This window comes from Falco peregrinus, chromosome 11 (genome assembly GCF_023634155.1).
Source record: "Falco peregrinus isolate bFalPer1 chromosome 11, bFalPer1.pri, whole genome shotgun sequence".
In the NCBI taxonomy this organism is placed as follows: Eukaryota; Metazoa; Chordata; class Aves; order Falconiformes; family Falconidae; genus Falco; species Falco peregrinus.
The window spans coordinates 32,445,247-32,583,488 of NC_073731.1; the positions used below are offsets into that span (position 1 = coordinate 32,445,247).

At 46.9% G+C, this 138,242-nt stretch overlaps 8 protein-coding genes across 16 annotated transcripts; 3 read left to right on the plus strand and 5 right to left on the minus strand.

Moving 5' to 3' along the window:
• Window positions 1-2,184: 2,184 nt before the first annotated feature.
• Window positions 2,185-12,435, minus strand: POLR3F (RNA polymerase III subunit F). 2 transcript variants are annotated; one of them, XM_055816487.1, is made up of 10 exons: window positions 12,333-12,396; window positions 11,796-11,923; window positions 11,470-11,587; window positions 9,330-9,397; window positions 8,253-8,320; window positions 7,520-7,632; window positions 5,418-5,561; window positions 4,540-4,647; window positions 3,409-3,600; window positions 2,185-2,832 (listed from the first exon to the last, which is right to left on the minus strand). In XM_055816487.1, the coding sequence occupies exons 3-10, from the start codon at window positions 11,524-11,526 to the stop codon at window positions 2,755-2,757; spliced, it is 828 nt and encodes a 275-aa protein (XP_055672462.1). In that variant the 5' UTR covers window positions 11,527-11,587; window positions 11,796-11,923; window positions 12,333-12,396; the 3' UTR covers window positions 2,185-2,754. The 2 variants fall into 2 exon arrangements, with proteins under 2 accessions (XP_055672462.1, XP_055672461.1); XM_055816486.1 differs by lacking the exon at window positions 11,796-11,923 and having other exon boundaries at window positions 12,333-12,435.
• A 214-nt stretch (window positions 12,436-12,649) lies between these two features.
• On the plus strand, window positions 12,650-38,612 carry DZANK1 (double zinc ribbon and ankyrin repeat domains 1). 5 transcript variants are annotated; one of them, XM_027781244.2, is made up of 21 exons: window positions 12,651-13,228; window positions 13,929-14,053; window positions 14,701-14,854; window positions 16,233-16,350; window positions 16,731-16,827; window positions 17,584-17,708; window positions 18,279-18,364; window positions 19,049-19,166; window positions 20,110-20,223; window positions 22,052-22,144; window positions 24,095-24,217; window positions 26,474-26,638; window positions 27,270-27,498; window positions 30,878-30,981; window positions 33,117-33,191; window positions 34,120-34,216; window positions 35,430-35,518; window positions 36,730-36,810; window positions 37,398-37,525; window positions 37,985-38,059; window positions 38,316-38,612. In XM_027781244.2, the coding sequence occupies exons 2-21, from the start codon at window positions 13,945-13,947 to the stop codon at window positions 38,479-38,481; spliced, it is 2,346 nt and encodes a 781-aa protein (XP_027637045.2). In that variant the 5' UTR covers window positions 12,651-13,228; window positions 13,929-13,944; the 3' UTR covers window positions 38,482-38,612. The 5 variants fall into 5 exon arrangements, 4 of the variants coding, with proteins under 4 accessions (XP_027637047.2, XP_027637045.2, XP_027637046.2 ...); XM_027781245.2 differs by having other exon boundaries at window positions 37,398-37,497; window positions 38,316-38,463; XR_008749149.1 differs by lacking the exon at window positions 38,316-38,612 and having other exon boundaries at window positions 12,650-13,228; window positions 36,734-36,810; window positions 37,398-37,497; window positions 37,985-38,003.
• A 204-nt stretch (window positions 38,613-38,816) lies between these two features.
• BIRC5 (baculoviral IAP repeat containing 5) lies at window positions 38,817-40,545 on the minus strand. The gene is made up of 4 exons (XM_013296156.3): window positions 40,370-40,545; window positions 40,151-40,260; window positions 39,838-39,955; window positions 38,817-39,560 (listed from the first exon to the last, which is right to left on the minus strand). The coding sequence occupies exons 1-4, from the start codon at window positions 40,493-40,495 to the stop codon at window positions 39,477-39,479; spliced, it is 438 nt and encodes a 145-aa protein (XP_013151610.2). The 5' UTR covers window positions 40,496-40,545; the 3' UTR covers window positions 38,817-39,476.
• Window positions 40,546-43,598: 3,053 nt separating this feature from the next.
• KAT14 (lysine acetyltransferase 14) lies at window positions 43,599-63,443 on the minus strand. 2 transcript variants are annotated; one of them, XM_055816006.1, is made up of 10 exons: window positions 63,170-63,443; window positions 60,264-60,382; window positions 58,082-58,203; window positions 55,378-55,559; window positions 54,417-54,833; window positions 52,868-53,439; window positions 52,178-52,314; window positions 51,497-51,672; window positions 48,102-48,292; window positions 43,599-45,433 (listed from the first exon to the last, which is right to left on the minus strand). In XM_055816006.1, exons 1-10 carry the CDS (start codon window positions 63,441-63,443, stop codon window positions 45,260-45,262), a joined length of 2,364 nt encoding a protein of 787 aa, XP_055671981.1. In that variant the 3' UTR covers window positions 43,599-45,259. The 2 variants fall into 2 exon arrangements, with proteins under 2 accessions (XP_055671981.1, XP_005233673.3); XM_005233616.4 differs by having other exon boundaries at window positions 54,417-54,836.
• A 238-nt stretch (window positions 63,444-63,681) lies between these two features.
• Window positions 63,682-70,165, minus strand: LOC101915554 (basic proline-rich protein). Its single transcript, XM_055816008.1, has 2 exons — window positions 69,264-70,165; window positions 63,682-63,834 (listed from the first exon to the last, which is right to left on the minus strand). Exons 1-2 carry the CDS (start codon window positions 69,822-69,824, stop codon window positions 63,685-63,687), a joined length of 711 nt encoding a protein of 236 aa, XP_055671983.1. The 5' UTR covers window positions 69,825-70,165; the 3' UTR covers window positions 63,682-63,684.
• Window positions 70,166-83,111: 12,946 nt separating this feature from the next.
• Window positions 83,112-94,374, plus strand: OVOL2 (ovo like zinc finger 2). The gene is made up of 4 exons (XM_055816217.1): window positions 83,112-83,360; window positions 83,998-84,185; window positions 86,411-86,600; window positions 90,927-94,374. The coding sequence occupies exons 1-4, from the start codon at window positions 83,261-83,263 to the stop codon at window positions 91,235-91,237; spliced, it is 789 nt and encodes a 262-aa protein (XP_055672192.1). The 5' UTR covers window positions 83,112-83,260; the 3' UTR covers window positions 91,238-94,374.
• A 1,320-nt stretch (window positions 94,375-95,694) lies between these two features.
• MGME1 (mitochondrial genome maintenance exonuclease 1) lies at window positions 95,695-105,248 on the minus strand. Of its 2 annotated transcripts, XM_027781239.2 has the most exons (6): window positions 104,927-105,248; window positions 103,500-103,691; window positions 99,558-100,159; window positions 98,136-98,358; window positions 97,550-97,682; window positions 95,695-96,340 (listed from the first exon to the last, which is right to left on the minus strand). In XM_027781239.2, exons 3-6 carry the CDS (start codon window positions 100,093-100,095, stop codon window positions 96,206-96,208), a joined length of 1,029 nt encoding a protein of 342 aa, XP_027637040.1. In that variant the 5' UTR covers window positions 100,096-100,159; window positions 103,500-103,691; window positions 104,927-105,248; the 3' UTR covers window positions 95,695-96,205. The 2 variants fall into 2 exon arrangements, with proteins under 2 accessions (XP_027637040.1, XP_005233671.1); XM_005233614.4 differs by lacking the exon at window positions 103,500-103,691.
• Window positions 105,249-105,320: 72 nt separating this feature from the next.
• On the plus strand, window positions 105,321-122,855 carry SNX5 (sorting nexin 5). Of its 2 annotated transcripts, none has more exons than XM_055816216.1 (13): window positions 105,321-105,476; window positions 114,298-114,402; window positions 114,894-115,004; window positions 115,579-115,700; window positions 116,024-116,147; window positions 116,813-116,908; window positions 117,779-117,884; window positions 117,964-118,039; window positions 118,901-118,940; window positions 119,032-119,118; window positions 120,209-120,368; window positions 121,122-121,207; window positions 122,289-122,855. In XM_055816216.1, the coding sequence occupies exons 1-13, from the start codon at window positions 105,444-105,446 to the stop codon at window positions 122,334-122,336; spliced, it is 1,194 nt and encodes a 397-aa protein (XP_055672191.1). In that variant the 5' UTR covers window positions 105,321-105,443; the 3' UTR covers window positions 122,337-122,855. The 2 variants fall into 2 exon arrangements, with proteins under 2 accessions (XP_055672191.1, XP_013151603.2); XM_013296149.3 differs by lacking the exon at window positions 105,321-105,476 and adding an exon at window positions 106,285-106,412.
• The last annotated feature ends 15,387 nt before the right edge of the window (window positions 122,856-138,242 follow it).

The window sequence follows — 138,242 nt, forward strand, 5'->3', positions numbered from 1 at the left end:
CAGAGTGGCTGAAAGCTCATTCCTGTAATTCATTGAGAAATAGATCAGATTCCTGTTTTACAGACAGAGAAGTGAAATAGCTCTACTTTTCTCTGTAGACGTGTTTTTTCCAAATCCGAGAAGTCCTGTTACAGCTACAACACTAAGAAGCTTCAGAGACCGTAAAGGTCATCTCAACCAAATAAGCCCAATACAAACGAGCCAGAATTTCAAGATCTTAAAAAACCAGTTCTCTACTTCCTGAAGCTCTTAACTGAAAACAAGCCTCTCTCCTTTTTCTAATTGCCAATGAATATGGTTATACTGCATGAAGTGACATACCTGCACGCTAAAGACATGTCACTTCCCTGAAAGCTATCTTGTAGCTGCAGCAGAGCACAATCAACATGTTACCTCTGCAGCAGCAGGATTCAGGACCCCATTGTGTTAGGTCCTCTTTGAACAGGAAGACAAAGGTGACCTCAGCCCCACACCTCAGTGTCACCTTTGGCCACATAAGGGATGCCTGAAGCTGAAGTTAAGGCTCCCTCCAGCGAAATAAGCAACGCCCTCCCCAGGCTTGCTGTGTGCTGAGTGGTTAAAGGGGGCAGAGAAAGAACAAACATTGATCATTTCACCCCCACTTCTCTTTTTTAAGAGCCCTTCAGCCCCTGCAGAGATAAGCATCCCTGTCACCTTGAGGCAACACTGCAACAAAAGAAAGAGCCGGCTGTGGGTGCTCACGCTAGCAAATACTATCAAACTCCTTCCATGGGCATTACCGGCTTATCGGTCGGTACTAGTTGTTTTGTTGCAGTCTGAGACAGCATGCCTAGCTGCTCCCAAACAAGGAGCCTTTGCCTCTCTATTTATACCCTGCATGGGACAGGAACCTCTTTTTTTTTTTTTTTTTTTTTTCCTCCTCCTTTCTACAGCACTTGCCACCATTCGCCTTCTGTCCACAACCCATGTTCTAAGTAGGAAACAAGCAAGATTTGAACACTTCGTATGTGATGCAGACTGCTTTTAGAAGGTGCAAACTCCTGGACAGTACTGAAATCGCTGACGTGGAATCCCTACTCTTATTAGGTAAACTGTCTCCCAAAATCTTTGTTAGCCCACCGCTTACTACTGATGGTCGGATGACCGGACATGCTGGTAACTCAGCTGTAGAGGTGCTTGACCATTGCCCTCCCAACACAGTGCCCAGGAGGGCTCGTTTTCAGACAGGGAATGTTGCAAATAGCTAGATGCAACAGGTCCAGTGTTGTGCTTGGCTCAATCGTTTCCCGGCTGGGAGGCTATTGTGAAGCTACTGAGTAGCTGTGTAGAGATCCAGCCAGGACATCGCAAGATTAACCCACCAGTAGTAAGTTGTGCTGGGACCAGACGATCTCTGCGCAGTTCATGCGTTACACTGCCTTGCCTGCTAGTACATCATGCCAGTCCTTATTCTGGATGGTATAGGGGCTGGCTGTACCATATATGCACAATATTTTCATTTATGAAAAAGCTGATTTTTTTTCCCCCTAGACATTGCTTAATTATAGGTTGAGGTGGAGTAACTAATTAATATAACATAGTTGGTACAAAAATGTTTACTTCCCAAGTGGGGTTTAAATCTACATTTTCTGAAGACAGTCCACCCCTCTAATACTGCCAGATGGACATCGACAGCCAGAGGAAACTAGACACAGCTCTGGAGAGGTCCATGGCCTGACACACCCTGGGCACGAGGCTTACCACAGCACCAGGGTCTGTGTTATTGCCAATTCATCAGTCCAGAGCGATACAGAGAGGCCAGAGAGATCACACTTAAGAGAAACACAAATCGCCTCTACTTCACAGGAAGAAAAGACTGGGCTTTTGGATGATACGCTGGTATCATGCCTTTCTCAGATCACAAACCAAGGCCATTTACGTACAAACAACTACCACTGAATAACCTCAGGGTTGAAAAAGATGCCAGATAATCTATAAAAATTTTCCCTGTACTATCAAGCCAGAGGAACTCTTTTCCTCTCCTGGAAAATGCGTCTTTCCAGACTACTTCTACTTAAAATTTCAGCTGACATATCCATGTATGTGATGCAGCTGCCAGAACACACCACCACAGATTTGATGATGATGTTGTTGTCAGAAGGAACAAATACAACCAATCGATCACCAGGCAATGGTAGCAATGGAGGAAATGAAGCACAGAAGTACATGAAAAATCAGTGGTTTAATGATAAATTAGCAGGTAAGAAATACAATAAAGAGTCAGTGAGTTGTCTGACATATTCAGGATCTTTTCCACATTAGATGGTAGCTGTCATGGGAGGAAAGTGCCAGCTTTAGGACTTAAGCACCCACCAGTAGCATTGCTTTGAAAGCAAAGTTTGGGATCTCATTCTTGACAACACTCATTAGCAGGTTTTTCTGATCCACTAATGACTTGTTTTCTTTCATCCAGAATAAGCATCTGTGGAGTACCGACAGTCCACATCAGCACCAAGCTGTTCTATGGCACTTTTCAAGTCACACAACCAATTTTTGGTACAAGAATGGATCTACATTTCTACTTCAGCCTTAATCTTCAATGCTGATGCAATTTCCAGTCCACTCACAGGACTACTCACACAACTGAGATGCTGCTGCTTTATGTTTCATTAAAAACAAAGTCACTCAGTGTCCTGAAGTTGCTCACAAATGTAGAAGTCCACTTTTAAAAAAGCAAGCTGCTTTGTCACCTTGGCTGTGAAGCATGAATCCAGTTTACAGTTTTCTTTCACTTTAAAACTCCAGCCACTCTGTCATATAAATACAGTTTGACGGAGAAATCTCACCACCTTCATGGCAATCATCAAAAACCTGCAAAAGAAAGCCCCAGCAGAGTAATTATATACAGCCAGCACAATCTAACTGGAAGTAACATGCCCACATGTTTTCTGCTTCTCCCCCAGCAGAAAAACAATAGCCTTAACAGAGGCCAAAGTCTAGGAAGTCCTGTGCCAGTGCTGAGGAAAGGAAGCAAAACAGACCCCGCCATAGTAAATGACACAGACATACTGGCAAGTTCTACCTACGTATTGGTTTACAATCCAAGCAGGACAGCCCAAAAGCTAGACAGAAGGAAGTTAGCTTGTTAAAAAAAACTAAGTAGGAAAACTTGGGATCAGAAAACGTAACAATATAACTTGGAACAGGCTACACTCGACCCAGTAAAGGGACAGGACATAAGTGCAAAATATCCTGGTCTAAACTGAAGAACCTGCCTCTTCCACCCTAGCTAAGGTATCCCAGATACCAACTATGCTTAGAAGTGCCTTCGAAAGCCACGAGGATCATGCACACACACAGCCTTGCAGTGTGCTGGCTGGCTGGCTGCAGGATTGTATTCAAAATTTGCATGCACCCACCTATTCATGTACAGAATTAGTTACTTACAGGGCAGAGTCCACAGGGCGTCCTGACTAATCCAGTGGGTTGTATGAGAGGACTAACAGCTCTGTACAACTTCATCTGTCCATCCACACTGCCTACTGTCCCTTCCTTTGCAGCAATAATAGTCATCTCCACTTTTCCATCGTATATTAGCGTATTTAAAATTGTTTCAATGTCTTCCATTGACAACTCTACCTAAGAAACAATTTGTCAAATAAATATTAGGAAAGACGCATGCCGATAAGCCGTGCAAGGAGGAAAAGAGCAAACACCATGAGTAACAAATCCTTAGAGTTCTAACCTAGCCCAGATCAAGGCACTGCGCTTGCTGGGCACTTTATGAGGTTGTGCAGATACAAGAAGAGCAGCAAATACCAATACTCCTACCTCCCAGGCACTTTCGGATTACACTAGCATTGGCTTACCAAAAAGAACTTCCCTATGCACCTCAATCGTCTACATCAGGGGTCCTCAAACTACGGCCCGCGGGCTGGATACGGCCCCCCAGGGTCCTCAATCCGGCCCCCGTATTTACAGAACCCCCCCCGCCGAGGGTTGGGGCGGGGGAAACCAAGCAGCCACAGATGACTGCCTGCCACTTCACCCGTGCGCCAGCCCCCTGGTTAAAAAGTTTGAGGACCCCTGGTCTACATCATCCTAACACGATACACTTCCAGTTTTACAGGAAAATAACCATGAAAGAAGAAAGAGACAAGACTGGAGAAGATAAACCTGTTGATGGTGATCAATAATTGCATGGGGTTTTTTCCTCCTTTTTTGTTTCCTCCCCTAAATCTGCTTGAAGTGCAAGGCAAACTTGAGAGAAATTATAAAATATAAACCGGTTGAGACTGTTAAAGGAAAACTTACTTCAAGTAAGTGTTACTCCATCAAAAATGATGCGAATGCTAACTCCTCTATATATATTTTTGAAAATCCACATACAAAAACTATCCTGGAATCCCATGCAGTATCCATGATCCTCCTCAAAAAGCAATAAAGCAGAAAAACCTGCCTCCACTACCCTACTAAATATAAGGTACTAAAGCACTTAGCGGACCCTCACCAAATTTGCAGGACCCAACTCCTATAGGCAGTCACGCACTGACAATAGTAAGATGAGTCTATTCTGACCTTACTGATACCCAGCTCACAGATGTATTTCCACACCTCATGGGATGAGGCAAATGAGCTGTTCCTCTGTATCATGGGATTCTGTTTGCTCTCTCGAGCTGCCTCTGCCTGAGAAAAAAGCAAAGATGAGTTAGTCAGTACTCACTGCCAGGAGCCTGCGTCATGGTTCAGTTTCAGGCAGACTGAAGTACAAAAAAGTTGATTTCCAAACCATTTCTGGGACATGCTTTTTATTAAACATCTAAAGCTATATACCCTTACGACTAATGTATGTGACAGAACGCAGTGCAGAACCAAACAATTTTACGCTAAATATGACACAATTTACACAGTGATTTAGGTTAGTATGAAGGAATATCAACATTTCACATTTTGTTGACAAAAAATTCTGCTGTACCTAGTGCCAGTTAAAATATATTTTAATGGAACAGAGAAATGCTGCAATCTGCATAGGACTTATTTAATGGCAAGCAGGCTTCTCCTGCAGATAAACTAGGGAAAACTGTCTTCTAGACAGAGCTGATCGACTACTGCCTTATACTCTCTCAGAAATTAAGAGTTCTGCAGGGAACAGAAGTGACTTTTGTTAGATTTTTGGTCACGTGTTCTTTGTTGCCTAGCTTGTCGTTGGACCTTGGAGGCTGAAGGCTTCACTCCCTATACAGGGCATGAAATTATACATTATTAAAATGCAACACCATCACACTTGCTGTGACAACAACAATGGTCCAGTACAGATTTGCCAATCCAGTTATAACAATAGCCAACACTTATGGAAAACACTATGGAAAAGTTAAGCCTTGCCTGTCACTGGTTTTATAAAGAAAATAATTACTGGTACCAAACAAATGGAAGGAGACTTTAGCAGTGGCACTCACCTTACTCTGTAGAAATTTAAAACATTGTTGATTTAACACCTCCACAAATTCAGACTCAAAGTCTTGGTCACTGTACCAAGCCCCACCAGTCACTGACCGGTCGGGCTGCAGGTTGTATAGCATATACACCTTCTTCTTGGATGCCTGTTAGAGAAAAGCGTGCAGCTCTTAACACCTGAAAGTCTTCCTTTAAAAAGGAAGACTTCAGAAGATATTTGCAAAAGAGATAGTTCATTACTCCTGAAACTGAGGGCACAGCAATCCAGTTGACTTGAGCAATCCTTAACAAGTTTGACCCTCAGGTAACATAAAGGTAAAGAGAAGGTCAATATGTTTAGATTCCTAATCCTTTCATAACATAGTGTTAGAAGAAAGAATCCTGCTAACAATGTGCACACAATACAAACCTCATTGAAGAATATTTCAAAGTTTAATTTTAGCCTATTGGCTCTAATGTCCCCTTGCAGTTGACAGCAGGCAGGAAAGTGTCTTTAGACACTTTAAACAGCAAAAGCAAACTTCATGGAGAAGCTTTCAGCTGTTTCTGCAGGATTCAACCCGTGCACTGATGACAGAAGGACCCTTACACGACTAAGCCCTGCAGTTAAAGTCAGCCCTCATGAGCCCGCTCCTTAATGCCACACCTAGATGAGGTGAATGGGAACGTAACAGTCATCCAAAGGGCTACTCAGCAACCGCTGAAACAATTACAGCAGCATTACGTCCCCTGAATGACTAGATGAAGCCAGCATCTCAGGAGAACATGAAAAACCTACTGCTTTTCTATGTCCAACTTCTTTATTTTTATTTAGGAAGTTATTCTCCCACCTCACATACACCCTTGCCCACCCACCTCCCCCAAAAAAAACCCTACATGCAAGCCAAGGTACTGCCTCCACAATGTAGATGAGACCAGCATGCAGAAAAGACACACAACGTAGAACTTCCAAGAGTTCACAAACAAGTGGTTTTCCTGATTTACCAGGCCCTGCAACCAGAGCAACATCCAAAGAACATGCTAATACCAGTGATTTGTAATTAAGCAGGTAAGGGAGCGCAGGATGCTGCGTGAGCATTACAACAGTGTGAAAAAAGCATGGAAAAGGATAAGCCCTACTCTGGTATGGGGGTGCACATAAGTCTGGTGTGTTAGCACATAAGAAAGTACTGGAGTAACTGGAACATAGTAGAGGAACAGAGACTAAAACAGAATTAAATGTCTCAGAAATTGTCAAAGTAACCAATACAAATCCAGTGTGAACCAGGTACCTGAAGGCAGTTTCAGGATCTCTGGGAGAGAGGAACTTTGCAAGGTCATTTGCAGCAAGGCAACCATATCACTAGTCCCATATAGAAAGCTGAGACTGATTCAGTATCAGAAAAACCAAAGTGGAGTACAGTACCTTTGGGACCGATGGAGAAAAAGTAATTATGGGCAGATTGCCTATTTGGGTGGAGACTGAGTGGAGAGAGGAGAAAAGAATGGTAGATAAGATAGTTAAGAAACAAAAAAGGAAAAGACGGCATAAAAATCAGAGAACAAGAGAGGGCAGGACCTGCAGACAGCAGGTGTGGATGGGTACAGACAGCAGAGAAGCCGACCTGTGCACACAAGCCCATTGGGATGCTGGGGGCAAACCTGCCAGACTTCCCTAGTTGATGTCTTAAAGACCAGGTATGGAAGCATAGGGAAAACTGTGACAAACTGCAGATTAGCAGCAAGCAGTGCGAGAGGCTTGTGAAGGGTAACAGAAATACAACAACAGTTGTGTGCAATAAAGAATTAAGGGAATTAAAATGGCAAACTGATAGTAATGGTGTGTACTCAGTAGCAGTGGGAAGAGCGATAGAACTGTATATTAATAGTGTTGTGTTTATTAATCAGCTTGTTACCAGTACGTTGATTATTTAATAAATATTATAGCCTCTTGTACCTGTTGCACCTCACACCTGTACGCTAAAGACAAAGTGTCAAACATTGGTGCACAGTCAATGAGAAAGCTGGAGGCAGAATGAGGTTTCTCTGCTCCCAGTCCCCTGTTCAAACATACACAGCATGCACCAAATGTCTGAAATTGTTTAAAAAGTCACAAAATACTCACTGCCACAGATTTAACTGCTTTAATTAGTTTCTTGCTTTCCAAGTTTTTCAGTATCTTGTTGATCTCTGTTAAAGGCAAATTACTTTTGTATCTAATGTCCCTGCTCCAAATACCTGTTTAAAAACAGAGAGGTGAACAGAACTGAAGAAACAATTTGTTTCTGTACATACTCACAGACCAAAAGCCTGGACACAACATTGCTTGACTCGCTTGCCAACCATAGGACGTATCTCTTACAACCAGATCCCATCTCACTGCCAACACAAATGCATCACAAATGTTCCTGCATTTTTAGGTAATTAGTCTTTGCTTCAATAAAAATATAACAGCCAGTTCTACCTGCCATCTCTCAACTATAGCAGGCAGCAACTGCTAAGAAAGCCTAATTACTAGCTGCTGGCGGTACAACCGTTAAAACAGAGACAGATAACAACCTGACTTTTGGGGGACTCTTTCAGAATACCTGGAATATGAGTTTTCTATGGGACTGTCAAGCTGAGGAATCCAAGAACACTCTCCACTTAAAAGAAAATGTGTTATTTTAATAGAGAAATGTGTCATCTTCTCTTTTGTTTTTAAAAATCAGACACATGGAACATTAGCTACAGTCCTAGTATGGGGACTCTAGACTTTATATTTGTACTATCTGGATAAGGATTTAAAAGTCCGGACCGGAATGGTTCCATAAGTAAACAGAATTAGTATTATTCAGTTTATAACTTATGTAAACTACCTTTGTTGCCTGCATCTTCTATAATTTGGTAAACCAGCTTCTCTTGATTGTCAGAGCCTTTCATTTTACTGTAAAATAAGACAGACGTTAGGATTTTTGAAAGGTCCAAACTTTGAAAGAAGTTGGATTTGTTTTAAACTGCAAACAAGTACTGTGAAAAAAAAACAATACACAAAGGAGAGAAAAAAACCCCCTATACAATAAGCCAGCCGTGGGCAAATATAATACATGACACTAAACCTCTCTGGATCAAGACACACTTGCCAGTGAGAAGCCACGGTAAAGAGAAAAGAGCACAGTATGAAAGAAAAGTGACTAAGCAGGAGTCACCCAACTTGTCATAACAATGAGGAATTTGGAGTCATGTACTTCGACAACTGTGGAAGGTCAAGCACAGCACAGAGCATAATTCAGGATAATCTGTCTCTAGACAGAAAACCTTCAAAGGAATAGCAGCATGCTCCCAACTCTAGAAACATGCCTTTTCACTGGCCTGAGAAAGCCTGACCTCAGCAATCTTCTTCTAAAGCATCTGAAATAGAGGATAACACGCCTGCACCGGGGATTATTTTGAAGGGTACTTCTTCCCAAAGTATGTCTGGGCATCCATTACCCAGATTTACATAGGCATCACAAGACATGGTTTGTAGGTACACTTTAATAAATCAAAGAGCATGAGTTCAAGTGGCCTCCTGGAACAGCTGTAAATGAGTGCTGATCCTGTAACATCAGCAGTGAGCAAGACCACAGAACCACAGTTTGCAGATGGTTTGGTCAGGCTTCAGCTGGATTTCACCTGAGCATATACATGTTTGTATAGATCACTTTGCTGTCATCTGGACCGGGAACTCTGCTAGGAAGTTAGATCTACAGTTCCATGGCACCCTCTGTTCAGCAGAAATGACTACACCTAGTAGATTTTTCAGGATCAGCTCAGGGGAGTTAAGTGCACCCTCCTAAAACAAGCAGTTACGTTACAGAATCCATATTACATTGCTGGGTGTCTTCTCAGCAATGCTGCACATGAGTTGCAGGACTGTGTTCCAAATATATTTATCCAGCAAACACAAGGCTTACCTGGCATTCTGAGACTCTTTGATTCTATACAGGAGACCTGCATTGCTCCTGAGAAGGTCCAGTTGCCCCTAGGAAAGATGGGCACAGTAAGTTTACTTTCCTTCAAATAGCTTGTTCCAGAACGTTGCCAGGATCTTTTAAACTTCTAAAATTAAAACCTTATTTCATGTCAACTGAATAATGAAAAGGGAAAACTAACATTTTTAACCATGGGAAACAATAATACACTTGAGGATATTTTTTTCCCTGACAAGTATCCGCTTACCATCATCTATCAGAAATAACAAACAAGAGTTCCTGCCTCTTCCCACAACACCTATGCACTTCCAATTATTTCTCCTAATTTTCACATTGTACGAGGTACATCAATTTCTTGCATGCTTTGCTCTCACTTTCCACCAAAACACTGACTTGCATGGCTACACAGAAATCACAGTGGAGCTCCACTGTGCAAGCTTTGAACAATTCTGAGTTTCAGTAGCAAAGTTTTTCTCTTTTTTACTAACTGGAAAACTGTCAGTCAGGGTAGACAGTGCCTCTCAGAGGCAAATTACTGGCACCTCTCTCTCACAGAGAAAACATTTGTTCTGCCCTTGACGTGTACATCTAAGCTGGGAAAATCCTTATTTCCTATTTTGAAGGGGCAAACAATTAGACAAGCCCAGGAGCATAACTGTGTATAACAACATTAACTAACATTTACTGCTTCATTGCCAGCTAATACTTTACCCATAGTTACAGCCTTGTTTCTTATAGATATGCACTACGTGGCTGATTGAAGCTCACACCTCAGGATGACCCCCTTCAACGCTTTTCTACAGATGATGTAGTTGCAGCTGATCTCAAGTGAAGTACCTGAGGCCTATTACGGCTGAGCTCTCACTGCAGTTTTTCCCTATGTTTGAGGTACTTACTAGGTATCTACACACGCTCCAAACCATCTATTTTAAAATTCTAGAGACTTAACTATCTTTGAAGCCCCACTATGAAATTTGGCCAGCCCTTTTAAAAGTTATCAAACATACAAGGTCACATCCAATGTATTGATAAACCTCACATCGAGAGCAAAAAGACCAAAAAGAGAAATTAGATTACTTCCAGTGCCACCTACTACGGTCCAAGCTAGAAGTTTCAGTTAGTAAAAAATAAATAAACAAAAAACCCCACACCACAACTTCCTCAGCTTGGATACTTTCCAACACCCCCTCTACCTGAGAAAGCAAGTACCCCTCTTTTCAACAGGGCTCTCTTGGCTGTACCACTCAGTCTGCTTTATTTCCTGACTTCACACATCCACAAAGCGGCTAGCTATGGAACTGAAAGGTATCTTGATCTTTAAAGACCTCAAACGTTTAGCTGATACTCAACTTTCTGCCACACTGAACCAACAAGACTAAACAGCTACTATCTGGTTCTGAATACACTGCAGAAGCAGTTGACTGTCGTCCTCACTCCTGTCTTAGGCTGACTCCTGATACAGTAAAGGGGAATGCCCAGTGAGATGCGGGAAATTTACAGAAGATGGAAAAAAATTCTTTGAGATGTTTCATCTGCTTATTAATCCACAACCCTGGAGTTCTGTGAGGAGTTTGGAGAAGAGCTCCACATACAAGAGCGTGGGCTAAGATCCATTGTTTTATCTCTACCTAATTCATTCCCCATCATTAAAGGGCCTTGCGGTTATCACCTGTTATTGCCACCTTTTCACCTGCTGAACCACTGCAACTACACTCACATCATACGGTTACATTAGACCACTGTATCACATTCTGCTTTACAAAGTAATAAACAGGGAAAAGAAGACCAAAGAACTCTAGACACATCAAAATAACAAATGTGGTACTTCTCGGTGGTAGTAGCTTCCCCACCTAGAAATCCACGTGGATGTACACATTCACATTAACTTTGTGCTACAGAATGGAAAGAGTAAGTCGAGGTATGCTTTAGCTGGCTTTGGTAATCATGAGTGCTTACGGCAACCAAAAGTAAATTATGGTAACTGTACATTATGGCAAATGCTGCTAAATCCAAAGGGATTAATTTGCCAGCTCTGCCCAACAAGTTGGTACCACACAGACTGGGTGTACAAAGAGTGCTCCAGGTTGGCCGAAGTAACACGAGGAAGGTGAGATCATCCTACCATCGAGAGCAGCCTGTTGATCGCCATGGCTCGCTGCTGCGCTTCCATGTGAGGCATGTCATTTTGAATCACCTGGTCTGTGATACCATGAGGGAACTGATGACACAGCTCAATAATCCTAGGGCAGGAGAAAAGCAAGTTTAAAATCATGCTCTGTTGCATCCAAAACCAAATCCAAACAGTATTAGTCAGAATGGAAGAGAGGGAAAAAACCTCAGGGGAAAAGCACCCATGAACTGCTTCTTGGTGATATCTGTCGAGGGCACTTAGCGTCTACGCCCTGTGCTGACAAATATTCTGCTGTAACTGCTGGACGGACAGACTACCTGTAGTCGTGGTGACACCACTGAACACTGTGCTCCCATTTATGTTGCTCTCATTAACAGCAACATGGGTTTAGAGCTCCCTGTACAGTTTCATCACGCAACAGGTTCTGACGGGAAGGAATTGCCAGCTAGTCAGAGAACATAAATACCGAGGAAATTACCTTTTAGAAAAAAAATACTTCATCCAGAGAAGCCACAGTTCCCTTTTCCAAGCAGAGAGGCACAGCAGGGCAGGCGAAGGTAACCTGCGCCCATCCCTCATTGCCACAGCACCTCCCCACCGCGCCCCCAGCAGCGAGCCCCCCCTTCGGCACCTGCTTCCTGACCGCCCCCGGGCCCGCCGGCACCACGGCAACCGCCCCGGCCGGGCCCAGGGCAACCCCCCCGCCGGGGCCCGGGGCACCCACCCCCCACCCCCCGCCGGGGCCCAGGGCACACCCCCCCCCGCCCGGGCCCGGCCCTGGCCCTGTCCCGCCCGTTCGCGGCCCTGTCCCGCCCGGCCGCCAGGTCCCCACCGCGCGGCAGCCCGCCCCCCACCTGTTCTCTATATCCATGGGGTCGGGGACCTCCGGCTTCACCTTCACCTCCGCCATGGCGCAGGGGGCGGCCCGCCCGCCGCACAGGCCCGGCGCCGTCCGATGGCGTCAGAGCGGCGCGACGGGGGCGTGGGGGCGGCCGCTCAGCAACGGGACGCGGACCAATGGGCGGCCGCGCTGCGGGGGCCGGGGGAGGGGGGGGGCGCGGCCGGGCGCGCGGCGTCTGTGGTAACGGGGGGCGGGGGGCGTTGGACCGAGAGGGGATCCAGGGGGGCGGCTGGGATCGAGGTGGGGGGTCCTGGGATCGAGCGGGGTGGACTCTATAGCAGGGATCGAGTGGGGTGGGATCGAGTGGGGTGGGCAAAGGCCTCAGCAGCAGGGATCGAGTGGGATGGGCAAGGGCCTCAGCAGCAGGGATCGAGTGGGATCGGCAAGAGCCTCAGCAGCAGGGATCAAGTGTGCAAGCAGGGCTGTGGGAGCGGGTGCTGGCGGGGTGCTGAGGGGGCGGTGCGGGCGGGCAGGGCGGTGGGGCAGGGGCCAGCCAGGCAGGGATGGAGCCCACTGGCACACATGTGCCGCCAGTACCGGGCTCCAGAGGGCTGAAACAGGGCACTGTGATTTTGATCCAGGTGTGCCAAGAACGGGCGGATCCCTGAGGAAAAGTACTCTCTGCTTCATCGCGTCAGGTGAAGATGTGATCCACCGTCGTTGCGTCTCCTGTGCCACTCAACCGCTGCTTCGTGCGGCCCAGGCAAGGAGATGGGCAGCTGCAGGCAGCAGCGTGGCTTACCTCAGCACAGCCCCAGCGAGAGCATGGACTAACGCACACCTCCTGTGCTGATTCATTACTGTCTGCCTTGACGAGCAGCCTCAGAGACGCTTCTGGAGGATTGAAGGGTTGGTTACAAAACCAAATGCTTCTAGTCTAGACATGGTTCCTGGCCCTGAGTATCAATTCCCAAGATCTGGGGTACAGTTTTGTATTATAAAATGTTATTGCACCCAAACGCAGTTTTTCATTCTTGAATTGTGTGACATGATGATGACTACGTAAATTCTGAGAAATCATGTTTGGCACCTGTAAGGTACATTCTTAACACATCTGATAGCAGAGATAAGCTTAAGCAATAGCTGTCTTGCTTCAGCCCTTTTCAGGACAGCTTGTACATGTTCAGCTGGCCACAGTGAAACAAGAGGCTGGTTCCACGCCTGCCGTGATGAGAGCAGAGATGCTTCACTGTTACTCACTCCTGCCTTCTATCACTGACGTGTGTTGCTAAAGCTGTTCCACTTGAGCACATGGAAACCAGACTTGAGCAAGGAAGGCCAAACTGAAATGAAAGCGGCAGTGCTCATCTCGAGCTTTGTCCACAGTTCTGAAACAGGAGGATAAGTCAGAAGTGTGGTGGTTGTTGGGATCCTCCTCCTTTTCAGTGTGAAAATTGTGCAAATATTGAGAACTAATAGTTTAAAGAAACTGGTGTTCTCTCTTTTAAGAGAAACGAAGACAAGGGATCACATTAAAAAAAATAATATCTTGATGCATTCTTCTGTTTAGAAAAGTTATTGGCTGCCTTTTTGTTTTTCTTTTTTAAAGATCACTGCGGAGAAAAATGACAGCTGGCTCTGTCTCAGTTCCTCAGGTCATACCACTTCGAATCCCTCTTCCAGGGAAGTCTAAACATGAAATAGACACAAATACTCCTGTAGAAATAAAATCAGGTATGAATAAGAGCTTTGACTCTATGTAAAACCTTTTCTTACGCATTTCTCTGAAACTTTTAGCCTCTATACCTTTGTTTGCTTTTAATTAGGATTTTCATGAGTGCAAATTTCATTAAGAAATTTATACAACTAACGTGTTTTGATATACCAAATATACTTGCACTTAATTTTATGCATTCAAAAAATATTATTGACTTATATGTCTGCAATTAGTAGTCTGAATTGCTTCCAAGATCAAGCTCTTAAGCTGTTGCATTTTGCTTTGACTGCAAAAACAATGCTTGCAAGTATCATGTGCCGGGCTCACCCCAAAGGTTTGCCTTGCAAGTTTTGAAATGTCACCTTTCACTGTGGGAGAAAATACCTTTTCTGTCATTAGAATGCACAACCTATTTCAGTGTTTTCCTACAAAAATATTTCACAGCTACTTTACGAAGAGGAATATTGCTTATAATGAAATTGAATTTGTTGGTAATTAATTTTTCATGGAAGAAACAGTTTTGGCCCCAAACAGTCATTTATGGAACTGCTTTGTTTTGTTTATGTGAGAAGAATCAAGCACAGTAGTGAGTACTTTGAGGTGCAGAGCTTGTTTTTCACAGGTTGAATACAGTTTGCCTAATTATTTCCTCTGTGTCTTTCAGATACACCTGAGGTCTCTATTTATTACACTTTAGATGGAAGTAAACCAGAGCTCATTAGGAAACCTGGCTATGGAGAGCATAACACTTTTAAATATAAGGGTCCTATCACGTTACCGGTTGGGAAAGTAATGGTCAAGGCACTGGCAGTTACAAAGTAAGGATCCTGTTTATTTCAGTTGTATTTTGGCAAGGCACAGATATCCCTGTGATGGCTTGGAGCCCTGTTGTTTAAAGCACTCCATACCTCACAAATGAGAGACACCCCTTGCCCCTGCCAGGTTGCAATCAAGTGATCTTCATGGGTTGCATTGGCTTCACTTTCTCCTAGCACTTTTTATCCATTAAGTGTTTGTGAGGTTGGATTAGCTCCCAGATGTTTATTTCCTGGGCTGTGGATGTAGGCCAATGATCTGCAGAGGCTGTGGGTGAGAAACTAGTAAAATACATTATACTTAGAGCTCGTCCTTTTGAGCGTTATCATCAGAAGTGCCAGAGGAACTGGTATGTTGTTTTCTGGGGTCATCCCACTGCAATAAATTCAGCAGATTTACAGAAGCAGGTCTTCCCAGGAATTTGCTTAGTTTCTAGCACAAAATGCTAAATCTCACAGCTTAAGTACAATGTTGTATGAGCAAGAGTAAAGTAAAAATACAATACACAGAAAGAAAACTGGATTTTGCTGCACAACAACTGACTTTCTCCAAACTAACTTCATGCTTAGAGACAGAGAGAGGACACATAAACTCTCTGTCTGTACCCTGTTGCATTGTTTTTTATTTCCAAGGGAGCAGAAACTTCCACTCCAGCTGGGGATTTGGGCTTGCTGTTCCCTGCTATTAGTACCTACAGGTAGCCTTTGCTTGTGCCCACTCTGGAATGTAACACCATTATATTCCCTGTGCAGGGACATGCAAAACCTGGGCCTATATATGTTTTCTGATACCGCTACCTAGATTAACAGTTGTTTCCAGTACGTTTTTTTATTAAGATGTTTTCAGGTGTGCTAAATAGATGCTCTAGAATGACAATAAATCCCAAGTGCATAGTTTGGACATTTACAGCAAATTCAATGTTACTGCTGTATTTTAATAAAGAGTAGAGACAGGTTTTTTTGTCAAATAAACAGCATGCTAACCACTGTTTGACTAGGAAAAGGAATATGGTATTATGAATGGAAGAAAAGTCCCGCTTTCCTCTATTTTCTGCAACGCTGGCAAACACTAGTTACTCCAGAAAGCAGACACGGGAGTATTAAGAGTTTTACATGTAAAAGTTGTTGAGGGATCAAAGTATCTCATTATTTTATTGGTAACTTCTTATCATGCATATTTTAAACTTGAAAAAAACAAACCAAACCAAACCAAAGCAGTAGTTCCTGAGAGTGCTGCCCAGGATTATACTTATCAACTGTAATAATGACTTGCAAGCTTGGAAGAGATGTTCCAGCAAAAGAGCCATGTCCATTAGTGATTTACTTGTTGCTGCACATGGGTTTGTGGCACATGTATAGCTTTGTGAACGTTGATTTTCAGGGACTGCAGGGAAAGTACAGTTGTAACAAAGGTGTTTCTGGTAGAGTACAAGCAACCAAACATCCATTACTCTGTTGAAGACAATGACAAGAATTTCCTAAAAGATAGCGCCACAAAGGTAAGTTTTAACACTTGTAACCTCTTGTGTGAATATGAAATGTTCTATGCATGATATTACTTAGAGAATAAACTTGGACTGCCTATACTTCTAAGATATTTTATTTTCTCTGTTTGCCCATATTTGCTGCCTTGGTCCTTTTTGTAATATTAAAATTTCAAGGGGACACAATTTTTATTTCTTGTTTCCGCTGGTCTTCTATGACCAATTCAGGACAAACATTTTAGAAATACATTTATAATTTAAGATACTCAAATGCTTGCATCGAAGATAAATACCTTAAACATGTACTTTAAAAATCTTAACAAATAACCATAGCAAGAGAGGATTAGAGCAAAATCAAGAATTTCATTTGGAATACAAATAGAATTACTTTTTAGGAGAGGGAAGCTGGAATGTTTACCACAAAACCAAAGAAGAATGGAGTGCATGTGGAAATCAAGCCTGCCTGGAGTGAAGCACCCCAAGATTTTCAAGGTATACTTTACTTCATAAAACTGAAATAGAGTTCTGTCTTAGCTGAAAATACTGTAAAGTTTTCTTCTTGTATGACTGATAAAATGTGGGTAATTTTTAAACCACCTTAGAAGACAGAAAATCCTCTGGTAATTCCAAATTCGATTGCTCAACATGGCAAATAGAGAACAAAAATTACTTTCCATACATTTCACATTACCCCTTTAAACATATTAAAATGTCATTAATTTCTCAGCAACATAACAAGGCCCAGTCTGTATTTCCCTTTGTGCCAGAAAATGCTTTTAAACTGATGGATTGCAAGTCCTTTATGGAGTGCTTTACTGATGTTTTTGTGCAGTAAGATTCCAAAATAAATACACAAAGCACAAATGAAAGCTTGACCCAGATTTTCTCTATAGATAAAGCCTGTTATTCCATGGTAACGGCAATGGGACTGTTTTAAGAAGAGGGAATTGTATTAATGTTTAGACATTAATTTAGTCTTAGGAGCTGGGGGTTGTTGAGCAGGATGGAAGAAAACCACAAATAGAGAAAAATACAAAAGTAAGTGCTTTCAGAGAGGAGTGATGTTTCTTCTAGTGTAATTTCCTGTAATTCCACGCAGTTTATTTGAACCCAAAATATGGATGTCAAACACATGTTTAAATACACTTAGCTATTGGAATTTAAAGCGAGACTGTGTAATATTCACGTTAAGATATACATTAACTGCATGGAGTGAATGACAGTGGAATAACAGGATTGTAATTTCAGACTGGGAAACAGAAAGAAAGGCTGCTCACAGGTCCCTGCAAGAACAACAGCTCCTTGACAGTCATTTGGAAACAACAGAGTACGGAGAGGAATCCATCTCAGCACTACCAACAGAGTCGTTACAGGTAAGCAAAGGGGTGTTGAAGAACACTGTAAAAGGCTGTCATCACAACTGAGCTCTAAAAAAATAAAAAGGTGAAGATTTATGATCATTCTTATATAATCTTTCAGAAATCAGTGCCTTTGGCTGTATTATACAGTTAACTTAAATCTACTGGTAATGACAGACTAGAATAGGAATGCCCAAAGCAGTGCATAGTTATCAGTAACAACAAAACCAGGAAATGCAAATTAACAATGCCTGCATTCCTACTAATTTTCTTTTAATACATTACTGAATCTGCAATTAGCAAATATTTATTGCTGTATGTTGGCAAGTTGATATTTAAAACTTAATAATTCAGTAATGCTGTCTTGGAAGTAAATAGCGAGACATTGTTGGAAGAAGCTGTGGGTCCTTGATGCAGCTAGTGGGGGAATCAAGTGTAGTAAATATTCCTTAAAACAATGCATTTCAGTGCAGTTTGTCTCAAATACCATCTTCAGCTGATTTTGCTAATCATAAGAGTAGCATATATATAAATGCATTTTGCAAATACTCACTTTCTAAGGCTAAAGAATTACCTTTATTTCAGTTTGCTAGTTCTTCTGCAGTGACTAGCCGGAAAAGCTTAGCAAGCACACAGGCATCAAGGATCCAGAGGGAAACAGATTTTCTCAAGTAAGCGACTTCTTTTAACATATTTGTCCTTGGAAAGTAACTGAGCAATTGCCTTTTGCAACTAAGTTGATAATGTTGTGGGACTATAAAAATGAGGAAAGTGAAGACAGACACTGGCTCATAACTGGAGAATATGATCTAGGTAGGTCTTTGAAAATTCTTTCTGTTATTTATAGTTTTATTTGTATTTCACTGTACACAGTTATCAACTATCTTACCATCCTTAAAAAAAATTCCTAATACCTGTAGGAGCAGAGGAAAAGCTGTCTTTTCAAATTGGAGTACACCTCTCACTGCAGTAGGTGAAAACTGTTCACTGGAGTAGTCTCACAGAACCTTGCTGCTTATCAGTATTGAAAGGCTTATGTGTTCTACATCAGTGGCTCCCCATGGTGCAGCAGTGAGGCCTGACACAGATTGTGTGTCAGAAGATTTTACCTCACACAGTGAGGAAGAAAGTATGAAACTCTGTAGCAGCCAGAGAGCTTTCTGCATTGCAGAGCTGTTTAGAATTCAGAACCTCATATCATGGATGCTAGGGCTGCGGATGTGGACCACCACAGCTTGGAAACCACAACTGAGAAATCAGTGGCCTAAGTCCTGTCTCATCGAGTTCCAGGTTATTCATTATTATGTAGCAGTGCAATACCAAAACAAGCTCAGCCAGCTAGCTGTTATTTTCAGATGCGCACACTGTTCTGCACCTCGCCTGTCTGACCCCTTGGCTCACTTCTGTCAGGAATGTGGATCTCCTGTCCCACCTGTGCCAGTACATCGCTTCCCACCCCCTGAAGGAGCACAGGTCAGCAAAACCTCTTACCAATCAACAAATTATCTTTGGAGAAAACAACTTCTTCAGCAAATTACACATTCTATGCTGGCAAAACCATTATTTAATCACTCTTTCATTTGGGAAGTTCTGTTCTGGTTGTTTTATTTTGTTCAGTAGCTTTAGCAGTGGATCTGATGTAATTCTTAAATGATGGGCAAAATTAACCATAGATTGCTTCAGTTGCTTACCATATATAAGGATAACAATGAAAAAGTAAATTGTGTTTTATTTGCCTGTGTCAGGAAGCATTACCAAATTTGGGTTCCTCCTCATCCTGCAACAACACCCACTGCATCTTCAGCACCTGTATATGCATCTTATTCCAGAGCTAACTAGTGCAGTTAGTTAGTTAGTAACTAGTGCTTGTGGCATAGCTGTAGAAGATCCATCTAGTATGCTTGAAACCTTAAACGGTGGCATGTGTGGGCATATGTAAGAGCACCAAATTTTTACAGTGATGCCTGTTAACTGTCTTTTCTACCTGATCTAACAAGTCAATGGTGCATTTTTTTCCTCTGTCATTAAAAAGATGTCTTGTCTGGGGCAATGCTGTAGTTTCAAGTGGTGACTGAGAATATTCACCACCTTTTTAGATTAGGTTCATAGTTATGAGGATTTCAACTACCTGCACGCATTTTATAGTAGCGTATTAATCTTACTGAAAGTTAACTTGGTAACTTTCTGGCATATTTTTAGTAGTCAGTAAAGCATTCTCTTCCCAGTTGTCTTCATATTTTCTCAATAGCCTTTGACCTTTAAGGATCAGTATCAGTATCTGTTGCTGTCAGTTGCTGTGTTTCCAGTGGCTTTGCCGCTGATGTAGAATCCAACCAGGAAAATACTGAGAATCTGATGATAACCTTAAGGATCTCATTATGGCCCTTAACATGCTGTCATGGGTTTTTTTATTCAGATGGCCCCATGTCTTGAATGCAGACATCTTGTGCCGATGAATACACCCACTTGCATTGTATGTGAGGCACCAATAGCTCCACAGCTGCAGCCCCAAACCAACATCTGCATAAAGGTAATTGAGAATAAACATGACAAAATAGCGATTTACCTCCTGGCATGCATTTTTCTAACAGATGAGTTCATTGCAAATACTTTGATCCAACTTGGGTTTGTATAATTACATTATGACAGCTTTAAGAGTTAGTAGGATTTAAAAACACCTTGACTAGAAATAATCATTAAAGGTAAACCTCATAAGCTCAGAAAGGTCTGCTGAAAAGCACATGATGTAGCAGTATAAATGACAGGAATGCATGCACTTGTGTTCAGTAGAGAGATACTCTATGATTTTGTGATTTATGGCCTTAATATTACTAAACATTTGAAGTCTATGAAATACTTCTTCATCACTCTGCTTTCCTCACTTGATTGTATGTGCTTTGCACAGATGAGCTGGCAGGACTGGGGCAGTGGGTGTGTGCCCAAAACGTTACGGCACAGTCTTAGTCAGTGATCCAAAAGTGCTGGTGGTCTTAACTAGACAACATTTGCCCTACAAAATACTCCCTACCCAGGGAGTAAGGGCCCTCCTTGATCCTCCCAGTCAGGGGAAAGGGTGTGAGGAGGTGAGGACTGATGCTGCACATCCACTATTGGTTGCAGAGCTGGTGTCTGCAGCAAGGTTTTGGTTTCTGTGATGGTGGGACCCTGTTAGAGGTTCAACATTTCCTTAGGTGAGATGGGATCCACCTCACAGGAGCGCTGGGCTAGTAAGGAGGGCTTTGAAGTAGAAATGACAGGGGAGGAAGGGTTAAGAGCAGCCCTGTGAGGGAGTGATGGACAGGGCTGACAAGCAGAGGATCTTGGGTGATGAGGATAATAGGGAACGTTAAACATCTGGAGGAAAGACTGAGAGAGCTGGGACTGTTTAGCATACAGAAAAGAACATTCAGAGATGATCTCATCAACGTATATAAATACCTGAAGGGAGGGTGCAAAGAAGACAGAGCCAGGCTCTTTTGGTGGTGCCCAGTGACAGGACCAGAGGCAACCGGCACAAACTGAAACACGGGAGGTTCCATCTGAACATCAGGAAACATTTTTGTACTGTGAGGGTGACGGAGCACCTGCACAGGTTGCCCAGAGGGGTTGTAGATTCTCCATCCTTAGAGATATTCAAAAGCATCTTGACATGGTCCTGGGCAACCTGCTCAAAGTGACTCTGCTTGAGCAGAAGGGCTGGACCAGGTGACCTCCAGAGGGCCCTTCCAACCTCAGTCATTCTGTGATGCTGTGATAATTGCAAGGGAACAGTTTCGGAAAGAGATGGATGCTGAATGGAAATTTCTGGCTGAAGACTATCAGGTAACAACGGAGATGCATAATCTGAGACAGTTACCAGCTTGGTGTCGAAGCAGATTATAGACATTGGTGCAGATTTAGTGTTTTATGGCAGCCCTGATGTAGGTGCAAAGGCAGACCTGAACTATTTGGTGGCAAGAATCAAAATATTAGACTCATTTTTCTTAGCTCTGGTGGAAACTTGCTTGTTAGTGGTGACTGTGTTAAGGACTTTTAGGGCACCCTCACGGTTTATTATTATCATTATTATCCTTGCAGATACTGGGCTATCTGTTTAGTGTGAGTGCAGTGATTGAGGAACCTGACAACAATATATACTGGAGGTATTGATGCTGGAGTTCCTGAGGGAACTGTACCATAATATAACAAAAATTGTCACCAAGATACATAGGCAATATGGCCTAACTAAAGTCTGGAGCCCACAGCACAAACTTGAAGGATCTCTTCTGTCTGCAGGGCTGAATAAGCACAGCATTTTGTAAGATCAAGTTCACAGTTTTCAAATACTATGTGAAATATATTCTTTCTCTGTTTAAAAGGGCAAAGTAATTTGTCAGGTGTGTGGCACAGGAAATCCTCTTCACCATAAATACTGTGTGACTTGTGAAAGCAAACTGCCTGAAATACAGACGGTAAGGCTTCTTGCTTCAATCACACTAGGGTTAATCAAATCAAAGCATAACATTCTTTTTCTCTGGGAAACAAGTCATATCCCTGTGTCCCTATGCTGCAAAAGCTGAGATTCCCTCCCTCGTGCCATATTCAAGCCCAGTACTCCCACAGATTTGCCATCACAAAAGTCTAGCTAAAAATAAATGTTTTGTATACCTTCAAGCTTCTCCTATGGAAGTCAGGATTGCAAATGCCATTATGAAAACTCAGAAGGCTCTTAGAAAGCGGGTAGGCTTGACTCCAAGGGAGTCTTGTTTGTGTTCAGATTGTTTCCTATTGCAACAGAAAACTTGAGTATATACATCAGGAAGATCATTCTCGTTGATTCAATTATTTAGTAATAGTGGAGAGAAGAAAATATCATAAGCAAATGGAGATAAGAAAAATAAGGTTAAAAAAGACTTTATTTTTACCTTATTTTTCTTATCTCCATTTGCTGCTTCCCCTATGTGCATACAGCTGCTATACTTGTATTTGGCTGTGGCTCTGCCCAGGGATGAGAAAAGCAACAATAAATGTTCCCCCTAAAATTGCTGTCTGTTTCAACTCCCCATTTAGCTTGCTCATTTAGTTCCTTAGAAGAATTTTCCTTTCACTTCTGAAAAGTCTTGTATGAAAACCAGATGGTATTTCACTTCTCCAGGTTGTGATAAATACAGAAATGAGAGAATAATAATGATTTGCAAGTTAAAATCTGATTATAATGGCAACATCCTGACTTCTAAAACTGTTGGTAGCTAGAGGCAAAGGTCTCTTGTATAGACACTGAGGTGTCATTTCAAAGTTAATTTCAGTAAGAATCTGTTCTTACCTAAGATAATCATACATTTAGCTGCCTTACTAAATGTAGGTATTAGTATGTAGCCGCATACGTAGTTAGGCATATGACTTGAATGGTGACACCCGTAGTAGCTAACAGAGAAAGTTAGAAAGTAAGAATTATTAATAGTAAACAGAAAAATTACTAATAATAGTGATTAATTAGTGATAGACAATAGTAATTCCTGAATATTTAGTAATTAGTAATAATGCTGATATTACTATTGATGCTTATTAAATAATTTTGGTTTAGAACATATTTGGACTTGTGCTTTTGTAATTTTGTCTTCCAAACAAACGCCCAAATGCATCATTCAAGCTGCAGTGCCAGCCACAGATGAAAATAGGTCTATTTTGTGTTTGCTTATGTGCTGTTGTGGTGTCTGTAATCAAAATAATTTTCCTTGGGTTCTGTTCCTGCATAAGCCCTGAGGCCAAACATAGCAAAACATTTTTAAGACCTATTTGTCCTAACTAGGATCTATACTCAACCACTAGAAGTTTCAGCTGAAAAAATATCTGTTTTCTTTTGCATACACCCATATAAGTTAATGTTAGTAGGAAAGCTAGGTAATATATAACTTGTAAGAGGTAAAAAAATGGGAAAAAATATTTTTGTAGCAAATACCGAACTGGAAGAAAATTTGTTGTCTGAATACATTCTTCCTGCCATACTACTACAAAGAAAGGTACAAATCAAAATAGCTGTTGTGCTTTGGATTTGAAAATATAAGTTTATCAGCAGAGAAACCTCCCCCTTAGCTTGAAGTGTATTTATATATGGGCCATGTTAATTAATACGCAGTGTAAAAGGACACCATTGATAAGGGAATAAATTTTTTGTTCCTCTAGTTCTGGTAAAAATATTTTAAAATTAATTAATGACACATTTTACTGTGGTTTTGTAATGAAAAAAATTACAGGTTCGATCCAAGTCAGTCTGTTGCTTATTCTAAGTTAAAGTAATTCTTTTAGGCTGAATATGACTTTATGTTGTCCATGTGGCTTGCTTTCCTCTTTCCCTTTATTTGGTTTGTGAACTTTTCCTCATAAAAAGTATTTTCTCCCTAATGCTTGTTTTATTTTATTAGCCCAGGTTTGCAGGAGACACTCCTCCACCTTACCACAGCCAGCAAAGGAAGACAGTTTCGTGCTCAAAATGCAGCCGCATTAACCGATGTGATGCCCGTTTCTGTGACTGGTGTGGAGCCAAGGCACGTGCTTTTGCTGTTTGTGTTGACAAATCTGGTTTTACTCATCTGTGACCTGCAGCAATTTCAAACTTCTCTTTGCAAAACTCTTCTCAGTTAGTACACAGCATGTTATATGGGTTTAGGAAAGGCAGGTCCTGCTTGAAGAACCTGATCTTCTATGACAAGATGACCCACCTAGTGGATGTGGGAAAGGCTGTGGATGGTGTCTACTTAGACTTCAGTAAAGCCTTGGACACCATCTCCCAGAGCATCTCCTGGGGAAACCGGCTGCTCATGGCTGGGATGGGCACACTCTTTGCTGGGTAAAAAGCTGGCTGGGTGGCCAGGCCCAAAGGGTGGTGGGAAATGGATTTAACTCCAGTTTGCAACCAGTCACAGGTGGTGTCCCCCGGGCTCCGTGCTGGGGCGAGCCCTGGTTAATGTCGGTGTCGATGCTCGGGGCGAGGGGATGGAGCGCTCCCTCAGTCAGTGGCAGGTGGCACCAGGCTGGGGACAGTGCTGCCCTGCCGGGGGGCAGGGGGCTCTGCAGGGGGGGCTGGGCCCAGGGGCCGAGGCCACTGGTGTGAGGGTCGCCCCAGCTCGGAGCCGGGCCCTGCCCGTGGGTCACACCAGCCCCAGGAGCTGCGGGCGGGGGGCAGGGGGCTGGGGAGCTGCCCGGGGGAAGGGGCCGGGGGGGCTGGCTGGGCCGGCTGGGCATGAGCCCCCCGTGTGCCCGGGTGGCCGAGGGGGCCAGCAACACCCTGGCTTGTGTCAGAAACAGTGTGGCCAGCAGGGCCGGGGCAGTGACCGTCCCCCTGCGCTGGGCACCGGTGATGCTGCACCTCGGATCCTGGGTTCAGTTCTGGGCCCCTCAGCTCGAGAGGGACACGGAGGGGCTGGAGCGTGTCCAGAGAAAGGCAGCAGAGCTGGTGAAGGTTCTAGAGAACAAGCACTATGAGGAGCGGCTGAGGGCGCTGGAGGGGTCAGCCTGGAGAGTGGGGGGGCTCAGGGGGGACCTGATCCCTCTCTGCAACTGCCTGACAGGGGCTGTGGGCAGGGGGGGATCGGTCTCCCCTCCCAAATAACAAGCAACAGGACAAGAGGAAATGGTCTCAAGCTGTGCCAAGGGAGGTTTAGATTGGATGTTAGTTAAAAATTCTTCACTGAAAGGATTGTCAAACCCTGGAACAGGCTGCCCAGGGAGGTGGTTGAGTCACCATCCCTGGGGGGATTTAAAAGACGTGTAGATGTGGTGCTCAGGGACATGGCTTAGTGCTGGGCTTGGCAGTGCTGGGTTAAGGGTTGGACTCGATGATCTTAAAGGTCTTTTCCGACCTAAACAATTCTATGAGCTATGATTATTATCAAAATACTTGCTTAGAGCACGTAGGATTATGTAAAGAAAAATGAAAGGCTTAGATGACATCCTGATCCCACATCGGTCAGTGACTTAAGGGTTTAGAGATTTAAACAAATTACCATGGGTCAATAAGCATCAGATGAGATGCAATAGCCGTATACTCTGCCAAAGTAACATATCCATCAAAGGTTAAAGTATAGGCTTATCTAATGCAAGTTTTCCCATATCTGCTCTGGGCTATGATCACCTATACAGACAATTACCAGAGATGAGATGATGCATGCAATTTTTTTTGGCTGAAGGCCTCAATAATTTCAGTAAAGACAAGTACTTCACTGCTGCTCAGTAGAGCTTTTGAGTGGTACAGTCAGGGTAAACAATTTTCCCTGACATATATTTTTATAGGTATAGTTTTTCAATCTAAGATCACACTCAAGGAGAATTGGTTTTGTTTGGTTTTTTTCTGTGAGCTGAGCTCACATAAAATTTGAAACAGTCCCCTATATGCATACTTAATTATTGGTGCTGTACTGTACCAGGGGACTTGCGGGGGTGGGGGTGCTGTTAGAATTAAACTGGAAAGAACTGCAGTCAATACTCAGTGTCAGAGCACCAGACTAGTAATTACAGGGCTTTGCCAAAGAAAATAAGTGTTTCTGAAAGTATACATTAAAAAAATAACATACCATAAAGCTAGATCTGTCTGAAAAGTGTTTGCCTTCACTGAAAAAGTGCTGAGATGTCTGAAGATTTACTGTCTTGCAACTGCCAGTGTGTTAACAATCTGATATCCTGGTTAGTATTTCTAATCTAGTAGCTTTAGGTAGCACTAGTTTACTTCCTTTTTTTAATTCATGCCACTGCTTTTATCATTCCTGAACCTATGCCTCATATGTTTTCTGTACTGAACTTTCCAGCCTGGACCTCCTCCGTCCTACTTTACTTGTTTCAAGTGTGGTACAAGCAACCATCCATATGCTCGCTTCTGTGGGTCCTGTGGCATTTACATAGAGCCCCCATCAAGGGCAGGTTCTCAGAGAGGCAGTCTCGTGGATGCTGGGGACACACCGGGTTTTTCTAAGGTAAAACACATGTATTACAAAGTATTACAAAAATATTGAAACAGCTAAAAACCTAGTCCACTGCAGGTATAGAGCGGCACAACTCCATTCATTTCCTCTTAGAGATAACGTTGTGGTCTGTGAGCATGCTGAGGGCAAAACCGAGGAGATGTTTATTCTGAGAACTGCTTTCTGCTGAAGGTGGCCTTAGCCAAAGGCCTTAATCCAGCCTTACTCTAAATAGCAAAGTGAGAAGCAATCAGCTTTTCAAAAGGCTTAGCTCTTTAAGTCCTTTTATCTTGTTGCATGTGAATTATTTGTGTCCTGCTGATACAAGGTATTTGTTCATGTAGTGTTTTTAAAATTCTTGTTTTAAGAAAGACTGTAATGTTTATCACGGCCAGCTTTTGTCTTGCAAAAGCATATATGTCATACTGCTGGCAACCATGAAGAGCTTTGCTTTTGCTTGAATATTTGTGATAAGTTGCATCATTGTTACAGACTGGCAATTAAAATCCAGAATTGCTAATGATTCTTCCTGCTAGCTTTTTCACTCCTTTACAGTCTTGTATAGTGTTCTAGTTAATTTCTGCTTGTAAGCCATTTAATCATATCTGATTATATCACTTACACTTTTCCTTTCCCTCCACAGGCTAAACAATTTCAAGCTCAAGTTGCCTGGAAGCCTCTTTTTTTTTCCTTGCCCAAATCAAGAGCAGAACTAAAAGAAAGAGAAGACAAAGGAACCCAAACCATTGGACTTTTTTACCCATCTAGCAAACTGTTGGAAAAGAAGGAGCTCGAGCTGATTTCAGAAAAAGAAAAGCTGGAAAAGATGAGTGATCATAAGCCTCTCCTGACAGCCATTAGTCCTGGAAAAGGTTAGGAGTTTTGATTTTATGTTTTCTAAACAAAGCTGCAATGTACAACCTTGCTTTGTCGTGAAAAGATTATAGTCTGTGGAATGTGCCATCAGTAGGAGACTGATTTACATCTTTACAAGTCTGTCTTCCCACCAGTGGCTTGTAAATGCCTTAGAATTCAATCAGTGATCTCCATCAACAGCTAAAAGAAAGGCTATCGGCAATATCAAAATTTTGGTTACTGACCCCTGTACAGCCTTACTAATTTGCTAGGAGATTGATTTCCTCAGATCCTACAAGATCAGGGGAATTGGAAACCACTGAAGAAGCACACACACCCCCAGCGCCCTCCCCACCGCTGGCCATGTGATGTTCAGGGAAATCTGCGATAGCACCTGCTGCGGGTATTGTTAAAACTGAGACACAGGGCTCTTAAAACATACAATGAGGCTTGTCTATGTGAGGAACTTGTTTGGTGTGCTGTTATGGAATAAATTATAGAAGTTTCAGAAGCAAAAGAAACTAAAGAAAGGGATTCTTTACAGGATTACAAGAAATAGGGTTAGTAGAAACCTTGAGAGCTTGTCAGCCCCATCTTCCAGCCTCTCAAAGGTATCAGTACATCTACATCACTCTCTGCAGAGACTGTCCACGCGCAAACTACTGTCAGTACTGCAGATGACTTTGTTTCATAGTCCCTGGTTTGATTAGTTAGCTCTTTGTGGAACACTTGACTGTTTGCTGTCATTAAAAAGTTTGCAATTTTTTAGAGGTTTTAGTTTTACTATCAAGGGAAAACATCAGCTTCAGCTTTCTGGATCCCAAACTCTCGAAGGCAGTCCATCAGTATTAATTAGGGACCTAATAAGTGGCCCAATTGGCAAATTGTCTTTGATGTCACAGGGAAGTTCAGCTGTGCAGTCCGGAGAGTAAGTTAATTTTAGATCACTACGGCATCAAATGGCTTGGAGGAGCAGTTACTTTTTTTGATCCGCTTTCCCATCTCTAGCTCTTTTCTACAACTAGAGGGTCAACCCCTCAGGCCATTATCAGAATAATTTATCTATTGGGTAGAAACAATAGTTTCTAATGTTGCTAATGAATGTTAGAAATTCCTGGTTTGACTCGGTATATAAATATCCACATGATGCATTCTTATTTTTAAAATTATCACTAGGGAAATCTGTTTCACTACTCCCTTGCCCTGAAATGTGGCGTGTTCTCTTAGACATCACTGTAGGAAATACAACACTTGACTCAACATGTCAGGGACCTTAATTTAATCAGAGGTAATAAAGGATTGGCTCATAATAGTGCTGAGGAAAAAAAAAAAAGCAACACCAAACGTTCATCTTTCCCTATCAGAAATACAGCTCTTGACTTGTGAGTGAGAACTCCTTTCACTGGGAAAGGCTGGGAGGAAATTCTGGGCTGCTTTTGAACTATGTTAATTTTTATCCATTTAGCAGAGATAACTTTGTTGAAGTTGCATTGTGTAATGTATTCTCCATTAGACTCTGCCAAGGACTGAGGAACATATTTCATTCTATAAATCAATAAATGTCTGTTACAGGCAGCTCTTTCATGCTGTTCCCTTTCCTTGATGCTGAGCTGTATGAAACTACATGTATCAACAAGACTATACACTATCACTCAAGAAAATCTTGTCTATATATACCAAATATGTCCATTATTTCTTCAATTCAAATAGTATCAGACATTTGATATTAAAGTTTTTAAATAAAAGTGGTTACATAAAGGTGTTTTTTAAAAAATTATTTCTTGACCATATCAGCCATTAACTAACCTTCTATTCTTTTGTGAAGATTAAAAAAAAAAACAACCAGTTAGGACAGGGGAAAATAACACTAGTACCAAAACACTAATCCTCCAATGTATACTGTATTTCTTCTTTTGTTCTACTCTTAGTCTGTTTTGAACAGGAGTCAAGTCATTTACCAGGTAAACTTTACAAAGAAGCCTCCCATTTTCTACTGTAAAAACCAGTAAATCAGTGTGATAGAGGTGTAGTCAACTACTGACAGCATGAATTCAAGTATTCCATAAGTGCTGCCAAAAATCCTTTTAGATATAATAAAACATCAAACATGCAAGAATATGTTCCTGGCAATCTGGATTATTTTTTTTTATATAAAATCTTGGGATTTAGGCTAGTTATGAACCAGTTTATTGCAAATAATACTGACTTCTCTGGGGGGATCACTCACCAAGTAGTAGTCTAGCTTGGATTTTTTACTGTTTTCAACTTGTATTCGTTTTTGCATGTGAGACCATGGTAGGGAACAATTTATATTGTTATATATTTATTTTTACATTCCTTTTAAGCTGCTTAACAAATAAGATTTGCTGGTTTACTTTGTCATAATTTCTACCAGTTTGATCTTGGAAGAGTCCTCCAAGCACAAAAATCCTTGTGCACTTGCCTTCTCTTGTAAAAGTCAGAGCAGCGCTTTTCTTCTGACTTGGCTTCTTCTCACTCTTTTGAGCTTCACTTAACATGAAGGGAAGGATAAGGTCAGAGTAAATTCATTGTGTAAGTTAAACGAAGTTACCAAGCCTACACAATTTATTTAAAACAAACTAATTCATACTCGGTACTTTCCATAACTATGCTCAAAACCAAAATTGGCCAGATCCTGATAACGATCACTTAAGAATGAGAACAAATCTTTTTGTTTCTTTCTCTGATGAAAACAGAATGTTGCTTCGTAAATACTTGGACAGGAGCTGCAAAAAGTCTAAATGGCTTAAGATGAGTTTCTAACCCAGGTGCATTCAGCCCCTCGTGTTTCACACCCTGTACCAGCATAAAGGGATGCTGACTCTCACAGAGATCCTGACAAGCAAAAGAGCAGGAATGCTTATGCTTTTAATATGCTCTGCTGTATATAATTGAAAAGCATATATTTGAGGAACAATTTACACAGACCAGAATGCTATTACTGTGTCTGCAGTTTTCAGATTTGGCTTATTGTTACCTGTCAGTGATTTCAAATCAAATAAAAATCAGTTCAATAATGCACAATTGCTTAGTTTTAATATTGTACTTTTTTTTTTTTTCTTATTATTATGATCTGGAACATTGTGAGATTCTTCTTCACATGGAGGCAGTTTTGATTCTCAAGGACAATTCGGAGACGGTTTTGTTGTGAACAGAGGTGCCCTAAGAATGAATTTGACCTATGGATAAGACACTATATCACCTTTTTATAGAGTATAACTTGCTTCTCATTTTCTTGATCAGATGAATTTTCTAAAGAATTTTTTTTTTCTGTCTCAGTGAAAATATGCTATCTTTTAAATTATCAATCATGACTGGAAGAAATGTTAAGCACTGTTTTAGAGATTTTTCTCCTGCTTAACTCTCTCTTATCAGGCTACTGGAGAAAACAGCTGGATCATGTCTGTGCTCACCTTAGAAGCTATGCTCAGAACAACCTTGAATTCAGAGCACTGGTTGGCGAACCTCGAATGGGAAAGGTAGGAAGGAGCTTGTGAGCAGTATCTTCCTATGGAATGTTATGAAAAGATTATTGTGGCTGCTAGATAGACACTGGAAAAATAGATGTCTCCCTTTTCTTTAGACCTTGACCTGTTTGTGTATGTAATTTGTCTTGTTTTGCTGTTCCATGCTTTACTCAATCTTTTATTGAAGATTTCTTTTCTGCTTTCTTTCCTATGGCAGTTTCTGTTCTTCTCTCACCTCACAGCTATAAGAGAAGTGACAGAAGCAAGAAAGCCCTTCCTCAGCTGCTTTTCTAATATCCCACAGCAGGCTAACAAGAAAAAGAAGAGATTACTGACATCTATGTAGTTGGTCAGTTAAATAAGCCTTGCTAGAAACGGGATTTAGCTGATACGCTTGCCTCTGCTCCGGGCTGGATTATACCAGCAGATAGCAGCAATTCTCTTTGGCTATATAGTCCGCTTCTAGTATAAACTATACCAGTTTTTCAGAAACAGGGTATTGCTCTTCTTACTGGAGATGTAGTCTTCAGGATGTCACCAAACTGCACTGAAATGATTAAAGGGGTGATAGCAAGAAGGTGGGAACCAGAGATTCTTCCCAAACAGTCCTAGACGATAGGGCTGGTATGACTGAGAGATCATTTGGTCCCTGTCCTGAGGGAGGATCAACTCTGCCTAAACTGTGTCTGACAGATGTTTGTCTTGAAGCTTTTCAAACTCACCAACAATGGAGATTTCACAATTGCCCCAGGCAGTCCATTTCTGCACTCAATTATCCTTGCTGTTGAGCTGCAGTACTGTATTGCTTTCTTTGGCAGCCCTGCTGGGTTAAGGGGTTGCATCCCCTCACGCTGCTTCCTAGGTGCTGCCAGCGCAACTGCTTGTGGCGACGTCCTGTGGAGCCAAGCTAAAAATAGGTCTGGAGGGGGAAAAAGGGCATCAGTGCTAGTGCAAAAGTAGACTGGCAGTGCACAGCTGGATGCAGGCAGAAGCAGGGCTGGGAACTCCTTGAACTGGCCTAACTACTTGGGAAGCTGTTTCCCAGTGTCTGACTGAAGACACACTTGATACAGTTCAGGCTCACTATTTCTTAGCCTGTCTTGACTGATCTGACACACCAGTGAAAAAACCCAACAGTTTTAGCACATAGAAACAGCTACAGAAAAATTCATGAACACTATGGGTCAGAAGGGTAATTGTTGTTTGGCAGATTACACTTGTGGGAGGTATGACACTCCAACAGATACTTTCCATCTGAATTCTATACCCACTGAGACCTATTTGGTCTACCCATAAGTTCAGAAGCTGTAGTACAAGTATAAATGTAAGTATAGTAGTATAGTAAGTATATGTAGTACAAGTGTAAATATAAAAGATATCTGCTTGGTGGAGCTGAGGTAACTTACTTCCCTTGCTAGAGAGTTCAAAAGGATATGCCTGAAAAATATTCAGTTGCCTAGAGAAGGCTATTCCTGCTGCTTCTTGGCCTTTTGTCATCCTATTGTCTTGAAACCACTGCCCCCAAAAGTAACAGAAGTGATTCAAAGGAGTTGCAAACTTTCTGGGTTTAATGCTGCTTTTTCAGTTTTCACGTGGATTAGAAATATAGTCAACCTTATCTCAAAATTCTCAACCTGCTGCAATATAACCTTGTCAGCTTAATTCCACTTCTTTGTAATCCCCTGTGCACTCATTTTTGTATAACTTAGTCTCCTTGCCAAAAGTACTGCCTCAATTAATTGATACAGAAAATTGCCCACATTTTACTACAGACTGTGCTCCTACAGACTGGTACAACTAAAGCAGCAACCGGTCCTCCTGCAGCAGGGAGTCCTAAGAACAACACAGCCTTTCATGCAGCTGTGAAATCTGGGTGGAGAATGACTGAACTTTCATGAAACGTAGCATTATTACATCTTTTGGATTCGTCTGGCATTTCAGTCGTTCTTATATTTCCAGTTACTCAAAATACCACCTGCCTGTTTCTTAGTTAGGTGGGAAGTGCTGGAACAATACCACAAGTAGGCAAATGCCACGTGTGATTTTCTGTATGGGCTCCATAATAAACCTCATCAGCAAGACTTATTCCTAAAACTATTTCTGTGTACTTTTTGTAAGAGATACTAACAGCTGCTCTTTCCCTCTAGATTAATTCTGCTACCATCTGTGAGGACGACTATGAGGTCACTATTACACTGAATTACGCTCTTGCTGTAAACAAGGTCAGTTCGGAGGATGGGGCCCATTGTTTAGGCAGCTAGTACAAAGCTGTTGCTAGACCAGTCAGTGTAAAGCTGATATATTTTAAATTCAAGTCTAAACAAGAAACTATTTTGTTCAGAGGGTGTTAACTCATCACTTCAGAGAAAGGAATCTTTCTTTTTCTGTTGAAGCTGGCTGAACAGGTATCTTTATCTGATTAAGCCAGACTTCATGGTTATGTTGCTATCATCTTGCATTTCATTAGTTTGCTGCTAATATTAACATTATTGTTATATGTTGTTTGATGATTCTAGCACACCTTAGCTCTCAATCTTAGATCCTCCTTTTCTTCACTCTGCAAATTGTGCTCTTAAGAAACAAGCTTAGGCATTTTCAATAGTTTGGAGATAACATTTGCCAGAGCTCGTGTTAACCATATTCAAACACTTACAATCCCTACTTTCAGAATGACCATGTTCCAAAACCCACCCACATATCCATTTCCAGCTTTTCAAAGATGAAAATCTACCATTTCATAGATCCAAAATTCAAACTATCTCTTGTGTAGAATCTTAACAAGCTTACCTTGCCATGTGGTGCCTGAAAAGGTATATCACATCATTTCACAAGTGAGGAGTTAATCAGATCTCTCAAGTGGTAGAAACACTTCCATTTGGATGAGAATCATAATTTCATTAAGTGAATTTGTGTCACTTTTTTTCTTTTTTAAATCAAAACAAATACCTAACACAAGGTTTAGAAAAAGATGCTACATTATTTTGCCTTAAACTGGAGTTCAATTACACATAATAATTTGACTTATGCTAATTTGACAGTGATATTAAAAGCCTACATATTTTTTCATATGCAACACCATTTTATGCTACTAAGACTGTAACAGCATTACATGATAATCTTGTTAACTACCTGCATTTGATGATTCTACAGGATATTCATAATAATAAACCAGTGAAGTTCAGCGATCATTACCTGAATACTGTAAAAGAAGTCAGAGATGGACAGGATGGCAGCCAGACTAGTTTTGGTGAGATTTCCCCCCCAACACCCCGTCTTTACAATGGACCATAAATATAGTAGTCAAGAATACAGAAGCAGCACTTGGAAGGTGCTACCAAGACAGACAAACTAATATATCAGCACATTCTGCACCTACTTAAGTTATCTTTAAGTCTCAAAATGTGACTGAGTTGAGATTTAAGCAGTGTACCAACTCTGAGAAAAACTCCTGGGAATGCTTCATCCCTAGAGGACAGCTGAAGAGGCCAGTAAACTGCAGCCACAGCTCATAGCAGTGTTTGTATTATAGCAATAAAATGTTAAATGCTCTTCATATTCTTTTACAATAGGAGCCATTAAACATCAGTATTATCTGCACTTTTGAGTTCTGCCAGGGACTTCAGCTTTGGCACATTTGACAAAGATAAGAAACTATGAAATACATTAATTCTAGACCTAGTTTTCAGGGATGCTTAGCTTGTCTCTCCCACTGGTCTCAGTAATTTTAGCTCAGCATTTTAGACATCTCCTGTTGGATTCAGGTTTTCATTAAATCAACTAGTTGTAAAGTCAGCACTAGAATTCAGAAATTCCTGTAGTGTAATTTGACATACTTCAATTCACATATAAGTTTCATCCACTTTGTGTTTCCAGTCTGAGACTTTCAAGAGGTAGCCACAGCACCAGCAGCTGGTTTTTTGAAGTGTCAATAATGGGATTGGGATTCCAGGCACTCCAGTAGCACCAGCTTTTAAAGGTCCCCATGTGCTGTGTAATTTCCTTATCAACCCTTCTGCACATTGGTAGATGATGTCTCTTAAAAATAATGGATGTACTTTTCTACTCAAGGTCCTCTAGTCTTGTTCTTAGGTATTTGGGGTTCAAACAGCATTGAAAATTTTAAGGTTTTTGGTCAAAAGAATTCATTAATCTGAGTCAAGCCTGTTGAATAGCTGCAGCTAATTAACAAAAAGACTCAAACACCCCAAACTCCACATTTCATTGAATCTTCATTTCAAAATAGCAAATTTCTAAGACTGCCTGAGTGTAACCTTTTGTTAAAACCAGTCTGATCTGCAACAAATGTTTCATCACTTTCTCTTGTAGAAAACTGATAAATATTGCTTTGATTTCAACACAAAATAATATATTTGTGGATAAATTATTTCCAGATCTCTCCCCCAAGTTCTTGTTAGGATATGACTTTGCTTTGAATTAACACTTGTTTCCCTTTCTGGTAGGCAAAGATGATTATAATCTTTTCCATTTGAGAGGCAAAATAAAGAGAACAAAGTCAAGAACACTTACAGAAAAAGAAGATAAACTCTCCGTATGTATCTTTTGCCAGTACAGGAAAAACTACCTATAGAACAGCACTAACAGGAAGGAGGGCATCCAAGGGTAAAAACAGAAAGTTTTTAATAGTGACTGGGGGTGGGGGAAGGGGTCAAAAGTCCAACTTAATATAAAACCTGAACATTGGTAACTGGCATTTATTGCAGAACTGGAAATAATTAAACCATGTTCCTACTAAGAGCTTAATTAGATTGTTGTTCTTATTTTTGGACCTATTCTGCTTTACTGACACAGCATTAGGCCTCAAGAATGTTGTAAACTGATTTTGTTATAATTTTTTCTCAGAAGCAACATCAGATGGAGGTATTACTGTCCTCCCTTGACCTTGCTACTTAGGTTGACTCCATAGGACATACCCTTGGCTGTGCTAGAGCTACTGTTGGCACAGACTGTGAACTAGACGGAAGAAGATGATCGATGCAACAAACTTTTAAATCAACTGAATTTTCCCATCAAGCTGAGATGTCAGCAGAACTGAGGGCTAGTTTAATGCAGAAAACAAGGATTTACTTCTACTAGAGACCAAATATCCTGGAAGCACTGCATACTGAATGGATTGTCAGTAATGGCATAGAAAATTTCAAAAGGGAAATGTACATTAACCTAAACTTGGATCACTTAGCCAACTCAACAGGTGGAAGAAAATACAGACCTTTGTGATATGAGTCCAGACATAAAAACACTTGGTGAAGTGATTGGGCTTTCAGAAGGGGAGAGGAAGTAGGTGGAAGAAATAAAAGGAAAAGGTTTTAGGTTTTTGCTTGTTTATTGTTTCAAGATTTAGTAAACTAATTTCTGTGAGTCAAAACATACTAATTTTTAAAATAAAATACTTCTACAAGTTCTGGAAGCTTCAAACTTTAATCCAATAGCAAAGAACTTGTGCCCATGTTGAATTTTACTGTGGTGAGCAGATCTTTGTACAACCCTGGAAAGCTGCATTGATGTAAAGCTAATAATTTGCAGATATGTTTGCTGAATCAAGACCTCAAGAGTGAGGTATTAGCCTGGGTTAGCCAACACTTGCTCATTCCCAAAGGGTTATGGATTAGTAACACTGAGGCTCAGCTACACTGCATTCACGCCACTGTGTGCGTTTTCCACCAGTACTCAAGGGCAATATGGCCCACCTACTTCTGTTTTCACTATGTGAAATGGTACTGGAAATGTTTTCGGTTTCCACAGCCAGAATCTGGACAACTACTGGATGAACTGGGTCCACATGGGAAAGGAAGAATCACCTTGGTAGAACAATTGCTCAGTGAGGTAAGTTAACTGAAGTTCTTTCTTCTAACTCTTCGACCTTTCTAACTCTTTGACCATTTACTGTATAAATATGAGCCTGCTATGCGACTTCAACTTTATGCTTAAGAGGCAATGTCTGCAATACAACTGACTGTCTTCAGGTTGAAAGAGCATTTTACAGAAGAAATATCCTAGTTTACATTTGTATATGTTCTCCCCAAATTTCTGTTTGGTGGGCGCGTGAGGCATTCTCCTCTGGGTTTGTCAAGGCCATGCAGAAAAAAAATGTATTAATTTTATAGTTTAGAGTCAAGTCCTCTGTATAGCAAAAGCAAGCATAACCTCTACCTTTTTGCTGCATGGTAAGGTGCATCCTGACTGTGGGATCTAGTTTGACAGCCCTGGCTGTATACACTTCCTCTGGCTTTGAGCTAGGAGATAACGTATTCAGAAGAAACATGAAGAAACAGTACCACACAAATTGAACATTTCTGTCTTGAGCATAAAGTCCATTTGCCAACTTAAATTGGCATAATATTAAAGCAAGTGGAAGCTGAAGAATCTGTATGGCTTTCAACAGCTCACCTTCCCTCTCCTGTGCTTTCTAGGGAGCTGACCCAAACTGTATCAGCGCTGAGGACCGACCTGCTCTCACAGTTGCTGTCCTTAACAAGCATGTGGAAGCAATCTCCCTTCTCGTGCAAAAAGGTGCTGACATTGACCAGCAGTCAGGACCGTAAGTGAGCACCGATTCTCTGCCTCAAGTCTTTTGAAGTTTTATCAAAAAAGCATTCACGCTCCAATTTTACTGAGGATTAACCTCCCACCCCTCCTCCACAAATCTATAGTCTAGGAGCAACTTTCAAAGTCAAATTTAAAAAATGCAAAAAATGCAACTGAGCAAATAGTGTTCATGGTCCTTCTTTCGGTTGCCAGCTTTGAAGATTTATCATAATTTCTGTTGAGAAAGCTGCTGTTGTATTCAACTCCTTCCTTCATCCACTTCAGCTTAATACGATAAACCACACTCAAGCCTACCCCCCCCCCCCAAAAAAAAACCCAAACAACACTGTGATTCCTAGTGTATTCTGTATTCTCCTCTTCATTTTCCTCAGTTTAATTTGCTAGACCGCTTCTCCATGTACCAGGACAGTTTCCTTAGGTAGTAAGTACTTCACTCATTCCTCCTGTGCAGGCACAACACCACTGCTCTCCACGAGGCAGTTCTGCTTGGATCGGAGGGAGAGGAGTGCATCAGAGTCCTGTTACGGTGAGTACTGTAGCTGGGCCGCTAACTCAGCAGCAGGCGCCCATGGCCTGCTTGCACAGACCTAGCTGGCAATACTGAAGGGCCAGAGTCTGCCCAGGGCTCAGCGGTCTTACCTCACAGTTGTGTCTCTGCCAGAAGAGGCATCCAGAAATTTTGAAGTTACTCTGTACCAACATTTACCTACGAGCCACTTCACTAATCCCAGTAACTTGGAATGAATTTAAGTAGCTTAAAACAATCTGTTCTTTATTTCCAGCTGCAATGCAAGTATAAAAAAGAAGAATGCAAAAGGGCAATCAGCATACGATTTGGCTGTTACAGCTGGAAATAATGAAGTTATTTCATTGTTCGCAAGTAAGCTTGGACAGGGACCGTTGGACAAACTTACGAAACCCAGGAACATTGGTCTCATCAATGTGTGATTGCAACTGCCTTTCCCCCCTGCAAGACGAAGCTGGGGGATCTTTGGGTTTAGGAGCACCTAAGCACACACACCCAGTTCTGTCTGCAGACTTCACAACCCTGTACGATCAACTTGGGCCCCAAAATATTTTGTACAAAATTCCCCCATTCCTTCCCAGCAGTTCAGAGCACAATTCTTTACTGACTGCGCTCTGTTCTGCACAATTTCTCTTCCTTTCCAAACTCATACAAGGAGAGGGAACAACCGAACCTCCCAAGGCACAAGGACATTTTAAGGAAACCTGACAAACGTTGCTTAAGACAGTTTGACACTTGAGCAATAGCACTGCAAGCCGTACTTCCATTAGTTTTATTTTCCATTTTGAAGTTAAAACTGCATTCAGTGCAGCCCATTACATTAAAGGTCAGATTCTTCTCCTCCAGAAAAATGAGTAAAATTACTTAGCTGTTTTGCCTTAAACATTTACTTATAAATGCATTAACATGAGACAGCAGCCAACTACAAATAGAAGTCTACAAGGATACCAGACACACTAATATTTGGTGTAATTAGACATTATTAGCTGCAATCCTAAATCCCTGAAGGAGTTTTAAAACTCCTTCCCCTTTTTATTTCCAAAAGTATCCCAAAAGCATCAGTATATTCAGTATAAAAATGGAAGTGCCTGCCAGCTCTTGCAAGAAATTCAAGTTTTTGCACTAGTCTCTAAAATGGAAAAAGCTGGGTTTAAAAAAAAAACCAAATAAAACCACAAGTAGTGATCTTTAATTAAACCAACAGGAAGAACAGGAGAATCCCTGCAGAAAAAGATAAGGTATGCAGTGCATCAAACCCCAGGTATTTCCCAGACAGACTCAGGCAAGTAAAGCAGAACTCAGTCTGAAACACCCACTCTGAAAGCAGTCTCGGGAAACACAGCCATTCAGTCAAAGTGGCAGTGCCAGAGCACGCATACAAGACAGATGTGACTGGCAAGTGAGAAGCTGCAGCAGCCTAGGACACCAGATCCTCTATTTCATGATGCACTTTCTTGGCCGTGTCTTCAACCTCAGTCATCTTTTGAGAAATTTCTTTTTTCTGCAAAGAATAAAAATAATACATTACCATCTACCGCTAAAATCGAGCATCATTCCGCTTCAAGGGGAAAGTGGGCTACGCCTGCCAGAAGGCAAAGGCTGAGAGCTGGGAAAAGACAGGCCATCGGATCCAGCACAAGTCTGAGTGACAAACCACTGTGGCAGCACTGCGGTAAGGAACCAAGAAGCCAGCTAAACAAGCCCAAGACTAGATACTAAATAATTCTTCCAGCATCACGGGGCTGTAGGAAAACATCACAGTGCCGATGTGTACGTACAATTGCATTTTTCATTCGTTCTCTGTCTAGCTTCAGGAACTCCTGCATTGTCAGGTCAGTAGGATCTTTCCGAAGGGAAAGAAAAGCACAGCTCGCAGAGTGTTTTTTGTGTTCCTCCCTGGGAAAAGAGAAAAGAAAAAAAAAAAAAAAAGGAAAGAAGAGCAGCTCACAAGACACACACAGCCATTCTCCCCTGCCCAGCACCCCGGCTTGCAGCGGCTCCCGCTCCGACCCAGCACCGTTCGCCCCGACACGGGAACAGGGGAAGCCCAGCGCGGGGGGGGGCGGGGGCGGGAACCCCCCCACTACTTACAGGGGGTCGTCCTCGGGCTCCCAGCCCTCCAGCTCCTTGAAGCAGAAGAAGCACTGCGCCACGTCGGGCCCGTTCTCAACGGGGCAGTGCAGGAAACCCGCCGCCGCCATCTGCGGGCAGAGAGGGGGCGGGAAGGCCCGTCAGCGCCGATCAGGCCCGTCAGCGCCGATCGGCCCCGGGCCCCGCTCCTCCGGGCCCCGCTTCCCCTGCCGGGCTCACCCGCTCGGGCGTGCAGGTGCAGTCCTCGGTGAAGGGCCAGTTGCGGAAGGTAGCGATGCGGGTGGGGACAAAGTAGAGCCGCCATTCCTCGGGCAGCGCCGCCACCGCCTCAGCGCCGGCCGCCATAGCTCACTTCAAACGGCGGCGGTTGGGCGCGCGGGGCAGGGCGGGAGCGGGCGGCCGCGGGGGTTGCCGGGAGCTGTAGTTCCGCCGCCGGGGCCGGCCGTGCCGCTAAGGAGAGCCCGGGGCGCCGGTGCCGCGGCCAGGCCCGGCGGGCTCCCAGTGCCCGGGTGAGGGCAGGACACGCCGCCAGCGCCGTGGGGCCGACCCAGCAGCAGCTCCACCGCCCGCAGCCGCGCGCTCTCACAGGCCGTGGCAGCCCCAGCCTCCCTCTGGGCCTTTAACCTCAGCCAGGGCCGGGCGCGACGAGCGAGCCGGGCTCCCGGCAGCGCCGGGCCCCCTCTGCCTCCCCGTGCGCCCTCTGCCTCCCCGTGCGGGGCCGGGCCCTGCCGCCGTGCACCACCCAGCGCCAAGCGCTGCCGAGAGGCACTCTGTAATTCCTGAGGAGCCTGACATACAACGTAACTCAGCAGCAAAATGATGCTTTTTTTTTAAAGCCTCCACCACAAATCCAAGAAGTTTGCCAGTTTTACTTTTTCTTTTTTTTTTTTTTTTTTTTAAGTAACACCCTTAAGAAGGTGCCACAGGTTTCCATGTTGAGCTGGTAGAGAAGCACCGCCTGCACGGAGATGCTCCTGCTGCTCCGTGGCAGGGGCTCCCTGTCTCACCGGCCTAACGCTGCTTGCCTGGAGAAGGAAGCAGGACCCAGCAAACCGGCTTGCTGCCGCAGGGGCAGGAGGCAGCTGATTCTGCAGGGAAGAGCTGGCTACTCAGTCCATGACAGCAGCAGGGGCTCAGTTTCCAGCACTGATGCAGCAGGCAGTGCTTGCTCATAGTCTCCCCTAGAAAAAACACAAGGGCTAGCGGGAAGCAGCCCTGTGGACCAGGCTCCCTCCTACAGCAAGCTGATGTAAGCAAAGTAGTGAGAGACAAGGGATAAAGATGGCTTAACTCAACCACTTGCTAAGAGCTTATCATCACAAGCAGGTGGCTCTGCAAAGAAGCACATCCTCACACTGTAGGTGGCAACGAATGGACCAAGCAGACTGTTGCTTCTTCCCCCCGACTGCATTCGAAACCTGAAAAGAAGCATTTGGCATGTATGCGTGCAACATCAGGACTCCAGGCAAGAGACGTCTCTTTCAAATTAAACTACAAAGTATTACTTCTATGAAATTACTGACTACTGATCCCAGTATTTACCCAGCTCAGCTACTGTAGATCAACGGACACGATAAGTTGAACGCAGTAGCCAGCTTCCTGGTTGTGAAGTATCAAAGCTCAGACAAGCATGTGGAAAAGTTTGGGCTTTGCTGCTCTGTTAGGAAAGGGTGAGGTTCCACATCTATTCTCCAGAAAAACTTTGTTCTGTTAAACCGAGGTATGTTTGGCAACCGCAATCACTGCTACAGTCACTGCGGATCTCAGGGAAGTGTGGAGTAATCGTGTCATTAAGCAAGTTGGATGCTGGCTTTTTAATTGCATCTGACATACCTCATCATGCTGGTCTCCAAGGCAAGAAAAGGAGGGAAGCAGAGGGCTAAGAGCACATGGTTTGTTTCATTGCATGCCTTGGAAGAGCCTCATCTGTTGCAGACAAAGCCAGCGGCGCATGATCAGTCAAGCAGTGGCCTTATGCTGTTAAGCCTAAGAGCTATCCAGGCTTCTGGTTATTCAACATTTTGTGAAGGAAACCTTCTGGAGAGGAGGCTGGAAGTGGTCCCTGTGCAGCCACAAAAGAGAGATGAAGCTGCATCAGCTATTTTATAGCTACTTCAAAGGTTGCCTAATTCTGGTGCTGACCTAGTAAGGGCAGGTAGAGCTCCTTGGCAACCCTGGCAGCTTCCCCAGGGCTGCCAGCCCCTATCAGATTGCACACTTCACTTCACATAGTGCCTGTTGCGAGGCAGGCCTCAACCTCCTGTCCTCAGAAGACTTGCTGAAAGTAGGGGTGAGTTCCTGCTCACCAAACAGTGCCTCTGTGCTCACCCATATAACCTCAGAGCAAAAGAAACTGTCTCTTACAGACAGCTTGAGTTGCCAAGAGGAAATAATACACAGATACCACAGGCTTCACCAGTGTCCTGATCTGGTTTGCTGGCATCCCTTTGCAAGTCAGGAACATCCTGGGTCACAGCTATTCATCTTCGCTCAGACCATCAGCAAAGTGATCTCTTAGCCAGCCACGCTTGCACACACCAAAGCCATTAGGATCAACAAGGAAGGATCTCATGGTAAGCAATTCAAAGGCATGCCACATTTTCACAGGCAGCACCAAGGAACAGGGGGTGGAGTTTACAAAAGCATGTGAAATAACATCAAGGGATCAAAACTTAAGCCTAGTCTCAGAAGCATGGGATAGAATAGGTATAGCCATTAACTGGCTGGTTTTCCAAGAAACATGGGCAAATTAGCAAGAAGCGAGCCATGTCCACATAAATGCTGGCAGACCTGTAAAGCTGCAAAGTGATTCAGTGTTTCTGCAGCCTGCAGAACAGCTATACTGATGTCCATCCCCTGTAACCTTTAAGAAAGGTTAAAAAGGAAAGAGGTCATTCCTACCAGTCTTCCTGAAGAAGGAAAATGTTGGTATTTCTATTTTTCCAGACCACAGACAGATCCAAAATGGCTGAGGTGCAAAGGCTCAAAGGCATTTAATTGCTTCATCGTCTTTGAAGATCTGGGGGTAAATGAACTGCCTGGATAAAACAAGCAGTCTGCAGCACAGCAGGAATCCCAGGGCTGTTCTAACACCTTCTTCACTTGGCATCGTCCCTCTGAGGGACAAAGCCACCACAGAGGCATAAGCATAGAACAAGAAGCTACTCAAAATCTTCATGGCCACCTTTGAGAACATGATGCAGAACTGGTCATCTTCTTCAGATTGTCTTTTATCTCCTAATCCTGGCTGGCAAGCAAACAGCCTGCTAGGGCCTGCATGTGTGCAGCTTCTGTGTGGATGCCCAGCAGAGAAATCTAGGTAAGCCTCTTGCCTTGATCTGCTGCCCACACACACGCTTTGCATTCTCTCTTGGCCATACTTGAATTTGCCAGATTTCAATGAAATAAGATGATGGAAAGACAGCTTAACAAACAGTATGACTCCAAGTAGGCTTTTCCAATGGAAGGGCTTTAATTCCATTCATAAAGACAGATATTTTTTTTCTTTCCAAGCACAGCTAACTCATAACATCAGTAACATCAAAAATTTTCACATAGTCATAAAGCAGGCAGAAATGTGCACAGATATTGTGGCGCACAACACTTGGATGGGTTCTTTTTCCCTCCCACTAACATCACTTTTGTTTTGGTGACAATGTACACTGGCTACACAAAAACGTACTTCATGTCCCTCTCTCTGCTGGTACCAAAATGAAGACTCCATTAAGGCAGCTACTATAGCCAGGTACCCAACAGGTATACGCAGTGGTTTAAGAACAAAGTAGTCACATTCGTTGTGTAGGTCTCTGTGGGGCTTGTGAAAGGAACAGCACAGTGGGTGTGATTCGCATTTAAAATACACGGACTGACCTTCGGTCAGGCAGCAGAGCAAACTGCCAGCTTACTGTTCATCTGCAACAGAAGTCAGGGAGAGAGAAGCTGCTAAACTGTGTAAAAGGAATAGACCCCACTACCAGAGAAACTGTTTGGGCTTTGTGTTTTTTTCATTCTTGGTTATTTCTATTTGTTCTTTGCTCTCCTGTTTACTTACACTTAGAGCCACAAAATCACAGCCTAGATGCTTCCTAGAACTGGAGCTGGCCTACCTCTACACTCTCCTCCCTCCAAGCTTCTACAAACCAGAGCCTGCATTTCAAACGTCACCACTGACTTTTGTTCTGGGTTTCTTCTAGCCAGAGTGTTTGTAGCAGGAGGAGGCGGATGCTGGAGCCTGCGAGGCTGGCTCTGTGGTTAGAGGTATGCCCGAAGGGCTGATATGCAGCATCAACAACTGGCAGATAGGCTGTAAGATTTCAAAGAGCTGATTTGGCAGCTGTTGTGTCCTACCTCGCCTAGCTACAAACCCGCTTGACATCTTGTTCCTGAACAGAAAACACTGCGCACTACAAGAACTTCACATTAAGCACAGGGTCAACGAAGGGAAAAGAAGGCAGCAGGGAAGGAGCAGAAGAAAGGCATCTCCTCTGAGCCTTGCACTTGGGATCACATGAGTTCACACACTCTTCATTATTCTTAAAACACGGTTCCAGTATTGCTGTTCTGGTGCGAGTAGAGCTTTCCTAAAGTTAGATAGCATCCAGCTAGATGCATTCCTAACAAAGCAATCAAATCACAGAAACACTGTGGATTATTTCAGTTCAGATGTTCATTTCCCATAAACAAAACAACAAAACCTGCAACTTTTTTGGACAGGTTTCAAAATTTGAAATCCATGAGGCCCCTCTGAAGTGACAAGTAGGTTTCTGTTTGCATTTTGTTGTTGGTTTGGTTTGGTTGGTTTGGTTGTCGATGAGGTTCTGCAAAGTAACAGTGGCGGGAAACCTCCGCATAAAGAATTTCAGTCTTCCAGTGGTTTCAGTATGTCCCAGTTGGCATTTCCAGGCCTCTCCCCTTGGACCACAGGAATCAATCCTCTTGGATTGCAGTTTGAGCAGACAGCATAGCACTGTTGATGTCCTAAGTCCTAGGGATAAAAGGATCAGTGCATTCCAGCTCCCATGTGACAGCCAATGCCCTCCGCTGAAAGCTGCAGTAGTTCTTTGCTTGACAGACTGGGCTTTCCGCAGACCCCCAGATCGCTCCGACAGCTCAGCGCCGCAGCCTGAGAAAGAATGCGTGCTTGCACTCCTTGCTGTCCAAAGGATAATATTTGTCATAAAAATCCAAAATGTATTCTTCAGTCTTGAATCCAAACTTTTGGTAGAGCAGCATAGCAGGGTTGCTTGCAGAGACGTGAAGGGTTACGTCTTTGCCCATGCAGGTCTGCCAAGGGAAGGGGGGGGGGGGGCGGAAAAAAAAAGTATCATGGCAAGAGAATGAGACAGCCTCTGGGGGAATGCGGAGGTAAAGATTCAGCAGTTCAGGTATTCAAGTTACTGAGGAAATGTGAGAAAATCGCAGACCTCGACACAGAAATTACCAAACATAGCAACAGCTGCAAGGTGAAGGGAACACTGCTGTTCCTCTGAGCCTTCGTTTCTGGGAAACGTGGACTCTCTGACAATGAAAGCAGGTTTCAGATTATAATTTGTCAGCTTTCCATTGTCAATTGCTAAGTAATTGTTAATTAAAAATAATCTTGGTGTACAGCACTGATCTCAAATACTTATTAACAATGGCCTGAAGAAAAGGCAAAACATGCCAGAGGATTGGGCGCTGTGCTCCTCCCCGTCAGCAAACAGAGCTGAGCTCTTTGGGACTGCATGAGCAGCCCCAGCACACCTCTGGCCTGTCATGCTGGAATTCTTGTCTATCCCACCCAGCTCCTCTCCCATCCTTCAGGGCACAGCACTCCGCTTCCCAAGAAGGCGGGGAATTCAGTTCAGACAGCGAACAGCAGGCTGAAGTTACCTTAAAGATCCCAGATTGTTCTAACCAGCAGCTCTCTGCTAAAGATGCCGATATAATAATTTTTTCCTGCTTTCATCTAGTTTTTTAATAGCATTCTATGTGCATTGAATGTATTATAACTCTTAAGTGGGAACAGGAACACCCTTCAGGAAACTTCCAAAGTAGATAATTCAAAGGGAAAGCTCTCACAGGGATTTAAGGGGCAGGGGGAAGGAAAAAATTACAATCAGGAGCCATTTTTGGGGAAAAGGAAGTCGGAATGAGATCATTACAAAGACGCAGTTTGGTCCTCTGGGCTGGATGCATTAGGGGGTAACCTCTGACAACAAACCCATCATCAAGACACCATTTCCATCAAGGCATTTTCTGTTGGCTTATGCTGTTCCCAAGAATTCATCCCCCAAATCCAGAACACTGATCCAAGAGACAGAAAATTACCCTTAATGCAAACAGTGTATGAAAGTGGCCCTAGCTACAGAGAGCAGACCTCAGCGTGAGCCCAAGCATGCTGTCTGCAAAGCAGCACATACAACCTGGCGACTGAGGAACGGAAGGTCGCAACCACCACTGCTTCTCCTACCGACTAAATGCCCTCTACCACTGACAAATACAATGGAAAAATAAACGTGCAATGGTGATCTCTCGTGGCTAGCAAGCCTAATCAGCCTTAAACTTCCCTGGCTCTCCTTAACATAATTTCATGCTAGTCTGCCTGCAAGCAGAATTCAATTAATTGGCTGTGATATATCCCACAAAAAGCTGTGATGATTTTCTACAGCTGACTTGCCAACACATCCCAAATCTGCTGGCAAGACATGAGGCCCACTGCTGGATCCCTGCAAACCTTGGCACGTCACTTGCTCCTGTTCTCTCTAGGTGTTGACATCTCACGTCAACAGACTACAGTTGAGAGCAATTTACTTAAACACTTTACACAGAGACGCTTGGGAATGTAAGAGGCGAATTTAAAGTAGATTGGTTAGTGGCCTGTGTTGACACGTAGAGCAAAGAGAGGTGGACACTGCAGAGAGCTGTGTAGGTACAATAGTTACCCTCGGGTGGCCCAGAGGTGGAAACTGCCTTTCCAAAGCACAGATCACTATTCCTAAGGCTCTGCCAGCACTCCCTACATCTCTTCAGCCAAATGAGTATGAGGAAAAACAGTTCCAATGGCGAGTTTTTGCTAGTGCAGCTCATCTTGACTAAAACAAGTTAAGAAATGTTTCACATCAGCAGCTCTGCCAAGAGAGTTCAGGGAGTGGTAAAACTGTGGGCCCTGAAGAGGCACCGTTGGGCTCTGGAAAGGACATCTGTCTGTATCCTGACTCAAAATTAAGCTGGCTTTCCTGCAGTTTATGTCAAGAAAGTGAATGGAATTAAGGCCACCTGAATAAGAGTATTCATTCAGAGATTTAATGAAGTTTAACTACTTTAATACCACCTGATTAGTTAGATTAATTTTCCCAAGTGTCCCTGTGGAATAAAGCCCAGTACAAGCTAGTCTGAACAAATTTGAATGAGGCTGCAAACACTTATTCTTTATCTTCAACTCAGCTGGATTTGAACCAGAGTATTAAAAGTGAAAGAGAATGATTAAGATCAGTACGTGATTTAATGCAATGGCCCTGGTCACAGAATAAACCTCCAGGTGTAGCCAAGAAAGCTGCAATAGATTCTAACTGATCCCCCTCCCCCCCCCCCCCCAGTTATGATCTCATTTTCTCCATTAAACCCCAAATCGACATTATTGCTGTTACATGAACTACTAACCACTGAAGAGCAACACAAAGTTAATCCCAAGACAGTCAAAGTCTACGGCACCTCACTAATTCTGAGGACCTGGCCAGTATGGTTATTCTTCTAAATATATTTGAGTTTCTGCTTTTGAAGTGATTTCCCTGCCATAAACATTCACACAGGCTGCTGACAATCTGCGCAGACGTGAAAGCAGTGAAAGGGCAAGGGGAAAGAGCTGGAAGGGAAGAATACAACACTACTTACTCTCTAATATTTGCATGTGGGCACACAAGGAAGAAGGGAGACCTAGCTCTTCAGCAGAGACATGGGACTCTTTCATTACCTGGATCAGGTGGTAAATCATGAAGGTTGCAATCCCAGCTCTCCTCCACTCAGGGTGAACTAACAGAAAAGAGATGTAAGCTTCATTGTATTTCACGTCTGGCACCATAAAGCCAAAAGCAATGATAACTTTCTTGTAAAGGACAACAACGCTGAAGTCTGGATACTGCAGGCATTCTGATAAATCAATTCCTACAGAGAAAGAGAGAAATGGCAGTTGAAAGCATTGCAAACCAAAAGAAAAGTGTCACACTTGCATGGAAAATCAGGGGTTTAGGCTTTTTAGAAGGCCTTTTAGAAACATTCACTTGAACCCTTCCTTTTACTTTTATTTCAAAGTTCTGATATTGAGAGATGCTTCAACGGAACACACAGACAAAATGAGACCTGCTTACTAAGTGGGGATTCTTGCATGGAGAAATTAACAAAGCTCATTTCCTCCGAAATGACTCAAGGATGAAACTAAAACTTAAAAGCACCTTCTCTAAAAAAGGATGTTTAAAAAAAAAATGACATGGTCTCCACACCCAACTAATCTTCCCTTGGTTTGTATTCTGAGCTGTATCAGCAGACTCTGCTAAGCACCCAGTTCTAAATATACGTTGGGTAAAGATACTTGCATGTGCAAATGTTTGCTGGATGGAGTCCTAGTAAGTTTGTGCCCCTTGCCCAGGGCTCCTAAGGGCTGCAGTAACCTTAATGGGTAAGGGGCTGCTGCTTCATTTCCCCTGGGCTGGACCAGCAGCAGGCTGGTGGACACCATTCCTATTCCAGTCAGCAAATGCCAAGGCCCTGCCTGCAGACAGGCAAAGGGGGGCAGGTTTGAGTGTATCAGCCTGACACACTGGGTGAACCATCCCGTCCTTCCTGCACACCCTCTCCAAAGGTAGCAAACATGAAACTAGGCTTCACCTTTGGTAGTATTACCTGCCTAAGGTTCCTATCTCCTTTCTCCACCTGGCCTTGAGCTCCTGCTGCTTCCTCCTGTGCATACTCAGCTGTTTGTGGAGCTGCACTGTGAACCTGACCACAGCTTTCAGCGCTATCAAAACATTTGCTTTCAGCATGCAAATTTTCTAACCTGGGGCATGAAGCTGCCTCTCAGGCAGTGGGGCTTCTGTGAGTCAGAGGCTGGACAGAAACACCTGAGGCTGGAGACTTCTGAATGGAGTTTGTTACCTTGCCTGATCGGATCGCTGCTGCAGTCCAGGAGCATCCGCACAGCATGTAAGGGCCAAGCAGTGCAGTTCAAGGCACAGCAGACTAATTGGCAATTTGTGTGGACAGGCCCTAAATGAGGTGCAAGACATAGTGGAGCTGTGCCATAAACGTTAGTTTCAGCCTCCAATTGGCAATCTCAGATATATTTGGAACGTGGGATAACAACATAGCAGAGTATGTTTTCCAGTAATGTTTATCACTCTTGATGAGATGCAAGACTTCATAAGGCACCAGGCACAAATAAGCGGGTGAATTATTTTCCTGCTCGAGAGTAAGCTGGGTGGAGTAAGACATGTGGGAGGAATCGATTGGCAATAAGGAGCCACGTTAATTATCTCAAGGCTGCAAATTGACTGCGAAGTGCCTTACAGCATGTCTGTACAGGAACACTACATTGCCCTGAGCACACTGGCGTCTATGAAATGGTGCCGTCCCCTCAGCATGCAGTTATTCCTGTAGGAAGACGCTTAGCTCAGTATGGTTTACCATTCGTCTGCTCAGGAGATGCTTCCCGTTAGGGCATGAAGGCACAAGATACCGTGAGAGACAAGGGGGAATCTTGCTTCACATCAGCTCATTTGCGGTAACTATCTGCAAACTTGTTTCTGCCTTGTGAGAAACAAACAGAGCTCTGACGGGAAGGATTTGGAGAGGTGGAAGAACTAAGGCCTGGGCTCACTCCACCTGGTGAAGCGCCTAAAACTTAAGAATTCGGTCAATGAGAGCACCACTATTAGAAAGCAACCAAGCACACCTAACATGTCATTTACTGATGATACCATCCCCTGAGCACACATGCTTCAGATGCTTAAACTCGGCAGAATTACAGTTACTTCTCTGAACACTGCTAGCTTAATGATGCCCTCCCAGCTGCGTATCCCACCCCCCCTCATTTGTACCAGCCCATTGTGAAGCTAAACCCTTTGTATCCACAAAGACACTGTGCTTTATCTCCTGAAGTTTCACCTCCTCGCTTACTTCTCCTGCTAAAACAGAACCAAGGTGCAATAAATCATGCAATCCCAGCCTCAGAAAACCCACACCACGGAAGATATTTGGATTCCTGTTTGGAGACCGGTGGGACTGTCAGCTTTCTGATACAATGATGAACGGTTCACAGTTGGGTGGAACACACCCACGCTCTTTAGGTTAAATAAAACAGGGTGAGTCCTGAAGAACTTAACGAAGGTGTGACCCAGCTTGGCCAGAACTTCAAACGCGTTATCAGAAGAGGAGACTATGACAAAAGGGTTCAGCCTCTGTTGGGACTGCAAGTGTCTCTCATGAGCTCCAAAACTGCTTGTGGAAGGGAAGGTATGCCACCCTATCTCCCTCCCCCCCCCCCCCCCCCCGTACAATTTGGACAGTAGCACAGAGAGCTCCGATCCCGACTGCAGCATATGAGCACTGCTGAACTACAAACCCTGTTGAATCACTATCTGCAAATCAAAACGTAAAGCAAACAGTTACTTGGAGTAAAGGTGTGTACTGTTTGTACTAGGCTTTTCTAAATTAGCCTGCTGATCAGGAGCTGATCCATGCTGCAGAAGAACATCACTATTATTATGTCAGAAGAGCTAAAGACTACAGCCTCATAACTGCCCCCATAAAGGGCAACCACTGTCCCCAAAGAGCCTACAGTTCAAGAAATAACACATAAAAATTGACATCCAAGCTTTTCCCATACCTTGCAAATACTGAGGCTTGAAAAAATAAACGTCACAGTGAAGGCTGCAGTTGTAACTGCAATTCCCAAATTTCACTCCAACATACCCAGTTTATGACTGCTAGGAAGAAACTTACTCATGATGCTGATGAGCAGTAGACCTCTGGTATAAAACTGTTTACTTCAGCCCCTGATTCTGCAAAACGTTTCACTGGATGTTTAAATTTAGTAACTGACTACTCCTATTGGCATCAATGGTGTTACCCAAAACAACCTATTTCTTTAAGTGCTGTGCTAATTAGGGCCTAATTGCCCAGTTCTAATGATCTCAAAAGACAAAAGACACCAAACCCATGTCTCCATCTCAACTGCATTCCTATGACATCAGATAATGGTTTTCTAAGAACCGAGCCAGACCAACTGAAGAAAAGTTTGGCCCAAGAATATTTTTTTTCTGAACAAGCCCACTTCCTTCTTAGAAAACCAAGCACTGAAGGAATGGATCTTACCAGGCCAGAAGAATTCGTGGCACATGGAGTTTATAGTGGGGATGTGATTAGGGCGAACGTAACAGTAATCAACGGGTGCTTCTGGCTCAGCCTTCCAGTTGAGATCATTCCTGTGTGGATACGCCCGGATTTCTGCCAGCAGCCTGAGTTTTGGGGGCTTTGTCTCATAATCGCGCCTGCCAGTAACATGAAAAGCAAACACAAAAAGTGAGTGAGCAACAATAACTGCCACTACAGCTGAATGGGTACTGCCCATGAAATATTTTCTGACATGCTCAACTTGGAACAAAAGAACAGAGTCTTCCATTCATGTGGGAAAACAGCACCCAGCTCAGCAAAACCATCCTTGTGTCAGAGGCCAGGACACTCCCCAGATCCACAGCATGAGCCTGTCCTTACAGCAGGAGCAAGGAAATCATGGTTCTGACCCAAAAGCAGGTGCAACTTGCACCGAATGACTACGGTGGTTCCCTCTCTGCCCTGCCCTCTCTTGGAGACTCCCCTTCCCAATGCAGAGCCAGTTTAACTACTCAGCTAAATTAAACGCTGTCCTCTCAGGGTTACCATAGTGTAGTGGGTTGTACTTCAAGGATGAGTGAGGAGCACTGCCCCAGAAAGGTGTCCTCTCCATGGGCTGTCAGTTCACAAGCCAAGAACAATTGAACCTCTGACCATCTGTACCTGATGTAAGGTTTCAGGACACGGGATGTGTAAGGACTGACAATACTGTGGTCTGTCAGCAGGTCTTCTGAGCCTACCAGTCGATACAGAAACTTTGTGGTCTGCTGTCGATATCCCTTCATGGCAGGCAGCATCGTCTACATGTACAAAAAAAGTGCAGAACACTTCAGGGAGATTAGTCAATGATTTAACACAGGGGAATCGTACCAACAGAGGGAGAATAAGGGCCTTTCAATGTGACAGGGTGGACTGGACCCACAGCATGGTAGTCCCACCTCAGAGGACTCTGCTGTGCACTCCCAGATTTAGCGCCCAAGCCTATGAGCTGCGCAAATCATTTAGAAAAGCGCTACAAGTGATCTCCCTCCTACACAGCATGGAAGTGGAACCACCTATTTGGGTACTTCTGGGCCTCCACCATCAGTGTTTGGGCAGAGCAGGAGTACAAATACATAGACGTTTGTGGTGCTGACACTGATAGACTGCTGTGCTGTACCAGCATGTCCCAAGAAGAAAGGCACCTATGAGAGCATTGGTGGGGACACAGCCCCAAGTCAAAATGAGTCAGTCTGTTTTCACGTAATCCTTTTCACTTTGGGAGTCAGGTAACCTCAAGGTGACAACAGCATCTACAGAAAAAGCTCTAAAATAAGCAGTGCCAAAAGCTCACTTAGATTTGGAAACACTCACCTGGTATCTGTCCAAGATCCTGAAGTCCTGGCTAGTAGTTCTGTATGTTGCTTGCCCTACTGGGGACCTGGAAATGCCTCCTTCTTTGGCTCCATAAATCCCATCAACCAAGAGCAGTGCAGCGTTCACAACTTGGTCCAAGTCAAAGAGCGGCAGCCCCCTTTCCCTCTTGGCCTGCCTGACTATCAGCTTGCGCCTCAGTCTCCGGGCCTCCGGGGTCATGCTCATGGCATTGGGACATGCTTCCAGTCTCTTCAGCAGCAGCTTTTCCTCGTAGATACTAACAGAAGTATGCTTGGGAGCTCTGGGTTTAGCATCCTTCTCCAGCTGTGGTTTCCTCTTGTCTCGCCCCCTGACCTGCAGCAACGTGTTTGACTCTTCAGGATCTTCACTGTCACCTTCCATCCTTTCTGGTTTTTCTTCTTCACTCTCCACCTCTTGCTTGATCTGCTCTGCTGTCTTCACTTTCTTCCTACTTGCTATCACAGTGCCAGCACCGGCTGTCCCACTGGGAGGGGGCACATACTCTATTCCTGGGTCTATAACTCCATCTCCTTCCATCTCCTCATCATCTGTTCAAGAGATCAAAATAATCCAGGAAAAAAATGTAAACATCAAAGTCCCATTTCAAAAAGGGTTGTCACAGGATTTTTCTGCTAAGGAAAAATAATGCGGGTTTAGCCCAGCGCACTCCATTTTCTGTATAGTTCCAGACCTCCTGATTTTGGACAGGAGACACCATAAGGAGTCTTAATTTCAGGACACAGAATCAATCCTGCTCATAAGGTGTCTTGCAGTTTGGCATCTGAAAACACAGCACTCTTGAGCTGCAAGCTCATGCTCTTTGACAAATGTTACATGACTGAAAATTCCCGGAGACTGGGGATCAAATGGTCAAGCTGGTGAGCTGTATCTCCAGCTAGCACACCCTGGAGAAGTTCTGTTTAATCTGAGGGAACAATTACAAGTTATAGAAGTACAGGATTTGACCCTCTATAGAACCTGACTATTCTTCCATCAGGAAGTGTTTTATTCTCTGCTTCACTGATTAGGTTGAGGTCTGGCTCCTTAAGGAACCAACAGCACTCAGCTTGCATCACTGCTTTGCAACCTGACAAAAATTTAGCAGCTGTTAACTGGGATGTTCAAACTTACAAAACTACTGGAACATTACCATAGGAATAAAATTTCTTCCATTTAAAAGCATTCAAGACAAAATTAGAGGTGCTATCTAACAGTGTAATCAGTGTTGCAGTGAAACGCTTATGCTGAGTTGTGGAGCAGTTGCTAGGTGAAATCGTCTACCCACTGTTTATCCAGGATCCCTCAGAAGACAATAATGGTGGTTTCCTCCGGCCTTAGAAGATGGCAATACAAGTATGGAAAACTAATCAAGACTTACATGCAACTAAGACAAACAGAATACTACCAGTTACTTTCCATCTTATCCTGGAAAGATCCTGCAGCTTATTGGGAATTGCTTTTTTTAACAACTTCCTAGACAATGACCCATGGCACATCATTAAACAAAAAACATGGTGTCTCTTACCATGAAACAGAGCCTGTGGTGGCATGACATCTGGGATGAGATCTGCTTCTGAGAGAAGGCTGGGAGTGGCTGAATGCGAGGCTGGAGTTCCAGGAGCAGAGAAGTCCAGAGATGGGGAAGGAGACGGGCTTGTCAGAGGGGTGCGGTCTGAAGAGCTCAAGGAGGAGAAGTCAATCACCTCTCCTTTCTCAAGGACGATATCAGGACGACGGCCTCGACTGGTGAATTTAACAGGAGTGGAGGAAGTACTCCGGTCCAGGAAGCCAGCTGCCTCCTTCTGGGCTCTCCGAATATCCTTGGCTTCCTGAGTACGAGATCTCTTCTCCTTCAGCTCCATGGCTGATTCGACTGGATTGCGGCTTACCCGCTTCCTGAGTCCTTCCACAGTAATGATGGGATCCAGAGGTGGCTTTGAAGCTGCTAAAGAAGTACTTTGCTTATTCTAACAGACACTGAGTTCCTGCAGTCACTGGATACACACTATACAGTCAGAAAAACACACCGACTACAAATCTTAGGAGATGTATTTTCAATATACACAAGAAATACACTCCAGGATGTGTAGCATAAGGCCAATGCACCACTAAAGCCTCATTAAAGTCCCAATCTCACTCCTCTGCACAGAAGGGAATTTGCATTTAGTGACAAAAGATAAAAAACCCTCCCCAGGGTAAAGAAGAGCAGAGAAATTATAGATTTCAGCTAAAAAAAAACCTGCACAAATCTCAAAAAAATCTAAAAAGCCTTTGGATCAGTTAGTACAATGCAAAAAGATATTAAAATATAACAAGCTTCTCACACTACAATGCACATACCATAGCCCTCTTAGGTCGACCATTACAGCAGAGCAAAATTAAGAAACTGTCCATGCAAACAAACACAGTAAGCTTTTCTCATGTCTTCCAGCTCTGTTCAGCTCTGGCCCAGCTAGGAACCTACACACCATCGGGGGAAAAGTTACCTTTTGCCTTTAGTGCAGACGCAGACAGCTTCTCTCCTTCAGGTTTCATTGTTGGGGGTTTATTATGAACCAGTTTCCACCATCCTGGTTCTCCAAATTCCTGTGCCCCTGAGCGGAAAAACAAGGGGCTTCCCACAGAGAGACAGCCAGCAACGGTGCTCCACCACGTTGAGGTCTTTTTCCTACAGTGGGAGAGGGGGAAACGAGCGTTAGGTCCCCACTCAGCAGCTCTGCTTTCATCCTGAAGCCTCCTCCCTCCGCCAGGATGGAAAGGGCAGAGTGCTTCTGCCACTGGCATTGATGCAGGGGGATGATGTACTCCCTACACCCCCATCCTCAAAGAGGTGAAAGATTAATTAATTTCTTCTCAGAGAACCGCTCTGAAGGGCAAGCTACAATGTAGTGGTAGGCTCTGATGCACAAAGTGCTGCATACATATGCTCCATAAATGCCATGCAACGTCAGTGCACCGCCATCCACCGAGCCTACAGAGAAGTCTACCCTGTCCCTAGAACCCCCAGCTTTCAAATGCTGACATTGCTACCTTCGTTAACAATCTGATAATTACAAGAATGGGAATAGGATCCTAGTGATAGCTGTGTTGACCTGACATTGCAGAGCCATATTCCGTTACTGAAGATGGCAAACAGGACTCTGGGCACCCAGGACAGGAGAGGCAAGGGAAGGTAGCGATAAAAGCATCACTTCACACAGAAGGAAAGACAAACTTAATTTAAATGCCTGCCTTGTTTACTTGGATATTTCATTTAGCAAAGCACACTCCCAGAGCAGTAGGACAGGACCCCTAAGGCTGAACTCACAAAGGAGGGTAGGATCTGACTGCTCTGCCCTCCACAGCTGCAGCCTCGTCAGGCACTGCAGAGAGGCGCAGTTAGGGTCTGAGAAACACATGAACGATGGAGCTGCAGGAAGCGGAAGGTTACAGACAGAGGTAACAGACACATGCACACGACATATACCAGAGCCCTGTCTCTGCTTGGAGGCTTCTGCCACAAAAGCTCTCCTGCAGCACAGGGAAGGTGATCCCTACTAGTTAACATACCTGTCAGCCACACTCGCTGAACTATTTTTGAAGCTTATTTCTGGCCACTCAGAGGCAGGGAGCTGTGTTTAAGCCTTTCACTCTGCAGGGCAGTGTACTCTACTGGGCATCTGAGTGCTTTCTGTTCATCTACAAACTAGTCACAGGGCTAACTAAGATGTCATTTACGGAAGCAGTGAGGGGAAATACTAAAGAATTGCCCCTGTGGCAAATAACTGAGGTACTCCCTTGGATACTAGAGAATCAGGTTCATGGAGTAGAGTATAAACCCATATTTGCACAGGATCTCAGGATTACTTCTTGCCTTTGCATACCTCCACTGGCAAAAACTTCAGTACTGGGTCTGGGCTTGGCTGAACACGTATCTGCTGCTCTCTGAGTGTTGCAATTACACACCTCGGGGTACTGACCCTCAAATACAGAGGACTAAACTCGGGTGCCCCAGATCAGAGTCCAGAGCATTACAGCAAGTCTGGATAAGCTGTACTTCAATATGCCAAGGAAGTAAAGCGTTGCACGCCTTGAATCGCTACCCCTACGGTTCAGCTGTCCCTGCTCCATCAGTGGCTTGTCTAGGCAAGTGGGAAGACTACTTCTGAAGCCAGTAATCACTTCATCTGAATTTTAATCAGAGCAAGGAGTGCCCAGTTCCCAGAACAGGTCTCAAAAGGCAGCAGCAATCCCTGGGAGGTGATGGCTCCCTGAGTGAGGGACAATGGGCCATCAGCTGCCTCCTGTCAGGGTCCCCCTGGTTTCCAGAGGAGACAGATATGAACGTTTCTGAGAACAGAGCAAGGAGGCACAGACGAGCAACGAAAGCAAAGCCAAACAGCAAATCTGGTTGGGAAGAAAGGCCAGATCTTACAACAGAGAAATCCCTGGGGAAGAAAAGAAGCTGTGAAGTCAATCAAATCTACAACTTAGAGGGCTGGCTCGGTTCCTTTCCTGCCTCTGTAGCACATGCATTAACAGTGAGACTTCAGTCTGACAGCTTCAGCACGCTCAGAAGAAACGCGCTGTTCGCCTATACAGCACACAACTCATCACGCTGCGAAGGCTGCCCTTTAAGAGAAGGGTTCTTACTCTGACAGCTTCTTTCTTTACACACACTGAAAAACATTTGAGTGGTTCAACACCTGCTATGTAAAACCTATTTTATTCAGATCCAAAACAATTTAAAAGGTCCAATTTTCCTTTTTGGAGAATTTGGTCCATGCAAGCTTTATAGCCAAGTAATGTCATACTTTGCTGGACCTCTTCTTTTTCTTTACAGCCCAGTGACTTTCTTTTAAAGCCCAGGACTAGCCCATCTGTTGTGACTATTCGGAAAGACTCAAAGGCTTTGCAGGTTCATATGCTACCTAAAGGAAGGTAAGAAATAATCCAAAATATATGCATTTACATTGCCTTTGTGTGACATTCTTGGGATTGTTTTTCCCCACTAAGAAAAGCTTACTCTTCCTCCAGAGTACCCCTCATGTCTACATTCAGGTTCTCCGTATTTTTTCTCCTCCAACTTTCTCACTAGTAAGGCTCAACAAAGGCATCACTAGATTAATCTGCATTCTTGTCCATCTGTATAATAGGTTTTAACTCCTTTGGCTTACCAACCAGACCTTCAGGGAGATATCTCATCTTTACCTGTTGCCTAATAAGAAAGTCCAGTGTTTCTCAATAAAAGCACAAATATCTTCTTTCCATCTGAAGTATCCCTGACGGCCCGTTCCTTCCAGAGACAAATTGTACATTGCCAGCATGACAACCTGGAACAGAAAATGTTGGATACAAGTGAATCTCTTCTGCTTCATCTGCTGAACTGCCCACCACAGCTACCACACACACACAAATCTTTGCTCCCTCATAAATATCTTATTTTTGCAACATCTCATAGGCAACTTCTGTCTTCTTCCTGCTTTCATGCTGCCCATTCTCGTCTTTCTATTGTTAGATGCACATTCTCCCAGAGATTTCTTCATCCCTGGGGAATAGCAAGCTGCCTTGTTATGCAGGTTTATGCTCTTACAGCAGTTGTATAAATGAATTATATCATAACTGGGGTCAATGTCCTGTGGAAGTAGGGAAAGTCTTTCCAAAAAATAGTCACAAGTAATCCCACCATCCATCTACCAGAAATGTAATGACAATGGCCTTTCTAAGGAACAGTCTGTAAACTCTCTGTAAAATTGCATATCTAGTAATTGTTCTGGCAAGAATTACCTTTGTCTCCAGGTGATCTTCATTAAACACTACCCATTTACAGCTCATTCACATGCTTCACAACCAAACTCAGTCTGACCTACTACATACCTAAACTAAAGGGCAGGTTTGAAAAGTATCACACTTCTTTGTAAGCAATTCCTAGGTGACCAACTGTTAATTACATTTACCCGACCTATTTGAATACAACGAAAATCAGATGGGCTGGGACCATCTTTCAACAATCACACAGCCTTGGCTGGATACTACTTCCAACAGGGACTTAATCTTCACTGTCAGAGAAGTTTAAAATGTGGTCTCCTCACAGTGGGCCAGAGCCTTCCAGAATGCATTGCTGGAGATGCCAAAATGAGGAAACACAGACAGCTTTAATTTCCCCTGTACCCTATTTCTGCCCCACAACCCCTCTTAGTTTGGTAACTGATTATCTAGGATTTTGTGGGTTTAAGTCAGGTAGGACAGTGTCTCAGGACTTCAAAACCGATTCTGTTTTCAACTGACTAAAGATAAGGATCTGTCGAGGCTGCATACTCTGAAAAAAAAAATCAGAAATCACTCCCAGTTTTTCCTATTTCAGCTAAGCTCATCTGACCACTTCTCTCAGTTTGACTTACCCAGAAGCAGCAGCAGCTCTGGCTGCTGGAAGCTTAGGGAGATAGTCTCTTCACTAATTAACTTTCTTCCTCGCCTGTTCTGATTTTGTTGGTCCCTTCCCCTGGGTGTAACACTGGCAGCCTTTGCTCTCCAGCTCTGTTACTTGCTGAAACTGCCAGTCTGCTAGCCACAGACTGCTACACCAACCCCTTCCCCTGCACAGCCCGGCACCGGGCAACCAGAGAAAGCACCGTAGGAGATGTTATGACCGATGTTTTAAATGATCTGTTATGAGACAACACAGCACTCCTGTCCCAAAGGACGCAAACAGAGGTCTCACACATACTGCCTGATGCTCATAATGTGGAAACAATGCTGAGCAACAGCTACCACCTGATCAAATTCATTTTATGCAGAGGCAGCCAGCACTGACTGCCTGCCCCTCCAGCACCCTGCTTAGAGCAAGAGGATGTGCATCAGTCTGCCAATATGGTGGTTGCTGTATAATGCAAATTATTTTGATTGTTCAGGTGTGCAAGGGACTGAAATAGCAAATTCCAGCAAGGACTGTCACTAGTGAGTAAGTGGCCAGGTTGGAGCTTTGCATTCAGGAAGCCGGCAAGCTCTCTGTTTGTATGTTGCCACCTCACTAGTTTTACATTTGCTTATATACACAAAAAACTGTTCATGCCTAGCAGCCGAATTGTACTCATTTTGCTTTTCCAAACCTGCCTGAAGCCATGAATTCATGAGCAACATAAGGGGAAGGAAAAAAAGAAATGGGGGAAAAAAAAAAAAAAGGAATGTGGTTTGTATGATTATCTTTCAATTTACCTACAAAATGCCCAAGTTCTAATATGCAGGTAATCCTTAGCTAATTAATTTCTGAAGTTCATGCATATGGTTCTTTGTTACCTATACCTGATCCTCCTTTTCTAGGTAGCACATACACAACAAACAACAATTTTAGAAATTCCTGCGGTTGTTCTGCTGGCACAAATGTTTTACTTACTTGTTGCCACGTTAATCTCAGCCGTTCAAATTGCTCCTTCCCATCTTCTGAGCATTCAGAGCAAGTAAATCTGAAAAAGTTATCTCCTTTGAGGTAGCTGAGCTGTTCTCTCAGTTGGCCTAAAATGAATCACAGAATCACAGAATGGTTTAGGTTGGGAGGGACCTTAAAGATCATCATGTTCCAGCCCCCCTGCCATGGGCAGGGACACTCTCCAGTAGACCAGGCTGTTCCAATCCCCGTCCAACCTGGTCTTCAATACTGCCAGGGATGGGGCATCCGCAGCTTCTCTGGGCAACCTGTGCCAGTGCCTCACCACCCTCGCAGTAAAGAATTTCTTCCTAAAATCTAATCTCAATCTCCCCTCTTTCAGTTTAAAGCCATTCCCCCTTGTCCTATCCTACATGTCCTTGTAGCTCTGCAGCTGTAAGCACCCCCCCCCCAGCTTTCCTGTTGACCCCTTCAGGTACTGGAAGCTGCTCTAAGGTCTCCCTGGAGCCTTCTCTTCTCCAGGCTGAGCAACCCCAGCTTTCTCCTCAGCCCATCTTCACAGGCAAAAAAATCAATTTCTTAGTACTTTTATAGGGAAAAGTGCTGCAGAGGAGACTTGAATTTCCTCCAACAACAGGCAGAAAAGTACTTTTTGCATTTTTCCCTAGGGTGCAGAGATGCAGACAGTTCCCAGGAAGCGTGAGAACTCACTGCACTGGAAGGCACTGGATCATTTCACAGTTGGCCAGCAGTGACCAACTGAAAAGCACAGGCCATCAAAAAGGGGCACTCAGCATCTGCGTGCAGGTAACAAAGCCAAGGATTTCCCCATTTTCCTTGCATTTCTCATTCCATCTGGCTTCCCCAGTACAACCTATATACTTCAACAAATAACTCTTTTCCCACTCTAGTTAAAAAAAAGGTATGCTACTGCAAAGGCTATCAAAATATACAAGCATTCTCTTCTGTGTCATCTTTCCACTCACTGCTACACGTCTTTACAGGTTTCTCTTTCCCTGTCCACAAGCTGTTACTGAAGGTTGCCAGTCCCTGTTTACAGCAGCCTCCAGGATGCACTGCAGCACACCACACACGCTGAGAGGCTTTAAGGTATTTAATTCTCCTATCAGGGGAAGATCTTCTTTCCTTGAGACCCAAAATGGCCCAACATTATCAGGAAACACTTTTTCTTTACTGCAGTTGATGCATTAGATCCCAAATCACCAAAGCACTTCAGCACATGCTTTGCTGTAAAGCTAACCTTGCATAAAAGTTTGTCTGAACAAAAGCCATCTGCTGGGATAGAGGCACCTGTAAAACCCCATGCATCCGAAGTTACAGGCTCTAATTCTATGTTTCTGCAGCAGAGAGGAAAAAAAAAAATCATACAAATCAGGACTTCTAAACTCAACAGGGGTTAATGTACACAAATATGAAAAAATTAAAAATACAATCATGGGACAGGTAGACAATTAAGACTACAACATTTCTGAAAATTCATGCACAAAAGGTCTTTTTTTCTAAGACAACTGCACAGTCTATTAAAGTTGCACCTATGCCTGGCCCGGGGGGAAACCCCAGGCTTGGGAGATTAACAGAATTTCTGCATGGCAATTCAATGTAAAAAGTGATCATTGCCTGAGCACCTTGATGATTTTCCCAAGTGACAACTTGTATTCCTGTAACTGAAGAATTAGCAAAGTTGTTTCCCTTTTCCAGAGGGTTTACTTTGTACCTTTGTATCTAGTTACTGGTGCTCTGTGATTGGCTTTTTTTGCTCTTTGGATTTGTTCCACAGCAACCAGAGAGTGGAACATCTTTGTAAAACAAAACAAATTGAGTGTTACAAGTATTCTTAGATGAGATATTTCATGATACCTTTGACTCTGCTCCAGTTTGGTTTTTTTTAATTAACACATTTTGAGTTAATATGTCCCTTTAACTGCATACTGCCCTGGTACGATGCTGGTTTCATTACATTAACATGGAACCACTCACTAACATGCCTTGAGAGATTCTGACGTTAACTTTGGGCAAATTCTCAGATGGCAAAAAGGTTGGCTCTGACATACAAGGCAGGTATCACCTGAGGAGTTCACTATTTCTAGCCACAAATGAACCCCACCCACCCCACACACCCCCCAAAAAAAAAAAAAAAAAAAAAAAGCCCCAAATCAAAAACCAATCAGCGCTTAGCAATAACTAGCTTTTGGATAATAGATCTGATCATTCAAAATTTAGAAAGTAAAGTCTAGTCTGTTACGTTGCTAACAGCATTTATCTTTTGTCAAGCAGCAGTAGCAGCGTGATCAAGTTCTGCAGCTTGCTCCCAATGCCTCCCAAAGCTAGCTGCTACAGGCTGGACATGCTTCTGGGAAAGCTAACTTAAATTATCATTATTGTGAAACTATTAAGGTTGAGATTAAGCCACATGCTCCACAGATGTGACAAACTGACCAGAAAAAAAAAAAAAAAAAAAAAAGTAACACCATCCCAAAGCCCTTTTTCTCCACAAAGCTTTATAGCAAGGGTCGTTATCTTTATCTGAGTGAGCAGGGAGACAGAGTTCCTGGGGCAAAGTCCCCTAAACAGGCCAGCAGCAAGACTCGGGAGGGTGGGTATGTTTCTGAAATCATAACCTTGTTCCTTCCTAATTAAAGAAGACGGTCCCATTTCTTTACAGCGGATGCCAGCTTTGGAACCCATACAGTTCATGGATCAAAGCGCCTAACACCCAGCACCAGCATCAGGCCGCTGGCCTCCCTGCAATACCAAGACAGCTTTTCTTCACCAACACAGGATGGGATAGAGCTAAACAAGGGCTGCCCCATGAAACAGGTATGCAGGACAGGTTAACCACCTTGCAAACAACACCAGAGCAACGCAAGCGAGACACACACAACCCGCAGGCTTACTTGCTGGGATCCATTTCTGGCACTTCTCGCAGTAATAGGACATCTCCTCCATCCAGGACGCGTCACCTTCGTCACTGTTCAGAGAATCCCCACTCTGGTCGTGTGATAAATCCACCGAAGCCTGGTCCTCAGACTCAACAATCAGGAGAGTCTCCCCTTCCACCTCACCCTCCTCCAGGCCCTCTGAGGTGGAGGTCCTGGTGGCTTCATCATCGTGGCGGCTCAGCAGCCCACTCATGTGAACATTATTTGCCATTCTAGATGGTGTTTGCATAACAAGGAGCTGTTCCTGCCCACACTGACAAGTCCATCCACACTGAATGTGCCACCCAAGTCTCCACAGTCAAAGTACAACTGATGACAGATGTTTTGTACCCACCTTATAGCTTCAGGGACTGGATTATAACCTATAGAAAAGAAAGTGTCTTTCACAGGTTACCTCTCTTTGCTGAAATATTTGCAAGCAGTTAGATATCAGGATCTTTAATCAAACCTCTAACGACCCAGGTTTGTGCCTAGGACTGCTGGGACCTTTTTTCCATTAGTGCCTTGTCTCTTTCTTCCATAAGGTGCTTTGTCAAAGCAATCTGCTCTTCTAGCAGGCGAATATTCTCCTTTTTCTGACTTTGTCGCTCAAGATCTCTGAGAACTCCACTGTGCAGCCTCTGAAAACAAAGGGACAGGGTTTATCACAGCCTGTTGGATGCTGTATGTGATTCAACCCCACCCAGGCTCCAGGATTAATCCCTCCTGCAGGGCTGTTCTCCATGCTGCCTTTGCAAGTTCTCTGCCACCACCTGTAGATACAGCCACCTAACATGGTTTGAATCTAAAATTGCAGGAGCATAAAACCGATATCAAGTTTATGATACTACACCAAAAAGTGCTTTATTTGTAAGCACTTCAGATGGGTGAGATTACTAAGCAGTAAAGCTCTCACACAAATAAATGCTAAGTACCTGTAATTCCCATGCCATGCAGGATTGACATTATCTATAAAATCCTGTTACCTCTGCTTTAAACCTTTACCAAATGGAATTAACCCCCCCAAAACTTCTCTGCTTGGAGAGGATTTGGTGACAAAGGGGAGGGATCAGCTGGGAACCAGTGGCTCTACTCCAAATGTGCACCTCTCAGGACAGGTGAGGCAGCAGAGTGATGTCAGTGGAGGGGTGATGAGATCAGACACAGGATGGAGGAGATGGCAATGCTGATGCTAACTCTGGAAGGAAACAGGACCATATGAAGCGTTTAACTGATTGTATACATGACATACAGCTGAGATACAGTTCTCTGGCAACTTCAACGGACCAAAGCCGGTGCTGCTGCCATCCCTCCCACGCTCCCTGCACTGCTTATCCCACCCCAGGGTCAGACAGCTCAGCCAGCAGAAAACAACTCTCTTTTTCTCTCCTTCACAAAGCACGACATATTCTCTGCCAATTTAACTCCCTGAGCAGGCTAACCAAAGACAAGTGCTATCGCAAAGAAGAACATGGGATCCCCAGTTCACTTTGGTGGTTTGGCTTGGCCTCCTCGGGCAGGTGATATGTTTTTAGATATTCAGACACTTACTAGATTTCAAAGCAATAGTCACAAGCTTATCAGAAAATGCGATACCCAAGGACAAAAATATTATAAATGAGTAAAAACATGAAACAGTTGTTGAGGGCCAACCCTAGCTCACGTCTGAATCAAGCTGTGTGATCACAGTCATGTTTTAGCTCAACTAAAGATGAGAACCTTCAGTTAAAAGTTAAATTTAGTTAAAGCATTATCTACATGCCTAATTTACCAACTCATGCTCAGCTTGGACTCAGGAATGAGAAAGGTTTCACAGGTACCAAGGTTAGCCACTGGATACTGGAGATATGAATAAATTATTTAGCCTAATGGCAAAAAAAGATGAATAATTTATTTGACCTGTTTGAATGATGCCAAAATGCACCTGCAAATAATTCATTTGAAAGCTGACCCTGAAGTCATTTTAGATGTTTGTGATTATTATTTGACAAGTTCTCACAGGGTTTTACTCCTCACCTAGAATGCCAATAACTGCACATTTCCAAGGCAATTATTTCTCCTGTCAAGATTAAAATAGAACGGTTTTGTTTAAGAAATATTTTATCTTGCTAAGAAAAAGCACAGACACGTATGTCAGCCAATAATCAAAGCTCTCCCTGGAAATTAATCTAATCCTTCCCATCAGCTTCCATCAGCTGAATTCTGGTTACAGATTAGTAATCGCTAAAGACAATGTTCATAAATTTATTATCTCATTACTGTTAGTTAATAAAAATAAACAAAAAATGTGGGGAAATACGCTGTAACTGAACAATTACATCAGGAATGTCATTCTTTTTCCTTCACAAAACACAGCTATTCTGCAATGCATTTAATTTGAAAATGCACAGTTTGGAGAAGACACCTTTATAATTTGAGTATCACGAGTGACAAAAAGCCATGAAAAAGTTAATGTCACCTTCCTCTGTTCTCAGAAGTTAGGCCTGCTGGTCTTCTGCATCAGTTTAGTTAAATGTGCACAAGCTCAAATCACTTTGTGCCTGGCATATTAATTTATAAAAGTCAAAAATTTATTAGCCTGTATAAAGATAAACCCGAAATAATCCCTACACCAGGACTGCAGAATATCCACGTTACTTATTTCCATTACATTCCCTGACTTGAACGTGAAGAATTATAAAGAGAAAATCTCAGATTTCATTTATAAAAGATAAGCTTTGAGCCTTAGTGCTTCTGAATAGCAATTTAAAATTAAGTTAAACTCATTGCTGAAAAAAAAATAATCTACAAGTAGTAAGGCTTCATTTCTGCAACAGCAGCATCTTGAGGAATGCTAATAGCCCTGCAAACAGCAACAGATTAGCATCAGATTCAGCTTTTGGGGAGATCACCTCTAATTCTAGGGGACTGGTTTGCAAATCCATCCCCACAGGTACACAGGCACCTATGAGCTCATGAGTTCCCCATGCAGAGCTCACAGGCTGTGCCCAGGCCCAGCGTTAGGAAGGACAGCAAAGAATAGATACTGGATCTGTCCCCCAACACTCCCAAAAGGTTTTGTTGCTGACCAGCTGGATCCTTTGACCCCTCCATCTCTAGGACACTCAGCAAAACTGCCTATCTGCTGGCAGCCCAACAGCAGAGACAGCAAGTTACAACGGACACATGGGAAGAAAGCTGCCCACTGCTGTCTTATGTGGGAGACCTAGGGAGACCCGGGCAGAGGCTTGCAGCAGTGACCTGAGGTGTAAAACCAAAACAATTTAACATTATTTTGCAAACTGAGCAACAGCTACAGCAAGGAGCAACAGGAACAGCAAGGAGCTACAGCAAGGAGAACAGGCAAAGGGTGGCAAGTCCCCGTTTTCCTCCTGGTTTTCCTCCTGGTATCCGTAGAAATACACAGCGTGACCAGAGGGCATTAACCATATCAACTCATCAGCTGATCCACCACCCCTTTTACTAGAGACATACGCACTGGTAGAATGCACACTGTAAACTTGGGAGTTGCGCCCTTAATTTACCCATGATTTGCACATGAGTTACAACGCGGTCTCTACATACCAGGGGACCGCTGGCTGGCTCAGCACAGATCCTGACCAGGTACTCAGTGTTTAGGATCCTGACCAGGAACTCGGGTGTTGAGTTTCACATTCCTTGTTCAGCCTGTTGCCCCAATACGTAGAACCCACTCTGACAGTGGCATTACTCATTCACCCATAGACTGTTTTATGCCTGTTACCCCTACAGTATATGGGTGTTTTGTAAACAATTTATTTTCACAGCCTCTCTATGAGATGAAGGAGAGAGATCAGCCAAAAATCAAAGTCAAAAACACCCATTAAGTTTAGGTGTCTCACTGAAACACCCAAGGGTGATTTTTTTTGGAGAGCATGCGTTGTCCTGCAGCACATGCTCAAAGTACAGCTCCCATTTGCTCCAGCTGTAGTTTAGGAGCACTGAACACATATTCCTGCCAGACCTTCGGTGGCTCAAGGCAGGCACACTGAATTAGCTAGCAACCACCTACAAAAATCCGAGTTTAAGTGATCTAACCCGCACATATGTCAGCTCTGGCAAATGCAGAGCCATTCCCTGTTGCCACTCCAAGAGACCAGCCTTCCTCTTTTTGCTACTACAGCCTGGGCCAGTGTTTTCCAACTTCTGCACAAATTAACCTGCCTCTTTCCTTACCACATCAGTCTCCTCCTCCAAGGTCCATCATTCTCAAGCACTGACAGAGACGATCTCTTGAGGGAAAAAAATGTAATTCTGTAATTACAGACTGCATCATAAAGCCCATGCAACAGCTGGCTGAGCTGGGGTATGGACTAGCAACTTGAACTCGGGTGTTTGGTAACTTCAGACTTTTAACAACAGTCATTTAACATAGGCTTTTTTTGTGTGCATTTTCTAGATATTTTTTTTCTAAATAAGGGAGGAAAAACCAGATGTGTGCCCTCACATCAGTATCCAACTGGCTCATCGGCAGGGTTCAAACCAGCACACTCCTTGCCCAAACTTCTGTCACGCAACATACCCATTCTGCAATCACACAACCGCCAGTCCTGGGCAGGACTTCTTTGTATAGGGCCTCACCATTGTGTGACCCAACACTTTCGGCTGTGGGGCTCCCTCGCACACAGGGTGCCTGCCAGGAATTACCTGAATTTGGTAAATGTAGCATGGAAAACTTCCCCATTTAATTATCACCTGGTGTTTCTGTTAGCTCGCACTCGGCCTGAGCTGCCAGCGCCAAAGGGAGCCAGGGCAGGCTGCACGGCACAGCACCGCGCTGCTTGCCCTTCAGCGGCAGGCACCTGTGCGGCTCAGGGACAGCACAGCACAGGCACTGCCAGAGGGACAGGCACCAGTGGGAGAGCTTGGCCGGACAGGGCAGAGTCCTGGGAACGCTGCCAGGGCAGTGCCCTTGGGCCCAGCATGTGCAGGATGACAACCTCCCTGCACCCCCACACCCCAGCTGCTGCAGAGGGCAAGGAGTCAGCCTCTGCTGAGCTTGTCCTACCTCACCCTGGAGCTCCTAGCTGCTACTCACCCCTGACCGATAAGGGACGGGATAAGCAGCTACATGAGCATGGAAAGGCCAATGCCAGGGCAGGAAAAGGTGGGGAAGGGGTAGTTCCTGGGGAGAGAAATGCCAGGGGCAGAGCAGGGGAGGCAGTGCCAGCAGGGCACCGCTGTGCAGGCACCGCTCCGGCCCCTGAGCTCTGGGCTGGGCGCACCCGAGTGCCTGAAGCCCCCACTTTCAGGCAGGGCACAGAAGGCGGCAGTGGGGACCCAGCTCCCTGCCGGGCACATAAGGCCTGTCTTTGGGTGCAGGCAGGGGCAGGGCAGTGAGGGCAGGAGGGCAGGCAGGCAGGGCGCTGCAGGCAGGCAGGAAGGTGGGCAGGCGGGCAGGATGCTGCAGGCAGGAGGGCAGGCAGGCAGACAGGGCGCTGCAGGCAGGAGGGCAGGCAGGCGGGCAGGGCGGGCAGGCAGGCAGGGCGCTGCGGGCAGGAGGGCAGGCAGGCAGGCAGGGCGGGCAGGAGGGCAGGCAGGCAGGCGGGCAGGGGGGGCAGGCAGGCAGGGCGCTGCGGGCAGGAGGGCAGGCAGGCGGGCAGGGCGGGCAGGCAGGAGGGCAGGCAGGCGGGCAGGGCGGGCAGGGCGGGCAGGCAGGAGGGCAGGCAGGCGGGCAGGAGGGCAGGCAGGCGGGCAGGGCGGGCAGGCAGGAGGGCAGGCAGGCGGGCAGGGCGGGCAGGGCGGGCAGGCAGGAGGGCAGGCAGGCGGGCAGGCAGGGCGCTGCGGGCAGGCGGGCGAGGGCTGAGCCACGTGGGGAGGCTGCGGCGCCCGGACCGGGCAGGGTGCGAGGGGCGGGGTTTGGGGCGCGCAGGGGTGGGGCGCCAGGTGAGGGCGGGGCCCCGGCCTGACACCTCGGGCCAGGCCTCAGGTGAGGGGCGGGGCCGGGGCCTGCCCTGCCGGGGGCGGGGCCTGGGGCGTGGGGGCGGGGCCTGGGGCCCCTCTCGCCCCTTCCCCTCCGCCCCCACCCCCACCCGCGGCGGGGCCCACTCACCTCCCGCTCCCACCGCTGCTGGACGTGCACAGCCGCCACGGTGGCGGCGGAGAGCAGCGCGGTAACGGCCAGCACCGCCCGGGAGCTCCTCGACATGGCCGGCGACGGCGGGGCGGGCGGCGCGTGCCCGAGCCGCCTGCTCGCCGCGGGGGGAAGGGCCGGGCCGGGCGGGGCGGGGGGGGGGGCAGCGGAGCGGAGGAGAGCCCCGCCCCCAGCCGAGCGCCGAGCGCCTCGAGCCAGCCCAGAGCAACCGACCGCCGATGCAGGGCCGGGCCGGGCCGGGCCGAGCGATGCCCCGTCCCGTCCCCTGCCGCGGGGCGATAGGGCTGGGCCGCTGCTCCGCGGCGGCGGGTGAGGGGAAGGCGGCCGGAGCGCTGTCCCCCGCCGCCCCCCGGGGCTCCCCGGCTCTTCTGCCCGGGGATTGGGGCGTCTTCGAGACCCACGGGCCGGCCCCGGGCCTGCGGCGGGGAGCGGCCCGCGGCCTCGCCGTGTACCTGAGGGCTGAGGCGAGGCGCGGCCCGGCCGGGTGGCGGGCAGGGGTCCTGCGGGCAGCGCTGGCATCGCCTGCCCCGCTGGGCCCAGCCCCTCGCCCTGCCCCGGCCGGGCGCCTGCGGCCCTCGGGCCAGAAGCGCCGGTGTGGGCGGGTAAAGCGGGGCCCTCGCCCACTGACGGCGCCACCGGGGGAGCCCCGGAGGGTGGAGGGCGGCCGGCCCGTCCGTGCCTGCCGGAGCCTTTCCCGGGGGGCTGTTCTCTACCGGAGCTGCCCGCCGCCCTGCTCTTGCGTTTCCAGTGGGCTTGCAACTCTGGAAAACAAACAAAAGGAGTTTTCTTCAGAGTTCAAGAAAGATTTTTGCTTTTATTGTGTGAAGACCTCCAGTTCTGCGCTTCCCTTGCCCAGAAAACCCAAATTGCCCAGGACAAGCAGCTGGCGAAAGCAGCGCTTCAATTGTTCGGTTTCTTCTCATTGTTCAGTGTGTGGCCTTAGGCCTCGTGTTTGGCAGTTTTTCGCACTCTGAAGACAGAATTATTCCTCTCCCTGGGGCTTTTCCCTGGCACCTCCTCACTAGAGTATCTGAGCACTTTACAGACAGGGAAAAATTTATGTTCCCAGTGCTCCCGTGTGAGGGCAACAGATGGCTATCATGAATGACTTTGATCCACCATGTTCAGATGCGCTTCAGGCTTCAGCTGGAGGACTCCAGCCGTTCAGGGCACTTTCACCCTGTAACACTTTAAAGCAAACTTCCCCTGGCTACTGTGGAGCAGTCAGAGGCTCAGGTCACACTCCCGAAAAGCAGGGAACTTGTCAGCAGTCACTGTCTGCTGTGTTACCACCCAAATGAGCATATCAGAGGTGCGGAGGAGTGACTTAGAAAATGTGTCAAACAAAAGGACGTCTAATGGGGAAATGGGGATATACCACAAGGCCTGTAAAACCCTGAAGGGTACAGTCGTTCACCATTTCCCACAGGCCAGGGGTAACCAGTGGGTCTGTGGGTAGCACCATTAAAGCAAGCAAAAAGAACGTCGTGCCATGTGTGAGTGAGTTGTGGAAGTCATTGTCCCTGGTACTACAGAAGCTGAACTTACCCATGGATTCAGAAAGGACCTGTACAAATTCCGGGAGCGCTCTTGATGTCTGGATGCTGCTTTTGTCTCATGAACTCCTTAAACCACAAATGAATGGGAAGGTGGGAGGTTTACTGTGAAAGGTGTAGGCTTATTCCCAATTCCTTCCTGTACTTTTTTCTCTGAGCATCTGCCACAGCTTGCTGCCAGGCAGGATGGTGGGACACAAGGAATCTCAGCCTCAGCAGGTACTGCACTCTGTGTCTCAAAACCAGGCTCAGCTGTCTCCAGGAAGTGCTTAGACAGAGTTACAGAGGAGTTGCTGCGAGGGGGTAGCAGGGTTGCAATCCCAGCCCCATCTGGGGTGGAAGAGGAAAACCAAATGTGTGAAGTTAATCTGTCCTTTCTGTAATCTTTTTCATCTTTCTGCTGAATGAATGTGATTAAAATGAAAGGCAAAATTAGTGGGAATGATAATATTTCAATTGAGTCTAATAGTTTGCTCACGTCGGTGTGTTTACTGTTATTAAGACTTATGCATAAGTGCTTGTAACGTGTCCAAGGCCACTGGAGTGCCAAGAACAGGGTCGAGCCAGATGCACGGTGGATGTGAGCCAGCGCTGCGCCCTTGGCACCGCGGAAGGGCGCAGCTCACCCCAGCTGGAAGCTGAATGCCTCTACCCAAGCTTGGCATTAATCACTTGAGGGGCTAAAACCCTGGGCAGGGAATGTTCGGGCTGTGATTTCAGTTTGGAGTTTCTTCCATGGTCATTCAGGTGTTCCTGCTCTCCTCCCTTCCCTCCCAAAGCCTAGGTACCACTGAAGTGCTCGCCTTCCCTGCTTTTCTGCTTTGAGTGGCTGCCTCCTTCCTGTGCCTGTGAGCCTGTCCAGGGAAGGCCCAGCCATGGGCCAGGTTAGCACCTGGGCCTGGCTTCAAACCCTGCAGCAGCCGCAGTGGGTAAAAGCCCAGTTTCCTTTTTCTGAACACTTTTCCAGCCAGGTTGGGTAAGCCCGGCAAGAGGCACGCTGCAGAGGCAGGGAAGTGAGGGTGATGGAGGAGGGAAGCAAGAGTACTCAGCAGTAATACTGCTGCAAAAAGCCTCTGTAGTTAGCGGATGGCAGAAGGGCGAGAGAGAAGGAGATTTCAGGGTTCCCCACAACAAACACAACCTTGACCGGCCCAGGCCTGTTGCAGAGATGTCTTGTGGGGCCGACGGGTGTGCACAACCGGCAAGGTGATGGTAGCTCCTCACAAGGAGACGAGCTGCATTGCTGATGCTCTCAAAATAAGAGTGAGGCAGAGGGTGAGTTTGTGCTGAGAGAAATGTTGCTCCAGAGAGCCTCTTGCTTTGCTGCCTCTGCTGGTTGCTCTCTACATGAGGTTTCCTCAAACAAACGCCTTGGCTGCCGCTAGCTGGTTCCTGGTGTGTTTTGCCCATGCCTTTCTTTGATGCCCTCTTTCCTGTGCCTTGGTTCCTCCTTTGCTGGTCTGGGTGTAGCGGCACACGTTGTCTTGTGGAGTCGGATTTGAGCACCAGTCAGGGAAGGGTTGACTCACATGTGAAGGAAACTGAAAACCTGAAGGCCATTTTCCCCCTGGGCAAACAGCTCAGATCTCTATGGTGATCTTGGATAACAAATCTGAAGTCAATGCTTAGGGGGCATTTTTATCCTGGTTCCTGGAGCTAATGAAGCTTGTGCAACCTCTGTGCCTCATCCACCTCCTCCTTCCTCTCTTACATGTCTTACACAGGCATTTGCCAGCCTCCTTGGTACAGCTGCATTGCAGGTCCTGTCTCCGTAAGACTGCCCCGTTTATTTGCCTCTTCCAGCCATTTTGGCAGATGCGGAGGGGTTCTGGCTAAGCTTTTGTGTAATGGGTGGTGACACTGAGCCAGGTAGCATCCCATGAAGGGAAGGGATAGCAGAGTCAGGTCAATCCTATATTACCTGCCAGAGAATCCATAAAATGCAGTGCTCAGTCATGGCTTGCCTTAGCAGGTCACCAGTAGCACTAAAGCCTGCAGAAAATCCTGCAAAATATGTCAGGGGATGGAGTTAAAGTTTGTACTGAGCCCATTTCTAGGCTTGTAGCCTGAAACACAGCCCTTCTGCCACTCCATTTCTCCTGTGTAACATGAGGAAGCAATCTCTCTTATCAAACTGCAAACAAGAAAATAATTCTAATTAAAAAATAATCCCAAAGGTGTGTTTTCACAAAGCTTTCAGGTTTTTTTCCCAGGGGTTTTGGTAAGCTAGCTGTCCTTCCCTCTTTGCAGAGCCAGCTCTTCCTCCTGAGCAGGCATGCACGTGCTGGCGTGTGTGCTCGTGCGGGTGCGTTTGCACACACCCGGAGCACTCCACCGAGACACAATGGCTCCGCTACCTCAATTGGAAATAAATTAAAAAAAAAAAAAGCTGGAACCCAACCTAAACCGAGTTCCTTTCTGCTCCGTGAAGCCACTGGAGGAGGTTGCCAGCACTGCCGTTAGGAATTCGCCCCAGAAAGCCCAGCCCTGGCCTCCCTGGGTGCTGCGCGGGGAGCTGAGCCTGGTGCCCGGCCACCGTCCCTGGCACGCCTGGTCCTGGGCCAGGGGGCTGTGAGTGTGCGGCTGGCGAGTGCGGGTGTGCGCGTGTGTCCGCACACTGTCGGCCGGAGGTCTCGGGATAGATGAGGAGCTGAGCACAGGGGAGAGCCCACTGAGGAGGGGAGCATGCTGTGCCTGCTGTTATTAGCATTGCTTTTTTCCTTACGGCAGTGCTAATAATAGTGGCAAAAAAGTTATGTGCTATGTCATAGGCACTGTGATGCCTTTTGCACTTTGAGAAGCTGAATTATTTGCTCCCCCTGCAACGGTGGCACACCTGGTTGTGGCAGTGGAGGCACTGATCGTCTGCGTGCAGGTCCCCCGGCCCTGCAGTAAATGTTTCTATCAGATTTGGGGGGGACGACAGGGGGGACAGGTTGTGTTGTTGGTATTCAAAACCCTGAAAAATGCAGAGGAACAAATGGAAATGTGTTAGTTTTTCTGTCCTCTCTTTTTAATTAAGAGGTAGAGTCACTGGGTGCTTCTCTGTGTGCAGAGACTCCAAAAAATAATTTAAATTAATGAAATATATGTATTAAAAATGCTTTATTTTGACCAGGTTAGCCTCCTTTCCAGGCAGGTGGACATATGGCTGCCCTGCCTTGGGCGAGTTTTATTTTCTGATGGACATGGATGAAGTGAAAGCCACCCTAACTCATCCCCTCCGCGTTTGTACGGGGGCTCCGTGAGCCTCTGACCTGCTGTCGGCAGCAATTTGGGTGAATTTTGTTGCTACTCCCATGCGGACAAGCCTTGGGGCCCTGACGGATCTTCCTGGGGAGCGGGAGGGGAGCAAGTCTGATTGTCCTGAGACTTTCATGATGGAGAAAAGAGAAAACCAGGGTGAGGAGCACCGTTCTTTTACTCCCTTGTGAGCATCTAAACTTCCCTTCCCTTTGCAGAGCCGCCTGCAAAACTGTTACTTTTGATTGTAATTTCTGTGTACACTTCCTCCTTCCCGCCGGGAGGGCAGAAACCGGGGCAGCCGCTGCGTGAGCCCCGCCGGTTTTACAGCCGGGCTCTGTGTGGTTACACGTTAGCCAGCCAGCCCCAGGGGTGGCCACGCCAGCGGGTCACCTCCAGGTAAACCAACCAAGGTGTGGGCTCCGCCATCGCCACGCGCCCCAGCCGGGGGGTGCGAAGGGGCCCCCCATGGCCGCAGCCACCCCGGGCTCCTTCCCCAGCACCGCCGAGATGGGAGGAAGCGAGGAGGGCGGTCTGGATGCTGCCTCCCCCTCCCCGACACCTCGCCCTGCTTTTCCCATGGGGCACGGCTTGTCTCTGCCCTTCGTTTGGGGCACTGCGGCGGGTACCCGAGCAGGGAGCTGCACCCCGGCTCCCTCCTGCACGTGCTTCCCCCGAGTGGGACAGGCCGTTGAAGTGTAGACAGAGGCCAAAGTCTACTCGTGCGGCAGTAAGGGGAGGATGTAACCCCAGTGCTTTATAATTATATTAGCGGCAATCGCACAGACCCTTGGCCGCGGACAGCGGGAGGCAGGTGTTGCGGCAGCACTGTTGAGGGCAGAGCCACTCGCATACAGGCGTGGCGTTGGGGTTCGTGGTTTGTTGTTTTTTTTTCCTGGCAAACATTGTAAAAGGCACCAGGAGATAAAAACCCCTGTGCAAAGAAAAAAAACCCAAAAGGCTGGCAGAGTAATTCTGCAAGCAATCGGCCTGCAGCTTGCATGGCACAGGTAGCCCTGCCCCAGCACCAGGGCTGCTGCAAGGCGGGGAGGGTGAGCCCTGCGGGGTGCAGGGTGCTGCGCCCCCAGTCCCTACCCCCCTGGGGCTGTGGCGGTGCAGCCCTGCAGGGAGCAGGGAGAGGAGGGCTAAAGTCGGGCTTCGGCCTCAGCTGGCTGACTGGAGAGGGTTCAGGGGCACCCATGGGTGCTGCAGCCCCACTGAGCCCCCCTTGGCTGTCAAACCACAGCTACAGGGAAGGGAGCCCGGCTGGAAGTGGTGCCGCTGAGCTCCCTGGGTGATTTTGTAGGCAGCGGGTGCGTATCCTGATGCTTAACTCATCCTGGGCATGTCGGAGCACGTGCTCTGCCCTAGTGCAGGCGGGACGGGACGGGCAGGGGCTCTGCGGCAGCGGCACTGTGTCCCCACCGGGAGCCAGCCCTCCCCGTGCTCCGCAGGGTGCAGCCGGGCACGCAGCGGGAAGGATCTGTCTCTGGCAGGGCAGCTTTTGACCAGGGCTTGGGACATCCCAACCCGTCCCGGGGCCTGGCTTGGGACACCCTTGTGCTCAGGCTGGCATCAGCAGTGCCGATGGCCAAGGCTGCCCTGGTGGTCCTCCTTGTTGGAGAGGAGCTGAGAGGAGTCTAGTTGGACCTCATCTTCTCCTGCTGCTGCTGCCAGACCACCAAGCACTGCAAGGGTGCTTGGCGTGGGTGGCAGCGGTGGGACCATCCCCACAGCTATCCCTTCCTCCAGCTCATCACTGACCCTCTGTGCCCTTATCACTGCTCCATCACTCACTTAGCCTTCCCATTCCCCTAAGAGCAGAAGGATGGCGGGACAGCCCAGCCGCCCAGCCTGCCCTCTCGGAGGTTTTTGAAATGGTAAAGAAACGCATAAAGCCCATACGCATACAATGGGGTTTATGGTGGTGGTCATCTGGCAGGAATGAGGAAGCCTTGGGGGCCTCAGACACCATTTATTCTTGGGGAGGGGACAGGGGATTTTCTGCCACCGAGGTTTGAGCTTGGAGGGGGTGGCAGAGCTGGCAGGGCTTGCGGGGGAGGGGGAGCTTTAAAAGTCTTTGGAAAGCGCTTTTGTTATTTTTAGGAGCCTGGGGTGGGACTGGCTGGGTCAGACCCCAGCTGTGGCTCCTTGGCCTTTTTCCACCAGCACCGGCTGACGCCCACCTTTCCAGGGAGAGCTTTCCCAAGGGAGCTGGGTGAGGTCCCCAACCCCCGATAAAAGGTTGTGGTCACAGGTCGTGGTCACAGCCAGCTAACGGGGCAGGCTGGCCTTGCCCAGCAGCCAGGCTCTGCGCTCCCTGCTTGAACTCAGCCTCCATCAGCAGCACATCCTGATGTGCAGCATGTCACGACAGCAGCGCATCCTGATGTGCAGCATGTCATGACAGCAGCGCATCCTGATGTGCAACATGTCACAGCAGCAGTGCATCCCAACAGCAGCGCATCCCGATGGCAGCGCATCCCGATGGCAGCGCATCCTGACGCACTGTGCATCCCAGCAGCAGGACATCCCGATGGCAGCGCATCCTGATGTGAAGTCCATATCCCAACGGAGGGAAAAATGTGTCTTTTTCGGCATGATGCCTGCTATTTGCATGGGGCACCCTGCTGGAGCAGGCACCAGCCGGGCAGCGAAACAGGAAGGTGGAGATGTGGCGACGCTGAGACTCGAGCATGACACGGGGAGGGAAAACACCTCACGGAGCAGGCCAGGGCGCGGGGCTCGGGCAGGCATCCCCCAGCAGCCTTCCCACTGCATCCACGCAGTAGCTACGGCCCCCTCGGGAGATGGAATCGCGCTCAGATGAGGAAGCTGCTCATCTTCACAGGTGTCACCGGTAGCTCTGGCCAGACCCGCCTGGCCGAAGCTTTCCGTGACCTCCTGCCAGGAAGCACCCCAAATCCAACCCACCGGTCACAAAGGGCGAGTGGCAGCCCCCCCATTTCTTCCCTGTATGCACAGCATTGGCTGTGGCGCCTAGAGACATCTCGTGAAAACGTCAGAGAAGCCCTGGTGATTGAGGACCCCCACCACCAGTGACTGGTTGTTGGAGGAGCTGGAGGGGCTCTGACTTGAGTGGATGTGGCTTTTGGAGGTTAGAGCCCATGTGGATTCGCTGATGTCTAATAAAGGTTGTGCACTTGATGTAGTTTTAAGCACAGCAGGAGTATTAAGGGGGAGTAGTTTTCTGTCCCCTATTTAGCTACCAATTTGCAGGAAACTCCTGGGATTTCACTACGTTTCCAGCCTCTGCTGCTGTGTCAGGCTTGGTAGGAACATACCCAGGTTCCCAGGGAGGAAATACTGGGCAGACAGTGGGATCGCAGGAAACCAAGGAACAAAAAAACCTCAGGCAGTGCAGGCAAAGCTGGGGAAAGGGCTTCAGGGGGCTTCTAGGGACACGCTTACATAGTCGCGTTTCTACAGCAGGGTCTGCAAGCTCAGGGCCCTGCTGGCCACCTTGTGAGAGCGGACACCTCTCCAAAGGGGGTCACCCCATCCTCCCAGAATGGTATTGGACCGTGTGTGGGAGATGTGGGCAGCACGGGTCCTCTGGCAGCCTTGTCCCCCAAACCTCAGGGCTGCAGGTGCCACCAAGGAGGATGCTTGGGGGATGCTGTCGGGGTCCAGCATCCAGCATGGTCTTCACAAGGACACTGGGTGCTGTTTCCGTGGTGAGTGGGGCTCAGTGGGGAGCGGCTGGGCAACCTGGGGTGACGCCGGACGCCCCGAGGGAGCAGAGCCACAGCGAGTGGGCGGGCGGAGAGACAGCGCCGAGCCGGCGGGGGGGAGTGGGAAGGAAGCGGAGGTATCGGTGGAGAAAGACTGGGAGACGCTGGGAGTGGCAGGGGCCGTGGGAGGCAGGGAGACAGGAGCCCGGTGAGTCACCCGGTGGGGTGCTTTGAAACCCAGCGGGGAAGCACAGGCAGGGCAGGTTCTGCCGCAGCCTGGGGAGCCATCTTCCCCCAGCTGGCACCTTCTCCATCCCTCCTTCCCTGCTCCGCCAAGGAAAGCAGATCACCCTCCAAACCGGGGCAGCTTGCGGAGCTGCTGCTCTCTCTCTCTGAGATAACCTGGCACGGAGCCACCCTGGCTTCATTCACTGTGGTGAAGTGGTTCCTGATCCAGCAGGGGAGCTGCCCGGTCCCGGCTGGAAGCAGAGCTTTCCAGTGGTCGGGCTTGGCCCCCACAGCTGGTGGCACAGGCGAGTGTTGCGCAGGCACGACCGGGGCAGTAGCTTTGCTCTTGCAGCCTGTGCCACCCCCAGCAGCACTCACATCCCCCTGACCTCCAGGGGACCATGGGGCCAGTGTTCACCCAAATGCTGGCACTGGAGATGCCACGCTTTGGGTGGGAACCTGCCTTTGGAGGCGATGGCAACCCCTCCGGCAATGCACGGTGTGTGCGTGCAGGCGGCTGCTGAAACCCAGCTGAGTCACCCCTGGTGCTGCAGGTGTGCTATGGGGTGCGGGGCGGAGGGGAGCATCCCCCCAGGAGCATGTCGGCTCTTCACAGGCAGATGCTGAGCTGCGAGAGCAAGGGCAGACATCCAGGTGTAAGGAAAACTGGGGCTGGAAACAGCTTGTGTCCCAGGCAAGGCTTTATTTTAGAGCAGGGGGACCTTTCCTCTGTGCTCTTCTGTGGGCTTTTAAGCTGTGGTCCTCAGAGGTCCCTGTGATCCTTCTGGGAAGACCCTATGGCATGCTGGACCTCCACTGGATAATCCAGGGAGAAAGCAGGTTGGGAAATGCTGCAGAGGAGGTACTGTCCCTTGTTCTCATCTTGATTTGGCTGCAATGAGAGCATCTTCCTTCTGCAAACCCTCTCCCTGTAACGTGGCCATGCTGTGAGCCCAGGGCTCCCGGTGGCCTCACGGTACCCGTTCCTGGGCACTGGTGTGGCTCTGTGCTCACCGTCCCACCTCATGTGGGGAAACGTGGAGTGTTTCAAGGAAGAGGTGTCACACCAGGATGCCTCTCGCAGAGGACTGGGCATATTTTGACACCCAGCCTCCTCCCCATCTCTCCCAAAACGCCTCTGGGAGCAGCATGGGGGTTCACCAGCCGAGGGGGTGTCAGCAGGGTGTTTGGGTGACTTGCAGCAGCCCAGACGTCCCAGCCCCGATGTCTGGGGCACACCACAGACCCCAGAAGGTTAAGGTTCACCTTCCCAAGGCTATGAAGCTGTGGCTTCTCTTCCATGGTCAGTAAACTTGTGTAAATCCCCCCATCTGAGCTCTGCTGGGAGCCAGAGACCAAAGGTTGCGCTGCTGCATTGCTGGGCTGCTGGACCAGCCAGGGTCTCACCTCCATCCAGCCTGGTTTGGCTCAAAATCATGAGGAATCACCAGAAAAAGGGCACTGGGTGACTGTGCTTTCAGCCTCGTGGGCAGGCTTTCCCCAGCGCAGCCCCTGCAGGTATACCGGCTGGTGTCCCTCCACTTCTGTGCAGGAGGAGTGATGCTGGGGGCCAAGATCCCACCAGGGGCCAAGCCTGAAGGTCCCTTTGCTGGATGCTGTGCTAAGGGCCCAGCTCACAGACATTTTCACTGCGTTGCTGCGGGACGGTGCCTTTCAGCTCTGCCTGGCTGTACCATCAGACCCTCACCCCCGCGTGGGCCACGTCCCTCCACCGTGCAGGCAAATGCCTGCTCCTGCAGCCCCATGGTGCTGATCGTGGGGAAAGGTAGCCTGGGCAAGAAGAAGAAAGGGCACAGCTCCCTGGGGTCTCAGCTAAAATATTCCCTGTTCCTAGATAAAACTGAGCCACCGTCCCCTGAGCAGCAGAAATGTGCCTCTGCTTATGCCTCCTGCGCTGAGCATCTCTCCCCTGCTCTTCTCCTCCCTTCCCAAGCCCAGCTCCTTCCCTCGCTCCCTACGCCCAGGTCCTTGCCCCCAGGCGCGCTTTCCCCACTGCCTCCTAGGTGCTGTGTCAGCTGGGGGGAGGCTGGCAGTGAGGGAGCCCCCCAGGAGGGACGGGTCCCCTCTGCCCTTCGCACACGGCCCCCGGTCTCCCCCGACCCGTGGTTGGTTGGGGAAGGAGCGGGGTGCGATTGCAACAGCGACACATGGCTGATGCATTGTTTGATCCCATCTCTCCCTCCTCAGTCCCAAAAGATTCGAGTCAAATGAAACACATTTTAGTAGTCAAATCTGTAAGGGTGGGTCCCATTGTGCTTTGACCCTACAGGGCGTTTTGTACATTTAATTTGATTTACACCCAAAATGTTAATTTAACGTACTGGATTTTCTCCCACACCCAACTAACGCTGAAAATTAAACACGATCCTACAGAAAGGTTTGTGTGCCATTATCTCGTTAGCGTTGTTATTTATTGAGTAATTACAGCACTCGGGCTGTACGTGCAACATTGCTGCAGTGGGTGTATGGAGCAGGACGCCGGCCTCCCGGTGCCATGGCCGTGGGCTGCCTGGCTGAAGCCGGCATGGCCCCAAGGATGCTGCCCGTGGCTCCCTGCAGCGGCGCTGGCGGGGGGCATGCTGCGAGCAGCTCCCCAGCCTCCTCCAGGTTAAAAAATACCAAAAAAATCATATTTTTGGGAAAGGTTGTGCAGTTTGCTTCTGGGCTGCAGCCAAGCAACACCAGGTCTGGGTCAACGGTCTGTATTCCCACTTGGCAGCTGGAGGGGAAGGCAGCCCACTGCTGCCGGGGTGCTCCGCGCAGGGTGGGTGGCGCATCTCCATCACGCTCCTCCTGCCGTGCCAGGGCTGCGGGACTTTCTCTCCACCTTGTGCCTCTGACGGCGCTGGGCACACCACAGCCCTGACCACTCGTGTCAGAGCTCCAGAGCTGATGATGATGATGATGATGATGATAATAATAATAATAATAATTTAGTTCCTGATTCAGCTGTGCTTGTAAGTGCATGTCTGACTCAGAGCACCCAATTACAGTGAAGTGTGAGCTCCAGGACCTCACTAAGTGGGAACCTCAAAGCAGGATTTGAAAAAGCCCAGACGACATTAAAGTAGTCACAGCAAGCTCTTGGTTGGGGAGTGTTGTGATTAATGTCATTTGCTACCTCTTTTGGCTTAAAAGACAAGGAGTGGTTAAAATAAAAGAAACCTCAAGTTGAAAGCATTGCAAAAAATCAATTAAAACCCATATAGCTGCATTTTGACCTGGAGCAAAATCTCAGACATAACAGAGAAATTACATAGCCTTAAAGAGAAAGAAAGAAAAGGAATGTTTTATGTGTGGTATTGCGGAGGTATTGCCCGCAGGTGTGCTGAGGTGGCTTCTCACCCGGTACCTGTGGAGACGGTAAACTCCCGGCAGGAGCAGGGGGAGCGGGTAGGTGCCCCCAGCCCTCACCGCTGCACCCAGGGCTGTCCCTTGGGTGAGCGGTCGGGGCTTCGAAGCCTTCCCAGGGGACGAAGTGCGGGGGGGTGGGGCAACCCCTTTGCTGGGATGAAGATGGCCACGCCTGTGCATCACCCTGGTAGACCTTCCCGAGATGGGGTATGGCGGGTAGGGCTGCTGCTTCTCCTGCTGGGATGTCCTGGCTGGAAACAGCACTTGTGCTGGGATGCTCAGCCCGGAGGACTGCTCTGGCGGTGTGGCAGCCAGTGTGGGGTGCGGGACTGGGCTTGGGGCTCCTCCATCCCTGGGGCTCCAGCCAGTCCCACGCCCCCAGCACTCAGACCCATGCAAGAGCTCACACCAGTTTGCCCCTGGATAAAGTCCCCAATGGCCCCGCACTGGTGGTCCTTGCCCAGAAGGGTAACTGGGGACACGCGTCACGCAGAGCTCTTGCGTTTGGCCACCACCTTTGAAGGTCCTTTCCAGAACCTCCAGGTCCAGCCCCGAAGTCAAACCTTTGTCTCAATGAACCCAACAGTGAAACTCCCGTCGGTTCCCCCTGGCCCACGCTTTGCCCTTTGGGAGGAAAGGGGCAGCCTCAGAGACCAGCGATGCCGGGCGAAAGCCTCTGCGCGTGGGAAAACAGCTCCCGGTGCTCAGCACCCCAGGCCCGGCAGCCCCTCCAGCCCAGCGCCGGCTCCCGGTGCTCAGCACCGTGCCGTGATGATGCACTGGGGGAGGAAGGCACCGGGCGCCTTCCCAGCGCCGTTAATACCGAGGGAGGCTGAGCAGCGGGGGGAGGTGGGCCAGGGCACCCCTGGACGCTGCTGGACCCCTGGCGCTTGGAGGCTTTTCAGCGCAGTTTTGTGGGGTTTTCTGTTTCTTTTGGTTCCTCCCGCCCCCCCCCCCCCCCCCCCCCCCCGCCCCTCTTGTCTTTTGTTTCATTTCCACTTCGGGAAGGGGGGGAGAAGACAAGAGGCAAATAAAAAAAAAAAAGGGGGGGGGGGGGTGGAAGGCTGAGGCCACGACACGTTTTTCATTTTAAATCAATGATTGAAACAGAATAAAGGCTTTTTTTTTTCTTTCTTTTTTTTTTTTCCCCCGAGAAGAAAGGCTTGTCGTTAAGAAAAATAACTTTCCCTGCGCGCCGCGGCTGCCCCAGGGACAGCTCAGCCCCTCGCCCAGCACCCGGGGGAGCCACCCCAGCCCCTCGGGCTGCCGGGGGCGCGGGCGCAGCCCCCGTGGGCGGTGGGACCCGCAGCCGCGGCGGGGGAGCCGGGCAGCGTCCCGGGCCGGGCGGGCAGGGGGCGGCCCCCCGGGGACCCCCGGCGGGCGGGCAGCGTCAGGGCTCCCCTCCTGGGGGACGGCGGTCTGTGAGGGTTTTTTTTGGTTTGGTTTTTTTTTTTTTTTTTTTTTTTTTAATTTTCAGACGTTAAATTCTTTTGCAAACATTCATGCCTTAGGAAGGGCTGGAACAAAGCTCAGCTGCTCCAACCGGTCGGACAGGTAAGCAGACTTGTTGACACCGTTATGTTTGCAGCACGCATGCTCCTTCCCAAGTTTCCTGGTGCATTTTTCTATTCCACCTTATGAAACTTTCCTCCCCCCCACCCCCCCACCCCCCTTCCCCTCCCCTTCCCCTCCCCGCTCCTCGGCGGCGCTGCCCGGTGCGTGCGGTCCCGCTCCCCGCGGACGGCAGCGCAGCGCCCGCGCCCCGCCGGGCTGCGGCCGGGCGGCGGGGGGAGCCGCTCCGCTCCGCTCCCCTCCCAGCCGTGCCGAGCCGTGCCGAGCCGAGCCCCCTGCCCTCGCCATGCCCAGAGCCTTCCTGGTGAAGCGCCGGAGCCCGCAGCCGGCGGTGCGCAGCTGGGATGGGCTGCCCGACGAGGAGCGAGCCGACACCTACATCCCAGGTAGGGCTGCCGGCCCCGGCACCGCTCGCCGCCGGGGGGGGGGCGGCAGGGAGGAGGGGGCGCCCCCCCAGCCCCCCGCTCTCGCTTGGCGCCCGCTGGGCTGGGGAAGGGGCTTTGCCGGGCCGGGGGGGGCTGTGCGGAACGTGCCGGGAAGGGGGGGCTCGGCGGGAGACCCCCGCCAGCGGCCGGGGTACGGGGGGCCGCCCCCCCGCAGGGCCATGCAGCCCCCCCCCCCTCCGCCTGGCACCGGCTCGCACCCCGGGGAGCCCCCCCGGGCATGGCGGGGTGGGGGTGGGGGTGTCTGTGTGTGTCCGCCCGGGAAGGTGGGAAACGTCGTTTGCATGAGAAAGGTGGCGGGGGGAAGCGAATAAAGGGCCCCGGGCGGGGGGGGTGGGGGTGTGTGATGTACTCCTGGCCTCCCCCTCTCTTCCTCCTCCTCCTCCTTCTCCTCCTCCTCCTGCCCTTGCCCGGGGTATAACGGGAAGGCGGCGGCGCTGGCTTGTTTGAACTTTGGGACCGTTCGTGTTTGAGTTTCCGATTGCAGCGGAGCCGGGATCCTCCCCCGCGGCCCGCCCGCAGGTTAAACAGGGGCTCGGCGGGGCCCCCCCGGCTCCGCTTCACCGCACCCCCCGTGCAGGCGGGATCGGCTCCGTGCTGGGCTACGAGGACAGCTGCAGCCTGGAGAGCAGCGGGAGCAGCGGGACCCGCGACGTGGAGCCCAGCGAACCCCCGACGCCCCAGCCCGCCCCCGGAGCCTTGGGCCCGGCCGGGGGGATGCTGCTGGACCTGGCCATCAAGCGCCCCGTGGTCAGGTCGAAAATCAAGGTAACCACCCGCGTCGCTGCGGTCTTGTCCCCGCGGATGGGGTGACCCCGCTTCAAGGGCAGGGCCCGGCTGGCAGCTCGCAGACACCCGGTGACACCAGTCCCTTGGGCTCTCTCTGCTAGAGGTGACAGCACCTGTCCCACCCACCGAGACGGAGGCCCGCGAGAGCGGCTGGCCATCGGATGGCAGCGGCAGGGCAAGCCTCGTAAGCGATGTACCGTAATCTTCCAGCGCCCTTTGCCTTCCCTTATCCCAGCCTGGGACGTGCTGCCCCTGACCCGCTTGGCTCAGGTCCCGCAGGAGCTCTGAACCCAGCCAGGAAGGACCAGCCCTGGCAGTGAGGAGTCATGCCCCACCGTGCGTGGGTGGATCTCGATCCTTAACGTGGGGCCTCCTTAAAAGGCCCTTCCAGGTTGGAGCCAGCCTTCGCCAAGGGGGGCTGCGGCGGATCTGCCCGCTGCCACCGACCCTACCGAGACAGCAGCCAGGGAAGGGCCTTCCTCCGACCATTGTCACCGTGCGGTGGACCCACAGGCTTGGGTGAAGTGACGCACGTTGCTTCACTTCTGTCCCTTTACTTTGCTGAAGAGTCTCTCTGCGGCATGGGCAGAAGCTCTCGTTGTCTGTCCCCACCCCGGGCAGAGCTGACAGTGATGTCCCTCCCAAGGCAGGCAAATGGCTCATGGGTTCCTCGTGGTACTCGGGAACCCAAGACCACCGAGCTCCTGAGGCGCGGTGGTGGTGCAGATGGGGCGGAAGGACCACGTCCATCCCCAAACATCCAGGGCTCCCCTGGGCAGAGGTGGAGCCAGGCCACCCCGGTGCCAGGAGGGAGGAGATATGTTTACCGGGGTGGCTAGTTAATACCTCATTAAACCAACCCTGGCTGTTGCTTTGCTGGCTGGAGCTGTACAAATTCCCAGTGTCTCTGCTGGGATGGCAGCCTGTCGGCCACCTTGTTATTAATCTCATGATTAAGTCTACATTTTCACCCTGCTTATATGCAGCCGCACGAGGTGGAGCCCTACCTGTTGCCCAATAAATACTTCCCAGACGGCTCCCCCTCTAGTTTCGCACCTCCTGGTTTCACAGCTGCCTGTTTTTTAATCAACTTTACAATTTCAGGTAGCATTGCTTCAGGAGTAAGTGAAGGAGGATGATCAGGAAAAATAACTGCCCTTTCAGGAAAAAGAAAACCCAAACATATTCCTGTCTCTGTGAGGAGCTTGCCCCGCTGCTGTTTGACTTTAACCTGCTTCGTATAATTTAACCTGGGCTATTAGCAACTGTCACAGCAAAAACTCGTTTCGGCAGAGCTGGGTTTTCTCAGCGTGCCACAGAAACTCCCCAAAAGCACCACAGGAGCCGATGGGAGCTGTGTGCACGGTGCCGCCTACTCCGCTGGCTTCCCCCCATCCCAAGCGGCTAGCGGCAGGCACGTCTGCTCCCCCGTGAATAATTAAACTAACAGCAAGGTATTTGCATCTTCCAGACATTAAGCCTTCCCTCTGAGGAAACGCTCTTCCCCAGAGCTGAATCATCAGTGTCTCCCTTAGTCAAGTTAGGTCATGGTGTTGGCACAGTATTTTTGGTATTAGGAGCGGGAATGAGGAGATTAACCCCTAATGACACTCTGCCATTAATTAACGAGTCAGGGAGACCAACTAGAGGAGATTAGTGCCATTGTTTCGGTCTCTGCTGAGTCAGCACAATGTGCCTTAGGTTTATCTCGCCAAACCTACCCTTTTTCTCGCCGCTGGCTGGTTTTTGAGGGACACGGCAGCTGGAGGATGAGGACGACGCATGGGTACCACTCTCTGACACCAGGGAGGGTCTCCTGCCTCCATCCAGGGTACGAGCTGGTGCAGGCGCAAGCACGCTCGTGGCCCCATGGAGAGCTGCTCGTAGCCGAAGCCTGTGTGCTTATGGATGTAGCTGGGCGAGGGTTCCTGCGTCCAGGAGGCACCACTACACTGGCTGTAAGCCCTGAAGCCGAGCTGGCCAGGGTTGCATCGGTCCCAAACCTTGCACATTAAGTCACCCACTTGATGGCAAGGGGGGCGTGAAGGTTTTACTTAGGAAGAATCTCCCGAATGCTTTCAGTTTTCACTTTGACTATATCCCAAGAGTCTTTAATGCCGCAGGAAGCCATCCCTCCTTATTTTGTTTTCTGTTGGTCTTTGTCACCTCGATGCCTACTCACCCAGTCCTCTTCCATCCCTCAGTTCACCACCGGCACCTGTAACGATGCTACAGTGCATAGCTGCGAGCTGTGTGGCAAAGGCTTTCGCTTGCAGCGGATGCTCAACCGTCACATCAAGTGTCACAGCCAGGTGAAGAGGCACTTGTGCACCTTCTGCGGGAAAGGCTTCAATGACACCTTTGATCTGAAAAGACATGTCCGGACCCATACCGGTGAGAACGTATTTCCCAGGGGCTTGCGGGTGGCTTTGGGTAGCGGGAGGTGGGAGAAGGTGGTGAGATGGGACAAGGGCGAGGAGACGGCTCGGGTAACCCGGCAAGACAATAATACAAAACCCTACGTTAACAACATTTGCAAAAAATAGCAGGGGTGCAGTGGAGGAAAGGGGAAGATGTGAGTGTGAGCAGATAAAAAGTCTCGGGACTAACAAAATCGAGGAGAACTAATGAAATTGGTGTGAAGCAGCGGGGGTGCGTGAGGCGCCATCCATATCTGGTGTATACGCGGCTGCGTGCTGCTGTGCCGGGGCCAGTGAGACCAGTTATAACCCACCCGGGATAACTCCGCACCTTGTTGCCAGCGCAGCGGGTACCGGTGCGCGGAGGCAGCGGCGGGTGAAGGCGCTTTGCCCTCTAGAGGCGGCGCGCAGCGGGTCCCAGCTCCCTGCGAGCCCTCCCCGCCGGCCCTGCCGGTGCGGTTCATGCCGTGCGGTTCACGCTGTGCCTCCGGCTTCTTTAAGGAACCTGGGCAACACATCTGGCTCCTGCTCACCCTGCGCGCAGCATCCCTGCCGGCTTCAGCCTTCCAGCTCCTCCGGCCCCTTTGGGAGGTGTTTCCCGCTGCACGTCTGGCCGTTCAGATCGGTTCAGCCACCAGCCTAAACGGTCTCTGCTCACTTGTTGTGCAGTCACAGCACGGGTGGCAAATCGGGAGCGGTGGGTTGCAAATCTCCTGATAGTGGTTCCTGTTGCGGGGGGGAGTAAAAGAGTTGCCTTTAATCTGGGCTAGTTCCCTCCTCCCTGCTTGCATCTACACCAGGTGTACCAGCACAGCTGAGGGTGCTGTGATTTAAGCCGGTGATGGCACCGGAGGAAAGAAAATCACCCCTCCCCCTGCTCCGCTCACTCATGCCCCCGCGTCGCGCCCCGGGGCTGGAGGGATGCGCTTTCCGCTGTGCGGTGGGGTCAGTCCCTGAGCCCACCCCAGGCAGCAGCACTCGTGTTCCCTTGAACCGCATCAGTCACCTCAAACCCTGCTTGCTGGTCACAGAGGTGCTTGCCCTAACCTGAGGCGGGGGGAAGGCTGCCTTTCTGTTTTTCTTTTTCTTAGTGGAAGTGATAGCTTAAATAGACTAGCAGCCCCATCCTCACCGAGCAAGATGCTTTCTGGCAGGCCAGGCCGGCTTTGCTCAGGAGGCTTGGACTTTGCACTGTCGGGCACCTGGAACATACACCCACCACATCTCCTGGGCACGTTCCAGCTTTCCAGGTTTGTGGTTACCTACAGGACCTGCCGATTACCAAGGCTGGCTCTGCAATGCCCCTTTCTCGGCTTAGGCACCATTAGCCAGGTGAACTGCTAAAGGTGACGCAAAGACATTGGTAGGCAGCAGGAGAGCTCAGGAAAACAATGCCGCCCGTTTCAGTGTTTTGGCCTCTTTTGGTTTGTTTGCAAAGCTTTCATGTGGAAAGGAAAGAGCTTGGCTGTGAGCGTGGAGCTGCTGCTGAGGTATGGCTGAAGTGCAGAGTCAGTGCTTCTAAAAGCAGTGATTTTTCAACCTGTTCCCTCATCCTTTGAGATTTCAGAAACTAAATCCAGGAGGGTTTCTGCTCAGAAGCTAAAGATGTGGCAAGTAGGGTTGAACTTGCTGTGCAGGAGTGGAGCCAATTTTGCAAAACTCTGGAAGGGAAGAAGGGTCTTTGTACTGGACAGGAATGAAAACCTGCTGTCCTGGAAATGTGAATGTTGTGGTTAGATTGTCTCCAAATTTACTAGAAGAAATCTGGCATCACTATTTCTCCTCTCCAGCGTAAAGCCAGGATGAGTGCTCACATCTGCTGTGCTTGCCTGGTGCCTTGGGTGGTGAGGGGGGCGAAGGCTGGCTGTGGCAGCGGGACCGGTGGTGGACTGGCATGTGCCTCTGCCGGGCTGACACACAGCATCTGAAAGCGGCAGCCTTTTCTATGTCAGGGCTGATTGCTGTCCGGGAGAGCGGGGCTGTATCTGAATGTTAAAGAAAAGGTGGCCCAGGGGACCCTGGGGTGCCCTAGGAGGAGGGTGGCCAGCAGGTGGAGGGAGGCGATCCCCCCTCTGCTCTGCTCTGCCCTGGGGAGGCCGCATCTGCAGTGCTGTGCCCAGCGCTGGGCTCCCCAGTTCAAGAGAGATGGGGAGCTACTGGGGAGGGCCCAGCAGAGGCTGTGAGGATGATGAGGGGACTGGAACATCTCCCTGCTGGGGACAGAGAGCTGGGGCTGTTCAGCCTGGAGAAGACTGAGAGGGGATCTTAGCCGTGTATATAAATGTCTTAGGGGCAGGTGCCAGGAGGACGGGGCCAGGCTCTGTTCAGGGGTGCCCAGCGCCAGGACAGGGGCAACGGGCACAGGCTGCAGCACGGGAACCTCCGCCTGAAGACGGGGAAGAGCTTCTCTGCCGTGAGGGTGTCGGAGCCGTGGGACAGGCTGCCCCGAGGGGCTGTGGGGTCTCCTTCTCTGGAGCCATCCCAACGCGCCTGGAGGCGGCTCTGTGCAGCCCGCTCTGGGAGAGCTGCTGCAGCAGGGCTGGGCTGGGGGCTCCGGGGGACACTGCCCACCCCCACCCTGCCGGGATGCTGTGGCAAACAGGCTGCAAATGGTAGTGTGGGCTTTATTTTGTAGCTACAGCTGCTTGGCTACACGTGCTTTACCGAATGTTGGTGTTCCAGTGGAAATCGGTGCAGCATTTGTACCCCCACTGTGTGACAGTAGGGTAGTGTCAGAAGGTGAAGGTCAAACATCCCAGTCTAGCTTCATGGTATAAGCAGACCTAAACATTAAAAGGTAACTAACATACACGTCGAAATAAAATTTTCAAATTATTCTTAAGCAATGAACAGGTTCCCAGAGCCCTGATGGTCTGTGCTGTCCTGGCACTCCCCACCTTGTGCTTGTGTTCAGGCCCGTGGAGCACCATGGGCAGCAGGAACCAAGGACAGTGACGGTTTAAGTTGCCTTCAGGAGCATGAAAATGCACCCAAAGTAGTTTGTAACAGGTACATTTTTGTGTGTGAATTCTAATGAGGATTTGGAGTTTCTCCCCAATTGGAGTTGAATGTAACTGATGCAGTCTCACAGCAGCAGGCGTTAGGAAACTGTAGTCTCAGTAATTTAAGCCGGTGCACTGGGGCAACCTCCTTTTACAAGACTTGCAAAAATGCAGTCAAGATGCTGCTTATTAGAACTGCTAATTAGTTTGGATTTCTGGTAGACAAATCTGCGACTGAGTGGTGAACTTCACACAGTGTGACTATAAAGTGACAGCTGGCTGTGTGGACGCCTGTGCTCTGCCCCTTTTTTGCCCAGCTCACCAGGGGTCTGCTCTTCCACACACCAGCGTTTCGCCTTGCATTGGGAAAAGAAAGGGGTTTAGGGAACTCCTCACGTCAGTTTTAAGGCTGGTCTCTGCTTGAAACCTTACTGATCTAGTCTGGTAAGTCAAATCACTACTAGTTTAGGTTTTTTTGAACTAAACCCCTCAGCTGTTTTGCTAAACCCTCAGCTATTTGTTGTTCCTGGTGCTGCAGGGGGTGTTGGTAAATCGGTGTTGACTGGTGGTAAGACGGATGCTCTTCGCTGCTCAGTATTTCAGTGATGTTCATTGTCTGCACTAAGCGACACTGCTCGGGCACTGACATCACAAGCCAGCCCCTTCTCCCTCCTCTGGAGACACACAAACATATTTCTTTCATCTAAATGCACTTCTCAAACTTGAGCTTGTCATCTCAGTCATCAAACCTATATCCTATGTAAACGCTCTCCTCTGAAGTCCTGCGATCGGTGTCTGTTCGTGTTGGGCTGCCCTTCGCTGAAACCTCATCGCAGCGAGCAAAGGCTCACTAAAAATTAAGATCTTGCTGAGATACGGGATTTCATTCCTTATGAAAGCCAACATGTGAGGTTAGCTGAAACGGACAGCTTTGATTTACTTTAATCAGAGGAACTCAAAAAGTCGGGGGGGTCTAAAGGAGTAAGTTTTGCAAGCGTTGGTAATGGCTTCTTTAGGAGCAATGCGCCAAGGGCACTTGTGATCCTCACTGCCTGCCAATGTCTTCTCAAAAACATTTCTGGGTTTTCTGTGCCTGAATGTATCAACCCATTCCAGAAAATTTTAGCCTGAAAGTAAGCCGTTTTATCTGGGCAGATAGTTCCTTGGGCCAGTAGCTCCCTGCTGCTGCTAGGTCTTTGCTCGATAGCTGATACGCCAGGGCCTTGCTCTTTGCCGTTCCTTTGTCAGCTGTAAGGAAGGGAAATCAGAGCAGTAATCACCCTCTTTTAATGCTGCAGGAATTCGCCCTTACAAATGTGAGGTTTGCAACAAAGCCTTCACCCAGCGCTGTTCCCTGGAGTCCCACCTCAAGAAGATTCACGGCGTGCAGCAGCAATACGCCTACAAACAGAGGCGAGATAAACTTTACGTGTGCGAAGACTGCGGCTACACAGGCCCCACACAGGAGGACCTGTACCTGCACGTTAGTAACGTTCACCCTGGAAGTGCTTTCCTGAAAAAAACCTCTAAAAAACTTGCAGCGGTTTTGCAAAACAAACTGAGCCCTGTCCTGCAGAGGGACTCCAAAGATGACGACAAAGATGAGTAACACAATGGATTACAGTGGTCTAAAGGAATGAAGTTTACATGTAGGACTATATATATATATATTATTTTTTTAAAAAACATTTTGAACAAAATCCCTGAAATGAAAGGGATGCTCTTGTTAATGGGACTCTCTTGATGTTGGTAGAATCTCAACTTGAAAGAAATATTCCCGTATACAATGCAAACATCAGAATTTTATCTGGCCAAAAGAAATGGAAAGCTTGGAAGAAGCTGTCACCTCTTGGATGGAGTACTTACCGGTCTGACGTTCAGCCAGCCTGTTTTCCGTTTCAGCTCCACCACGCTTCTGAGTGGCCGCTGACAAATAAGTCCACCTTCCCCAGCGTATTTTGTACCGATAGTAACCGTTACCTCCCGCACAGATTGCTTTTGAGAGGTTTGGGTGAAAAGTGCCGCGTAAGATCAGCTACTAGGTACATTGTTCTATGCAAAACGAATTAAAATGGTCTTAAGAACAGGAGTACATTGTATCGGTAAATAAGTTAAAACATGCAAATAGCCTGAGCTCTGCCCCCTGTGCAGTAGAATAACGATTTATGGAAGCGTGATCCAAGGTGAGCTGAATTATTTTTTTTAAAGGATGCAGAACTTTATCCTCCCAAACTTTCTCTACTAGCGAATTACATTAGTCCACAGCAGGCTTACGGTTGTGTTTTAGGTACTTTAAGCTGTGAACTTTTATCATGTTTAGATTTAAGTGTAACCTTAACTCCTGGATTTACCAAGATCCTGGGCTTGTCACGCTCACTTTGGGGATTATTACCACAACACTTTAACATACATCAGTATCAACTCAGAAACCCAAAGAAAACACTTGAGTGACTTGAAAATACATATTTTCTGTCATAGTGAAATGCAGTTTTGTATTTTATGGGGTGTATGTGTCTCTGTGTGTGTGTATTTTTTTTCTTTTTAATGATCTGTTTACTAACACGACAGAGCAGTGCAATGCAGTGAAAAGGGAGACGTGGCCCGTCTCTGCCTCATGAGATCAGAGCAAACCTCTAGGCACGAATCTGGCTTCTCATGGGTAACCGGTCAGTTTAGAAGGCTCCTAGTGAGACTGATGCTGCGAGGGAAGGAGGTGGTGATGATGATGAGGGACTGGTGCTACATCTCTGTGCTTTTGGACTTGCCCTGTAGTCCTGCTCCAGCTCCTCTCGACAACCTGTCCCCTTGACAGGACAGCCAAGAGGCTAGCCTATGGAGACTACAGAGTGTGAATTTAGGGATTTAACAAAAAGGGGAGAGGGATGCCCGTACAACTCACGTTGCTGAAACCACCTGACACTTTTTAAGGCTCTTCAGAAGCTGCTGCCGCCTTTACTGGGCACCTGGGTATCTTTATTAGGAGCGACAGGGTGGGGTGGCAACTGCCTCAGCAACCACAAGCTACTCTGGTCCAAGTGTGTGTAATTCATCTGCCTCTTAACTTAATGGACACAGCCGCTAAACAGGTTTTACATCAATTTAAATATGTAACAAGTAATGGATTTCATTTGTAAATGCCAAAAATCCATTTCATGCTCAAAATGAAGCTGTACATTTGGGGAGGATACGCTGTATTCTACATACATTGAAACAACTGAAAAGTAACCCACCTAAAATACCGCATCCTAGCCAGGACCTTCACAGTCATTACTACTAAAATGACACTGAGCGTCTCTGCAAGAAGCATCCAAATCTTCTAAATCTGCCTCAGTTTTGTACAGACATCTGCTTGGGGTCTTGTGTGGAAGAGCTAGGGGTTTAAAAGCATCTCTAATTATATTAATACTTAATTCAGCACAACTGTTGGTGCTTGGTACCTTGAAAATGAGGGTAATAAAGTGATGCCACTGTATAAAGAACAAACTTGTCATTCTATGTAACGGGAAAGCTTGGACAATACTTGAACAGACATGAAGTTCATGGGGAAAAAAAGCATCTGAGGTTAATTACAAAAGCCTTACTTGGCAAAAAGAGCTAAAGCTTGTATGGCGATCCCCGGTTCTTCATTATAACCGAGGAGTATAAATGGAAGGTGTTGCAAATACATGGACAAAATTGCCGGGCTGAGAAAAGCTGGTTCAGCCAATGGTGCTGGCAACACTCCTGCTCAGTGAGGGCTGTCAGCAAACTGAGCTGTTGAGCTCAGCTCCCAGGTGGGACTGTTCGGTGGGGGCCATCTGAGCAAAGCCACCAGCGGTCACCTAGCTGGAACGGCTTCATGTGCTCAGCTCTGCCGAAACCTCAGCCCTTAAACTGGAGCAGCAGAGGTGTGGCTGAAACCCTCCCTGTCTAGCTGGAGAGGCATTTTGTGTGGCTATGTGTGTGTGTTTGTGGGGTTTTTCTTCCCCCTCCTGGAGCACATGCTACTTTTGATTTCCCTCCAGCATCACTGCCAAAGCACGTCCCTGCCAAAAGAACTACAGACACACTCAGGTGGGTCCATCTATGTGATCTCAGTCAAACAAAACATTCACAGCAACAGAGGAAAGCAGCAGGTAGCAGCACACGGAAGAAAAAACACAGCTGGATGTTGTAGCTGGAGTAATTGCCCTGATTGGCTGGTTTTTCTGCAGAGGACAGATACTGCCTGTAGCAGATGCTGTGGGCATGTGAATTTAACAGTCTGGCAAGTTAGTTTAAACTGGTCACAAAGCGGGTTTCAGTTTGCATGACACCAGCAATGGCCATCTGCCAGTTCTGTTACGGGACAAAACTGGCACCAGCTTGTGCCTCTACAGAAGTGTTGCAGTGCTCACACAGCAATGCCCGAGGCAGCCAGACTTTCAGAAGTGCTAAACGCGAGGAACTTCCACTGCTACCGTCTCTGAAGGCTGTCTGCCTTCTCCTGGCTCTCTGACATACAGACTCACCCAGGACTTTAAGATAGGTTTACAAACTGACATTGCCAGTAAGCTGGCAGCCTTCCTCAGAAACAAGGCTTTTGTTAAACAAATAAACACAGGTGAAACCAACAGTTGCCCGCACTGCCCAGGCTCCAGACTTGTCCTTATTTATTGGGAGGTGGGATGAGGCTGAAATCTTACATAGTTCAGAGACACCTAATGGCTGTATGATGCACTGATGAGGGCGACAATCCTACCCAAACATTGCCCAACTGTTCCACACTCTGAATTTTCCCAATCAACACAGGAAATTCAGCACGTTTTATCACCTCCTGCTTCTGCCCAGGGCATCTTACCTCTTGCTTATGCCTACGTTCTTTGTATCCACAGAGCTATCTTTCACAGAAAATTGACAGTGTTCAGCTATGTTGAACCACCCACTCGCCAAAATTCTGTGATGTGGGAAGATACTTGTAGAACAGGTAGGACTTCTGAGTGCTCATGCAGCATCGCATCGTTAGTCATCTCTGAACCCAGTTTCTCAGTCTCCATGGTTTGTCTTTTTAGATAGAAATCTAATTAAGCACAGAGTAATTATAACATCACCAGACCAAGTCTGAATAAGCAAGTACCGCTATAACGAAGTTTCACTGCAGTTTCCAAAGTTCAGTACTCTGGAGAAGATTAAGCACTACAGAGGTTTAAGTTCCTTCAGCAGCAAGCCTGCCCATTGGGGTTTTTTTAGGTATATTTCTGCCTGATTTTCTTGATGCTTATAGGTTGGTCATATTTTTATTTGTAATCTGCAGTGGTATTATGAAAACTCATATATACAATTCAGAGGAGACAAAAAAATAAAAAAAAAAAAGAAAGCAAATGAGGAAAAAACCTTTCCAGGGGTTCAACACACAAAGCAGTAATACTGCCTGACATCATCAAGGCTTCTGCTGTGTTTTAAAAACTTGATTTTATGAAACAGGCTTCAGAATTAACTTACATTTTAGAACGCTTTTTCACAAACTTATTTGGAAAAAAAAAAATCAAACACAAAACCCCAACTTCTTAAAAACCCCTCAGCAGCCCTTCATTCCTCTGAAGGCCTGGCTTCAAAGTCACAAGCCTGCTTTTATGAAGAAGCTTACACACACTGACAAACGCTATAACTTGACACTGGAGATCGTTCCACACGGGTAGGCTCCTTGTCGTCTCAGACCCACAGCAGAGTCAGGAGAGCCAAGAGAGTGGCAGCCTTGGCCTGCACAGAGCTTCACAGCCTAAGGTACAAAGGCCCTGTACACTCTCAGTTCTTCTATGTGGGCCGCACAGCCTGCTAAGACACCTGCAGGAGGAGCCACTACAAGCCATCAGATTTCCCATCTTTCAGAACATTTGATGGCAATGTCTAAGTGTATCGAATACAATTCTGCTCCTCTTTTGCTAAGCTGCTTCTGTTAAATGATCACTTTGCCTTAGTATTTTAAATAAGCGCTTATGAGAACTTGGATTATAATTCTTAGCGCAGTTTTTCCAGTTGTTGCTGTAAGAAAAACCACAAATAGTAACTAGCCCGTTAATAGATGATACCTTTGAAACGAGCAAAAACTAAGTTGACTGAAACCCAGTCTACTATATTATTTTCTTTATAATTTGCATTTCTCTCAGCTCAGACAATGCAGATGTTTTGCTTTAGTTCAGCAGCTTCATTTTCAAAGCCTCAGTTCTGCAACGATTTTTTGGTTTGTTTTGTTTTTTCAGAATTGACAACAGGATGATTTGATTGAACAGTTTTACTTGATAATAGAAACTTTCCTATCAACCTCAGGTTGTGTAAACTGTGTGTGGAAAAACAGAGATTAATTAAGTTGACTTTCTCCTGCCCGGTCCATTGAAGTCACCTACAATATAAGCAAATACACATTCCTTTTCCAAATGTCTTTGTTTTTTGGGTTTTTTTTTTTTGTTTTTTTTTTTTTTAGGGGGGAAAAAAACCCCCTAGTATTAAGAAACTAGCCAAAGTTACTCAAAAAGGAATGTGTATTAAAATGGCAGCTTTAAACAAAGAATTCTTGCTTTGGCTCTGTGCTCAGACTTCCCTCTGCATAGCTCAGTTTGGGTCAGTTTCTGTCCATGTACTCTTCAAGGCGCAAAAGCCATTTATTCCAGTACTGCGAGCACAGATCAGGATCCATGAAGTGTGGATGTGCAGGGAAGCCGTTCTTATAGGCAACCACAATGAGTCCACAACTAACCTACAGTTGAAAACAGAAGGCTGTCAGAAATCTGACATTAATATGCAACTTTCATCAGCAATTCTAAACACATCACCTTAACATGTAAGTATCTTAAATAAGAAACGGGAAACAAAAAAGAGCAGTAGTTTACCATAAAACACTTGGGGACTAACATTCAAATGCTCCAATGACTCAGTCAAGAGCCCAAAGCTCTGACTGACTTTGGTGAAAACCAGAGGGCTTGACCTCTGAGCATCAGAGTGACACGGTCTATATTTAAACCTTGCAGGTGCTTGTAAAACTCCCAGTGACTGAAAAGGTTTTGCTTGGGGTCACGTAACTAGACTGATGCCATTCTCCAGCATCAGTTTAAATGGAAATGGCTACTTAGGTATGTTCTGACATCCTTCATACTTGACAACCATCTAATCCAAATCCCAAACAGCCACCAGCATGAAAAGAAACCAGTGGGGGACAGGAGGCTAACAGAATTCTAGAACTACTGCCTATATTTCACTCTGTAAGGATCACGGCCATTAAGTACTTGTGTTTACTGACCTCTACAGTATTCCAGAAAGTCCTTTGTGCAACCTCTGAATTACCCTGCTCCCTTCTGCTTTGTATTTCCTCCCCTTCAATGCTCCGTATTGAAATAACAATCCCTCAGGCCAAGCAGGCCTGGCTAGAATTGCATTTGGAGTCCTTAAAAACATTATTCCATCGTTTTCTGCTTAAGTGATTGACAACACACTGCTTTCCTCCAAGGAAACACTGTACAGCTTCCAAACACTAAGTACATCACTTAGTCCCTCATTTGCTAGTGGGATATGGCAACACATGATGTAAGCAATGGCCTCCCATGCCATTTCCTTGTCCTGCTTCCCACTCCTGACACAAGCAAAACCCACTCAGAACAAAGCACTGGGGGTTGCCCAGATGCCAAGTCACTGAATTCATCCAACTTCTTAAGATGCTGAGCATCCCTCGGTCCCACTGAGCAGTTCCTTAAAACCACTGAAAATATATTGCTGACATGCAAAGGCAATACAATTAGCAAGAGTAGAGGACTTACTATGTCAGCTTAACCTGATCTAAGACTGGGCTGCTTTGTTACAAGTCCTACCAACAGTTCCATGATAGACAGCAGGTGCTGAAGGCAGTAGGTGGGGAGAAATGAAAATAACATGAATGTTGCTGCTCGTCTTGGCAAGTAGCAGGCCTACTGACCTGGAAGTCATAGTTGGCATCATGATTTATGGCTCCAATATATGCTGCAACCTGTAATGGGTTGTCAAAAGTATTCTTCAGAGATGGCTTTGATTTCTCTGATGTTTTCCAGTCAATCACACACAACTGGCCACTGCATAAGAGAATAAGATAGGACAACGTTTTAATCTTAAGTTTAGTCATAAGTAAGAAATAAGGGATGAGACAGCAAAGAAAGTTGTATCACTCTTAGCCTGTTTCACTCTGATGTCATGTTGCTCATCATTATGTCTAAGCAAGTCTCTTCCACACTGGGAGTTTAGATCTCAAAAATCAAGACTTAATAATATCTGCTGAGGATCACTTAACCCTGCCCTGCTCATACCCTGCTCCAGTAAGGAATTCTCCACAAGAAACAACAGCACTTCTGACATCAGGTTCATACAGGGGATTTCATCCATTTTGCCACCCTTAGAGGTCCATCTAGCTTCCCCCCAGCAGCTCACCAATACACCCACCCACTCCATCCTGGGACACACCTCCCATGCACCATGGAGCACCACACAACACTGGCATTATCAGATTTCTTAGCCAACCAGTACCTCACCGATACTTAGCCACGCAGTCTACCAGGCCCAGATACTGAAGAGTCTCATGCTGAACTGCACTTTCCAGAGCTTTCACTTCACTGATATCTTTTAAGACATGCTGCACACTTGATAAGTAGCCAGAAATATCAACATCTTCTCTCTCCTCCTTAGTTCCCATCTCTTCAGACAGGAACACAGATTCCAAAGCTGCATGAAAGAGCTCTCCTTGGAGGAAGAGATCTAAGAAAAACGTGAAAACACACCTACATTTCAAACACTACTCATAATACCTGATGGACATGTACTACAGATATCACACAACATAGCTCTTAAACCAGTCCTGCTTTTTGTACTGAAACCCTGAGGATGCAGGGAGGAGAAGGGAACGAGACAGAAAAATAAATCATCACCAGTGAAATTAGTATCTCTTATATTAATGCTTACTTTACTTTTTCGGTCTCACTAATTACTCAGAAACAAACCACAATTTTTAATTTATTGGTTATTCAAAGGCATTTCTAAATTTATATGAATTAAAAATATTATTCTAGACTGCTTTTGCTGCATTTGTTTCTTCTGCTGCATTGGTTCATTTGAACGGAATTAACCTCCTTCTGAAATGAGTGAGGATAGTTCTAGGAGTAAGAGCTTATCTCGGAAATGATTCCAAGAAAGACAAAACTTAAATAGTTATGTAAGTTTTGTTAGACCACCTTATCTGCTGAAGTGCTTAGTAACTCAAAAAGCATAAATACAGGATATTCAGTTTTAAAAAGCATAATAATTCATGTAAGGAGTGCTCGGGTATTTATCGTCCTTGCTACAAGAGACTACCTACTATCCCCCAGGTCCTCCCAGACCCCCTTCCGTCCTACAGCTTGGAGGAAGTCACCTTTGTAAGTCTTAACAAATGAAAATCTTTAAATGAATGGCAATTTCATGGAAAAGGCTATATATACTGGAAAAACTAACTAGTTTCTGAAGAACTTCAATATAAACAGCAAGACACACAGGTTTTTAAACACTCAAGACGATATGCTTTCAGAATGCTTATTTCCATCGTGCTACAAAGTAGCTTTTATCTGCAAACAGGCTTAATTATATCAGCTGGAAAATATCTATTTGCAAATAGATACTAGCAAATGGAGAAATAAAGGAGGGGCAGAGAGGATAGAGTGAAGAACATCTAAAGTCTAATTCTTGTTTCCCACACGTTTCTGAATCCATTTCAGTGGTCCTAGAACAAAAAGCAAAGTTCATAGCTTAGATTCATTGACAACAGGTGTGCTCCCAATATGATCTCACCCCTTGAAATGGAAACAATGGATTTCAAAACACTTGACTTGTACAGGGCCAGATACTCCAGCTAAGCTAGCATGTCCCAGACAGCTCTCCAGGCTATTGCTTCTACCTTGTAACCACACTGTGATTAGACTTACTTTTAGTATACTCTGCAAAACCATCTTTTCCAAGTTCCAGTATCATTTTCTGCTTCCATCTTTCCAGATAAAAGGCTTGCTGAGGAGAAATAGTCTGCTGAAGAATATGGGTAACGCTGGGCATTTTCGTTTTTTGTAAAGCTATTTTCATGGGGAGGTTTGAATCACTGTTGAGAAGGGTACTTCTCTTGTTGGGGTTTATTAAAGGAACCCAGTTCTTCAGAGTTTTTGTTCCACCTTTCACTGGAGGTCTGTGTTTACCTGGTGGCCCAGATAACAAATTGTCTTCTTCAAGTATTGTCTCTGGTCTTTGGCTGCTGGTTTTGTAAGATGTAACAGAGTAGACCAAGTTCTTGTATTTTTCTTGATCAACTTGTTCATAACTGTTGACTTTTTTCTTTTTACTAGAAAGACACACGGAGGTACCCAGACACATATATGGGAACTGCTTTTGGCAAAAAGGTATTTGAAAAAGCATTTCCAGTTTCCCTGGTTTCCTGGACAGTAGCTGTAGGAATTTCATTCTGACAGGAAGCATTTGTGAGTAGTTAAAGTTTTCTTTCTTCTGTTAGCAACAGTCTGTAGGTTACCATATTTTCACCCTGTGGAAAAACAGATTTGTGATTTCCAGAGTCATGAAACTCTTGCTACCCATCTATTTTTGCCCTTTGCCATGGTCTTCATACACTTTATGCCACCAAAACTCCTTTAGATAAATAATACAGTAAGAGAAAGAACCAACAAGCAATGAAAAGAAGAAACAATCCTGAAAAGAATGAGTGCTGGACTGCAAAATCTGAATTAGGGCAAACACATAAAGATGTTCCAAGTTGCAAAAGCTGCAGCAGATGATGCCCTTACAGCAACTGTATCAGAACTGTCATGAAAGTACACAATAACTGATCTGCAACAAACACCCCCCCCAAAAGAGGCAGGGGGAAATAAAAAAAAGGCTATGCAGAAGAGAATGAAGCAGATCTATTGTTATGAGGTATTAAAACCATGTAAGTTTGTAGTGGTTGCCCAACTTCAGGGGACTATGGTGACAAAGTACCTTTTGAAGAATAAAAACATTTTTCTTTATACCTAGAAGAAAGCAGACAGCAGCAATATATGCCTTCTGAAACTGGGATACCTGAGACTGGGAAAGCCAAAGAGAAACCAGATGTACTGATTTATCTTCAGACTGAGATAAATCTTTTAAAGATCAGAGTAAAATATAAAGGTATTTTCCTCAACTGAGTTTCAAACATAGTTGTGTTCCAAGACAGTCAGGAAGTTTAAAAGCAAAAACAGTATAGCAGAAATGTTGTTCACAGCATAGCTTTCAAAACTGCATTGTAACTGCAGTGGTAAGTCCTAGGGAAGTTTATGCACATGGATAAAATGTAAACACTTGAATAGTGGCATTTAAATCAACACTAAAAACTTGCAGAATTGAGGCCCTATTCTTCTGAAAGTTATCTGCTTACCACTACAAAGTTCCCTTCCATCTACTGCAAACAAAGACTACGGGGAATGCACATTGCCAGCTAACATCAGCATTCTGTTCCTGACAATACTTGAACGTTACTCTTTTCTTTCCCCACACTTCTTACACAGCACTTTATACACTGCCCAAGCCGTAGGCACCACAGAGAACAAAAACATAGTAGGAGGAGTTATTTTGTATGGACAGGTCCTGCGCTGATGCAGAACTGCAGTGACACCCATGCGTGGGTGCAGGCATCTGTCACACAGAACAGCTGGCAAAAATGGGGTTGTATCCGCTGCAGCTGATTACATCAAGGCATCTTGTAACAAGAGGCTGAGAGACCTTGGACTCAGGGTTCCATAAATATTACTCTTCATCTGTGAAGGACAAAACCATCTAGCTGTAGAAGTTTAATCAGGAGTAGGCAGATACACCGTTCTTTTCTTTACTGGCTTTACATTTTCACACTTACTTTGTATGGTTTGGGCGAATAACTGCTCTGTAGCCTGATACAAAATTAACCTGTCAAAAGCAAATCTGAAGGAGGAAAACACAATTAGGTTGGATCAGGACTTCGTGTCATGTGGTAGTGGCATTTCTGACCCACTACCAGGTGCCCAACTGCCAGATCTGCCATACAGTTGTTAGGTGGTCTCAGTCTTTAGTAAGGGTTTCCTATAATTACAATGCATATCACTCAAAATAGTTAATGATTTTAAAACTGCTTCATGGCCTATAATAAAGTAATAGAGGAAAATAATGAAAGTACCAACTGATTAATTCTGCTACTGACTTTTTACAAACTGATTAGATATAAAGCAAGCTACCTTACAAGGGAAACCTTACCATTCAAGATACTTTGAATGTGTGGCTTCCCTTTTTTAATCATTACATTATACTTAATATTGAAGCAAATCTAAATCTGCTTTCCTTATTCAGAACGGGGCTAGGCTGAGCTGCACTTGTTTTCTCATTTCCCAGTATTCAACAGCAAGAATGGACATGACCCTCTGAGCGTCCTCCGACCTTCAGATTCCTGTCAAAACTGCTCTCCTGCCTGCACATGACAAAAGTGCAAGTCAGGTGCATTATGAAAGGACAAACCATACAATTTCAAGCATTTTATTGCCGCAAATATGCAAGTTTTGCCAAAACATTGAACAACCTGCTTTAGACAGGTTACACAGCAGTAAAATATTGGACTGTCTATGTTCTGTAACTTAAGTTGTGCCATTTCATTTCATGAACATGTGAGGAAGTTTTAAAAACTTAGGTGAAATGTAACCGAATTTTTTCACCTCTCATTTCTTATGTGATGTCAAAAAGCTGTTTCTACAGCATAAAGAGGTACTTTTTATGAAGTATATGTTTCAATTTCTCAGTTCCCTTCAGGTTTTCAGTCAGTGAGTTTTGTATGTCTTCGCTATTGCTACCAATTGTTCCAATAAATTTATTTTTAAGAAGCTTCCCATGTTTTGTCATTTGACTATCATAAAGCAGCTCACTTCTGCAAAGCTACTATGCCAGTATTTACAGCAACTCATTCTTCTCAGGAGACTATGACATTTTTTAATAGATTTTTTGGTTTTGGAATGGGATGGTTATCTGACAGAATCTGCCCTTTGCTGAAAAAGAAATAAAGAACGACGCTATCACATTACAACAGGTGTCAGTTTGCTGCAGGAGGTAACAAAAAACAGTAAAAGCAGCAAAGAGATATGTAAAGGTCAGGCTTTAATACCATAAGCAAATTGCTTCACCATACTTTTTCATCATAAAAAGCAGTGCATAAAAATTAATCTTATCTCTTGGGGTCTACGTCTAAATAGAGCTGCTGAAACTGTGATTTAAAATAAAACAAAAAGAAAAAAACCCGCTTACTCCAATGTAATAATAGCCAAGCGCATAGTTTCTCAGGCTATTGTTTGATGACCATTAATATGTTTACCCAAGTGTATAAATCAGAACAGAATAAATGCTGGGTCAAGACTGAGGATTTGTTCCATTAGCCAGAGTACAAAAGAAAAAGTTTATTCTGGCTGTGTCAGCTGCAGGATGCAAAGTGATACCCGATTCAGCATAAAGATCACTTGTAGTAAGCTGCCTCCTCAATATTTTTTAAGGAATAAATTTATACCAGATCAGTGTTTTGAATCACGGGGCTATTAAACCACACAAGAGCCGCAGAGCTAATTTACTATAACACTGATACAGTGTTTCAGTAACATCTAGTATGAATTTGAAATTAACAGCCTATATCATTCTGGAGTAATATCTGTGGAAATGTTTATGCATCCCGTAACGAACTAAACCACCAGAAAACAGAAAGCTTGTCAGCTGCTGTGCTGTTCTACAAAAGGACAGAGGTTCTAGGATTGCTAAGAAATAAAGAATGCTTTTATCTGGTGGAATAAAGTACCATGTGTTTTTCAATACATTACAGTGGCATTTCTGTGCAAATAACTTACATTTAAAAGAAAGAAATAGAGTTGGAGTGGTACAGATCTACCCTTGCACAAAAAGAACAGAATTCAATTAATATTACTCTCTGGGGAAGTGTCTCATTTCTCTCTGAAATGGTTTGCATTCGAAGACTGGTAGAATTGCTTCAAGTACTGCATGATGAGCCACGCTGGAGAACTCAACACAAATAAAATAACCTGGGGGAAAAGAACACAAAAAAGGAGGAGGGACTTCTCTTAAGCTTCCCAGGCTAACCGACTTTGCAGCTTCAACAACAACTGCACCAACACAATCGAGGAAGCTTTTCCAGGATAGGAATGAGGGGCCTAAGTGAGGCAAACAAAACGGGTTACTTAAGAAAATGTTCATATCCATGAAAACCTTCCTCCAACTATGGTTTCAGACAATAACCAGTATAGCATTTTCTCCAGCGTCACCTATCAAGCAAACAAAAGCACCAGTTTATTTCAGGGATAAAGAGGACTACTAAACATAGTTTCAGATCTGTTGCCCTGTGTCCCTAACTTGAGGAGAGCAAATCCAGTAGTGAAGGTTTAATTTTAAGTTAACATCACAGGCTTTTCTCTAGAAAGAAGTATTACTATTTGAATTGGAAAGGCAACAGTAATCTATGGTCTTTGCTGGAACGACCACTTTCTCTTTTTTCTGGTTACAGCTTAATAACGGAGGGCTTTCGACAGCTATATCACTTTCAGGATTTTCACACTTGCCCATTCCCTGCCCCCAACCCATTTTCCTTAGTTCTTTGCAGTTTGTAAGCTAAACCATTGAGCCCGCGCAGGTTAGAAACACACCTCCCTCTTTTGGGAAGTTAAGAGCATGAGGTGATAAAGGAGATTTAAATTTAGCAACTCAGTTTAAAGCACAAGCCCACAGAGCTACACTGGACCAGAAGGACAACAAGCTTCAGCACTGGAAAGGGAATTAGCGGGCAACGGGGCTGTAACACAAAGTCAGCAGTCTCGGCAAAGCGTTTTTGAAAGAGCTGGCCTACTATCGGTGACCAGCAAGTGCCCTGCTGCAGACGGACACGTTACTACCTAAGCACCAGGTGCCTGAGAATCCCAGATAGCACCGGGTAGCTTAGCGTGCGCAGGGCCTCCCTCTCCCCTCTCGCCCCCTCGGGGCTCAGCCGCTCCGGGGAAGCGGCCCTGCCCGCCGCCCGGGGCGGTCCCGCCATGAGCCCCGCTCGGCTCCGCACCGGGGGCAGGGCGGGCAGCCGCTGGCGGGCTGGGGCGCGGGGGCAGCCGCAGCGGGCCGCCGCTCTCCCTCAGCTAGCCCAGGCGTGGCGGCCAGGCCGGCCTCTTTCACCTCGCCCCCACAGAGATCCCTTTTCCCCTCCCCACGGCTGTGAAGCCCCAGCCCCCTCACGAAAAGCAACCCCAGAGAGCGAACCCCAGGCGACCATTACCTCGGCGCGCCGCTTCCCGCCGGCGCTCCCGCCGCCCGCCCCTCGCTGCACGCGGGCTCGCCCCGCCGCCTCCCGGGACCTGTAGTTCTGCCCCGCCACCAGGCCGGCCCCGCGCTGAGCTGTCGGCGCTAGAGCCCCGAAAAACAGCGGTGTGGGAAATGTGCCTTCTCTCTTTCGCTTTTCTGTATTGAGTGTTCTTTGAAAACTTCTAAAGAGACCTAACCCGAGACTTCGAAAGCGATAAAAAAGGAAGGGGGTGAGGGGAGGAATGGAAGTCTAATGCCGCCATCTTGGATGAAGGCAAGCACCAACCTGCCCTCACCCAAGATGGCCGCCACCCGCCGGGCGGTGAGCGTCGCGGCTTCCGTCGAGAGCCGGGCCGGCGCGGGGGCTGCCGGGACGGTGGGGGTGTGTCGCTGGGGGCGTGTGGCGGCCGCGGCTCCGCCCTGGGCTATATGAGGCGGCGGCGCCCGCCGTGGCGCGGAGGGTGGTGAGCGGTGGTTGTGCTTGGTGAGACATGGCTTTGCTCCGGGAGGACGCGCTGAGCAAGGTGAGGGCGGCGGCCCGAGTCAGGCTGAGGCGAGCGGCGGTGCTACGGCCGGGCTGGTCCCGCGGGCTGCGAGGGGGCTCCCCGCCCGCTCCGCCCCCGGCCGCACCGGGGCGGTGACGGGGTTTTGTTCGATTTAGGGTTTGGTTTTTAAATATTAGTTTTCTTAGCCCCCGTGCTGCTTGCTTCCTGCGGCCGAGGGCTTCTGAGGGCACCTGGTCGACGGGTAGCCGCCCAGGGGGAGCGTGAAGTGCTGTCCCTGAAGATGCCGAGAGAAGGCTAAAGAAAGGAGGGAACGGGGGTAAACCCCCCAAACCACGGAATAGCTAAAGCCAGGGTGGGAAGGGGGAGCAGGGAAGGGCTGTGTAGCTGCCGTGAGGCAGCGCAGGTGGGGAGCGGGGCCCTGGAGCGGGGCCCGGAGGCAGGGGCTGCCCCGCGGGGTGCCGGCGGTGCCCGAGGCCTTCCGACCCGCTCTTCCCCAGCGGGCCAGCTGCCTGCTGTGCCTGGGACCAGCCTCCTGGGTGTGTGGCCTGTGTTCGTTAGGCTGTCAGCTGTCACTTCAGCTGGGATGCCTTTTTCCCTTTGCTGTCACATCAGTAGCTGCCTTGGTTTTCCTTTCTCTGGTAGCGTTGAAGATTTGAGTGCCGGGGAGGCTTACGCCTTGTCTTTGAGGGGGAGTATGAGATGTTACCCGATGTTAAGACTTTCAAGGTCTCAGAGGAAATGCAAGCTAAATGCTAAACTGGGAACTGGCTGTGTTTGTTTGAATTAATGTATTTGTATGCAGACAGAGTGTGGAATTATTTCTCATGTTGGACAAGCTGCCTGGCTTAAAATACCTGGTTTAATAACTACTCCATGCACCTTGAATAGAAGGCAAGATAGCCCTGTAACAATCTGTGAGCTGTCCACTTGACTTTCATCCTGTTGCACCTGAAGGTAGTTTTGTATTGTGACTAAACTTAACTCACTTGCAGGAATATGACTTGTGTTTAAGTTGCTAAGGGTGCTTAAGTCTCTTCAGTCTGTGTTTTTTCCAGCTTTTTGAAAGGTGTACGTTAACTGATGTGAGGGCTAGAAACACACCTGCCTTTAACTCTTTTCATTTGCTTCTCTTGCATATGAATAGTTTAAAAAAACCTGATCCAGTAGAACATGCAAAAGCTTGTTGAACAACTGTTTTCTAGTTACTTGCTTTGAGCTGTGAATTACCCAGTGCTTCAACTTATTTCTGCTGCATGTGAAACTATTAGTATTAAAGTTTCTGCCATTTGAGAATACTGAGTGCCAGTGTATAGGCTTGCAGGACCTGCAGGTGATGGGTGGAGGGGAAGGTAAAATATCAACTGCCTTGCAGCAACTGGTAGTGCTCCGAGTGTTTATGTGCCCTTTCTAACTTAGCAGACAGGAATATTGGGGGGGGAAGGGAAAATGTTCCCACAGTGAGGGCTGGAGTAGCTTTAAACTCTAATGCTCAATGGCCAAAGATTAACTAGCTTGTGTTTGGTAGCAGGGCTGTCTTGAGATTCCACCAGCAGCAGGGAGGAGAGAAATACTCCTATCTTGTCCCTGTTTAGGCAAAGAAACAGCAACATGGAACTTGTGCACAGCTAGTAGATAAAGCCTATGCCTATAAAAGAAGCTTCGTTAGGTATTAACCTTGAATAGGGATTGTTGGTAAGTATAAACTGAAAACTGACCCTGAGGTGATGAAGCAGGAGAGGATCAGGATATGTAGGAAGAGGAAGGGAGGGTAGGATAAGCGTGATTGGAAGTGCAGTGGGAAAGATGGTGTAATCTGTCATGGGGAGGAAAAAGCACTTGAGAAAGTGAAGAGAGTATGGGGACTGCCAAACTAAGGTTGTGCACATACCCTGGTATTTCTTAATGTCAGTGGCTTGATGGTATTTTAAAGGCTCCAGTCTGCAGTTAAACTGTTCTAGGTCAAAATACTGAGAGTGCATGTAGTAGCCCCTCTTTCTGAGAACAGTCAGCAGAAGAAAAAATGGTGTGTCATAGCCTGGGACTTGCTGTTACAACTCCTGAACAGTGGCTCTTGGTGCTGGGCAACTTCTGCTACATGTTCTAGTAGGCCATCACTTTCCAGATCTTGCTTATCCTTTGCAAGAAAACTGCTTCTGCTTGTTGCGGGAGGAGATGAACCGCTAGCAAGGTGAAAGCGACTGGATGATGTGCTGTCAAGGACATAGTCTCCATGAAGCTGGTGCAGCAGTTTGGGCTAACGACACAATTTCATGTCCATGGGAGGTGAAGAGGGCATGGTGAGTCTGCATTGCTGAGACTCCCTACCACCAGCTCTGGCCTCACTGCAGGAGGTCAGCAAAACATTCTGTAGATGCTGACTATGGCTTAGGTGTTTGCTTCTGTTGCACAACTTCCATTTTACCTGGGCGTACTTTGTGGTGCAGATGGCATATGGGCTAAAAGTGCTTAGCTATAGGCTGTGCTCTGCAGGCAGACCGCTGCAGCAGGGTAGATAGAGCCTGCACTGCCAAAGCAGTTGCTTGACCCCTAGAGCTGAGGAAGCAGTGGGTTGGATGGAGGTGTCCTGTGTGCTGTTAGGTGGAACAAGGTGAGCTAGAGAAGCTTTTGCTCAGAATGTGGGATCCTTGAGCATTGATGGTGTCCTTCCCACAGCTCCTTACCTCTGTAAGGAGGTGTGTGACCACTTGATTTCTGCAGAGTGATGCAGATGATCTTTCTGACAGGAGAGCTAAGTGAACAGCCAGCTTATTGCACACCCAGTGGCAACAGGTGCTCTGGCTATAGAGGCTGCTTTCTGCTTACTTGCCAAGCACTGTGCTTGGTGCAGAAAGCCATTTCAGTGTGACTAAATTGAGCTGTTATTCCCTCTTTATCTTTGTTTTAAGCAAAATAATTAAACCATTGCATCACTAATTTTACAGTCAGAAGCTGTAAATTTGGGAAAGCATTTTCTATAGCATAAATAGCAACATGAGGGCAGCACGCAAGAAGGCTGGTTCAATTTTCCTCGTTATATGTAACTGGGATTACTTCAGGATTGTTTCAGCTGAATGTCAGAGAGCTAATATCAAGTCTGTCACGAAGGCTGCAAAATCAAAGCTTTGCATCTTTTGTATTGGTTCTTTACTGCTGCATGCATGTAGTATACTTTCAGATGTATTTTTAGTATCTTGATTAAAGGGAAACTTAAGCTACTTGTGATGAATATGACTGAAGTGTTGTTCCAGCAACTAATGCCAGATAGTCTGAAGACTGTTGGTTAACTCCTGGGTGTTGAAACCAGGCCCTCTGGAACTCAGGACTTGGTATAAACTGCCAGAAAGCACCATGATCTTTTAGTGTTCTCTGGAGAACACTTAAACAGCTCTAAGAAAGACTGCTCTGTAAAAAATGTGATGGATTTTGGATAGTGGCAGATGGAATTACTACTGGAGTCTCGTTTGTGGCTGTTGCTTGAATGACAGCAAGGAGTTGATCATAAGAGTTGTGGTGTAGGTTGGTTTTTTTATAAGCTAGCTGACAGTAAGCAGAAAGCTCGGTGACACGTAAATCCTTGTGGAAAGGCTTTGTTCCCTCTGGGAGCCCAGCTATGTGGAAGACTCCTGGATTAATCTGATTTTGAGAACAAATATGGATTCTTATTTCCCTAGCAATCAGATGTTGTATACTGTTGCTTGCACTGGCAGATTCTTTTGTTAGAATGCAGAAGTAACATCGAGTCATCTAGAACTGATGCTCAAACTGCAAAGGGTGTAATTTTAAAAGCAGGAGTTCAGGCCGTTCAACAGAACTAGGCAGCTTCAGTGGCTGAGACTATTTCGTTCCACTGAATGCCTGCAAGTGTGAAGATGTATTTGCACTGGGTGAGGCCTGATCAAAACTTATGTCTGGGTAGCTGATGGTCATCACCAGATTGTACTAAAATGATCCAACATTTTTTGTTACTTTTTTAACATGTCCAAGCAATAGAAGAAAGTGCTGTCAAATGCTACCTGGATTGGTCACAGTAATGCACTCTGCTATCTCTTGGGCTACCAGATCAGATGATTATCACAGTGTCCTAATTAGTACCATAATACCTGTTTTTAGTCTTCTGGTCCTGAAGCCTAGAAATGTTAATCGATATGATGACTGATTGTTGTTCTGGAGGGCTCTGCTTCATGTCTTCTAATTTCCAGGTCAGACAGTTGTGGTGGGCAGTATCTTTACTCAAGAAAGAGAAGTTTTTCTTGAATCCTCAAGAAGCCCTGGGGATCTCAGTACAAGTCACTGAAGAGGCATCGGCCTAGAAGTGGGGAGGCATCAGAGCAGCTGTAACAATTGCTGTAGTCATGGCAAACCAGAAGCCTCTAAGTTGTTTCTGAGAAAGGGAAGTGAGAGATCAAAGTGGAGGCACTGTGCTGGGTTTGGGTGAGTGTTTCAGTTTGCAGCCCAACCCAGCTGTTTCCCCCCGTGCTGCTTCAAGAGTCATCATCCTCTATAGCTCTTTGTGGCATGTGCTGCAAGTAAGGAAGAAATGATCTCTTGCAAGTTGCTGATCTTGAATTATCCCCTTGAGGGTGTGGGGTGACAAACTGGTTTCTAGTAACTGGGATTGAGAAACCTCAGTTCTTTTTCCCACTGCCTGGAGTGCAGGGAAAAAGCAATGATGTCCAAGCAGAGAAATGCCTCCAGATATGATGGAGCTGCCAGATATGGCAGGCCAGAGAGCTAAAATGGAGTGGTTTCCTGGGAAGGCCTTAGGTGGGGTGCCTGCTGTGATACAGGAAGAAGCCTGGGGGCTGGAGATGAAAGTTTAATTCCTTTGCTCTGCACAAGCCTTCATGTGACCACAAGCAAGTTGGTCTTCATTCCTCCTTGTAGGATGGGTGCAGGATGAGTGGTAGAATGAAATGCCTTGAGCAGTGAGCTGCTAATGCTGCAGGAGCAGGTGCTTGTGTAGGTGAAAGGTTGGTGTAAAACATCTACTTTAGGTGCTCACTGAGGTAGTGCTTTGTAGAGCTGTGGTAACAAGAGGGGGGCTTCTTTCCTCCAGTTCAGTGGAGAAATGCTGCTCCAGCACTTTCTGTAGGGAAACAAGGCACTTTGTCCTCCTGAAGTCAGACTGTGAATACTCTCTTTGTAGTCTGAGCCTTGCTGCTATGATTGTGTAATCCTAAAGGTCTCTGGCCTAGAGTTAGAAGCCCACAGTGACCTTCACAGGACTAGAGTAGACCAGGTTTTATGATCCTCTATTTCATGTGGCTCCAGGTCCCTCACTGAAGAGCAGACTCCTGAAGGGTAGGAGTGATAATCCTGTCCTGTCTTCAAACAGTGAGAGGCTTGATGTTTGAGCCTGCAGTGGCCTTAATGTATATGGCCCAGCCTATACTTATACAGCAGATGTTTAAGGCAGGAGATGTAAAAGAGGTTTTTTTAGCAAGTGGCTTCATGTAGTCCTGAGGGGCAGAATCCCACCGCTACATGTAGGGGAGTTCTTGACTCTTGCCCTGTGTCTGGGCTGGTATCCCACTTTGGGCCATATGTATAGTACATACTGCTCTGGAGCGCATAGCTGAGCACTGCTGCTTGTTGACTCCCAGTTCCTTCTTTTTAAGGAAGGCCCAGCTGGGGCAGCAAGCTTTCCTGCAGTAGCATTTCTGGGGTTTGTTGAAGCTGTAGGTTGTATGTTCTTGCTGCTTTGCCTCTGCAGGTCATGGTGCTAGTGCAGCCGAGAAGCGCCTGTGACACTTGAATTGCTTTAATCTGACAAAGCAATACCATTTTGTGTCTATATCTGCTTGTCTCTTTTGCAGGCAACTGCTAGGCATGAGGGAGTGTGCAGGCGGCATCTGATCATGGGTTACTTTCTCTGCAAGACTTAATAAGAAAGTTCACAAATTCAGGACTGGCTGATTTGTGTAATCCTTTCCTTAGTTTAGCTGGGAGGAAGCAGTTTCCTTTGGCTTATCATACTTTCCAGACTCAGCAGTTCATATTGTTAGCACTGCTGATCCTGTTTGGACAGTAAAGATAAGTAAGCAGGATGCAAAACACTGGGGTCTGCATCTCACTGCTTTGGCTGCTAGTGTTATCTGGCTGGGAAACACTGACCAACTTGCCTCATTCAGCTGGCAACACACGACAAGCTGTGCTCCAAGTGAAACTAGTATCTGAATGGTGGCCTGTGCTTCCTCTAGTGCTTGAATGGGGCAGCTCCTGCCTAAACCAGTGTCGGTGACCTTGGAACCATGTACCTTTGTGCTGTATGGTCTGTGTCTTCCTAGCAAGTACCAGAGTCACAGGCCTGTAGGGGAATAATCTGTCCCATGGGGTGACTGGAGAGAAATGACTGTACTGTTGGAGCCCCTGTAGTGTTTGGAGCCCCACCATGTCCACTTGGATGTGAGCAGTGCTGGGACTGCTAGGAGCTGTGTTCCAGGGCATAGCTCTAACCTGAACACTCTTGCTTGTTGCAAAGGCAATACCCAGGATGGGATAAAAGCCTCCTGTCCCACAGAACTCAGAATGGTAAGCTCAGTGTGCTGCGTACAAGGCCCTTCCATAGTCATAAGGCTTAAAAAGATGTCTCTTACCTAGCTCCTTCTAACTCTAGCTAACAGCTGGTATGCAGCGGATGGAAGTCTTTTTAGTGTGGCTGGAAGGATGAGGGTACTCCTCATTTATGTATGCGAGCCTAATCATAGATGACAGTAGACATCAGTGGTAGTGGGAGTGTAGGCAGGGGCAGGCTGGGTAGAGGCAAATACATGCTAGCCTGACAGCTGTGTCCTCTGCAGGTAGCCAGAGAGACTTGTCATCTACCAGATCTGGGCTGCAGTACACAGATGGCCAGACTAGGGGGAGGGAGCTTTCAAATCTTTTGGAAGCAAAGCTTCATCTTATAAAGGGCAACCTCTGAACAGTTCTTATGCAGCTTTACAGGAACTTAAGGCAGTGTTCAAGCTGTCTGTGATGTGACAGGATTGCTCGGATGCTGTCTGGCACAGTTTGCTTAGAGGCTTTGATGCTGAAACCCGTGCTTAGCAGGTAGTAGGGGCAAGCTCCTGGCTGGTGGGGTCTGTGTACTAGTGTGCTGCAGGGTGGTGAAACACCATCAGTCATGGCCTGGTTCTCTAGCTTGTTTCCTGAGAAGGTATTTGGAATTACTTCTGAAGAATAACCTTAGGATTCAGCCTGGCTCTGGTCACTCTTCGGCAAACTTCCTGTGTTGTGGCCTTGATCTCTGGCAGTTTCTCACTTAACAAACCATTTTTATTTTGAGCTTATGCTGCAGCACTGAAGGGAGGGCTTCTCAGAACACAGGCTTCATGGCACAGGAACCACCATGATGTGATAGGCTCAGGTTTCTGCACGCTTCTGAAGTACAGATGACTGACTGAAGCTGCTGATCACCAGCATCTAACAGCTTGTAAAAGTCTATTCAGGGTATCTAAATACATCCAGTACATACCTCAAGCACATCCATGTATGTGTGAACCTTAGTAATCTATGCTGGGTATGCCTAAACTTTTTTGTTTACTTCTGAGGTCATGTAGAGAATTGAAGCCATTTGTCCTCAATGGTTGGGTACAAGCAGTGAACTATGACTTGGTAAAGGAAATTCAGGTTGTCAACTGGAGGGAGACATGAGCTGGTGGCTATGCTGAATGTTACCACCCATGAGGGCAACCTGGCCGCTTCCTAGAACAGGGTGGCAGGCTGAGCACCAAGGCCTTGCTGGCTCAGAGTCAGAAAGCTCTGTCCTTGCAAGGAATTCCAGTAGGACTATGACTTGAGGGTGTTAGTGGTGTGTAACCTAGAGCATCTTCAACTGAGAATGCTATTCCACCGCTCTAGAAAAGTTTGAGTATGGTTGAAATTATGTTCTGGGGGTGGGCTGTTGGAATGAGGAAATGAGTCCCCAAAGGAAGATGCTGGCTCTAAGGCCTACCTGAAGCACTGGGAAGGCAAGTCTGGTCTTTATTGAACCTGGTAGGCTCTGAGGTCTCCTGTAAAGGGTGCCTCACACAGTGTGCTCAGAAACCTGAATAGCTGCTCTGAGTAGAAACAAATAGCACTAAAATGTTGGCAGGCACAAAGCTCTGTCTAGAAAGGGTAGGACAGACAAAACCTGACTTTAGGAGCGGAAGAGACTTGCAGTTACAAGCAGTAAATAGCTTTCTGTAAAACAAAACTCGGATATCTTTGAGGCTAGTTTTTGTACCAGCTTATTGGGGCTTTCTTTAACAGCAAATGTGCATTCTAGAAGCAATGAATAATATGATACCAGGTATTCTGAAAATAGGATTAAACAGATGCAGTGATGGTGCCACAGTGTTCTTGGGTTTTGTCCTGTTTCTGGCAAACAGTTGGCTTTTAGACTCTGTGGGAGCCTAAGGAGGCTTCATGCCCCACTTTTCCCCAGGATCAGAGAGAATGTAGCCTCTGCAGCTGTCAGAACAGCTACTGGAACATGTGCAGTAGTTCTGGGAGATTGGAGTGTACTGTTGACCAATCCAAGCCTTGTGAGGAAGCATCAGGCTCTTGTCTATGGCTTGCTGTTTGTGAGAAATAGAAGCACTTAATTCTTCTCACCTTGCATTAAAGCAGCTCTTAGGTTGGAGGGTGAGGAAACGGATCATAAGGCTAGGCCCTTAGGAGCTGTTCTGCCACATTATTTTGGCAGCACAGGATAATGAAGAGAGAACTTGTCGGGTTGTTGCTGTCTTCTAAATGGTGTAATAGGCTTTGGCTTGGTGTGCTCCAAGTAAACAAGCTGGAGAAATACTGGAAGGAGGATGATTGACCAAGGCTTATACTGTGAATTCTGTTGCAGCTGAGGTCTGTATCTGTAGACCTGAACGTTGATCCTTCTCTCCAAATTGATATACCTGATGCCCTAAGTGAAAAGGACAGAGTCAAGTTCACTGTGCATACAAAGGTAAGATCATGGTATAGAAAGAGGTCTTCATAAATGTTATGACTGTAATATGTGTATTTACAATTATCTCTAAAGATGAACTTGGCAATGACGGAAATTTTCCACTTGAATGTGGCCTGCGGGTGTATATTTATGCAGAAACTTCAGATTTCTGAAGATGTGAACGCTCTAAATAGAGGCAAGGTAGCTGATACACTAGATTGTCTTTGCAAAGGAATCCTAGCTTGACACCAGAAGGCTGGGGAGTAGGAGTGGGGAAACCAGCTACTGTGAAACTTCACAAAATAAACTGCATAAATGCTGTTCCACAACAGTGCCTTTTCTTTAAATAGTCTCCTTGCTGGTATGGCTTGCGGAATGAGTGCCAGCTCAGCTAAAAGAGAGTAGGCAAGGCTCTTACTAGGCAAAATAGCTTCCTTTGGAAATGGACAGAACTGTTTCTAAAAGCACTAATTTACAAAACAGTAGGCCTTCTATATCTTCTCTTCCAGACTACACTGCCAGCTTTTCAAAGCTCTGAGTTTTCAGTTACAAGGCAGCATGAAGACTTTGTGTGGCTGCATGATACGCTCACCGAAACTGAAGAGTATGCAGGACTTATTGTAAGTACTTCCTAAAAAATGTAATTCTGAAACACTACAGTAATTTAAAGCACATACTAGTTAGAGCTGAAGTCTGCTTTACCAATGTTACTAGAGTTTTGTGACTTGAGTATTCCCCTATGGTTCCTTTTGCCTTAATTCCCAAACACCTTGAGTGGTATGTTAACTTTCCATGTAGCTTGGAGCAGCAAAAAAAGCTTGATGCTCTGAGAGTCTCTGACTCTACAGTGGTATTCATATCTGCCTGAAGATGACACAAGGAAATGCTGTAAAATACAGTCTGTCCTTCCCGTCATGATTCTTTAGGAAGCCCCGTGGGCCACAGAAGATGGCTGGCTTTGGGGTGGATTATAGAGGCTGTTCCTTTTGATGGCTTTCCCTCCTGGGGCAGGGGTAGCACAGAGCTGGGAGGGGCAAGCAGGGACCTAGACATCAGCATGCCTCGAATTCCTGAGTGCAGAGCCTTGGTGGCTTGCCATGACCCAGGCAAAAGGGCCTCCTTCCAGAGAAGGCTAGAAGTAATTTTGGAAAACTTTATTTGCTAGCATCTATCACTAACCAATTCCTTGGCTAGATACCTCCAGCACCTTCAAAGCCTGACTTTGATGGTCCCAGAGAGAAGATGCAGAAACTAGGGGAAGGAGAAGTGTCTATGACAAAAGAAGAGTTTGCCAAAATGAAGCAAGAGCTAGAAGCGTAAGTAGAATGAGTCTACTGGCAAAAGCTGCACTTAGAGAAGCCTCCTGGGAGAGCAATTTATTTGGTGATAACTGATCTTGGGTGTGACTGTTTTGAAGGTGTCTGCTGCTGCATAATTTTTAAAATCCTGGAGCTGGGGAGCTGCCAAAAGCTTTCAAACTGGAAAACTTACTAGCTAAAGAGATTGAAAATAGCTTTTCTATCACTAGCTAGCTATTTCAGAAGCTGGTGAATATTTTCACTGGATCAACTTAAAGCAATTCTTTGTGTATTGAAGAAGGCAGTACAAGTGAGGATCTTGGTCTGTTCTTTCCTTTCAGTGAATACCTCGCTGTCTTCAAGAAGACTGTATCATCACATGAAATCTTCCTTCAGCGGATTTCTTCTCATCCTGTGCTGAACAAAGATCGCAATTTTCATGTTTTCCTGGAGTATGACCAGGATGTAAGGCGTGCTTTTTTTTCCTCTCCTTTAAGTGAGGCAAGATGTTAGGAGTGCTGTCACTTTTTTCTGGGCACAGTCAGAATGCTGTGTAAATCTGTGCATCATCAGCAAGAAAATACTGCCAGTACTTCTGTGAGATGATTGAAGGATGAAAGCCTGACCTTTAGACCTTTTCCTGCTACAAATATCAGTATTTCTTAATCCTAGTCAAGTTGGTTAGGAAGCCAACTTTATATGCCTTTATCTAAGGAGCCAGTGTATTCAGGTGTACCTGTGCTGTGTGCTGCGTCATCCTAAAACAGAAGAATGGAGGTGTATTGAAGCTAGTACTGCATCTGTTGTGTTATACCTAATTATGAGTGATAGATGCTGATCCAAGATGTGTGAGGAGAAACTGAGCTGTTTCTGGGAATGGGAAAAATCTGTGGTGCAGAACAGTTGAACTATTCTATTCTGTACTATTACTATCATGTAACAAATGGCTTGACTATTAGTCAAGCCATTTGTTACGTGATCCATCTTTATACAGGTATTATCAAGAGCTTGGAAATCAGCCTGCTCTGTCATAAGTGAAATATAAATGATGTTGCTACACTGCAAGTGTCAAAATAGTCCCTTTTCCCCCTTGGTGTAATGTTAAAGCTGTCTTGGCCTCTCTGTTGCAGCTGAGTGTTCGGAGGAAAAATACGAAAGAGGTGTTTGGTGGCTTTTTAAAAAGTGTGGTAAAGAGTGCTGATGAAGTCCTCTTCTCTGGAGTCAAGGTGAGGTAGTTGATTTACCTCTTACCCTAATTTTGATGCTTCTTGTTTCCTGCTCTGGGGAAGTTAGGTATGTCTGCTTCAAGCTTCAAGCGTGTGGGGCTCAGTTACTAACCCTTGTTAATGATGTCCCAGCTTGGGTGGAGTAGTCTATATTAATGTTGACTCCTGTAGAAATAAGACATTGGAGCTATAGGCTGTTAAAGATTTAAGTGTATATTGAAAGTTTCTGGTGGATGCAGAAGAGTTGCCTTAACACCCAGTACTGGTGGGGAGGAAAGGATTACACAGCAAATGTGCTTGTGGGTTTCGTCTACTCTGGAGCTCTGAACAGACATGATTTATGTGTTTCTGCTTGCACTAGATGAGATCAAATACCAAAGGCTCCTGTAAATGGTCCAGCTTGAGCTTTTTCTATCATGTTGCCATGGTAGCTCTTTCAAATAGATTTGCTGTCCTAAACACAATGTCATGAAACGTTACAGTACATGTGACATTTGCAGATGTGAAGCAAGCTTGTAAACTGCTTACTGCTTAGCCACTGTGTTGGAGCAGGCCTGGGAAATAAAATTTCAGCAGCTGATAGTCCTAAGGGCTGTCTGGTGCCAATTTAGTGGCTGCTTCAGACAACCAGCTACATTGAACAGCTGGATGTCAAGTCCATCTTCACTTCATTGTGAAAAAAGCACTTGCCAGACAGCTTGGTTTGTTGAACTCTTGACTCAGGATCTTGTCTTGAATTCTGTTCTTTAATGGAGATCAATAGACATAATGCTCAGGTGGCTATGGTTATGTCTTTGGCCCTTCCCAAAATAGCGAAGAGGTTGTATTCTGTATAATGTAACTGACTTAACAGGTCCTACTCTCTTTCAGGAAGTAGAAGACTTTTTTGAGCAAGAGAAGGCTTTTCTTATAAACTACTACAACAGAATAAAGGATGCATGTGCAAAAGCAGATAAGATGACAAGATCTCATAAAAGTAAATATTTTCAAAGACCTTTCTAATGATCTCGTAGTCTTGCTGATTTAAGCCTGAAAATTTTGTCTTGTTCTTGTAGATGTTGCAGATGACTATATTTATACTTCAGCTTGCTTGAACAGCCTGGCATTAGAAGAACCTACAGTTATCAAAAAGTAAGCAATTCTAACCGTTCATAAACATATCCTGAGTCTGGGAATATTAAGTTCCTTCTGTAAAATCCAAGGGGTTGAGTCATAGCCAGTTTGAGTTTCTTGAGTTGCAAGAAAATGGCACTGAAACTTCCCTTCCTTTGGTGCTTGTGATGCATCAGACCTAAAACTATCAATTGCATCCAGCTTTTAACTGGCTGATCTTTTTTGCCAGTTGTGCCCTAGAGCTGAACTGTGCTGGTCATCAAAGCTCCTTCTAAGCAGAAGTTTCCTTGAATTTTTCTTCAGGTCACAAACTCCCAGAGAATATGGGAGAAAGGGTTTATGCATCTGTGTTAAACTGTGCTTGTATTCAACAGCACATTAGAATACAGGCCTAGTGTATGTTCTGGACCTTGGAAATTCCAGAATGGTGTGGGTTTTTTAAGCCATGGAAAACTAGTCACCTTTTCTGAGGTGAATTCTTCCACCTCTCTGAACTTTGTTATCAATTCACCAAGACTTTGTTAAAACAGAGTATTTAGCTGCATGAGCAAGGCTGTTCATCCCTCTGGAGGGTATTGTAGGGGAAATTCTCCACAAGATCCTTACGCTCTAGAGATCAGTGTAGTTACTTTAAATGGTGTCTAGCTGCTCAACTGTACTAGTCTGTTAGGCTGGGATCCAGCATCTCTTCTACTGAACCTTTTGTTTAGGTCTTCGCTTAAACCAGAGTTCTTGTCAAGCCCTTGTCTGGATCTGTATGTGGGAGTGAACTCCGGCCTCAAGCTATTTGGTTTTCTGCCAATTGATGCCAGCATTTATCAGGCTAAGAACTATCTAAAACTTATTTATGCTTGCTTTTTTTTTTTCCCCCCCTGCTAGGTACTTGTTGAAAGTTGCTGAGCTGTTTGAGAAACTCAGGGTAAGAGAAGCTCTGGGGAGTGGGGAAAGAATCTGTGTATCTGGATGTTGCTGTTTCCTGTTACATACCAACTATCTGATCTCTTCTGCAGAAGGTAGAGAGTAGAGTTTCGTCTGACGAAGACTTAAAGCTCTCAGAACTATTGAGATACTACATGCTCAATATAGAAGCTGCTAAGGTGAGAATGGTTTTCTTTCTTGAAGCTTAGATCTTTATGGCTCACTGATGGTATTCTTTGTGCTTTAAGATAAGAAAGTGGACCCTTGTTTTGCCTAAGATGTGTCACTCCTATATTCTGCTGTGGCTTAGAAACTGTATGTTGGCTAGCTGTGTCCCAGCCCACTTACAGAAGGCCTGCTTAAGATGGCCAACCAGTTTTTGTACGGGTAGAGAGGAAGAACTCTTTAACATTTCAGTAAGTTAGAGCAAACTGAATCTGAGTCTGCAGCAGTGTGCTAACCCTTCCCCTGCCTGAGTACTCATGACTTCTCAGTAAACCCAGTGATAACTAAAAATCCTGAAGTAAATCCCCACTGATTAAGTACTTAATCATGAATGTACAGTAACCTGGGAAGGCTGCTGGAGTCTGGACTTCCAAGAGCGGTTTGATAGATTGATGTGACTGACAAAGCCTTGCCAGCAACTCTTTTCTAATCAATACTTGGCAAGGGGGTGACTATGCTGAGAAATGGTTTCTAGGTATAAAACTGATGAGCCTCTTCATATGGTATCGTACCTCTAATGTCACGTACCCTGGAACATTCACTACAGGCTCTGTGCAATCTACTGCTATTCAGATATCGGGACTATACTGCTGTTAAATTGGAAGAGAACTGGTGCTGAGACCTATACTGCTGCTTGTGTCTAGGTTTGTGTAGTGCTTCAGTCAAACTGTCAGATCACCAACAAATGAAATGATAGTGTATTCCTAGAAGCAGACTGAGGGAATTCAGAAAGTGCTGTTCCTCCTTAATGGAGAGGCCTGCCTTACAGAAGGATAAAGCTACTTTTAGGGAAGAAGTGATGCCTACAGTAGCCCTCAGACTTCCTTGACTAAGGCATGAGTGGCTCTCCTGAAAACTTGATGCTGCACTGGTGAAACGCTCCTGTTGCTGTGCTAAGAGCATAGCAGATTATAATAGCTTGTTGGAAGGATCAGAATCTGGTGCTGAAAGAATTGAAACCTGCTGCTGCTAAGGTAGCTGTAACCTCAGTTCGGGAAGTGGTCCTCTTAAAAGTTTTGATGCACTATTCCTGTCTGTTTTCAGGATCTTCTGTACAGACGTACAAGGGCTCTTGTTGACTATGAAAACTCAAACAAAGCTCTAGATAAAGCCAGACTGAAGAGCAAGGATGTGAGGCTGGCTGAGGCACATCAACAGGATTGTTGTCAGAAGTTTGAAAAGATTTCTGAATCTGCAAAACAAGGTAAACAAAGCTTTGCTGTATTTGTGCTGAAGGGAGATCTTAATACAGTCCAAGCTTCCATCTGACCTTCAGCTACTGAAAGCTTCTGAACACTCCTGAAGCAAGTAGTCTGGACATACCAAGGGCAGTACAGATGCCTGTAAAATTAATGCAGCTAAATATTTTTAAGAATGATTGTCTAAAGCCAGAGCAGTGTCAGTACAAGACAAATCTTAATTAAAAGCCCTTGGTACTTGCTTTCCAGACTAAACTTTTGTTCTGAGCCTCCACCAGAAGGTAACTACTCAGGCTTCTGATTATCTCAATTAGAACTGTGCAAACAGGCTTTTACTCTGTCCCAGTACAGCTGAGTGCCTCATTCAGAGTTTCAAACACTGGTTCTTAGTAGATGCCTTTGGACAGTACAGAACAGAGGAAACATACTTTCATGGTACACATTTTTGGTGTTCTTGGTTTTTTAAATGTTCTGTGATCTCAGAGCTTGTGTGGCTTGCTTCTGTTTTATTCCAGTTGTCTTCCTATAAAACCTTTCTGTCTTAGACAAGCTGTCTGTTTCCTCACAGAGATGTCAGTGCTGTGTGATGAATGCATTTCTGGCTAGGAACAGCAAGGTGTAACTTTTGAACCTTTTTCTAGTCGAATACTGCAACTGGAGCTGTACAACAGAACTCATGAAACATAAGGGGCGTTACTGAAACTTCAGTCACACTTTGTATGTCTGTCTTATCTTTGTTTGTTCATTCTTCCCTACAGAGCTGATGAGCTTCAAACAGAAGAGAATAGCAGCATTCCGAAAAAACCTAATTGAAATGGCAGAACTGGAAATAAAACATGCAAAGGTGTGTTTTTTGGAATTTAACAGGCTTAGCTTGAGAGAAGTGAGTAAGGTGTAACTTGGAGGGTTTGCTGGGTTCCCTTTAAAACTAGAAAGTGCAAAATAGAATGGCTGGGCTCTTCAGCTGAGATCTGAAGAGGGGAAGGAAAGGAAGTAAAAAACTGTAGATGTAGTTCATACAAAGAACAAATGCTGACAGTCTTAACAGACTTCATGCACAGAGCAGGTCTCAACCTGTCGCTCTTAGTACACCAGCCTATTGCACTGCAAGTAAGAAGTTTTGCAGGTAGTACACAGCAGGTCACCTAACTTCCCATCAGCAGCCTCATCTGTGGGGTGTGATCTCTTCTGCATCTAGACACAGCTGCTGATTCAAGTGTTCTTGAGTGCTGTGAGAGCACATCCTGCAGCTTGTGATCTAGCTGTCAACCCTTCCCCCTTGGCTGGTCAGTGAAGGGGGACACTGGCTTTGTAGCAGCCTCTGCCACGCTTTACGGAGCAGGCTTGAAGTAGGCTGCAGAGACCACCCCATGTACTGCCAGCTTAATCCAGGAAAGTGTACACAGGTTACAGGGTCTGTTAATTTAGTGCCAAGGAGAACAAAGCAGAAAGACTTGAGAGGTAACTGTGCATCCTCAGCTTCTTTTGAAGAAGGAAAGTGTAATTTCCCACTCCCTGAGAGCTCTGGACTTCATCGCAGGTAGCTACTTTGGTACTGAGCTTGAATGTGACATATGAAAGGCCTGACAATACTGCTCAGTTTGGCTCACTTAAAAAAAAAAAAAAACAACAACACAAAAACAAACAACCCCAAAAACCCAAAACTTACTACTGTCTCTTTCCTCTGTCCTTCCCACAAAATGAGTCCTGGCTGCAAGCCTGCAGGAAGAGGTAGATTGGACTGTATGATCTAGTTTTGATGCTTTACGGCTTGAATGCTTGTCTTTGCAATATAAGCTCTTTAGCAATGTCTTGGGCTACAGAATCCTGGGATGGAGCTACTATTTTGGAAGCTACTTTGTTGTGGAAGGCAGGATTTAAATTATCAGTCATACTTAGCTGAATCTAATTCTCTTCCTTTTCAGAACAATGTCTCTCTCCTGCAAAGCTGTATTGACTTGTTCAAGAACTAAGACGCCTTATTCTGAAAATGTGAAAAAAGCATCAATTGCACTCAATGGCCAGGGGCAACTTATTGGTTTGACTTCATTAGCTTAAAATAAATATTGTCACTGAGATTCTGTTTGACTAATACTTAAATATGTTGATAGCGATACATTGACTTTCTTGGTATAAATGAGAGCTGAATTGTGTATGTATTGTCTGGATGTAGCTAACATCCTGTTGGCTAACTCAAAATGAGTCAAATGTAAGAAATCAATTAGCTGCTGACTGACTTCATCTAGCAGAAAATGTTTTTCAAGAAGAACTTTTTTCAGGATCATAAAGTAATCTGTCTCTTCATAGCCCTAATATATTTAAAACTTGCAAGTGGGAGTGACTTCTATAAGTATAGTGACTTTATAAAGTAAATATCTTAACATTCCACTTCCCAGTCAGATTTCTACCAAAATATATTTTGAATTTCTATAACTACATGCAGTATTTGTACACTTGGGCAATACATTAAATAAAGATGTCTGATACAACAACTGTTGTATGGGAAGACTTTGTGTGGGATGTAAAATGACAAACAGGTTTCAGGCACAGAACTATCACAAGTTACTCATCACCTGGAACTCTTTATTCAGAGCACTAGAGATAAATATTTGACTCTAAGATTGTTCTTGAAATGGGTGTTGACATGAAAAATGGGGACTTCGGGTCATGTTGCTGTTTGAGTAGCTCTCAAACTTCTACTTCTTATATGCTACACACAAAGGAAACCAAGCCTTTCAAAAGCATTGTTATGTATAGATCGCTTGGACTCCTTCAGACTATTTACAATGTGTCATATTTTGTCAATCTTTATATACCTCCTGCTAGCAACAGAAGGCTGTTTAAACCTTCAGGGATTCTGGAAGCACAGCCCTAGCCAGTCTTCTGTAAGAAGACTTTAAACTCGGCGTACACTGCCATAGCTGAGGCAACTCAGCATATAAACCCTAGGGTCATCATTCTACAGGCTGGCTATCGTTTGGTGTATGTGGGTATAGGTCAGTGAGCCATACCCTTCTAAAGGCAGCTTTCTGAGTGAGTACTGAGCCTTGCACATGATTAGAAGTTTAGTCACAAGAAATTAAGCAAAGTAGGCTATGTGGCTATGGTCTGAGCAGACTGCCTGAAGCATCTTTAATCAGAAGCTCTAAGAATGGGCAGCTCAGTGGCAGTATCTAAGGATTGTTTGGTAGTTTACTCTTTGGTGACCTGTTGCTTTTTCTTTTTGGTACCTCATGAAAACAGAGCAGTTCTTACCTGCAGGAGTTTAGCTCAAAAAAGTCTGAATTCTCTCTCCTTTTACCTTTGACAGGAACAGTTTCAAGTTGTGGTTGATTAACGTTTCTGGAGTTCACGCTTGGCTTCTACCCAGATAGCTCCGTTCCAGCAGCAGCCACATAAGTATACTTCTTGTGGATGTGTGGCCCCTGTGTAGGAGAGAGCTGGTAGGTAGCATCTGTCACCTAGGACAGATGTCATATAAACTCCTAGCCCCTTGTCCTGGGGCAGCGAGTGGTCTGAAGCTGGACAATTCTTGCTGGCAAAGCTTTGGCTTTTCCTAAAAGTGCACAGTGCCTCCTGCCCTCACTTCTGGCTACTTCATCCTGGGCTCTGCTGGTGTGCCAGCTGTGCTGGGATGAGCTTCTAGTGTGCCGTGGCTCTCAGAGGCCACAGTTGCTTCATGGCCTTTTGTACCTGTGGCATAGGAGAAGTAGCATGTTGTTTATGCTGTTTTACAGCAAAATATTGTTATATGCCGAGTCTTTCTAAACCTAGCTCCAGTAGCTGAGTAGTCTTTGTGAATCAAAGACAGTAGCAAGGAACTTGCAGACTATATGCTGAACTGCCTTTGGGCTGAGCCTGGGGAGGTTGAGCTCTGACTGTGTTTACCCTAAACTAACTCTGTTCAAAGGCTTTTCTTCTCTTCCTCAGAGAAAGGCTGCAGCTAGTATAAACATGACAAATGACACTGTCCCTACTCCAGGAGCAGCCTAGACTATTGTGCACATCATGCACTGCCAGTAACATTGAAGCCAAGCAAGATACCTTTTTTGTTTTTTAATACTCTTATAGAGCTTTTTCATGAGATGTTTGCACTCTAAATTCTTGACATAGCTTGATTTTTACTAAAGTGTTAATCTGATCAGGTTAAAAGGGTATAAAAGACTTTGAATGGGTGTAATTATGGCTTTATACTGATGCTCTAGTTAGTTATGGTTAATTTACAAAACCTGTAAGAAACAGTAGCTGTAAGATTTCTGCCAATAGCGCTGTTGCTCCGGAGGAAGCTGTTTTGTGTCATCTATGCCAGTAGGGTGCATTGCAGTCAGCTGCAATGTCTGAAATGTGTTGACTTGCAAAACGCTGGTGACAGCACAGCTCGCGTTGCTGGCGGCCGGTGGGTGGCAGGCTGGGACAGGTGCTGGTAACTAATTGCATGACGTTTACCCTCAGACTGAGTTGTAATGAGGTACTGGGAAAGGCAGCTGTGCACCCCACGTTCTTACCTGGCAGCTGGAAATAACTTGATATGTAAGAGAAATTAGCTACATATGTGGGCATCCTACTCGTAAGGAAGGGCAGAAATCTTTTAACTAATGTAATATGACTTCCCTTGTAGCAGAGCCTTGAATAAAGCCTTAGCAAAAAAAAGATCAGCACAAGCTAGTTAGTGTGATAAGGCAGGTTATCAATATGAAAAAAAAAATTTGAAATATTGCTGAGACTTAATTTAAAAGGCTGGCTGGGGGTATGAGAGCAGAGTTTCATAGATATCCCAAACAAGAATTGACTAGTGTTTGTTTACTGATCACATCTGTAAAGCAGTTTATCTTTACAGGCTTGTTGCTCTGGTTTATGGGTTGCAAACTGGCTTTTGAGAACAGGTACAAACCTCATTTCTGTGATGGTAACTGATGTGAAGAGCCACACACGACAGATGTCAGTTCTTCTCTGTCTGTTTGAATGAGGTCAGAGGGAAAAACTGTTTGGTTAAGTTTACTAAGGTTTGTTAGACATTCAGCTGTAGTGTTGCTGATGGGGGCAGATGTTGCTACTACCCAAAGGTAAGCATGCTACTGGTGTGCAGCACAAATGCTTAGGTTAGTTCTGTGAAATCCCTTCAGCCGTGTTCCCTCTAAGAGTTTAAATAGCAGGTCTCTGCTAATCCAGCCTGCCTTGCCTGAAATGGGTTAGTGGTTCTCCCCATGGCGGCTCAGCAGGTACAAAGCTCCAGTCTGGAGTCAAGAGCATACTCTTAACAGAGCTGGTAGCAGAGGTGCATCCCGTTGTGCCTTGGTGCTGTGCTTGTGGGCTGTGTTATGGGTGATTGTTTCTGCTGGCGTGCAGCTCTGGGCTGCGTTGGGTGTTATACAGTGCTCCCTTTCTCCATGTAGGAGGTTTGCAATTTAGCTTTTTCTCATCCATCTTGGGGAGGAACATGGTTTTTTTTTGTTCTCCCAACAGAAGCATGGATCCTGAGGAATCCAACTGTGTGCTCAGCATTGGAGAGCAAGGAGGTGACTTGTGTCCCTGGACAGCAGTAGCGTATTTGTGCTTATGGAGAAGCAGTGATGACTGTTGTGATGGTGCAGTCAAGGTGGGCAAGAACCAAGTCCTTGGGTGGTTCAGGGATCAGGCTGGCTGCCTCCAGGGGAGCAGAGCTAGCAATTAAGATGGACACAGAGCAGTGGATCTGGATCGCAGTGCAAACCCGGCAGAGACTAGCAGGAGGATAGCTGGATGCAGAAGTCTTGGTATAGTGCTCACAGTGGGTCAGGCACACTGAAATGGGAGTTTCATTAGAGCGGGTGAAACAACTGGCAAGTGTGCTTAGGGAGCTGGCAGTATCTGGATATTGGAAAACTGCAGATGGGAACCAACCTGGTCATGTGAGAGCTCATAAATGTGTTCTGTTGCACAAGATAGTGATTCCAGGTGGTGCAATAAAGCAGGGTTTTCTAGCTGTAGAAAGGGAATGATTAAGGGTCAAATGTACCTCAAGAAAGAGTTGGTTTGCCCTGGTTTATGCAACTACTTGTGGTTCTAGGAAGACACATCACTGATACTAAAGCTGGTAAAGCAAGCGGGGAACTGTTCCTGTGTCCTTGGGATACAGAAAGCCTGGAAGAGCTGTGAGCATGGACACTTCATGCTAGTTGTTGCTTCCCGCAGTGGTTCTGCAGCTGTGACTGGCTTTACAAGCTGCAGAAACTGCTAAACACCCTGGCCTGACTAGGGGCAGAAATTCAGCTGTAGCCTGACTTGCCTTGGGATGATTACTGATGTTTTAAGTAGAGATTCATCATGGCTTGTTTGTTTTTGTTTTGTTTTTTTTTTAAACATGCTCCCAATTTGTTTAGCTCCTTTCCATTCCATCCTGTTCCTTCTTGACTGCAGGCTCTGCAGGGGAGCTGTGATCCAAGGCTCTGACCTCTAGCAGTTTTGTAGCCTTGTGCTGTGCTTCTGATAGCAGCAAATGTGAGTTTCCCAAAACATGGAGCTGGAAAGGTTTTCTTGGCAGGTCTTAAATTCTGACACTTGCAGTCTCTCTCAAAAGACTGGGAAGACCTGCTTGTTTAGGTTGTGAAGCAGAGCTCTGCAGAGTTCCCATTCTCCGATGTAGCTTTCAGTACTTCCGGCTATCCCAGTACTTGCTGCTGTGTCTGAGAGCGTGGTTATGAGTTATTTCAACTTGTGCTCTAACACCTGTGTTGTTGCTTGGTGGTAGTGGAATGTCTGAAGTGGAGTTGAAATCTGTTCATTTGGAGCGGACTGCTCACCAGTCAATGAATGCAGATACTGGCGATCCATCTTAATCCTTCAGATGGCTGCCTGGCTCCAGCTTTGGACCTGCAGCTCACTGTTTTCTGAAGATGGTGGTTCAGCTGCTATCAAAACTGCTGTCCAGTGGCTGAACCCTGGTGTGGCTCAGCCTTGCTTTTTGTTTACCTTTTATATTACAAAGCCACTGAGAAGGTCCAGCTGAGATCAGAGTCCAGCTCAGCTGGGTTTTTGTACTTGCGTGCTAAAAATAATCCCTGCTAGCACTGCTTTGTAACTTGAACAGACAAGCGAGACCGGTGCCTGTTTTACAGGGGAGGGAATTCAGGTAGAGTGTGGAGAAGGTGACTTGCCTGTTGTTCCACAGGGAGTTTTTTGTCAGAGTCAGAAACTTTACTTTGATCCCCAGGGCCAGTGCTGGGTCCCGTCCTGCTCCACTCACCCACCGGTGAGCGGGAGGAGGGGGCTGGGTGTGCCCTCAGCAGCTTTGCTGATGGTGCGGAGCTGGGACCGGTGGCTGGTACCCCCGGGGCTGCGCTGCCCTGCAGCGAGACCTGGGCAGGGGCAGCGCTGGGCGCAGAGGGACCCCATGAAGGGCCATAAGGGCAAGTGCAGGGTCCTGCCCCGGGGGAGGGACACCCCCCCGCACCAGCACAGGCTGGGGCTGACCTGCTGGGGGGCGGCTCTGCGGGGAAGGGCCTGGGAGCTCTGGTGGGCAGCCAGTTGCCCATGGGCCAGCGGCGTGCCCTGGTGGCCAAGGGGCCAGCGGTACCCTGGGGTGCGCTGGGAGGAGGGTGGGGGTTATCTCCCCCTCTGCTCTGCCCTGGGGAGGCCGCATCTGCACATGAGGCTCAGGCTGCAGCACGGGAACCTCCGCCTGAAGACGGGGAAGAGCTTCTCTGCCGTGAGGGTGTCGGAGCCGTGGGACAGGCTGCCCCGAGGGGCTGTGGGGTCTCCTTCTCTGGAGCCATCCCAACGCGCCTGGAGGCGGCTCTGTGCAGCCCGCTCTGGGAGAGCTGCTGCAGCAGGGCTGGGCTGGGGGCTCCGGGGGACACTGCCCACCCCCACCCTGCTGTGAAATTCCACGCCAGGGCTTCTGCTGTCTCGATCCACTGCTGTTGTAAGCAGGCACATGAGTGCTTGTGATTTCTAGTTTGGCTATTCCTTGGCTGTGGTTTACTGCTCTTCTGTGGAGACACGGTAACTGCTAGTGTGACTGTTCTGCCTCTGCTCTGGTGCAGTGAAACGTGTCAGTTCAAATGACTTTCAGTGCTCTTTTCTGTGGGTCTGTTTTACTTGGCAGCAAAATTGCAAGGTCACTTTCTGCAGGAGAGGGTGGTGGAGGTCTAGGCAGGTGGAAGCGTGTTGTGTGTCAGCACTCAGAGGTAGAGCACGGTGGCCAGGTTGTGTGCGCTTACTGCTTGTGGTACCTCAACTTTTTCAAGTGAGGCTGTAGAAATCTCTCTCAGTTGAGGGATTCTCATTCCCTGTTTCTTGTATTTGATGTTTTGCTGTTGCTTAAACAGTTTTCCAAGCCTGTTCTGTGTGGGGAAAATGCCCCTGAGAGCCTGATTCACTCATATGAAATAAGGGTAAAAAAAGCTTTAAAGTTCCTGTTTACTGTTTAATGCTAGCCTCCTACCTGCTTTGAAAACAACGTATTGCTTTATTGTGTCTAGTTTAGTTTGGATCAAGTTTCTTCTGCTCCCTCTCTGGGGGATTTTAAAAGGAGAAACAAAACAAAAAAAAAAAAAGCCTGACTGTAAGCCAGCACAACTTTAGATAGCACCTGTGGCTCAGCCCAGAAATATACCTCAGGTTTGGTATCACTTAGGGGCTTCCAGGTCTTTCTGGAACTGCTCCTCTTTCAAGGCCTTGCTAAACAAAACCTCTTTAGGCATAAGTGGTTAAATGAGCAGGTTAGCAGAGAGTGTTCTAATAAAGTTAACTGGTCCAGTTAAATTTGAGACTGCAATGGATATAGTTTCATCACGAGCTTGCTGCCACTGAAAGGGGATGGCCTCACTTCCCTGCCTGTTTTGTTCCTATTGCATCCCTTGGGCTGGTCCTGATGTTTGTGTGGCCTTGTGCCAAGCTGATGTAACTGACGAAAATGGCATGAGATGGGCCAAAACGAAGGCAGGCGTTTTGCCAAGCCAGTGCGCTGAGTCTGTGTGGCTGGAGCGGAGAAGCAGGCGGGCCTGTGCGAGGGCGGCTTGCCGGGGGTGGGGAGGGGAGCCCATGCTGGGGAAGCTCAGCTCAGCTCTGTTTTGAAACTGTTGGGCCAGCGCTGGCCCAGTAAGTGCTTCCCTTTTCAGGAGAGAGCAGCAGCCCTTACTTCCCTGCAGCGGGAAGACCTGGGCCACCTCAATCCAGGGCTGTTTGCATACTGGGGACCACCTCTGAACTGGGAACTTACTAGGAAAAGCTTGTCCTTTGGAAGGTGCACAGGCAACTCTTGCTGGGAGGTGGTGGTGGTGGTTGGTCACTTGTTCAGAAAGATTTCCATCACTTTGGAGAAACTAATAACTGCCCTTGCATGGGCAGAGCAGCACTGGAGGTTTAGGTCCCCCCACTCGCAAACCTTTTTAGGAGGGTGGCAGAATGGATTTGGACCGTGGATGTGGAAAACATCAAGTTGAAGCCCAGAGCTAACAGGCAGTGCCACTTTAAAATTTTTCATTCTGCTGTGGAGATTATTGGCACAGCCTCCTTCAGTAAATGCAAGGTTGTTGCCATGGAGGACAGGAAATCCCTCGTCTGCACAGAGAAGGAAAACATTGGAAACTGTCCTACTGTAAAGCACAGCTGCCTCGGTGCTGGGAGAGGGGTGCTTGCTTCTGTGGGGTGTTTTCCAGAGGTCTCAGGTTTTTGTCTGCAGATCTTTGCACATATTTGCTCTGTTTCTTAGTGGGCTGCGTGTGCGTTTGAAGAAGAGCTGGACAAAGGAAGTGGGAGCAGCTGGTTGGGACTAGTTTTAAGTGCCCTGATTAATGTGAGAAGCAGGAGGGATTTTCACTTGGGAGTAAAATACTTAGCAAATTTGCAGTATCTGCCTCTCCTTTTAACTCTGCAGCTCCTCTTGTTCCTGTTGCCCTCTCCTGTTTGCAGAGGAAGGTCTCTGCCTGTTCTTCCCTTGGACCTTGTGGAGCAGGAGGCCTCTCTGCTGTGGTGGGTCTGTGTTCTCCACTGGGCAATGAGATGTATCCTGGCTGCTATTGCTGGAGGTGGGAACACCAGTTTGGGCCCTGTGTGTGCAGCTCTAGCAGCTGGCCACGTGTTCCTGCAAATACCTAGGTGCATAGAGCTGGCTCATCTTTGAGGTGGGGAAGAGGTGAGATTTGAGGAAGATCTTTCAGGACGTGTTGGCACCATCTCTCGGCTGCACGCTCTGCAGGAGGACCCAGTTCCCTCAGGAGCTGAGACCAGACAAACCTGTGGTGGGTTAATCAGCTTTGTCATTCCATCGCTGTTAACATCATTAAGTTGTGTAAAGGTTGAGCTGGCTGCTTCTGGGTGTGAATACCTAAGCCATCACCAGTGCTGGTCCTTCCCTGTGGTCTATTTCAGAGGCCAGGTGAGCAGATTACTGGTGATGTACAGATAAACCAAGTGCATCTACAATGATGTGGGTGAACCGCTGGATCAGGACTTTCCCTCCCTCGAGAGACAGGTTTGTCAGCTGTCTGGTTCTGTCCCGTTGCTGTCCTGTCTGCCCACACTGTTGCAGTCCTGAGTTGTGTAAGGTGCTGAACAGAAACAGAGAAAGCCATGTCTGACTCGGTGAGCTTTAGCCTCTGCTTGGGCAGTGTTTTCTGGCCTGATGGTCCTGAAGCTGAACTTGCTGTTTCAGAGGATACTTCTGCATGTAGACAGTGGTGTTACGGGAGGTGTCCTGGCTGGAGAGGCAAGGAAGGTGTGTGCTCTTCAACTTCTCATTCCTCCCCAGCTGTCATTGCTTTTAATGTGGTGTGGTACTTCTTTCATGTTTAACAGAGCTGTGTTGTTCCTAATGCTGCATGCTGTGAAATCAGTGAAGCCTCTGGGGATGCCTCTTGGGAATTGCTCGTAGGGATGGTGTGGGTGAATCTGAGGCACCTTTGTCACCCAGTGTGGTGGGAACAGTGTCAAAATCCCAGGGCTGTGACTGTGGTGAGTTAAACGCCTACACCCTCCCTGAAGCTACTCCAGGATTTCCCTGGTAGCTGTTCCGGGATTTGCCACAGCCCAGCTTTTATGCAGGGCAGAATGATGCAATCCTAGTTCAAACAACCCTCTTGCACTGTTTCTTCTCCTGTTGGGAGAGTCTTCTGATGTAACCTGGCATTGTTGTATTGACTTACATAAATGCAAGGCTGACTTACGCCGATAGGGCTCTCTGGCCACGTTTGCCCTGTCCTGGATGTGGTGGGCTGTGATGTCTGTCTGGAGTCAATGTGTGGTGAACTCATTCACGTCTTCCTTTTATGACTGACTGCAAAGTGCCACCTCCTCCCCTCTGTACCAGCCCTCCCTGGGCATATTTGCCCAAGTCAAGTCCCACCCTCTGTGCTGCTTTATTTTCCTGTTGATATATGATGGTGTGTGTTTTAGAGGTCTTCACCATGATGTGATGTGGTTCCTCTGCCCCGCTGCGAGACTAGGCCTTTCAGGTTTTGCATCCATTTGTTGCAGAAAGCCTGATTCAGTCCTGGGGCTGGTGTTCTGGGTCTGGGCTGGCACCATTTGGCCCATTGGTGTAGGGTCTGGCTGGGTTTCTTTAAGACTGCCTGGTCCTCACAGCATTTCTAGTTCTATGCCCTGTAAAACATGCAAGGTGACACAGAAACCACTTGCTCATGTCAACCAGGCAAGGTGAAAGAGGAAAGTCCTGCCTGTCCCTTACGTGTGCAAAGGGAGAAACAAAAGGAAGGCAATAAATGAAAACAGAGGTGGTCTCGCTGATCTTCAATTTGGTGACAACTGTTCTGGCAACTGTGTGCAGCATGGAGTCTCTTTTATTTTCTAGAGGGACCAGGTCATCCTTTTGTTCAAAGAGGCAGCTAAGGAACGTGGCTTGGGGGAGGGCAAATGAATCGCCTCTCACGCTAGACCCTGGGACAGTGTCTCCTTCCTCTGTGGAAAGGATTTGCAAAAAGGACAGCTGGAGTTTGGCCTTGTGCAGGAGGAAGGAGGGAGGCAATGCCAATGGAGCCAGTGCTCCAAAAAAAGGACTGATGGGTGGGTGTCTGCCATCTTTTGCATTATGGATGCACATTATCTCTGAGCTCTTCCTTGTCACACCCTTCAAGGGACTGTGGAGAGGGTGACTTGGAAAATCCTTTGGGCTGTATTAAATCAACTGCAGAACGTAACATGGCACCTGAAGAATGCTGTGTGTGGCTCAGCTGTGGGGAGAGAAGCAGCAAAACACAACATTCATTTGCTGTCCTTGGAACTGTGTGCATAATGTTTGCCTGCTTAAGTGAAATTGCAAGCTGGAGGATGTGCGCTGAAGGAAGAAAGATGATGCTTGGCTGAAAATCTTTCCTCAGGCAGGGTAATTTAGTCTACAGAACCTGGTTCATGATAGAAGCCGTGTGGCGCGTGAGTACACAAGCCTTCAACTGCCAGAGCTTCCTTGGTGTGCACAACCAGAGGGAGGTACAATGCAAACAGGGAGCCCTCTGTGGGAGACAAGCACCCCTGTGTCTTAGTGGAGAAATCTTTGTAAATAAACTACCTGGCTCTGTTTGGTTACAGAGGAGCTAAAAAAGGAGCAAGGACACTGGGAGGACGGGCGCCCTGACTGATAGCTGGTGAGAGATGGATTGCTTTGGTGAAAGACAGAGGTGGTGACAGCTTCCTCCCCTCTTTCCTCCCCCGGCTTCGCCCATGGCAGGAAGGATGTAGGAATCGTGTTATCACGCATTAGCATTGTGCTATTGAATATTCCTGCTCTGTGTTCGGTAACCCGCTGGAAGGTGGGTTGTACAGATAAGGGGCCTGCAGTGTGGCGCGGGGAGCAGGCAAGGCAGAGAGCCCATCTCCTTGCTCCTGGGCAATAGGTCTGGGGTCTTCTGGCAGCTCCCCTGTGGGTTGGGCAGGTAGAGTGCTTCTGGGGATACTGCAGGAGGTATGAAAAGGGACTAATTCTTTTGCAAGCGCAACAGCGAGGAGGAAAGGGGAGCCTTGAGGGCACCCCCTGACCTCTGCCTGTGCCAACATGTGCGTGCCCTGCGCCTACCGAAGCCTCAAGATAAGGCAGGCAGTCCTGCAAGGAGACATGTTTGCTGAGTGAGTGACTCTGAGCTCCATGCTGAAATGAATCCTTGTTTAAGCAGCTGTTGTGCAGCTCTGCAAAGGCATAACAAAGCAGGTGGGTGGGCGGCCACCCCCCAGGTGGGTGCAGGGTGGGGGGGCAGCATGTGGGGTGCTGGTTCTGTACAAATCTGGCCAGTGTGGCAGTACCCCCCAGTTTCAGCACACCCCAGCAGTGTAGCAATGTGACTTTCCAGTGCTGAGCGGGTTTCCCTCGTGGCCAGGACACGAGGAAGGTGCTGCGTTGGACAGACACACTGATGTGCTTTGAGCTACCTGGCCCAGGGCATGTGGTAGGGAACTGGGCAGTGAATCCACGCTCTGGGCAGATCAGTGGGTTCGGGAGCAGGTTGAAGCCTGCTGAGCTCCAGGGCAGAGGCATTTTCTGCCCCTATAACCTCAGCCTGGACATACTGCATAGCACGGGTACAGCGTGAGTACGCTGTCTCATGTGGCAGTCTGAGCTCGAGACAGGCAACGACCTTTGCTGGTGTTTGTGTAACACCTCGTGCAGAGGAGCCCTGACCCCAGCTCGAAGTGATCGCCCTGGGAGCGGGCGCTTCCCGAGCCCTCTGAACCTTCGGGGCTCTGTGCTCAGCAGGCCCCTGCAGCCAGATACGTGCAGAGTGGCAGAGAAAGGAGGAGGCTCCGCAAGGGTTTCAGCTGCCTGCAGACACAGACGGTCTCTGTGCTGGTTAGGGGAGAGAATTCTGCAGAGCTGGGCCAGAGAAAACAGGTTTATCCCCTTGGCCTGGAATTGCAGGGATGCTTAAAGGAGAAGAGTTGCAGCATTAGAGTTAATGAGTACAGATTGAAGGTGGGGGAATGGAGGTGAGAGAGACAGCTAGTACTGCCTGCAGTGTCAGAATAAATCGAGGATCACCTGGCTGAAGAAATGTGTCTTAAGCCTTCCCATCAAAGGATGCAGAGGTGAATGTTTCCATATCTGTGACTATTGTGTTTGCCAATGAGGTGTGTACACATGCCACCACTCTGTGCCCATATGGAGAACAAGCTGGTGATGCTTGGTGGGAGGAGAGGGTAAAGAAAGCCTTTTCTCTGCCCTGAACCTCCTCTTGGGCTCCGCTGTGGCCTGTGTCCCTGCCTGGCCACTTGGTTAGGCTTCCCGTGCCTCCCTGTTGGGCTATGTGGGATATGTTCTTGCCATATGGTTTTTGTTGCCACGAATGAGTGAGGCCAGAAATCTGATATGTGAAAGCAATATCACGGCTGATTTCCTGGGGCTGGTAAGGACAGGAATTGGAAAAATAACTTGGCATGTTCCAGTGAGGTGCTGCTTGTCGTGTAGTGCTATGCTGGGGAATGATGAGCAGAAAGTGGAGGGTGATCAGCTGTGACAAGGACACTGCAGCAGGTGGTAGAGTTTTTTCCAACGTGCATGTTGCCATGCTATGGGGTCCTGATGTAAATTTGGCAGTAACAGTCTTCTTTACAAGGCTGGGTGAAAGTCTCCCTGTTAAGCGTCAAAGGCGGGCTCTGCTTCCCCAGCCAGTGTTCCCCTTGGCACCTCAGCTTGCTTTCCAGCCTCAGAAAAAGGAGAAGCCCCAGGAAACTGGCCTGATGCTTTGGGTAGCTACAAAGGTCTGATCAAAGAGGATCTGATGAATGAGCCTGCAAAAACTGGAGTGAAAGAGAGCCTGTGCCCCCCAGGGTGCTTGTCCTTAGGTCTCAGAGTGGAGGAATGAGCAGGCAGGGTGTTACATAGCCGTAAGGAAGCTGAAGGTATGCAGGAGTGAGTTGTGACTGGGTTTGGCCAAGTCTGTATGTTATTAAATTACCTCCAGAACAGAGCAGCCACGTCTGTGCTGCCTGCTGGAAGTGCTGTCCAGTCCGTGCTGTCTCCCAAATCAGGGATACCTGCAGGACAAAGGTACTTGGCATGGGCTGAAGCCACACCAGGGACCATCCAAACTGTCACAGTTCCAGTTCCCAGCCAACCCAGAAACTGCTTCCCCCTCCCTTTGGTCCAGTGGGAGGCTGGTTTGTTCTCGCTGGTCTGTGTGCGGGCATGGGGGATATCCTAGCGTTGGGATGTGCTGGATGAGGAAGAGTCTGCACCTATCTAAAGGAGGGTGTTTGGGGCAGCGGGCGTTGCTTGGGAGGTGATGGCAGAGGGTTCCTGTGTCTGCTTGTCTCTCCTGCAGCGGTGCCAGCCTGTCCTGCTGGGCAGCAGGCTTGTCACGGCACCGATGCCTAGTGTGGGCTGTTGCGGTGAGCCTCGTGTGCTGGAGAGCCTTGCATACCTAACCGGGACCTGTGGTTGCTTGGCAGGTTAACGGCATTGCTTCCCCCACCCTCCGTGGCATCCAGATCAGCATCTCTGCTTTAAACCAAAATGCCTTGAAATCAGCCCAAGAAAAAAAATGTGCTTTGGTGCTGCAGGTGGGATCTGCTGGGTCTGTCCCTGCAGCAGGCACATGGCACCCTGGCAGCTCCCTTTGCTGCCCAGCACCACCCACAAGCACAATGTCTGGCAGAGCTCCCACCTTCCCTTTCTCTGCAAATATTTGTATCCTTCCCTGGTCCGTCAGCAGCCTGGTATTTGTGCAGGGAGAAGGTAACGAATGTTTGAAGAATTGATTTTTTTCTGTGGCCTGTTCCCGGGAGCGGTGGAGGAAGGCTTCTTGGTGGGACCGGGGTGTAGCAAAGCAGGGGCAGTGGCGGTGGCTCCTTCTGCTGCGTGACGCTGCTGAGGGGCATGGTCCCAGCAACATTCACCTGGGGATTTATGGGGCACTGAGCTTATCTAGCAACTGCCCACAGCCCAGGAGGTGCTTTTGGCTTGAAGCACCAGTGTTCATAGGCTGCTGCAAAGAACAGAGCTCTTTGTAAACTAATGATGTGTCTAATCTCTTACCTGTTAATGCTTTCCTGAGTCAACCTGTTCCAGTGGTTACAGATTTACTGTTTCTGTTTAAGACTCACTGCGTGTGAGTCTTTAAGACTCACAGTGGCAGTGCAGGTGGGCAGGCATCCCTTGGTGGCCTGCTGGCCCTCCTGCAGAGCCACGGCCCCTGGCATCCCCACCATGCTGCCCTCCTTTTCACTCCCAGTGCAGTGGGTGGGTTTGTGCTGCTGCACAGGGCAACGCAGCTCTGATCTGAGGCTCCCTCTGGGGGTCTCAGCAGCCTTAACTCCTTGGGGGACCTCACCTAGCTGCCCCTGCCTGACCACCACCCTCCCCTCCATCACGTGCATGGATTCATCAACACTGCTTCGGTTCCATGTGTTTCTGTCCAGTCTTGCCCCGTCAGTGGGGGTGCAGTGGATTGGACCAAGGATCTGCTCTGGCTTAAAGCCCTCCTCCATCCTGATGGATCCTTAATCATCCCCAAAAAATCCAGACAGACTCTGTTCCACCATACAAAAGTGTCTGATAGTTTTCAAACTGTGGTGCTCTCCTGATCCCACTCTGAGGTGTTAAAAGGGACAAAGATGGGGAGACAAATGAGGCACAGTGAAAGTAATTAATTTCATAATCCCTAAACTGCTGCAATCACTTGAAGTTGTAACGTGCACCTTCAGGGCACATCTACATTACAGTCTTTGGACAAATCTGGTTTGGAACAGACTGGTCTGTGGACTGCTAATACCAGCCTTGCAGCAGCCCAGAGCACATTGAGCATCCCAAGCAGGATGGCTACGGATGCCGGGGGTGTGTGTGCTGGTACCTCATCCCTCTGGAGCAAAGGGAAGCATCCCTGCTCGTGTCCCTGGGTGTTAATGTGCTGCTGGCTTCTGCCAGGGTCTGCTGGACAAAGTTTCATTTCTAGCTTTTTCCCCTCATGCTGTTCAGGAATAACCACCCTCTCCCTGCTTCCCAAAGGTTTTTGGGGAACATTTGCCAAATTTTTCTTCTTGCAGCAATATGGCCTTGAGCCATGTTCCTTGTTCCTGCCTCCCTGTTTATCCGCAGCACCAGTTTGTGGGGCCAGGAGTAAAATGGAGCACGGAGGTGACCCAGGCTAAAAATAACTTGGCAAAACTGATGGCTTAGGTGTTGCTGATGACACTGGTTGTCAAACACCGTCTGTGGTCAGAGAAGTTAGAGCAGTTCTCGTAAAGTCCACCTAAGTTTTTGGGTACAGGCTTGTTTTGTCTGAAAAGCTATGAGGCCAGAGGCAGGGAAGGGTTTTGAGAAATATGCTGCTGTTCCTGCTGGTGTGCCAGCTCTTGAAGGCAATAACGGCATCGTTCCAAGCAAGAAAGCCCCAAACTCTCAGTCGCAGCCAGAACTGGCCAAAATGAGTGTGAGTGATGCACCAGCCAGTCTCTGATGTTCCATTTTCTGGTTGACTTGCTGGGGAGCTGTTTGCCCATGTTAGAGGGTGTAATGCTGGTGCAGAGTTCGAAACTCTTTATTTGGAGCTGGCAAAAGGGAAGGGAGCAGTGGGGGGGTTATCTGGGGTTAGACCCCGGGGAGGCAGCTGGTGTTTGCACTGGTAAGTCCCTGCCTCCTCCACTGGTGCGTTTTCACACTGTGCATTCCCACTTCCTCAGGAAGTGCTTGTTCTTTTGACTGTAGTAGCAGTTTTATTAATGGCTTTGCTGGGTCGAAAGGAGGGGTGCTGCCCGCTCAGGAACGGGCTGGCATGTCTGGCACAGTGCAGGACAGCTCTGTCTTGGCAAGTCTGCCCGTATCTCCCTGTCTTGGGGCACTGGAAGGATTTTTCGTAAAGTTTTGTGTGTTTGGGGTTTTTTTTTTTTCTTAATCCCCATTCCTCACCTCCCTTGTGGGTTCAACCTTGGGGAACCTGGGTGAGGACCTGGCTCTTCTC

Excerpts from the sequence above, each read along its gene's own strand:
- OVOL2 (XM_055816217.1), top strand. The coding sequence starts at position 83,261 with ATGCCCAGAGCCTTCCTGGTGAAGCGCCGGAGCCCGCAGCCGGCGGTG. Across the intron at positions 83,361-83,997 it reads AGCCGACACCTACATCCCAG|GCGGGATCGGCTCCGTGCTG; the intron begins GTAGGGCTGCCG and ends CCCCCCGTGCAG. Across the intron at positions 86,601-90,926 it reads ACATGTCCGGACCCATACCG|GAATTCGCCCTTACAAATGT; the intron begins GTGAGAACGTAT and ends TTAATGCTGCAG.
- KAT14 (XM_005233616.4), bottom strand. The coding sequence starts at position 63,443 with ATGCAAACACCATCTAGAATGGCAAATAATGTTCACATGAGTGGGCTG. Across the intron at positions 52,315-52,867 it reads GGATCTTGGACAGATACCAG|ACGATGCTGCCTGCCATGAA; the intron begins GTGAGTGTTTCC and ends TTGTACATGTAG. Across the intron at positions 51,673-52,177 it reads GTCCTGAAACCTTACATCAG|GCGCGATTATGAGACAAAGC; the intron begins GTACAGATGGTC and ends TGTTACTGGCAG.
- POLR3F (XM_055816486.1), bottom strand. The coding sequence starts at position 12,388 with ATGGCGGAGGTGAAGGTGAAGCCGGAGGTCCCCGACCCCATGGATATA. Across the intron at positions 9,398-11,469 it reads TCAACAGGCTGCTCTCGATG|GGGCAACTGGACCTTCTCAG; the intron begins GTAGGATGATCT and ends CATCTTTCCTAG. Across the intron at positions 2,833-3,408 it reads CGCCCTGTGGACTCTGCCCT|GTTTTTGATGATTGCCATGA; the intron begins GTAAGTAACTAA and ends TTTCTTTTGCAG.
- LOC101915554 (XM_055816008.1), bottom strand. The coding sequence starts at position 69,824 with ATGCCAGCGCTGCCCGCAGGACCCCTGCCCGCCACCCGGCCGGGCCGC. Across the intron at positions 63,835-69,263 it reads AGCAGCGGTGGGAGCGGGAG|AGGCTGCACAGTGGAGTTCT; the intron begins GTGAGTGGGCCC and ends CTTTGTTTTCAG.
- SNX5 (XM_055816216.1), top strand. The coding sequence starts at position 105,444 with ATGGCTTTGCTCCGGGAGGACGCGCTGAGCAAG. Across the intron at positions 116,909-117,778 it reads TCCTCTTCTCTGGAGTCAAG|GAAGTAGAAGACTTTTTTGA; the intron begins GTGAGGTAGTTG and ends ACTCTCTTTCAG. Across the intron at positions 120,369-121,121 it reads TTCTGAATCTGCAAAACAAG|AGCTGATGAGCTTCAAACAG; the intron begins GTAAACAAAGCT and ends TCTTCCCTACAG.
- DZANK1 (XM_027781244.2), top strand. The coding sequence starts at position 13,945 with ATGACAGCTGGCTCTGTCTCAGTTCCTCAGGTCATACCACTTCGAATC. Across the intron at positions 14,855-16,232 it reads AAGGCACTGGCAGTTACAAA|GGACTGCAGGGAAAGTACAG; the intron begins GTAAGGATCCTG and ends GTTGATTTTCAG. Across the intron at positions 24,218-26,473 it reads GTGACTGGTGTGGAGCCAAG|CCTGGACCTCCTCCGTCCTA; the intron begins GCACGTGCTTTT and ends TGAACTTTCCAG.
- MGME1 (XM_005233614.4), bottom strand. The coding sequence starts at position 100,095 with ATGCTTCCTGTCAGAATGAAATTCCTACAGCTACTGTCCAGGAAACCA. Across the intron at positions 97,683-98,135 it reads GACTGCGTGGCTAAGTATCG|TGGCCAGTTGTGTGTGATTG; the intron begins GTGAGGTACTGG and ends TCTCTTATGCAG. Across the intron at positions 96,341-97,549 it reads ATGCCAACTATGACTTCCAG|GTTAGTTGTGGACTCATTGT; the intron begins GTCAGTAGGCCT and ends TTTCAACTGTAG.
- BIRC5 (XM_013296156.3), bottom strand. The coding sequence starts at position 40,495 with ATGGCGGCCGGCGCTGAGGCGGTGGCGGCGCTGCCCGAGGAATGGCGG. Across the intron at positions 40,261-40,369 it reads GCACCTGCACGCCCGAGCGG|ATGGCGGCGGCGGGTTTCCT; the intron begins GTGAGCCCGGCA and ends CTCTGCCCGCAG. Across the intron at positions 39,561-39,837 it reads AACGAATGAAAAATGCAATT|AAAAAAGAAATTTCTCAAAA; the intron begins GTACGTACACAT and ends TATTCTTTGCAG.